General features: G+C 40.1%; 2 protein-coding genes and 1 pseudogene across 10 annotated transcripts; 2 read left to right on the forward strand and 1 right to left on the reverse strand.

Annotated features, from left to right (window-relative positions):
* Nucleotides 1-29,630: 29,630 nt before the first annotated feature.
* On the forward strand, nt 29,631-120,269 carry CD96 (CD96 molecule). Of its 9 annotated transcripts, none has more exons than XM_014862295.3 (15): nt 29,631-31,644; nt 33,544-33,900; nt 53,981-54,105; nt 62,091-62,298; nt 65,118-65,173; nt 74,724-74,765; nt 75,437-75,527; nt 77,340-77,528; nt 85,085-85,177; nt 103,541-103,609; nt 104,127-104,210; nt 111,660-111,725; nt 112,527-112,616; nt 115,605-115,728; nt 117,678-118,080. In XM_014862295.3, the coding sequence occupies exons 1-15, from the start codon at nt 31,584-31,586 to the stop codon at nt 117,784-117,786; spliced, it is 1,764 nt and encodes a 587-aa protein (XP_014717781.1). In that variant the 5' UTR covers nt 29,631-31,583; the 3' UTR covers nt 117,787-118,080. The 9 variants fall into 9 exon arrangements, with proteins under 9 accessions (XP_014717781.1, XP_014717782.1, XP_044627562.1 ...); XM_014862296.3 differs by having other exon boundaries at nt 111,663-111,725; XM_044771627.2 differs by having other exon boundaries at nt 104,127-104,198.
* On the reverse strand, nt 68,031-71,968 carry ZBED2 (zinc finger BED-type containing 2). Its single transcript, XM_014862300.3, has 2 exons — nt 71,811-71,968; nt 68,031-71,577 (listed from the first exon to the last, which is right to left on the reverse strand). The coding sequence occupies exon 2, from the start codon at nt 70,763-70,765 to the stop codon at nt 70,112-70,114; it is 654 nt and encodes a 217-aa protein (XP_014717786.1). The 5' UTR covers nt 70,766-71,577; nt 71,811-71,968; the 3' UTR covers nt 68,031-70,111.
* On the forward strand, nt 108,592-109,585 carry LOC123286089 (cytosolic 5'-nucleotidase 3A pseudogene; annotated as a pseudogene).
* Nucleotides 120,270-130,467: the final 10,198 nt, after the last annotated feature.

The raw sequence follows: 130,467 nt of genomic DNA on the forward strand, positions 1-130,467 counted from the left end.
TAGCCCTAACCCTCAACTCGAGGCAGCAGCAGGAGCTCTGACTGCCCGTGGGTCCTGTCCCCACGCACCAGCTCTGCCTGCCCATGGGCTCTGTCCCCATGCCAGCGGGGGCAGCAGAAGCGGCGGCAGCAGAAACTCTGACTGCCCATGGGTCCTGTCCCCATGCTATTCTACTCTCTAAATAAAAGAGCACTACTGCCAGATCTTGAGAGTCCAAGAAATCTTTCTTTTGACTCCTCGGCTCACCGACCCAGCATCAATAAGACATAGGACGTTTTTGATGTGGATTAAGGCTGCCCCAGCTAGAGAAGCCAAGGTGACCTGGCCTACATGCCAAACTACACGACCCAGTGGACTTTTTTTATGGTATGAATTAGGACTGCCCCAGGGAGAGAAGCCCGGGACATCCTCACCTGCATGCCGATCTATATGGCCAGATTCGTATCTAAAGTTATATGACCGCACAATAACCAGACCCCATCTGCACTGAAATCATTTAATGACTTTTTACATCATATTTTCTTTTTTTTCCAGTAAAAATAAGTCACGTACCCATGCCTTATAAAATTAGCCCTAACCCTCAACTCGGGGCAGCAGCAGGAGCTCTGACTGCCCGTGGGTCTTGTCCCCACACACCAGCTCTGCCTGCCCATGGGTCCTGTCCCCAGGCCAGCGGGGGCAGCAGTAGGAGCTCTGACCGCCCGTGGGTCCTGTCCCCACGCACCAGCTCTGCCTGCCCATGGGTCCTGTCCCCATGCCAGCGGGGGCAGCAACAGCTGCTCTGCTTATCCATGGGCCCTGTCCCCATGCCAGTGGGGGCAGCAGAAGCGGCGGTAGCAGAAGCTCTTACTGCCCATGGGTCCTGTCCCCATGCTATTCCACACTATTCTCTAAATAAAAGAGCACTACTGCCAGATCTTGAGAGTCTAAGAAATCTTTCTTTCGACTCCTTGGCTCACCAACCCCGCATCAGTTTTGTCCTCTAAACTTGGGCAGAGATAAGAAAATGTTAGAGGGGCAAGCTGGAAGCTGTGGTCTTTCATGTAATTCCAGTTCAAAATATAAACTGCATCATACCCTCTTGTTTAGTGAAAGAATATGACAGAGCAAGGGAAGATCCAGAAGACTTGCACTAAATTCCTGCCTTCTAACGATGGTAAATTGAGGAAGGACAAACCTTAAAGTTTCTATTTAAGAGAAACAATTTTCCAGACCCCCAAGAGATGGTGGGGGAGACCAACAGCATAACATCAGTTTTTTCTGATAGCAAATCCCAAAACTTCATTCATGTTTTCCCTGACAGCAAAGCATAAAAAGAAGCAACATTAGGCCCATTAAAAAATGCAGCAATAAAGAGAACATTGTTGTGAAGATTCACAAGGAAAACATTCTTGGTATGATTTTCCATAATAAACCAATGAAAGTTTTAGAAGACTCTGCCTTGAATCTTCAAATTATTGTGAAAGGAGAGTATTTTCAGTTTTAAAATGACAGTAAAAGATAATGGTTTCTCCTTCCCTCTCTTAGATATCACACAAAACTCAAAGAAAATGAGCAACGGGAGTACTATTTCCATTTTCAACAAAACCAGGAGATAGCTATAATTTTCTAAAATTTCTGAGAAAGAACTACAGAATTTAGTAAAGGTCTAACAGCCTTATGGAAGAAATTTCGAACATATGCTCACATCTGTAAATGTCAGACAAAGCTCTCAGAGCACAGATCTCCAAAGTAATTGGCACCCCTAACCAATGAACTCTGGTTTAGAATAATCAAAATGCGAATGTTCCCTGGATGCAATCACTTCTCTGGACTCACTTTGCTACAATAGTTCAAGCAAAAGGGAAACCAAGGGTAAGTAAGAAATCACACAGAGAAGCCATTTTTGCTGGAAGATGTCTGTCAGTAAGGCAGGGATAGGAGACTTTGCATATGGTGAGCCACCTACCACCTTGATCCCATTAGATTGGGGAAAGTCAAGCTGAAAAGAAACCACACACACACACACACACACACACACACACACACACACTTTTCTGTGTCATAAGAAGAATTTCTACAAACTTGAAACAGTCTTGGTCCTCAATCCACAGGAAGCTTCAAAGTCTAAAAAGTCCTAACATGAATTATATGAATAGTAATAAAATCAAAAGAACTAACACAGGATCATTACAAAGATGTAAAATAAAGAAAAGGAATATGGAAAGAACTTATAGATAAAATATACTCATTCTAAAAATTTTTGATGGAGCAAAAGAAACAACTGTGGGCAAATGAACTCCCATAAAAATAAAAATTAAAAATCAGAAGCTTAATTGTCTCTAAATTGCTTTTAAAGAATATGTCTCTAAAATGGGAAAGACATGACAAGGCAATAGAAGGAGATCAAATTTGAGCATTCACAGGGCAAGAAGTAAACAAAAAATATCTAAAACCATAACAGAAGTGAAGGACACATGAGAAGCAGAATATTGGAAACTGCTGAAAACAGTTTTAAGCACGTGAGACATGATAGGCCTGAGGAAAAGGTATGAAATGAAATAAAAACAAGTAAAATAAGAGTACTAGAAAAAAGAAGATTATCTATATGGAAAACAGACATGGGAAGTGTAACATAAGTATAATTTTTATCTCCCTCTGTGCCCCCCAATAAAAAGAGATCTGAAACAATGAGACAATAAATATTTAAAGGTTTTTATAATATTGACAAAAATTTTTTAAAAACTTTTAATCCATAGACTTAAGGGCACCCTAAGCCATGGGAAAAATGTTTGCACAATCATCAACACTAAGAAATATATTCTGGTGAAATAACCAGCTTCAAAGATCAGAAAATAAGACTTTGACCATTGAAAGCTAGTCATCTATTATGAGGGACACAATAAGATTCATTTCAGACTTTTCCACAGTAACTTTTAAATCTAAAAGTGCTGTAAAATCCTTAGAGTAAGAGACTGTGATCCAAGGATTTTCTATCTAGCTAGTATGCCATTAAGATACAAGGGTAACAGATGAATAATTTGAAACATGCCAAGGATAAGATCCCTTAAGCCTATCTTCAAGACACAAAGAAAACGTTAGCCAACAGAGATATAAATGCAGACCTTACAGAAAAAGGTCTGGCAGGGAGCATTTGGTTTGCTTAGCTATAAATCTGAAACTAATGCAAATATGGGGATCAATTACCTAACAGAATATAGAGCTTATAAGTCCAGACAGTACGGAAATTAAGAATCTAATCAATAATTTGGAAAAAGGAATTGCAAAAAATAATAATAATAACCCTGAGTAAATGAGTAGGAATTAATGAGTTAGAAACCAGAAATTGGTAGAACTACTAAATCTAAGAGTGAATTCAATGATAATAATGAAAGCAACAGCAATAAAATATTTAAATTGCTAGAAAACTAAATTAAGAAAAATTGGGATAGCACAAATTCACAAAATAATTACAATAACTACAGGAATTATTTTATCAGCTTAAAGAGAATATATTTTAGGACTTGGATGAAATGGTCAATTTTCTAGGAAATCATAAATATCCAGCATTGACCTAAAAAAAGAGAAAATCGAAACAGATCAATTACTATGGAGAAAACAGAGAAAGATGTCGAAGAGCTAATCTTAGGAAAATACACCAATCCCCAGATGGTATCACAGGGAATTCTCCCCAAGCTCTAAGGAAAGGATAACTTGATGCTGTTTACAATGTTCTCTAAAATAGACTAAAAAGGAAATCTACCTAATTCTTTTTACAAAGTGGGTATAACATTGATACCCAAACCCCAGGCAACAAAATGAAAACAAAAAACAAGTTATTTACAAAGGAAAAGAACCAGACTGACCTTAAACTTCTTTAACACTGAACACCAGACAACCACAAAACAGTGCAAAATGTTGTGACCTGAGAATTTGAGTCAGAAAATGTGGTCATTTAGGTGTGAAGGGAACAGAAAAACAATCTTTCAGATATGCAGTGGCTCAGAAAATATACCGCCTATCTACTGTACCTGAGAAATCTATTTCAAGATGTTTTAACTGGGGTAAGTGAAATAAAGAATTGATGAATGGGGAGAGTAATGGTATAAAAAGATTATCACGAACACTGGAGTCAATTACACATATACAAGGTAAGTTTGATGCCAAATGTGTGTGTGTATGTATATATATGTATACATATATATATATATATATTATACGTTTGATGCCAAATGTTCATCTGAGAATTTATTTAATAAATATCTTATGGCAATAAATACAAATTTAAATAAAGAAAGAAACACTTCCTACCAACTGGAAATGGAAAAAGTAATCTATAAAACCACTGGAATGAAGATGAAACCAAGAATACAATCAAAGACTTTTGAGTTCTGTAGGTCAATTGCAGTTTCTTAATCCAAATCTCTCCATACATTGTCAAAAAACATACAGATCTGGGGCTAGCCCAGTGGCACTGAAGTTAAGTGCACTTGTTCTGCTTTGGCGGCCCGGGGTTTGCCGGTTTGGATCCTGGGGGCAGACCTATGCACTGCTTATCAAGCCATGCTGTGGCAGGTGTTCCACATATAAAGTAGAGGAAGATGGGCACAGATGTTAGCTTAGGGCCAGTCTTCCTCAGCAAAAAGAGAAGGATTGGTGGCAGATGTTAGCTCAGGGCTAATCTTCCTCAAAAAAAAACCATACAGATTGGCATGGAGAGTAAATAAAAATATCAACCACTCATTCTTACAGCAAAACTAGAAGACAGTGTGTAATGCATTCAAATTACACGTGTACTTGGGGAATTAATATTCCAAAATATTCCAAAGTTACCTCTAGAGCCATGCCATAATAGAGAGTTCATGCAAAAACAGAATTTAAATGAGAACCCACCATGGCAGAACACAGCAAAAAGAGGAAGATTGGCAGCAGATGTTAGCTCAGGGCTAATCTTCTTCTTCTTCAAAAAAGAAGATGTGGTATAGATACGAAATGGAATACTACTCAGCCTAAGAAACGATGAAATCCAGCCATTTGGGACAACATGGATGGACCTTGAGGGTATTATGCTAAGTGAAATAAGTCAGCAGGAGAAAGTCAAATACTATATGATCTTATTCGTTAAGTAAAAGATAAAAACAACGACAAACACACACAGAGAAACAGAGACTGGATTGAGGGAGGAGGGCGAAAGGGGTGATCCAGCACCTGTGTGTGGCGATGGATTATAATTAGTCTTTGGGTGGCGAACATAAGGTAATCTACACAGAAATTGAAATATATAAAGATGTACAGCAAAATTTATATAATGTTATAAACCAATGTTACCACAATGAAAAAACAGAAAAGAAGTGAAAAATTTCACGAAAAATGGAAACAAAGTAAAAGATAAAAAGTATCATCGAGTAAATAACATAGAAGATATGCAAGAAGATTAGACATATGTATAATCAGATTTCTGAAAAGGAAAAACAGAATGATGGACAAGAAAACTAATGTTGAAACCATAATTCAAGAAAACTTTCTATAAATGAAAGAAACCGTGGATCTATGAATTGAAAGGCCCCATTGTGTACCTAGGAAAAATGACCCAGAATGGTCAACTCAAAGACGTAGTCTAATAAACGTATCAGATGTTAAATATAGAAGCAATGTCTGGGCATCCATGCACAAAGGCCAAGACACTTAAAAGGAAGTAAGATCATAAAACAAAAAAAAAATGGAAGAACAATTTTAAGAAACACAAAGAAAGAAAATGTGAGCCAAGAAATTTATACATAGACAAGCCATCTTTTAAGCGTCAATCCTATAAAAAAAAAAAATAGTTTGATACAGTCGAAAACTCAGTAAATACTCTACTCATGAACTCTTCCTAAGATTTCTGAGATACAGTTAAAGCAGTGATCGGGGGAAAATGCATAGCTCTATATACTTATGATAATTCGATAAATAAAAATTAAAACCTGAAAATAAATGATTTAAATCCCCAACTCAGAAAGGTAGGGTAAAAAAGCAAAAGGTAAAAAATTTAAAAACATAGAAGTAGAAATCAATGAAATAGAAAGTAGAAAAATGATAAAACTAATAAATAAATAAAAATGCTCATTCTTTGGGAAAAATTAACAAAATAGACAATCCACTAACTAATCTAACACAGGAAAAGAGAAGAAAGCACATATATATAAAATAAGAAATAATATGGGGTAAATAATTTTTGAAACAGAGTTTTTAAAAGTCTAACTTAAACGTTAGATCTGAAACCATAAAACTCCTGGAAGGAAACATAGGGGAAAGCTTCTTGACATTGGTCTTGGTAATGATTTCACAGATACGACACCAAAAGCATAGGCAACAAAAGCAAAAATAAACAAGTGGGACCACAACAAAAAAGTTCCTGTGCAGCAAAGGAACCAATCAGGAGAGTGAAAAAGCAACCTATGGAAAGAGAGAAAATATTTGCAAACCATGTATCGGATAAGGAGTTAATCTCCAAAACATATAAGGAACTCCCACAACTCAATAGCAAAAAACCTAATAACCTGATTAAAAAATGGGCTAAAGATTTGAATAGACACGTTTCCACAGAAGACACAAATAGCCAACGGGCATATGAAAAAATATTCGATGTCACTAATTATAGGGAAACACAAATCAAAACTAAAATGAAATATCACCTCACAGCTGTCAGAATGGCTGTCATCAAAAAGACAAGAGGTAAGTGTTGGCGAGGACGTGGAGAAAAGGGAACCCTTGTGTCTGTTGGTGGGAATGCAAAATGATGCAGCTGCTATGGAAAACAGTGTGGAAGTTCCTCAAAAAAATTAAAAAATAAAAAAAACAACTACCATATGATCCAGCAATCCTGCCTCTGGGCATTTATCCAAAGGAATGGAAATCAGGATCTCAAAGAGATATTAGCACTCCCATATTCATTGCAACACTATTCATAATAGGCGATATGTGGAAGCAACCTAAATATCCATTGACAGATGAACGGATAAAAATATGGTTTATATGTACAATGGCACATTATTCAGCTTTAAGAAATGAAGGAGATTCTGCAATATGTGACAACATGGATGAATCTTGAGGACATTATGCTAAATGAAATAAGCCAGTTACAGAAAGATAAGTACTGCATGATTCCACTTATTTGAGGTATCAAAAATGGGCAAATTCATTGAATCAAAGAGTAGAATGACGGTTGCCAAGGGCTGGGGAGAGAGCAGAAAATGGGAATTACTAATCAAGAGGCATAAAGCTCCAATTAAGAGCAGTGAATAAGTTCTGGAGATCGTCTGTACATCATTGTACCTAGAGTCAACTCTATTGTATTATACAGTTAAAACTTCATTAAGAGGGTAGATCTCACATTGTTTTCTTTTTACAATAATTTAAAATAAAGTTAAAAGTACTATTCAAAATAAAAAGTGGTTTTGGGGCCAGCCCTGCTTGCCTGGTGGTTAAGTTCAGCGCACTCTGCTCTGGCGGCCCAGGTTCAGTTCCCAGGCGCAGACCTACACCACTGGTCTGTCAGTGGCCATGCTCTTGCAGTGGCCCACGTACGAAAAAAAGAGGAAGCTTGACAACTTATGTTAGCTCAGGGTGAATCGTCCTCACCAAGAAGTAGTAATCATAATAAATAAAAAGTGTTTAAAGAGTTAAAAAAAAAAGTATTTTAAAAAATTACCCAATTATTTGAATCTCAATATTAATAATGCCTCCCTCACAGTGACGCTGACAGGGTTAAATTAGATAGATGTAAAAATGATTCCCACTACACAATCTTATGTAAAGGTGGGATAGAGAGAAGATTTGCAAGAGACTTAAAAGAGCTTTTTGCCTTTTAGAACTGGTTTTCCTCTCAGGTTTCAGATTTAGGTCTCACAAACTGTTAGGTTCAGAGAGGAAGGACCAGTGAGCCACTTCTGCTGAAGGTGCTGCTCATGTCTGCCCTTGATATTAGAAGGAAGGCTGAGGCCTGGTACCACAGCATTGTACCTCCAATTTAGATGAGATAGGAGAGAATAGAATGATAAGTACTGAGCTATTATAGACTAAGAATCAGCTATCTTTTTCTCCCTATATTCCTGCCGGTAGTCCCAGCTTATTTTGGTTTTACTTTAAGCTCTTTGTTGAGGACAACACATTCAGTTTAGAGATTTCTCTGTCTGCACCCAGAGGATGATTTCAATCAGAAAAATCAAACCACGAGCTTCTCGAGGGAAGAAATTGTGTCTTACTCATTTTTTTCTCTCCATCACTTAACAGTGCTTAGCATACAGGGACCCCATAAATTCTTAATGTTTGGATAAATCAATAGAAGAAAAAAATATTGTGAAAAATTGTACAGAGAAACCCTTGATTTTTATTTTTCACTAAGGAAAAGTTTATGCCTAAAATCTAAATTAACACAGTCTTACTCTGTTTAAACAAAGCTGAAAGTGAGATAGAATAAATTGAGGCTAGATGAGAAATAAAGAGATGGTAACTCTCACTTGCAGGAAATGACATCACTGTGGAGAAGTTTTGTTTTTTCTGTTTTTTTATTCTTTACAGTCATTGACTATTTCAACAAGTTTTCCTGCAGAGACCCTGATGAAACAGTCAGTTACAGCCTTGAGCTGTGCTAAATAAAGGAACAATTATAAATTTCATAGTGAAGGTCTCTCTGACATACCATTCTCTTGTGGCAAGGTAGATGAGAGGAAAGTGGGGAAATATCAGCCTTACTTTTGCTCTTCCCTCTTGCCCATTGTGTGTTTTACTACCATCCATCAGAGTTATGTCAAGAATAAGCTTTACCTAAAATAGCTGAAAAGTACCATAGTCTATCACTTATCTCCGTCAGCGAGTCAATTTGAAACTCATTGTCTTCTACTAGGTCAAATGGAATTGTTAATATTTTTAGAGAACATGATGGATTGCAGTTAGAATTCTAACAAAAGATGACCAAAATAAAACATCAACATCATTTTTATTTCTGAATCAGATAGAAGAATGAGAAAAGCATAGATGACATTTCTCACTCAACCTTATTTGCTATTTATTTGGAAAGGGAGGGAAGAGGGCAATGGGGATAAATTCCAAGCCATCATTTAAAAATGTGGCCCACAGGCACTTGTTATTGATGTGTCATTGCATCATGCTACTTGATAAAATTTAAAATGCGTTTTTCTTTCCCTGAGTCTGAATTAAGGTTGTCTGCCCAAATCTCCTCCAGGGACGCTCCCCTCTTTGGGTCTTCATTTTCAAAGAGTGTGAAGTTGACACAAACTTACAGAATTTGGCCTTGAAATCTCAGAGGAAAGAAAATTGGTGTTTTATGGGCTCAGTTCCCTTCCCTATAGAGCATATCTCTGAAACTGACGTTCTTCCTAGCTGACTCCTTAACTAAGCGGAACCACTAACAGAAGCTTGTACTGCAGTCAAGATTTGGTTTCTAATTCATCATTTCAAATGCCTAGTTAGTTTCTATGCTTTAGTGCCCACCTCTCTAGTACACACTTTATACATTGGTATCTATGGAACACTCAAGGGGCCAGGAGGGGGAATGAAGAGAGCACCAAAGAACTGAAAATGTGCCTCCCACCCACAATCCATCCACAGAACTTCTGCCTTTATTTGTTGTATATATAATGGTTAATCCATATAGCATATGGATTAAAGACACCACAGACTTAAAAAGTTGGAAAACCATTGCTCTACACAATTTAGAACAACAAAAGAAAAGCGGAATCATAGAAATTTAGAGCTAAAGGTATTTAAGTGATAATTTAATCCAATTCTTTGTTAAACAGATGAGAAAATTGAGTTGGGGAGAAGTGAAGACATGTCTGAGGGCTCATCGTGATTTGCAGACATAGATCTATTGATTTCTAGTTCAGTTTCCTTTTATTTTTGTTCTATAATGTCAGTGACGCTTAAAGAATGAAAAGTGAGGAAACATCTTTCCAATGGCTAACTAAACTCCACAATGTGGTTAGCTACTTTAAAGATCCTATAGAATCTTAAAACAAATTAGTGCCCATTCCTACATCCCTCCATCCTTCCTTGCATCCATCCATCCATCGATTTATCTATCTATCCATCCATCTTTAGCCAAGGAAATTTAGTATAATACTAGAAGCTTATTCCTGATTGAATTTTTTACAGCACAAATGCTAGAGTAAATCCATCTAATTCCCAAGCTCTCAGTCTGAAGACTAGAAACATGTCTTTAAGGCTCCTTGTGGACGGCATATACTCCAGATCCTACATTTAAGAGAACACTTAAACAGATAATGGACATACACAAATTTAGGGCTTCTGATCACAGATTCCTGGGGACTTCCAAAAACAGTTCACATTACAAAGAGGAAATTCCTGCTTGGATTTTGCTATGAAAACCTGGGTATCAGTATGTAAGGTTGAATTATATATGGATGTCACTAATCTGTGTGTCTTCAAGCTATACATCCTCATCCCTGGCCTTGTGTTACTCTCCAGAAGAGCATAAAACAAGGGAATTACAGTGACATTAACAATCTGATTTCACTGACTCTTACTGCTATCTGCTATTATGGTATCACCAGCTCCCACACCAATCCCCAGCTCTTAAGTGATGTCTTACACGTACCTCAAATAATTTCTTTAGTGACCAAAAGGCATGTGTCCTTTTCCTGTTCTTCTGTTCCAAACTCACTCAGGGATATCCGCTGCCAAAGCCTGCAGTGCATATGGGCCCATGTGAAGGTGCCCTGCATCAGCGGGCAGAGCCCACAGTGATTCTCCCATAGGGAGCTGCTGCTTGCATGGGCATCAACATCATTGCCATGGGGCATTGATGCTGCTGTTGGCACGGCCTCTCCCTCTCCCTGGTACTGCTGCTTTCAAAACGTGCCGTCAGGTGCTGCTGCCACAATATGCCCCTATTGTCTCAATGTACCCACCACTTACCCTGACTAGCATTACCCGGACTGGGGCTGCTCTTGCATATGAACCCTCGGGGAACCCTGGCCAAAGCTGTATGGAGTTCTGTGGGAAACTGTAAAGATCCCTTCTCTCCATCTTGTATTCTCCCCTTTAGTGAGATATCAAAAATGGGCTGTTTGGGTCCCAAGCTCTGCAGAGTTTTTATTGAAACAGCTGTGATGAGATAAAATTAACATAAAGATGTTCACGGCTTTTTCCCTTCCTTTCCCCCCCCCCCCCCCCCCCACTTAGCTTCTTTGCCTCCCTCCTCTCTGAGGAGATGAAGGACAAAATCTAGGCTTTTTCTGATGGTTTGAGAAAAGCAATCAAGGAAAAAGGACCACATCCCCCAGTTTGGTGGGGGGATGGGTGGCATATGGTAGAGGAATATGCCGTGTCGGGTGCATGTTGTGAATGCTCTGTGCCGAGGAGAGGGGACGCTGAGGCACCAAGATGGTGAGGACAAGACTATGTAGATAGGAGAATTCTGTTAGGATGAAGGTGAGAGATTTCCAGGAATCTTGAGAAGCTCAAGAATTTGAAGCGGACAGGAGGTTTTCATTAGAGTCTCTGTGGATTAAGTTTCTCTACTCACACGATGCTTGAAAAATAAGAAAAAGCAAAGTCCTAGATTTCATCTTGGACGGGGTGCAGCTTTATACGCACTAGGCAGTTATTTCCAAGTGCACACCATCCCATCCCCACCCTATTCCTCACCCCTCCATAGACTAAGACATGAGTTACAAGAACTAGGTCAGGAGACAAATATGAAGGAAAGGCACCAAGATGTATACAGAATTCCTGCTGTCTCTTGAGGCTGAGGCTTTGCTGCAAAGCCAAGCTTGATTGTCTTTCTCCTTCCCTGAGATGAATTCTCACTAAGACTTCTTTTAGTCCGATAAACTTCTGGTAGATCCACACCTGAGTTGGCCAGGGTTGCCCGAGCCAAGCTAAAAAGGTAGAGTTTAGGCTCAACTGAGACCCCCTTTAGCCCCACTTTCAAAAAAAAAGCAGAGAGCAGAATTGTCTCTTGGATGACGGCAAGTAACTCTTGCTCATGCACTTGAGTTCTTTGGGTGCCAGCATGAGCTGACACTTTCATTGTTTACTCATTCCTCCACTCCGGTTTTATAAATCTCAAAATTAATTCAGAGCAGCTGAAGATGAATGTGCTTCAGAAGACTGCCCGCATCCCAGAGCATCCCAGTTGATTTAAGCTCTGATTTATTGTAGACTTGTGGGCTCACCAGCTTTTAACCTCATTTTGCTTCCCAGATCAGCATCTGTGTTTGTTTAACTGCCACTGGCTGAATCACTGTGAGAATCGTGGAAGCCGTGTGGAAAGCCCAGGGGCCACATGGCTCATCTCCTGAAGTGACACTGTGAGGTTTACGTCACTCATCAGGTTAGGATTTGTCTCATGGAAACTGAGCTCAAGGATTGAGTCTACCAGTTACCCGGAAGAATAAATCTCAGAATTCTCAGTGACACGAGGTTTCCCCCAAGCATGTCAAGGTCCTTTTCGCCTAACGCCACAGCAGAAATGATGCTATTTCCTGATAGCAAGAAGGTTGAATTTAATTCATGTTTTCAATGTTTATTGCATTCCTACCCTGTGCCAGGCCCAGCACTAGGTACAGAGGTCACTGAACCATACATGTAGTCTCTGTTCTCAACTCAAGGGGCTCACTGTCTCCTAAGGGAATGGACTGTCTACTCAGGGAGCAGACAGGTACCCCACGAGATAACGTGAAATACTAAGTAGAGGTGTATTCAAGGTGTATATTTAAATTCTGGTGGATGGGTAATTGAGTTTGACTATGGAGGAAGGAGTAGCTTACGGCAGAGAAAGGTGAGGACACTAAGCCGTCCTATTTCACATCGCCACATCTGTGCCATAAGGGGAAGCGCTTGGCTTAGAAGCCTCACACCTGCCGCTTGTACAAGCCCCTGCTATCTCCCCTCAGCTGCCCCACCCTGCGTTAGTGTGCTGGCTGCATATTGAAGCTTTGAGGTACTTTTGGAAAGATGTCCAAGCCCCACCACAGACTGACTGAAAGAGGCTCTCCAGGGCAGAGGCCTGGGGATCTCTATTTCTTAAAGCTTTCTCTCCGGAGGGTTCCCTAGTGGTGCAGCCAGCCAGCCGGCACAAATCTTCAGACTGGCCTCTGAAAACCGTTGCTCTGAAAGTTCTCCCCAAATGGGCTCCACCAAAATCCCATACAACCCATCAATGGGGCGGGGTGAGGATTCCCCGCAGTGTGCCGCATGACATTATCTGCTTTTGAAGATTCGACTCGGAGTCCAATCTAAAGAAGAGATGCCTGGGGAAAGATGATATATGCTAAACTTGGAAGCCCCCCAAGTCTATTTTGATCTCATCCGTCATGTCTAGACTCTCATTTACCAACACTGGGTAGAGCTATTTAGGACACAGTCAATCAGACCACTGTGGGCCATGGGGATAAGTGTATGAGGCCAGATCTGGGTTAGCTTCAGGGTTAGCTCTCAGCCTCTCCATAAATTCCTGGAAGTATGCATTTGTTGGTCAGGCTGAGTGCTCCTTTTTCTGTTGTGATTTGAGTACACGCCAGGTTCAGCCACTCGTTTAGACCAAAGAGCTCATGGGAAACTTGCAGGCATCCCTGAACCTGCAGACTTCATGGGCATCCTGACCACATGCGCTGCTTCTGCCCAGCCGTGGTAGTATCAACACGGTAACAGGAGACAATTCTGGACTGGTAGCAAGAGACCTGGCTTCAAGTCATGACTCTGCTACCATGTATCTGTGTGACCTTAAACTCTCTGGGTCAATTTCCTGTCTATAAAATGAAGGAATTGAGCCAGAAGATGGCCAAGGTCAGACTCCTTTTCACTGGGGCAGTATATGATTGATAGCGCATTGAAAATTGTTATAAAGTGATTTATATAGATATTGTCTCTGCCAATGCTCTATGTAGTTAGAAATGTGACTTTCAGAAACAATTTTTCAAAAACTACCTTTTATTAATTAAAACGGGAAAGAAGAAAAGAGCCTAATGTTTATTCTATGTCTACCATGCACCCAGCATTTTCTTGGGTACTTATTCTTTGATGAGTTCATCTAATTCTTCTAAAAACCCAGGAAAATTCCTGTCCGAGTTAGAAGACCCTGGAAAATTCTCATTCCAGATAAGCAGCCAGACTTAGAGGGTAAAATCACTTGCCTAAGTTCACAGAGCTAGTAAATGACAGAATTAGGGCTCAAGTTCAGGTTTCGTGATTCTAAATCCAGTGCTGTTGATAGCTCAAATTCTCCTATAATCCTGCAGGTGGAGAAGGCCCTTCCTGTAAATTAACCGGCCGGTCCACTTCAGTGGATAACACCGCATAAGAAACTATTTGCCCTTCATTTCATGCTTTCCTTCAGGGTCCTCCATAAGGCTTACAGAAGCAGCTCAGTGTCTGACTGAGTTACCAAATGAATGTCTCTGTTCCCTTTCTGCTCACACTAACTCTTCTTTCTTAAAGAGAAAAAATTAAGATAAAGCATAGCTAAGTATTCAGGCAAAATTAATGCTGCGTTTTTAAGCATGTCAATGCCAGTAAAAATCTCCAGTTTAAAATCCCAAGGCTAACATAGCTGAGCCCATTGTACTAGCAGAGGAAAGGAATTAATACCATACACGCTCATGGAAAATTTTAAGTATTTACTAGGACATTGGATTCTAGTAGCACAGCAAGTCATGACTTTACATTTTCTGCTTTCTGTGTGCTTAAAATGCCGACTGTGAGACTGCATTAATTTTAGCCATCATTCTCTCTCATTTGATGAAACATTTTCAAAAAATGAAGCATCACTATAAAGATATGAAAAATTAAAAAGAAATATATAAAGGTGTTACTGGCTCAATTAGCTTTCACAAAAGATGAGGAAATAGCTTGAAATGACTCTGAGGTCACACAGTAGGGACTTTAAGTTGTCAAACCCCAGTTCACACTTGGAACCTGGCAAACATTTAAACAGCGCGTCTGTGAACCACCTAGCCATTCTTTTGAGTAATAGAAATGCTTCACGTGTAACCTGCTCTGGCAGAGGAGTCAGCTGGGCAGAGGTGCTGTTCACCGCAACACCAATGCCAAGTGTTTTCAAGTGGTGCGGAGGAGGCACTGATAGTATTTTCCAGGCTCAGCTGTCTTCTTGGCCTCCGACATTCTATCATTAGTGTTCTATTTTCTCTCACCTCCCACCACTACCACCATCATTTCCATTTCTTCTAGCTTAGAAAGTGTTGCTTTAATATTAATATCTAGACAGGTCAATCCAAGAGGCTAACAGTCCTTGCCAGTCCTGATCCCAAATAAACGTATCTATATCTGTCTATCTATCATCTATCTATCTATCTTGATTGTAAACAGTCATTTAAGACTGGGTCTCTGAGATATTTCAGGTATTTTATTTCCTGTTTTGTTCTCTTAATTTCTCTGGTTTGTTTTCAGTACAGATTCAGGTACGGCCAATAGATAAAGTAGTTACAGTATCTCTGGCTTCTGAGAGTAATTGCTTTAATGAGGGGTCTGATGAGGTTCTGCTGGTCCCCAGGAAACACAGCAGAAGAGACTGTGTTTATAATTGACTCTAATCCGCTTTAATCTTCTACCTTAACCTCACCAAGAATTAAGTGATTGATTTTTTGGTCTCTTGAAAGAAAATAAAGACCTCCTGGGATGAAACTTGGCAGCTGCCCAAAGACAAAGAGACAAATAAGGGCTGGCCTCATTTGTATTAGGGCGAAGAACTGTCTTGATCTAATCAGGCACTTGCCCTCCTACGTCTCCACAGAATCCCAGTTTTTGGTTCCTAATTGAGCACTAGCATGATCCTGGGTCAGAGGTTACACAGGATTTCATAACTATTTCTTTACCTCGATGCCAGATACCCATAAGACACAACATGGCAAATAATGGTGTAGGCAAAGGCTATTCTTTGGCATTCTGTTTCCTCTAAGGATCATCCTTACTCCCCGGTCCCCAAGTGCAAGGCCTGTGCTTCCCAATTTGCTGCAGGCATGACCCTTTTTCTCCTCACCCCACTCAGGAAGGCTGCAGCATATAGTCTCCCACTAACGAAGTTCCATTCTCCCCTATATATTGGTGTTAGCTAGTACAACAATGAGCTGTTGGGATAAAGAGGAACTAAATTTTAAATTGGATATTATTTACACAAGGTCTTGTTTTTTTTAATCTACCAGTAAAATTGGGGCCAAGATTATGAGGCAATGGGAATGGAGAACGTTATTTAAGTACTGAGGGAAAGTTGACCTTCCTTTCCTTACCACTCTTCTCCAACCCTCCTGTTCTCCCCATTCTTCAGCCACCTCTACGGTTTCCATTTCTCCCTATCTCTCCCACAGTCAGCAAATTTGGTGGTCTTCTCTCTTCCCTTTGTACTTGGGCCTCTCAACTTCCTGACATCACCACCTTGCCAAGCTGCAACGTCCTGTCACACATTCTCCCCTCCTGCTCCCTGACACCAAGTATTATTGATTCCACTCCAAAGGTAACCCGTCATCTTCAAACAGTCTCACCCCTGCCCACGAATCCTTTTCTTTATTTCTTTTGCCCTCCTGTCACCATCCTCCCTGTCGATAGTGCAAAACTCCCTGCTCCACTTTCCTCAAGGCTCCTTTCTCACCAATTTTCAGCAGATAACCCACCTTCTCTTCTACTGACATACAAAATTGGGGGCTGAGATCTGAATTTCTTTAACTTTCTTGCTCTTCACATTCCAATTTACCACAATTTTTCTTATCCTCCCTGTCAAAACAGAAGCAGTTCCCTTTTTCTTCGGAGTCTAATCACTCCTCGGTGCTCGGGATCTCAGCCCTCTTCATCTTCTACCAGATGCTTTCTTGTGAATTTGTCCCCCTTTCTCGAATTATTAGTCTCTTCCTCTTCACTCTCTGCTTCTCCTCAGCCTAAAATCAAGGCTATGTTACCAAAAGTCCTATCTTAAAAATATGCAGTGCTTCCCCCTCCTGCTACATCTAACTATCCTTTTTTCCTCAAAAGAATCCTCTACTCTCTCTGTCTCCCCACTTGAAGTCCAGCCTCTGTGTGCTCTATTCCTCCACCACTGCCTACTTGAACTTACTAGTGAGAAACAGAGTGGGGACAGTAGACAGAGAAGGAAAGAAGAAAGGAAACAGAACTTCAGGAAGACTAATATTATGAAGTGGAAGGTCAAATGGACTACAAGGAAGACGGAGAAGGGCCGGCCACAGAAGTGTGTATGGGGATGAGGATGGGAGCAGAAGAGCACTTCCCTGGATCTGCCCATAGACGTCAGAACAAGTTTCCCAGGAGCCCCAGCCTCTGAGCAAGGGGAGTCAGGATACGTAAGAGCCAATGTTCTATTCTAGCCAGGTGAACTCTTAACCCAGTCACTTCATGGCGAGTTGCTGGGACAGAGCAGTGGAGTCCCAGTGCCTCAGGTACAGGGCTGACCTTGGTCCTCCTGTGAGATGCTGCTGGGCAGAGGCCTCAGTCAGCTGCTGATGCTCAATCCTGGATAGAGCTAACAGAGGATGAAGGCATTTTCTGGTTAGATAGTGTGGTGTCCCCACACCTCTTCCCATCCACTCATCCACCCTTACCTTCTAGCCCCAAGGACTTCACTTTTAACCAAGCATTACTAATTTCCAGGTTTTGTTTTGATTTAAATTTGTCTACTCTTTTCTCAGTGCCAGATGATGTCTTTTTTATTTGAATTAAAGGGAAATGGTCTTGGTCTTTGACCTATCAGCAAACTTCAGGACCTATCTTCAAACTTACATTTATACGAAGAAAAGCCACACCAAGTCTTGAGTATAATTCAAAGAGAAGAGAATGCTTATTGTTTTGTCACAGTGAGGCCTTGAGTCAGACAAATACAGTTTATGTCAGAAAATATTAAAGGACCAACTCTACAACATGTGGATTTGGGGGCATATGTCACATTTGATATGGGAAAGAGAGAAATATCGCACAATTGGGTATAAAGGAAAGGTCAGAGGCAAGTGTACTCAATAACAACCTCAAAGGAATGAGAGAGGAGACCAGTGCAGAAAGAACCCTTGAGTCTTTCTTAGCCAAAAGAAAAGAAAGCTCCTCACTCAGGTAGACAGTACTGAACCTGAGTAAATGTCATCAGTGAGAATATTCATCTTTGTGTTCCCACTTTCTTTTATAACATCATTATTCTAGGCAAGGATTGCTCCTGCCTGGTTTCCACTGAGCCTGCAAACATCACCAACACATAAACACTAACTTGCTTAGGGAACTCCACTGCCAGCAGAACCCAGGGAAATTGTGTCATCCATTTAAGATGTCTCACATCCCAGACACCCTGTTATCCCAGGCCATTGCTGGCTCCCTTGAAAGCAATAAGCAGACAATACAGGAAGCAGTCACGAAATCCAATAACTAAACCCAATATGAGATTGTGGCCCCAATCTAATAAGAATAGATTCATTTTGCTTTATTCCCACTTTGTCACCTGCTTTGTGGAGAAAGTGAAACACGATAAATCAGAACATTATGGTCACCTCTGAGTACATATTGACCCATCACTCCCTGAACCTTTATGCCAGGCATTTGGAATCATGTAAATTTGTGGACACTGTGTTTCTCAGCAATCTTTTCCTTTCTATCACAGTGTTAGAACCTTCCTCTACTGAGGAAGCTTAAAAGATTTCCTCAGGGTTAGCTTAAAAGACTTGATTGTTGAATGATCTGGGGCTCATTTAAATTCACAAATGATTTTGATGGAAATGTAGACATTCATCTGATCTAGATTAAATAGCCTAGAACCAACACCACTTCAGAAAGCAATGGGGCAGCTGCATTGCCTAACTTCCCTGGGACTTCCATGGAACCTACAGTTTTAACAAAAGTTAAGTGTGTTTTGAGCAAAATTGCTAAGAAGGCAAAAGAATAGAGAATCTGAGATCCCTGTCTCTTCCAGTTTAGTTGTTTTTTTTTAAGTAGATAAATTTATTGATTCAATTTTGAATGTCTTTTATTTTGTCTCTATGCTCTAACCAGCACATCTGTTCATTGGGTGGCTGTTTACCTTAGGTTTTTGTGTAAAACCTAGCAAGATCCTCCCATTAATCCAATCACTACAGCAGGCTATAATTAATTTACTGTATCATTGATTTTTTAAGGATCAGAGAAAAAGCCTCCTTAATAGGGAGGAAAAGCATTAAGGGATTGCAGGCTTCATCTGCCAGAACTAAGATATTCATCCATATAATTTATTGTAATTTTCTATGTTTTGTATAATCTATCATCTTCTGTATATTTCATGGATATCTTATACTTGACAGGCCAAGCAGACCACTATAATGTCAAGATCTCTAAAAGTCATTTAGTGATGACCGTTAAACTAGCCTTGAATCAATGAACTAGAAGGCCATTTTCATTTGTGTGATCCTTAGCAGTTTACTAGTTTACTAAAAGGGAAACGCAAGCCCAGGCAAGCTAATGACCTATTTGTCCAACTTCACTGAACTGGGGAAGAGCTATATCAGAAAACTGTCTTCCTTTTCTTGACTCCTCTCCTTTGCATCTTATTTCTATTAACATTATTGTGGCTTCCTTAACTATACTGTGGGCCAGACTCCATACCAAGTGCTTCACAATGCCGTCTCATTGAATCCTCACAGCAACATGGGGGGATAGGTATTGTCATTATCCTCATTTTATATGTAAGAAAACTGAGGCTCAAAGAAGTTACTTGACCGATGTCCTTTAACTAACAGCTAGGGAATCCCAGATTTTAAACTAAAGTTTGTTTCAATTCACACCCTAAGTTCCTAACCATATCTTATACATAACATTGCCTAGAAAGATGACATTGAATTGTTCTCTTGTGAGTTTCTCATTTCCCCAACGTCTCTCTTAAGGCAAAATGTGATTTTCTAAGTTGATTATGCTCTGAGCTCAAACCCTTGTCTGGAAATCAGTCTCTTAGGCCAGCTTTTGCTCCATACATCATGTCTATGTTAGGGATTCAAAACATAGCCGGGAACTTTAGTGAATGATGGATGGCACTAACCAGAGCACAGATCACTTTCCTTCAGCTCTTCTGAATCTGCAGTTGACACAAGTGGAGAAAAAGAAATTCAACTTGTTTTCATCAAGGAAAGAATTAAGCAATAAATGCAAACTAACGTTTTGGCAAAAAATTATTGTTATCATTATGAAACAACAATGAAAATCATACAATGCACTTCATGTTAATAATAGCTAATTTTTCAGTGGGCTTACTTTGGTGCCAGGTACTTTACATGTCATCAATCTTCCCACCCACACTATTTTACAAATGATAGGACACAGTGGCTCAGAGAGGTTAAGCATCTTGTTTAAGGTCACAGTGCTGGAAAATGGAAGAGCCAAGAACTGAAGTAGATCTGACCAATCATAGGGTCTGTGTTGTACACTTGATTGCCCCAATTTAATACAGGTCTTTTGCTTTATATTTGTATACAAGTTTACACGTGGTTTTCATACATGGTTTCAGATTCTAACATGGAAAATCACTTCCCAGTGGAAAAGTTTCTGATACATTTCTACCAAATACTTCCTCTAGGAGTGTACACAAGAAGTTTCTGGAGGCCAGGCTTGATGCAACTTAGTCTGCCCAGACAGTGGTCAGGATTAGGAAATCACGCTCTTTGAATGGTTGGCTGATGGTGGTGTACACCACTGGAGAGGAAAAATATTGCTTCTATTTTTAAAATTTTTCATCCTTCTCTCTCTGTGTATTAAACTTCTTACCTAATGTTTCAAGTTGCAGAGATGATAATAGAGTAGAGAGCCCACACAATGGAGGGTAAGGACTTCTTTTGCCCCAGCTCTCCTCTGATAATCCAAATGGCTCTTCCAGCCCATTGGGAGGATGGTTCTCCAAAAAGATTCCCTCTGAGCTATGTAGAATGTCTATGGTTTATGTCATGTCAGGGAGTCTTAGGTAAGGGTCCCTGGGAAACAGACACTGTTGAGATTTGCCTAAAGAAGGTTTATTGGGGACTGCTTTTGGAAACAACACTACAAGGGAGTGAGGGAAACAAGATGGGGCAGAAGGAGAAATTGACTTGTAATAAATTTGCCACAGAAGCCTCAGGCCATCCCCCAGGGGAGCTCTGGAGCTGGGATGACCCTTCAAAGTTGTCCAGAATTGAGGCAAGGGGCCAGGCCTTTGCACCTCCTCCTCATTAGCCTCTCCTTACATGTGGGCTGTTTCCAGGCAGGCAACTCTATTCAGATGGAAATTCTTGGAGAGTGACTCAGCTATGAGCCGTTGGAAGGCAACACTCCCAGCAGCAAGGGAAATGAGCACTTCAGTCGTGCATGGGGGAGTTGGTGAGCACACCACAGTATCTACTCCAATTTTCTCCGTGCTGATAGCGAGCTTGATTTCCTGAGGTGATTTGCATCATCATATCTTTAGTGGTTTGAATGGTCACCCCCAAAAAGAGATGTGTGAGTCCTAACCCCTAGTACCTGTAAATGCCACCTAGTTTGAAAAGAGTCTTTCCAAATGTAATTAAATAGAGATCTGGAAATGAGATCATTGGCCCTAAATCCAATGACTAATATCCCTATAAGAAACAGAAGAGGAGATGACACAGGGAGAGGAGGAGAAGGCCATGAGAAGACTAAAGCAGGTTGGAGTGACACTGACAGATCCCAGAAGCTGAATAGCCAACGAGCAGATTGTCTCCCAGAGCCTCCAGAGGGAGAGCGATCTGCTGACCCCTTGATTTTGGGTTTCTTGTCTCCATAATTGTGAGAGAATAAATTTCTGTTGTTTCAAGCCACCAAGTTTGTGGTAATTTGTTACGGCAGCCCTAGGAAACTAATACAATATGTTACACCGTTATAAGAAATTACGTTTTTAAACCCATTGTCTCCAATATTTTTGTCCAATGGATTTGGTGCAATCACGACCACAACATGTCAGGACCCAGGACTGCATGGACACTCACCGCTCACCATCATATGGTGGTGTAGAACATTTTGATAGATATTCATGAAAAAGAGTCTTAGTTCCGAGCGTATAGCTGGGTCTTCTATTCACTTGGAAACTGGTCAATTTCTGTTTTTCTTATTCTCAAGTATTCATTTCCCCCAAGTAAGTCATGGAAATATTTTCCTGGCCTGTGGTAGTTCATGCCCAGTTTTAGGCTTCATTCCCAGATTATAAAGGTAAAGAATCAGTGGGAAAAATCCAAGGGTTTTCCTCAATGAGGGTTTCAAGTTGATGCCTACGCTCACTCTTTTCCTTTCAAGGTAACCTGGGTCTTACTGGGAATGTTGAGACTTAATGAAAAGAGAAAGTCTGTTAAATGTAACCCTTGGTCTCCCCAGGGAGTGCTCTTGACATACAGGAGGTGACAGAGATGATGGAACTGAAGGGTGCTGATCCTTTGCCTGTCTTTAAAAGCAGGAACTAAATGCTATTCCACAGTGGTGAGGGTCTCAAAGAATGTCTTAGTCACTCTATATGCAGAACATGAAGACAGGCTCTCCTGATTTCAACTATTTCCTTCCATGAGATCCGAGATCCTCTTGCAGGCATTGCCAATAGGGGGAGCTCTTTCCCATGATAGGACGTATCTCATAATGCCTATGACTGAAAGAAGGAAATCTTTTTAAGCCCTTCTTGGAGAAGGAAAAAGATCCTCTACTGGCTCTCACCCATCACTCTGCTGCACATTCTCTGTCTGGTGGTTTCTGAGGTGCCCCCTCACTAGTGGGTTGGGCACTCAACAGTGACACCTGCTCTAGTACCGGTGGACCAGCAAAGAAAGCCTGCAGCCTTTCCTGTCAGGACAACTGAGGACCACACAGCTGGTATGCTGGATATTACTTGTTTGTCCCTCTGGATCCATCATGTTGATCATCCTGAGAGGCTGAGCTGTGTGGACTATATAAAAGAGCTCCCTTGACCTCTGGTTCAGCAGGTCCTCTATTTTAGAGGGAGGAAGAAGAGTGAGGTTGAGATACTTATATCCCCAGCTCCCTACTGGAAGAGTTTCCATGACTTGACTGCATTTCTGTCCTGACGGCCACAATTCCTGTCAAGGGGCTCTTTCCCTACAGCTACTCTCTGTGGTGACCCTCTCCCATTTTCCCTCAGAATGGAATGGCTTCCCACTGTTGCTAGCCCCGAGAACTATGCCATCCCTGTTGTTTCCCCTACATCCTATCACACCTTTATAAATAAACCCTATATTAAACTCTATTCACTTATCACTTTTGAGCTTGCCTTCTGTTTTCAGCTGGGATGAGATTGCCTTACCAACTATGGAGTAATGCAGCATTCAGGGAGCAATAACTTCAGTGAATGCTAAGCCACTAGTGGTAGCAAAAGTTGCATGTGACTTCTCTGATGTTTTTTCATATGATGTGCTTCTATGTAAGAAACCTAGATTTTATCATATTCATTTCCCCACAGTTATAGCATAATACCCTATAGCTCTCTGCCCATTAGAGAATAAGTCTTGACATTGGTAGAGGTAGGATTGTCACTCATTTCTATTGTAAGTACTGTTACTGAATTCCATGGCTCACGGCACAAGGATTTCTTTATTTTCTAGTGTTGACTTGAGCATTTGGCAAGTCAGCCATGAAAATCTTTAAATTTATATTCACTTCATCAAGGTACATATGGTCTGCTCTCTTATGAACTGCTAATTTTCTTAGTCTCACGTACTTCCCAGTGGACCTAAAGGTCATAATTGGTGGTGGATTCAAAGGGAGTCCTTGAACCTCTCATACTTACAGTGGTCACCCCTCTCCTTGATCGTGCTGAAATGACATCAGCCAAGAGGAGAGGTCCTTTATCTTTGTCTCTGTAGATCAATCCTAGTATCTGACATATAGTTGGAACTCAATATTTGTTGAGAAGCTCATCAGAATGAAAGATACATCTTATTTTTAGGACTATTTGACTAGTTTATTTCAAGTTTGCAAGACATTGTGAGATGAGCATGCTATATTGTTCCCATTGAGGGAAATGGTATTACTCAGTCAAGAGAGTTTCACCAAAAAATATTCATATAGTATCTATTTTGTGCCCAATACTATTCTGGGGCCTAGGGATAGAGCTGTGAGTAAGGAGACAGCCTTAGCATGCACTCCTTCCAGAAGCACAGCCTGAGATAACAGCTTGCTTACAGTTACTTTGGGATATTATCCTCTGGAACAGGAAAGGAGGACTGAAAAGAGTAAAGCAGAGAAGGAGGGAAAGCCAATCCAAGGCTGCATTCTTAAGCAGCTGACACCATGGATAAAGGTGACTGGGTCCCTCTGGGTGCCCTCTGAGGAGCTGTGTAGAGTGCACCGCAGAATCATCAAGTCAGAAGAGGAGGGATTTATGCACCAGCTCCTGCTCTGCGTTGTGCACATGCTGCCCCGTGGGGTGTTAACTCTCTCGCTCTTTCAGAGTTGTGCATGTGTCAGAATGGACATGGCACTATGTCTCTGCCCCAGGGATGCCCAGGTCAGGGCGAGGCCTTCAGGGCAGCTGAGGAGAAGTGCTTTCAGGTTGTCCATGTGAGCAGCTGGCTGCCTCCACAACACCTGGAGTAAAAATGTGGGTGGAGACATGGTGTTTGGTGAAGCCTAAGGGGTGACTAATACCCAAGTCTCCATCCTCACAGAACTTACATTCTAATGGAAAGTGACAATATACCAAAAGAAAATAAGCAACCTAACTTCTCATAGTGATAAGCACCATGAAGGAAACACAGTTGCTATTGTGACAGAGACCCAGGTGGGGCTCCCTTAGTTACAGGAAAGGCCTCGCAGAGCACAGATCATTGGAACAACCCCAGGATGAGAGAATCCAGTCATGTAACAAGGCTGCAGAAGAGTTTTCTATGCAGAGAAAACAGCAAATGCAGAGACCCCGGGGGTTAACGAACATGGAGAGCCCAAGGGAAAGAAAGGAAAGAGGGAGCAAGACTGTGATGAGTTGAGGGAGTGTCGGGTTGGGGAGGCAGGCCAGAGCTAGGGGCTGGCCAGGTCATGTAGGTCATGTGGTAAAGTGTTGAGTTCCTCTCAAGCATGAGTATGTCCTGAGATGTCTGAAAAGACGACCTTGACATTTACAGAACTGGCATCTGAGGTTTGCACCTCTGTCGGGTGTAACTGACAGGGTCTCTGATACATTGTTCTGTGCAATTTTATGTCATAGAGGCACCCTTTGGGTTACGTGTTCTGTGAGGCTGGTCTGTGGGATGAATCACTCTGCTGGGGTGTGAGCCTAGTTGACAACTCAGCACCCCCATTCCAGCCTGGTTTTCTTGACCTTTAGTCGTAGTCATGGAAATAGCAACACTAGTGACATGATTAATCTCTGTTTCTGTGCAGAAAAAAAAAATGGCCCAAAGTAAACCCAAACCCTTGGGTTCAATATTTATGGTATAAATAACTCTGTGACTTCAGGTTCATCATCTCCCTTCACTGGGCACCAGATTCCTCATTTATAAAATAAGGGGGTTGATTCTTCTGAAGTTCTGTGGTTCTGTAACTATGGTTAGAGGGTGAAACTGATACAAATACTCCTTATTCCAAGTAGATTCTGTTTCAAAAGCAATAAGGCATGATTTTATTTTAGAAAGAAAAAAGAAAGTTTTTCTAACTTTCTCAAAAGTGACAAGGCATGGTACTGTTTTAGGAAAAAACAGCTCTGAGGATCTTCCATGTGCTTCAGAGGACTTTCCATGCAGTGCTTTTCGTTGTTCATTTGTTTGCATCATCATCTAGTTCTTCTAGAAATGTGACCTTCCCAGCGGGGTGCTGGGTAATTACAGCAACTTCTCCTTCAGCTACCTGTTGTGTGTACTGAGGACGGAGGAGACGGATAAACAGAAAGAGAATTGTTTGGAGATGTAGATAGGAGACCCATAAGGCCTTCTCTGAGCAAAACAAAAGAGAAAAATACATCATATATGGCTAAAGAACAGCGAAACTAAAATTGATGCCGAGTCACATAACACCAGGGTGAAGTTAATTCAATACCTTCGATTTAAAAATAGCATGCCTGGTTTCACCCAGAGAATTGGTCAGAATTCCACCAGGAAATTACATTGAAAAACAAGCAAGGGAATAAATAGACGAACAGAAACTTCTCGAACAAATATGTGTGTGAATATATACACATATACATCTGCAAATATACATATAAATCACTCACTATTGTTTCCTCTGTGACATATAGGTGCAAGTATGCCATGGGAATAAAAAAAAGAACGATTTCTAGAATGGTTCTTACTTGTCAAGATATTGGAGGCAATTTGCATTTTCATTTGAAGAATGGTTGGTTTCAACTGTCGAAGATATTAAGCTGAATAGTTTAATAGTGTAAGATAAGACGCCATGAAACAAGTAGCACAAGCTTCTTTATAACAAACTCTTCGACCTTGGGCAAGACACTTTTACCTCTGGGGCCTCAGTGTCTTCATGTGTAAAATGAAGGTTCAGTCTTCACCAGATGAGCAGTACAATTCCTTCCAACTGCAACATTCTACAGATTTGGCAGAAAACAGACAATCTTGTTGTGCCAGCAAGCTCATGCCTCTGTTTTTGACTCTTCCACAAAGGAGGCAAATCTTTCAAAGATTAGACTTCTTTTCTGGAGGAGGGGAGTATGTTTTTTCACAACTATCCTCTGTATTCTTATGGTCCATTCAGGGGTCTGAAGTTCAAAACAATGTCCATGGTCTCTGTAAGATCCTCAATCACTAAACAAAATGAAATAGTGTTCATTACAAAGTTTTCATTGAGCCAGCAATGTGAAACAACACCTTTTAAAAAGATGTCCAGCAACAGGGACTAACTTTCTGGCCCACTCATTTTGCCTCCCCATTACAATCCTTCGTAGCCCAGAAAAGAATTTGGTTTAGCTCTCAGTTACCCAGGAAATGCTATTAATCACAACCTCCTATTTCCTGATAACATTACTGAGCTACACCATTACAAAAGCAACAAATGCTGGAGTGGTCTCTCTCTCTCCCTCTGGCTCTCACTCTTGTGTACTCTCTCAAACTCAGAACTCTATTTAAAAGGAAATAATTGGGAAAAAAGGGGAGGGAGTTACTGGCAAAAGGTGGGATCCAGTCCTTGGTTGACTTCACCCAGCCTATTGTTTTCACCAAGCATACAAACACAACCTCTTTACGTCAATCTGTGCTTGTAAAAATACAATGCGGTTAACAAGACTTTTGTAGCAGCCTACAAAAGGATCACAGTTTCAGAGTATCCATACTATCTTTCTTTAAACTCCAAAATCAATTGCCATGCTTCTCAGATTTTCAGAGGGTTCTTTTTCTCTCCATTGAATGTGAAGAGACATTTTAAATAAATTTTCAATGTTTTGAAACCAGGTAGAATGTAGAATTTAAAACGTTTCTTCTCTTTCTGGCTATGTTAACTTAACCCTAGAAATACTGATGGTTTGAAATGTATTTCTGCAAAAATGAATGTTACTGAGTTACTAGTGAGTGAACATTACCTTCCCAAGACTTTGGCAAAATCAAGGTCTCTCTCACTCTCCCTGCCTCTCTCATTCTCTCTCACTCTCTCTCTCTCTCTTTATTTCAGCTTGCCACTGGAAAGAAGTATTTGAAGATTACTAACTATAATTATTCAATTGAATTTTTAAATTCTATTTCTTGAAGTAAAACATGAAGTAGAAATTTTATATTTATCTACTTAAAATTATTTTTCTGTACATCCATACAATAAAATATGATGAACTTATTTTAAAAGAAAGTTTATCTTTGTTCTATAACATGTGTATATGTCTACAATATGTTATGAAGTGAAAAAAAAGCACAGTTAGAGTGCATACTATGTAGTCATTCAACACCTAACATTTCCGTTAACAACGGACCGCATATGTGACAGTGGTCCCATAAGATTAGTACCATACAGCCTGGGTGTGTAGTAGGCTGAACCATCTAAGTTTGTGTAAGAACCCTTTATGATGTTCGCACAATGACAAAATCACCCAACGACGCATTTCTCAGAACAGCAGAACATATCCCCATCGTTAGTCAATGCATGACAGTGCATATTTATGTAAAAGTCTAGAAAGACATAAGACAAAATATAAGTACTGGTTGTCTCTGAGTGGTTAGGATTCCAGCTGATTTTTATTTTCTTTTTATACTTTCAAAATGTTTTCTGATAATGAGAGAGATTGATTTTGTCACTGGAAAATGTATTAAATTAAAATCTGTCTGTAATGGATGGAATTGAGCATGGTGGAAATGATGGTGATAAAACAGATTGCTATGCTGAATGTCTCATGAAATTCTTTTTCCGTTACATAGTAATTCTTAAAACTCATAAAATTTCAGTGGAAAACCAAAAGGAGGAGCTCTAATCTCATGAAGGCAGGGCTTCTACCTGACCCCAACACGTTATCCCTCACTTCCTCTCCAAAGTCCAGTGATCCTTTGGTGATTGCTCCTTGGGTGGGGTGGCTCTTCCAGCAGGAATCCAGCTCCATTACAGTTTTTCTTTTCTCCTTATTGTGATGCATGAAACTTCAGAGGAGATTTTGCTTCCATGTCCAATTGGACACCAAGCCTTGCCTCCTCTTTCTTTGTAATGTCCATGCCTCCAAAGCACTTTGCTTTAACCACTGACACCATTAGGCTCTCACACTCAGGTGTCTAAAGAAATATGACGCCTAACAGGTCTTCTGTCTCCCTTTCGCCCTTCTTTTATTCAATCCACATATGTTCACCTAATTCATCCTTCTAAAATTTTACCTTGAATATGTTACTCTTTTGTTGAAAAACCTATACCCTCTCTGACATGAACAAAAAAAGTGTAGAGCCCAGAATTCAAAGCCTGCATCATCCAAGCTCACCCCTTGAAAGACTTTGTCTGCCCCCAAGCCAAAGCCTCTGCTCCATGATAACAGCTGATTCACTAAATTGACCTTGAACTTCAACACTTCCAAGCATTGGCTCTTTCTGTTTCCTCTGCCTGGAATGACTTGCCTTGTGGTTTCCACCAGACTCACTTCTACAATATGAAGCCAAGTTTCGATTCCACTTGAGACGTTCCTAGCTCACTTGATCCCTGGGAGATACCCCCTGTTCTAAAGTCATATGCTACCTACTCATTCAGTTCTGTGCCTTACATTTCTTGACTCTTTTGGTGCACATGGATGTTTCTCCTTAAACAGTAAGTGCTTTAAGAGTAAGGGCTGTGTTTTGTCATTTGTATGTTAAAATCAGATAGAACTATGCCTCTTCAGTAATCCCTTAAGAGTTGGCACACAGTAAATATTTTTTGATTAACTGAAACACTAAGCAACATGTTTTCTAATTATTTTGGGAGAGAAACATGTGCAAAGGTATAACACTCCACATTTTTGTTTTATTTTTTTATATAGTAGTTATCAGTATTGTTTGAATTAACCTCTACTAAAACCACAAAAGTAAGTTTACCTTATGCTCAGCTTCCTATTTCTGAAAATGTCCTTTACTCATTGAGGGTGACTGTTTAGATGGAGCATTTAAAAAGTTTGTCCGAAACACACAATTATGGCTTGCCTCTAGCAGAAATAATGTGTGCCCCTGCTTCTCTTTGTAAATAATTGAATTTGCCTCTGAAGTTCAAGAAGTTCAGGATTTCTTTTTGTGTGTGAAACTGGCTGCTTCTGTTTTCTCTTTATATGCAGCAGACTCCAATCTACGGCAGAAGAAATGCTGTGCAATTGGGATTTGGTGAGCAGGGAGGATAATAGAAGAGATTTTCCTGACTTCCATAGAAGAGTTATTTTTAAGTATAGAGAATGCCTATCGCCACGCTGAAAGGGCCTTTAGAAAGTATTATCAGGATTGAAAAGCAGTGGAGGCAATTCCCACCACCTGGGTCAGCTGTGCTGGTGTGCGGCGTGTTGCTGCCACCTGCTGCATGCAAACAGCCATGGAGGGGCTGTCTCCTGGGTTGTGCGGCTGCGGGACACCAGGTGCGTTCAATTAATATTCTGTGGGTGTCTGAAATTTTTCTTCTCTTAGAGCCTGGGTGAGTCCCAAAGGAAAACTAGTCAAATCTGATGACTCCAGGCCACAGAGGTTTCTAGGTTTAAAAACCATGAACCAAGCTCTGAATCACAGCCAGAGAAGGCAGATCTGCCCAGTAACCATTGAACAGGCCCCTGGGGCGGCCCAACCCCAATGAGAGGCAAGGATTCCATTAAAATTGATTCTGTAGCTCTTGTTTCACCATATGCAAATCTCTGTTCTCCCAGCTAAATTCTAACCTCCTGAATGGCAAGGGCCACGCCTTATGTCTCATCATCATCCATACTCCCCCCAGGGCCTTGCATAGGGACAGATAAGTACACACATGACAACATGACACAATGTCATGATACACGATGACATGATACATGATGACAGCCTGGCCAAAATCATCTCCCTCTGACCTTGAAAGAGTAATCACCTCAGAAACACAGCTCAGCCTTCTCATATTCGTCTTGAGGCTTGCTGATGATGCCTCTATTGTAGTAGTGAAATTAGAGTCGCAGAATATTTCACCAATCGTTCATATGGTGGTATGTAGACACATAGTGATTCGCTTTTATTCTTTGTTGTAAACTTAAGCTGTAGTCCTCAGCCTAATGCTTGTCTTTTAAATGTTGGAAGGTGAAGAGGGCCTATTTTATCCAAAGCTGGAAAACCAGTACATTCGTTTCTGGCAGGAAACAGTCATCAGGTGCTAGGAGTCTCTTCTCTGAACCCTAGTCTGAGTCCTCTGTCAATGGAATTAACTGGGCAATATGGCAGGCCTGGTGTCTGCCCGAGGTAGGGGATCTCTGCCTTTGCATTCTGATTCTTTCGGCCTTGCTCTACATGGTTTCTGGCTGAGGTGCAGACAAGCTCTTCTGCTGTCAGCGAAAAAGGCCTCCAGCCATCAGGGTGGGAGATGTCCCTACCTGACCTTTAGCCTGTCCGAGACAAGGGTGGAAAAGGAACCTTCACGTCTCCCTGCCCAGGAAGTGTGGTTTCCTTGCAAGAGGGGAGACAAGAAAACTCAGTATGATAGCTGATGCTACCCTCTGTTACTTTTCAGATTTTATTAAAATTAAATGTGTTAATTCTTTATTCTTTCACCCTGGAGCAATTCTGGAAAGAAAACATTTTAAAATTGAACAGAAAAACTATTATGAAAGACACGAAGCCCACATTTGTTAAATGACTTTGTACTCTTGAAAAGAAATGTATAAAAAGCACATTACGAAGTGCTCTGCATGATTTCCTTTGTTTGGATTTTAGAAGCAGCTTGACTGACACAGGGATCCTGAAAGAGAGAATCTTCGGATTCTGAAAAGCCTTTTAACGAAGGTGATACAGAAGATTTCAGAGAACAATTTCAACATTGTTCTGTTGAAGGTTATACTTAGCTCTGAACCACATTGCTTTCCTGTCTACGTTTCATTTCCTGGGGCCTTGCCAAGTGATAAACAGCCCCAGGCATGTGGTAGATTTGGGGTTTCTCAGCACAAATAGGGTGGCTGGAGTTTGCTTCGTTAAAAGCATCAATTGACTTCTGCGATCACTATGGAAATGCTGAGATAAGGTCTTCGGGCGACGATGGAGAAAAAATGGACATACTGTGCCGTCTATTCCATCATCCAGATACATTTTGTCAGGGGTAAGGCCTCCGGTTGTCCTTTCTTGTCAAATCGGCTGCTTTAGGGGCGATTGGGGCCTCTGTTCATTTAAAATGCCTGTGACTGCTGCCAAAATTGATCACCGAAGGCAGATCATTACTACGGTTTTCAGTCATGTGTTTAAGTGGCAGCTATCGGAGAGATGTTAGAGTCTAGAAATGATTACTAACGAACACTAAAAACAGGAAGGGAACGAGTAGTTTGTGCCACTGCTCTGAGACATTTTCACCCATTTCCTTTCTAAGAGGATCTCTGGAGTAACTGGGAAATTGTGTTTCTTGGAAATGAAATGCTCTCCAAACGGTAGTCAGAACAACTCCAGAATACCAAAAGAATCACAAAGGCATCGATGCTCAGAGATCTTTGCTGAACTTTTTCTCTCTCTCAAAGATCCTTTTTCTTTCAGATATAACAAGCGTTTCTCTTCCAAATATTAATGTCTTTGGGTGTTGAACATACATTGAATTTTAATGAGGCATGTGTAGGTATGGACCTCAGAGACAAAGTGGGTCCCTACGACAGTGGGAACCAGTGCCTAAAGGCCCTAATTAGAAATAGCAAGAGGAAAGATTTGTTCTGCATTCTGTTGCATGCGGGCATTACAGTGAGCCTGAGTGTCTTAAGAATTAACTGTGCTTTTCAGATAGAGCTACGAAGGTTTTAAGGAGAATTTCTAAATGAAAGGAGACTTTGGAATATAATGCTGTAGATAGGATCAGAGGCATGTTATCAGGCAAAGGAGAGCTCACAGGGAGCTACATTAAGCTGTATTAACCTCTGCCTACCCAAGGTTTGGCATCCATAAAAGTGTAATAATTCCCATTTGTCAAGTACCTTTGAGAGCATTGTTTCTTCTCAGTTGCTTGTCATCTTTTTATCTTTTCCCTTTGTGAGCTTCAGTGGTACTTGTCACAATAATATATCATTCCTGTAAGAGTATTCTATGCTAATTCTAAAACTGGGGCTACACTATTGAAAGGATGTCAAAGGCTCAATGTTTAACATGTATTAAATGCCCTGTACCATTTGGCCAGAGAGCAGATGGGAGAGAATCTTCTTCTTTGTGTCTAGTATTTCAAAGTGTTGCTTATAGATGATACCGACCAATGGCTTATCTTTGGTGGAACCTCTGCCTGAGATATTTTCTCCCCTCCTTTCCTCAGGAATTCTAACTATATGGAAAGGAAGGCCCTTTGGTCCTCATGTCTTGAATGTGAAGTTTCTTACTCTTCTCAACCAATCTGGGAGGCAGTTTGGAGGTTATGACAGTTATGATCACAGACTCTAGGCAACTGAATTCATGGTCCTTTCCTGAGATGTGACTTTAAGCAAATCACTTAGTCTCTCTGTGCCTCAGTTTCCCCTTTGATAAAGAATGTTAGCAGCATCACTCTTTGGTGTGTGATGATTGAACAAGCTAGCCTGTGCAAAAGCCTAGGCTATATATCTATTATTTTTTCAGTTTCAGAAAATACTGTTTGTGTGTAATATGGAGCTCTTGATTCATAACCAAAAAAGCCAATTGTACTCATTGTAAGAAGAGTTGCCATAAATTTGCTGATGGGCTTCAACTTTTAAAGAGGCTTAAGTTTTGTTCATAGGTAGTCAGAGACCTTAGAATATTTTTTGGACAGACTAACCGACAGAAAGATGGATATTCAGAAGTCAATAAGTTCCTCTAGTGTCCTTAAGCTAATGTCTCCTCATTTGTACGGAGTCTCATGCTTTTTTATCCAGAACAAGCTCTCTCCTACACCTAAGGCAGCCAGGGAGAAAATTCCTCAGTTGCTCCCTTGCCTCACCAAAGTAGCCAAGGTTTTTAATTAAGAGTCACTTCATATGAATCATACAAACTGATGGCTCGTGTCCTTCCTTTTCAGGGGTGTGGGAAGAAATGTTCAATGCAGAAGAAGACGTTTATGCTTTACCTGGCTCTGACGTCAACCTGACCTGCCAAATACGGAAGAAAGGCTTCTTGGTGCAGATGCAATGGTCCAAGTTCACTGATAAGTTGGACCTGATTGCCCTTTATCATCCCGAATATGGTTCCTACTGTGCCATTGGGAGTCCCTGTAAGTCACTGGTGACTTACAGAGAAATTTCTGGGAATGTGTCGCAGTGGACTCTGCACTTAAGGAACATGTCCTCCTCAGTCACGGGGAAGTATGAATGTAGCTTTACTCTGTATCCAGAGGGCATTTGGACTAAAATCTACAACCTACTTATTCAGACAAATGGTAAGTGTAACTGGTAGAGGGAAGGAAGCACATGCTTTCATTCAGTTCTCATTCGTTCAACAAATGTGCATTATGAGCCCACCATGTGCTAGGCATGGTGCTATGTACACAAAAGTTGAGCAGAAAGAGGCATTGCGTGGGAAAGAAGACAGAAATTGAGCAAATAATTCCATAAGTAAATGTAAAATTGCAACGGTGATAAGTCACAAGGACTACAAAAATCTTGTGAGAGTGCCTATAACAGAGGCCAGGCAAATTGACCCTGAGAAAGCAACACCTGAGCTGAGAGCTGAAGACTGAGTAGAATTAACATCATTTAGGAGGTTGGAGGTTTGTGAGTGACCCACAACTTGTGTGAAGCGCTTTGTAGAGTTTGAGGAAATGGAAAAATACAGGTGGGACTGCCGTGGGGGATGAAGGGATGAAGTGGGAGATATGGTAAGAACCAGACCATGCCAGACCTTCTCAACCATGTCAAGGTTTTAATTTTTATCTAAGAACCACAGGAAGATATTGAAGTATTTTCAACAAAAGGATGGTGTGACATTTATCAACTGATTGTATTTGTGTTATAAAAAGATCATGCTGGCTTCAGCATGAGAATGCAGTGAAGGTGGACAGGAAGGAAAAGGTGGAGACGTGTTAGAAGACAATCCCAGTAGCCCAGAGGAGACAGAGCGGTAGTTTGGGTAGACACAGAAAGAAAATGATAAATTTTATGAGTTGGGCATAAAACAAATATGACTTGGTAATAGAGGGGATATAGGACAATTGCAGCCTGAGTGAAGGAGAGAAAAAAATTGAAGGTGACACCCAGGTGCCTGGCACACATACATGAATGGTGGTGCCATTCACTGAGATGGGAGGCAAAGGAAGCAGAGCGGGTTTGTGCAGCAATTTATGGAAGTGGCTTTGGATATATTTAGCATAGGGCAGGTCAAGGTGCCAAGGAGGCTGCTGGACACGTAGTATTCACACAACCACATTTTAGAGGCCTGCATTTGGAGGCAGGAATCCTTGGTTTCAGATCTAGCTACTGTCTGGCTAGAAATGAATTTCACCTGGGGCCTGTCATGTAACTTCTCTGAGACCATCTGCAAAATGATGATAATAATGTCTACCCTAAATTACTTGGTCCTAAAATAAATGATTTCCATTTCTACTAATGGAAAAGAATGAAGACGAATGCCAACAAACAGAAAATGCACTGGAAATGGGATGTTTTTAACTCAGGGGCAAAGTAGCCTGGTAATATAAGAAAAACAACAAAAATTAACTCCTGAGGGTTCTGCTGAAGGAGGCATGGAGCTGCCCAGGACAGGAGCGGGTGTAGATTTATCATCTCCTCTCTATTTCTAATCAAGAGATCGGACCATAGAATCGAAACAGCCCACCTATAGGGCAGGGCCTCCTCCGCCACGACCTTACAAAGTCCTACTTCCATTGAGGATTTCCAGGAAAAAAAAAAAAACTTGAGCTCAACTGGGGCTGGGATGGGGCTGAGTAAAGAGAAATAAGGAGACCTGTATAGAATAATGTTTAGTTATACAAGTTTGAGGATTGGCTCTGTCTTTTACTGTATATATCATCTTTGCCAAGTTGTTTCAAGTCTCTAACCTTTTTTTTCCTTACATAACGAATATGGATAATTATAGTACCTCCTTCATACGTACCATTATTTTTATGATTAAATGAGATAATCCATGTAAAGCATTTAGCATAGTTACTGCCAAAGTGTAAGGGTTTGGTAAATGACAATTTTCACCAAGAATAGTAATAATAGTAATGAGTGAACTCTATCTCTTAGTTTTTATTATAAAAGAATCCTCCTCCCTCTCTTTATATTTGCCTAATTTGGAATCCAACACGACATTCACCATACATTAGCAGAAGTACACACTGACCTTGGCTTTAGATATAGATTTCGTACCTTCTGCCTAAATCAGTAAACTATATATAGTATTGCATATCTGAGGCCCTAATGTTTACTCCATTGAGAATTGGCAACATGGATTGGTGTAGCCTATAGGAAACAGGATATGGGATGGCTCAACATGAAGACAGCAATGGAGGTGAGGTAGTATATTACCCAGAAAGGAGGGTGGTGTTGCCTTTAAGGAAAGCATATTTCTTAAAATAATGGGCAACCCAAGGGAGCCAAGCTTGTTGCTGCTAAAAACTGCAAATCGCTGGAGAGGCAGAAGCCATGTCGACATCCTGCGTGGTTGGAAAATTCTCAGTCTTCTGATTGTTACTTTGCTGCTGGTCCGCTGGACCAGATGAAAAAAAAATGGCCTCAGTATCAGAGAAATAGTACTGGCATTGTGTATTTGGGTACAAAGGAAGCAAAATAGAAGAGAGCAAAACAGAAAGGGAAAAAAATTCTTCACCGTGGAGTGGCCAAAAGTGTAAGCCCGGTGTAGAGCTAAGGGGTGGACACTGACCTCAGACGAGGCAGCTGCCAGCGGAAAGCCTTGCCAAGTCGCCACCCAGTGACACAGCTTTTTCTTCTTTATGCTTTCGATCTTCTCTCCCTTCTTCTCCTCTCACTTGTGCCATTTTTCTCTTACATCCCTGTGCAAGCTTCAAGTTTACAGGACAGCTGGATAAGCAAAGCACAAATAAAGAGCAAACACTTATGAGGTACAGAATCCAGTGCAAACTGAAGTGATGTACAAGAATCTAAATGTGAGGTGCTGAGGGACCAGAGGTGGTTAGGACCTCTTCCTGTTTCCTTTGTGTGTCATCTGAGTTGCTCTCTTCCCCTGTCTGCCCACAAAACAGTGTGCGTCTACATCCTGTCCCTATGCTCCCCGAGGGCGCAGCTGAGAGGGGACTCCGTTCTCTCCCGCAGTATTTTCTTCCTGTGAGTTAGTGCTGAGGCTGTGCGTGAGGTGGGACTGTAATAGTCAGTTTGGCATTTGCTTCTTTTTCCATTCTCTGATTAAACCTTGGGTTATTGTAACTGAGGTTTCCTTAATTTGAATGCTACTGGATCCCACAATGCTTCAGCTTGTAAGATTTTGATGCATTTTAAAATTTGTTGTTATTAGAATCCGTTATGAGAGTACAGTGTGGCTTTACTTTCCCAGATTAGAACAAAAGCCCTAGGGGGCTGTTGATATTGTTATTGGAAGGAGGAGGAGGAGGGGTATTGGTAACAGAAGGAGGGGCAGGCAATAACAATAACAACATAAGAAGAAGATAATAGAAGTGGTAGTAACAGTAGCCATATAATCTTGATAACATGACCCTGATAAGCTCGGTCTGACTGCATACTATTACCCTGGCTAGAAGCACAGTTTGTTCTTTGACTTTTTTTTTTTCAATTTAATTGAGATATAATTGACATATAACATTCATTAGTTTTAGGTGTGCAACATGAGGATTTGATATATGTATATATTTCAAAATGACTACCATAACAAGTTAACACCCACCACCTCACATAGCTACAATTCGTTTTCTTTTGATGAGAACTTTTTTTTTTTTAAAGATTTTATTTTTTCCTTTTTCTCCCCAAAGCCCCCCAGTACATAGTTGTATATTCTTCGATGTGGGTCCTTCTAGTTGTGGCATGTGGGACGCTGCCTCAGCGTGGTCTGATGAGCAGTGTCATGTCCGCGCCCAGGATTCGAACCAACGAAACACTGGGCCGCCTGCAGCGGAGCGCGTGAACTTAACCGCTCGGCCACGGGGCCAGCCCCTTGATGAGAACTTTTAAGATCTACTCTCCTAGCAGCTTTCAAATATACAATACAGGTTTGTTAACTATAGTCACCATGCTGTGCATTACATCCTCAGAACTTATCATCTAATTAGAAGTTTGTACCTTTTCAACCCCTTCTCCTACTTTACCACCACCTCTGGCCTCTGGTAACCACCCATCTGTTCTTTGTGTCTATGAATTTACTTTAGTTTTGTTTTTTAGATTCCACATATAAGTGACATCACACAGTGTTTGTCTTTGTCTGCCTTATTTCACTTAGCATAATGCTCTCAAGATACATCAATCTTATCACAAATGGCAAGATTTCCTTCCTTCTTGTGGCTGAATGATATTCCATTGTATATTGAAATATTTTCTTTATCCATTCATCCACAGATGGACGCTTAGATTTTTACCATGTCTTGGCTGTTGTAAATAAGGCTGCAAGAACATGGGGGTGCAGATATCTTTCCGAGATAGTGATTTCATTTCTTTCAAATGTATACACAAAAGTGGGATTGCCAGATCATGTGATAGTTCTATTTTTAATTTTTTGAGAAAACTTTATACTGTTTTTCATAGTGGCTGCACCAATTTACACCAACCAAGTATAAAGATTCCTTTTCTCCATGTCCTCATCAACTACTCTTATTTTTTGTCTTTTTGTTAACAGCCGTTCTAACTGATGTGAAGTGATATCTCATTGCAGTTTTGGTTTGCATTTCCCTGATGATTAGTGATGTTGAGCATCTTTTCATGTACCTGTTGGCCATTTGGAGGTCTTCTTTGGAAAAATGTCTATTCAGTTCTTTTGCTCATTTCTTAATCAGATTTTTATTTTTTTGTTATTGAGTTGTGTGAGTTCTTTATATATTTTGGATATTGACTCCTTTTCAGGTATATGATTTGCAAATAATTTTTCCCATTCATTACGTTGCCCTTTCATTTTGTTGATGGTTTCTTTGGCTGTGCAGAAGCTTTTTAGTTTGAGGTAGTACCACTTTATTTTTGCTTTTTGTTGCCTTTGCTTTTGATGTCAAATCCAAAAACTCACTGCCAACACCAACGTCAAGTGGTTTACCCCTAAGGTTTTTATCTAGGAGTTTTGTGGTTTCAGGAATTAGGTTCAAGTTTTTAATCTATTTTGAGTTGATTTTTGTGTATGGTGTAAGATAATGGTCCAGTTTCATTCTTTTGCATGTGGCTGTCCAGTTTTAACAACACCACTTATTGAAGAGGCTATCCTTTCCCCATCGTATATTCTTGGCCCCTTTGTTGTAAATTAATTGATCATATATGTATGGGTTTATTTTTGGGCTCTCTAATCTGCTCCATTGATCTGTGTGCCTATTCTTACAGCATAGTTTGTTCTTAAACTTGAATGCTGGTTTTCCTTAAATTCTTGTATTTAGTCTTTATCCAACAAATATTTTTGAGTGCTAGACACCAAGGATGCAGTGGTGCAAAATACAGACATGACTCCGCCTTCAGGAATCATGAAGTCCAATGGGAGGAGACAGATATTAATCAAATAAGCAAACAAATGTGGCAATGAGGTAGATGGAGAGAAATGTTCAGATTGGAAACATGTTTAGGAGATTCATCCTACTGGATTTGGTGGTGGATTGCATATATGGAGTAAGGAATGAAAATCAGTGTCAAGGATGATGCTCTGGTTTTAAATATGTGGAACAGAAAAAACGGGGGAATTACTCACTGGGTTAGGGAACACTAGAAGATGATCAGCTTATGCAGGGATTACTTTGAGTTTGAGTTTGTGCATGTTGAGTTAGGCTTAAAGTTGGGACACACAGGAGATGTCAGGTAAACAGCTGGATATACAATTTCTGACCTAGGAGAAAGGTTTAAGCTGAAGATATAAATTGGTGAGCCCTCTGAGTGTAGATGCTAACTGAGTGTGGGAGTGGAAGAAATATATCTAGGCAGAGAAAATCAAGTGAGAAATGCAATGTGGCCCTTCAACAGAGTCCATGGCAATGAATGGAGAAAGATGAATCTTCAAGGGATACAAAAGAGTAACTAAAGAGGCAGGAGTAAATCAGGGGAGAGTTGGGTCACAAAAACCTAGAAAGATAATATTTCATAAACAGAGTAGCCCTCAATTCTGATGTTTCTGAGAGGATAAAATGGCTACTGGATTGTACTTAGGAACATGGAAGTTATCAATTACCTTAATGGGAGCTGTTTTTGTGGCATTACAGAGTTGGAACTCAGAGTGGGGGGAAAGGAGACACGAGCAGGAGTGAAGGAAATGGAGATAGCAAATGCTGACACAACTTCTAAGAAGTTTGTCAGTAGTAATGGGAAAGGCGTGAGTGCTCAAATGAAGGTTTTCCTTGGCGTTGTGGTAGTAGTGATGGTGGTTTTATTTAATGCTTCAAAACCAATGGGCAGGATACAGTTGAAAGAGTCATCAAATACATTACTGAGAAGGTAAAAAGAAATAAATTAAAGTTTAGGAGAGGGGGACAACGAGATTCATTACACTAGTAGTAGGACTATCCTGAAATGGAAAAAAGGGCAGGTTTTTTTACTGTAACAGGAGGGAAGGAAACGAGGATGAGTGCATGTGACGAGGGAGGTTCCATCTTCTACTATTTTCTCTAAAATGTCACACAGTCATCTCCAGGTGAGGAGAAGGCTCCAGAAGAAGAGATTGGAGAAGGTTTGAAGTAGCTTCTATGGGGAGAGGGAAAATGAGTCCAGTAGGTAAATGTATTTGGGTTTTTAGTTAGTGTTGAACATCCGTTTGAGTACGGCATGAAATTGTAGTGGAAACAATTTGCATTGTGACTTTCTCCAGCAGTGCTTGGCTGCTTGGGTCTGGGCAGTAAAAAGTAGATAGTTGGAGTCTACCACAGTTGGATTCTCTTTAGATAGATTTAAAAAAAAAAAAAAAAGAGCCAAGGGATTTGGAGTATTAGCAAGAATGTTACTGAAATGATGGACTATGGAACTTTAGTTACATAAAGAGAGAATCAAAGAAAGGAGAAAGCTGATGGATTGAGAGAAGGTAGAGAGATCAACTCATTAAAAGACCCAAGGAGGACAGAGAGCAGTTGAGATGGGACTGATTGCACAAAAAAAATGGAAGAAGAGGTGTTTGTAGATTTGAATTAGTGATTTTGTAGATGGAGCAATTATGTGTGGTGATAAGGTCCAAGATGTGATTGTCAGAGTAGGTGGCTGAAATGGAGTGGAGACAGTGGAGATGACAGTGGGAAGAACTGAGAGGCCAGATATTGGATAGGTCATCTGCATGGTCAGTGAAATCACCCAGGATTATGTCAGGGTTTAGGGATAAGAGAATTGCAATCCAGATATCAACATATTCAAATAATAATGGATGATGGTTGAGAGATGAGAACAGGAGTCAACAAACTTTTTCTCTGATGGGCCAGATAGTAAATATTGTTAGACTTTGTGGTCTCAGTCTTAGTCACAACTACTGAACTCTGCCATCGTAGTGTGAAAGTACCTATAAACAATATATAAATCAGCAGACCTGACTGAGTTCCAATAGAACTTTACTTACCAAATTCAGCCCACAGACCATAGTTTTACAACCCCTGGATTAGAAGATAACAGCAGTGAATCTAGGAAGAGAGGGAATGTTTAGTTGTTCACAAAGTGTGTTACTTACATGTAGCTGGCAGAACTGGAGATGATTTTAGGTGATTTGTGAAAAAACTTAAAAACTTCTAATTGTTGAAAATTTCAAACATATGAAAAATTATACAGAATAGTATCATGAACTCTCATGTACTGAACATACAACTTCAACAATTATCAACCCATAGGCAATCTCGTCTCATTTAAACCCGTATCAACTGCCCCCTCCCAGATTACTTTGAAGAAAATCCAAGACATCCTATTCATTTTAGAAGAAATCTCTACAAGATAAGGACGTTGTAAAAAATATAGCCATAATGCCACTGCCAGAACTAAAAAACTAGTAAGTCCTTAATAGCATCAAATACTCAATCAGCCTCATTATTTTTATTGTTATGCTTTGTTTAAACTAAGATCCAAATAAACTCAATGTATCGTGATCATTTGATAAGTCTCTTTTAAACTGAAGGCTGTTATAGTTCTCGTTTTTCCTTCGCAGTGTATTTGTTGAGTAAATTTTTTTTTGCTTTTTTTTATTGCAGTAACATTGGATTATAACGTTATATAGCTTTCAGATGTACATAGTAATATATCTCAAATTCTGTGTAGATTACATCATGCTCACCACTCAAAAACTAATTATAGTGCATCTCCTCACATGTGAGCCTAATCCCCCTTTTGCCGTCCCCCTCCCTTCCCCTGTAGTAACCACCAATCCAATCTCCATTGCTATGTGTTTGTTTGTCTTTATTTTTATCTTCTACTTATGACTGAGATCATATGGTATTTGACTTTCTCCCTCTGACTTATTTCACTCAGCATAATACCCTCAAGGTCCATCCATGTTGTCACAAATGGCCGGATTTCATCATTTCTTATGGCTGAGTAGTATTCCATTATGTATATATACCACATCTTCTTTATCCATTCATCCCTTGATGGGCACCTAGGTTGCTTCCAAGTCTTGGCTATTGTGAATAATGCTGCAATGAACATAGGACTGCATGTATTTTTATGCATTTCTGTTTTCAAGTTCTTTGGATAAATACCCAGTAGTGGGACAGCTGGATCATATGGTAGATCTATTCTTAATTTTCTGAGGAAACTCCATACTGCTTTCCACAGTGGCTGCACCAGTTTGCACTCCCACCAGCAGTGTACGAGGGTTCTCTTCTCTCCACATCCTCCCCAACATTTAGTGTTTCCTGTCTTGTTAATTACAGCCATTCTGACCGGAGTGAGGTGATACCTCAATGTAGTTTTGATTTGCATTTCCCTGATAGCTAATGATGTTGAGCATCTTTTCATATGCCTGTTGGCTGTCTGTGTATCTTCTTTGGAGAAATCTCTGTTCAGATCTTTTGCCCATTTTTTAATTGGGTTGTTGGTTTTTTTGTTGTTGAGATATATGTGTTCTTTGTATATTTTGGATATTAACCCCTTATCTGATATGTGGTTTGCAAATATCTTCTCCCAATTGTTAGGTTGTCTTTTCGTTTTGTTGATGGTTTCCTTTGCTGTGCAGAAGATTTTTAGTTTGATGTAGTCCCATTTGTTTATTTTTTCCTTTGTTTCCCTTGCCCTGTCACACATGGTACCTGAAAATATGCTGCTCAGACTGATGTCAAAGAGTGTACTGCTTATGTTTTCTTCTAGAACTTTCATGGTTTCAGTTTGTGAGTGTCTTCAGGTCTGAAGTGTGTCTCGTATGCAGCATGTATATGGGCCTTGTTTTTTTATCCAGTTGCCCAGCCTTTGCCTTTTGATTGGAGTGTTTAGTCCATTGACATTTAAAGTAGCTGTTGATAAATATATATCTATTGCCATTTTGTTACTTTTTTTCTGGGTGTTTTAGTAGTTCTTCTCTGTTCCTTTCTTTTTCTCTTGCTCTCTTCCCTTGTGGTTTCATGGCTTTCTTTAGTAATATGTTTGATTTCTTTTGTCTTACTTATTTGCTTACTTATTGTAGGTTTCTGATTTGTGATTACCATGAGGAACCTATATCATATTCTATGTATATAACAGTCTATATCAAGTTGATAGACTCTTTAGCTTAACCTCTTTCTAAAAGCTCTTTTTCACTCCACTCCTCCCACATTTTATGTTTTTGAAATAATATATAATCTCTTGTGTGTGTCTATCCATTACCTTCTTATCATTGAAATAGGTAATTTTAGTACTCCTGTCTTTTAACCTTCATCTTATCTTCACAGGTGGTTGATCTGCTACCTTTACTATATTTTTACCTTTACCAGTGATTTTATTGCCTGGTTTTTTTGAGGGGGTTATTTTTTTTGATAATTTTTTATTGCTATTTGTGGTCATCACTTTCCAACTTAAATAAGTCCTGTCAGCATTTCTTGTAAAACTGGTTTCTTGGTAATAAACTCCTTTAATTTTTGCTTCTCTGGAAAACTCTTTATTTCTCCTTCCAGTCTGAATGACAACCTTGATGGAGAGAGTATTCTTGGCTGTAGGTTTTTTCCTTTTAGTACTTTAAATACATCATGCCATTCTCTTCTTGCCTGTAGGGTCTCAGCTGAGAAGTCCACTGATAACCTTATGGGCTTTCCTTTGTATTTCACTTGTTGCCTTTCTCTTGCTGCTTTTTGGATTCTCTCTTTAACTTTAACTTTGGACATTTTAACTATAATGTGTCTTGGTGTGGGCCTCTTTGGGCTTATCTCGTTTGGAGCTATCTGTGCTTCCTGTACTTGAATGTCTGTTTCGTTCCTTAGATTAGGAAAATTTTCATCTATTATTTCTTGAAATAAATTTACTGACCCTTTGTCTCTCTCTTCTCCTTCTGGGACACCTATAATACGAATGTTAGTGCACTTGATATTGTTGCAGAGTTCCCTTAGACTGTTCTCATTCTGTCTAATTCTTTTCTCTTTTTTTTGTTCTGCTTGGGTGATTTCCACTAGTATTTCATCTAGCTTGCAGATCCATTCTGTATCCTCTACTCTGCTATTGAGTCCCTCTAGTGAATTTTTCATTTCCAGTATTGTATTCTTCATTTATGATTGTTTCTTTTTTATATTTTCCACTTCTTTGTTGATGAGCTCACTTCTCCTAATATCTGTGAGCATCCTTATGAGATTTTGTTTGAACTCTTTGTCAGGTAGGTTGCTTATTTCTGTTTCATTTAGTCCTTTTTCTGGGGTTTTGTCCTGTTCCCTTGTATTCCTTTGGCTCCTCATTATGCCTCTTTCTCTGTGCTATTTTCTTTGTAGTAGGTGAGTCAGCTATGCCTCCTGATCTTGGAGAAGTGGCCATATGTAAGAGATGCCTTTTGAGGCCCAGCAGTGTGCTTCCCTCTCATCATCAGTCCAAAAGATCCAGGAGTGACCCCTTTGTGAATTACTTGTGTCCTTCTGCTGTGGCAGGGTTGCTTCCACTGCAGGTATCCAGGGAGTCTAGTCTTTCCTTCCCTGGCCAGCTGTTTGTAAATCCAATTTGGGGAGTCTCAGCACCATTGGCTACAAGGTCTAACAGCACATTCCTGTTTCAGTTTTCCTGTTAATTGGGTAGGTACCCAGTGTAGCTAGTTGCTAGGCTCAGGGGCTTACAGTTGCTATAGGCCTCAGGCCTACAAGGCTGTTGTCAATTCTCTTAGGAGTACAGCTGTGTGGGGCTGGCCCTTGGCGTGGGCCCTCACCACTCAGTTGGTTCAGGCTTTGGAAGGTGCGGGTGATCTTCTTTACAGCTATTTGTGAAGCACAGGTTTTCTGCCACTGATGAGCCTCAGCCCCCAAGCCCCACAGGACCACACACACCCTCAACACAGTCCTGGTCCGTGCACACTTCCCAACCCCCTGGAGCATACCCCAACACCCCACTGCAGAGGCCCCCACCTCTCCACCAATGCCCCCCACAGTTCATGTGGTCCTCACACAGGCCCTGCCCCACAGAGGCAGACACACTCACCTGCCTGTAGAGGATCAAGGCACCCAGTCAATGCAGGCCGACAAGTAGCCTGAGGGCTTGCTGTTGGGCCCTAGGGCAGGCTGCCTGCCCTGGCTGAACTGGATTAAATCTGCACTCTAGTGGGTGTGGCAGCCTCCTGGGTTAACAGGCCAGGGGAAGAACCTCAATGGCGTCTCCTGGGGTCTGTGTCAACATGCCTGGACCAGGTCAGAACAATGGTCCCCCTCAGTCTCTGGAGAGGTCCCTCCTCTCACTGAGATGCCCCCAGAGCCCACCAGGTGAGTCTCTTTTCACCAAAGAACTGTCAGCCTTCTCTCTGATGATTTTAAGTTGCTGAGATGGGTGAGTTTGTGCATCGGCCCTTTAAGATCCAGGTCTTTTCAGCTTTTGTCCAATAGCTTTTCTGGGAGTATTCCTTGCTGCAGTTAATAGCCAGCAAAGCTAGATAGTAAGACCCTTGTCTCAGTTGTGCTGAGTCTAAAGGATGCTTAGAGCAGTATCGGCCCCCTCTCCAGAACTCACTCCTCCAGGGAGGGCTGCGTACCTTAGTGTGGCTCCCACCTGACTGTCTGAGAAACTCTGCTGCTCCCAAAGGTGACTTTTTTCTCTCCAACAGGAATTTCTGCCCCTTCTGCCTTAGTCAGGACTGTCCCTTCTTGTGGGGGTTCTTTTTATCCAGGTTTCAATTTTCTATCCAGCGTAATTTTTCCAAAAATTGTTGTAACCTGGTTGTGTTCATGGGAGGAGATGAGTTCAGAGTCTGCTTACACTGCCATCTGGATGAGATCTTTTGAGCAAATTTAATATGTGCTGTAGAATTACCCACAGCCTGTATTTTCCTCTCACATCCGCATGGTATGGCCATGTTCCTCTTTCATTTTCTAGTTAGATATAGAGATTTGATTTCATTAAGGTTTTTGTTTTTGCATTTTGTTTTTTTGGCAAGACTACTCCATAGATAATGTTCTATAGTTACATCAGAGCCACATAGTTCTGGTCGTGTGATGTTAACACCTGCTGATGTGTATTGCCTACATCCATTGATTCAAAATGGGTTGCCATATAGTGATGTTCTAATTCTATCATTCCTTCATTTATCATCTGAAGTAGCCCTATAAAAAGAAACATCTCATCAACCAATTGCACATTATTTATTAGATGTGCAGTTTGTATAAGAAAAGCAAAACAGATAGTTAATTCTTTCTCTTTGTTTGCCAGTTGTTTTTTTTTAAAGATTGGCACCTGAGCTAACTGTTGCCAATCTTCTTTTTTTCTTGTTCTTATTCTTCTCCTCAAAGACCCCAAGTACATAGTTATACATTCTAGTTGTAGGTCCCTCCAGTTGTGCCATGTAGGATGCTGCCTCAGCATGACTTGATGAGCGGTGCCATGTCTGTGCACAGGATCCAAACTGGCAAAACCCTGGGCCACTGAAGTGGAGCACATGAACTTAACAGCTCGGCCATGGGGCCAGCCCCTATTCACCAGTTTTAAAAGTGAGTTGATTCACTAGTATTGTTAGAAGGTGACCAATAGGTATTTTGTGTTAAGTATCATGAATTCATACGAATTTAAAAATCTGATGAGTTTCAATACGTTATAGTTGTCATCCTTATTATACTGAAAATGTCCTGCTATAACCTATTCACTCTTTGTGATATAAGTTGCAAATATTTTTTCCATTTTGTCATCTATCCTTACTTTCTTATGGTATTTCCAATGCAGCATAATTCTTACTTTTATGAAATGAAATCTATCACTCTTTTTCTTTTTTGGTCTTAATTTTGAGTCATAATTAAGAAAAAAATTTCCTGTTTTCTGATTATGTAGGAATTCTCTCATGTTATTTCTAACACTTGCATGTTTTTTTATTAGCATTCAAATTTGTGATGTTAGGTTGTTAGTGTGAAAAAGAGTGCCTAAATTTATATTTTTATATATCCCTACTAATTTTATCTATATTTTCTACTTTTTATTCCTTTCTGTGTTTCAGTTTAGAAATTTTCCATTGACCTATTTTCCAACTAATGAATGCTATCTTTTGTGATATCCAGTAAGTTTTCAACCCATCAAATTAGTTCTTAATTTCTGATATTATATTTTTAAGTTATTGTTTTTGATAGGTTTTTTAATTCTTTGATGAAATTATCCATGTTTTCATTTACTTCGTTCATCTTTTTCTCTATGTCCTTGAATATATTAAGAAGAGTTATTTTAATTTCCTTGTTGGATAACTCCAATGTCAAGATCATTTATGTGTCTGTTTCTATGTTTATTTTTTCTCTTTTTTTTTTTTTTTTGCTTCAACACATCTCCTCCTTTGATTATTATTGTCAAATATAGTGCATATATATTATTTATATGTGTAATATGTATAATATACATAATAAACTGCACATATATGTGGTATTATATATCCATAACAAACCCAATAATACAGCACTACAATTAATGCTTTAAAGAGTTTCATGTTCTAAAGAAATTAAAAGAAGAGAAAAATATAGTCTTTCATATTTACCCATATATTTACCATCTCCTGTGCTCTCCATTTCATCACATGGATTGAAGTTACTCTTTGGTGTCATTTCCTTTCAGCCTGAAGGACTTACCTTTTTTTTCCTTTTTTTCTGGTTTATTAAAGAATAATTTATATATAATAAAATCTATCCATTTAAAATTAACAGTTCAATGAGTTTTGACAAGCGTATAATTGTGTAAATACCATCACAATTAAGATATAAAACATTTCCATCACTCCCAAAAGCACTCTATATCCTATTGCAGTCAATTCTCTCCCTCTCCCCACAGCCTCAAGCAGCCATTGATTTTCTGTCACTATAGTTTTGCCTTTTTTTTCAGAATTTCATGGAAACACAATCATACAGGGTGTGATTCTTGAGTGTGGTGTTTTTTCACTTAGCATGATGTTTTTGAAATTTATGCATGTATCAGTAACTCCTTCCTCTTTATTGCTGGTTAGAATCCATTGTATGAATATAACACAATTTATCTGAGGGACTTATTTTAGAATTTCATACAGGACAAATCTACTTGCAATGAATTCCCTCATTTTTTTTTTTCATTTTTATTCTTGAAGGACAATTTAGCTGAATATGGAATTCATAGTCCATATTCTGTTTTTTCTCTCAGTGTTTTGAACTTGTCTTCTGCCCTCCATTGTTTCTGGTGAGAAGTGAACCATTAATCATGTTATTGGCCACCTGCGTGTGATGAGTTTTGTTGCTGTTCCTCCTTGCTGATTCCAGCTGCTCCTTTCATAATTTTCTCTTTGTTTTTGGCTTTCAGCAGTTTGATTATGATGTGCCTAGGTTGATGTCTCTTTGTGTTTATCTTCTGTGAGTTTTAACATTCCTGAATGTATAGACTAATTTGGGGGGAAATTTTTAAAAATCAAATATGTGAAGTTTTTGGCCATTATTTCTTCAAATATTTGTTCTGTCTCCCTCACTTTCGCCTCTCCCTCTATGACTCCCACTACATGTGTGTTAGGACACTTGTTATTGCCCTATATAGCTCTGAAGCTCTGTTCATTTTCTCTCAAACCTCTTTCTCCCTGTTCTTGGGGTTAGATAATTTATATTGATCAATATTCAAATACACTGATTCTTTATTCCACCATAGCAAATTTGTTGTTGAGAATCTCTAGTGAATTTTTCATTTGTGTTATTAACTTTTCAACTCTAGAACAATAATGTGGTTCATTTGATCATTTTCTATTTCTTCACTAAGATTCCCTATTTATTGAGTCATTGTCATCATAGTTTGCCTTAATACTTTGAACATACTTATAATACCTGCTTCAAAGTCTGTTAAATCCAATATATGGGTCTACTCAGAGTCAGGTTCAATTAGCTACTTTTTTCCTAAGTATGGACGACACTTTCTTGTTTCTTTCATGTCTCATAATATTTTGTCAAAAACTGGACATTTAAAAAAATATAATGTGACAACTCTAGATTCTGTGGGAGTTTTTTTTTTTTAATTTTAGTAACCCATGCTTAAGTTTCAAAATCTATCTCCTTTGTAGTGTGTGGCCATTGATATCTCTGCTCAGCTTTTTATTCTAATTCTTATGTTTTTAGTTTGGGTTCCAAGGAGTTGCCCCTGCATTTGCAAAGCCACTTTGTTGGTCCACGATAAGTTTGGCAAAGGTTGTGTTCAAATGCCTCAAGCCATTAGGCTTCCATCCTCTACATATAGGTGTGTGTGTGTGTGTTTTAGGGAGTGCATTCAAAGTTGCCGTCAGTTATACAGTCTATCCTTGGCTTTTACTTTTCACTAGGTTCTCTCAGATCTCCCCAACTCATGTGTGTAATTTCCCAGTCAGCCCAGGATATCTAGAGAAATATTCTCCACTTTTTGTGACTCTCTAATTTCCAAGATCTTTGTGTTAAATGTCTATATGGTCTGCCACCCATCCCGAATGGGACCACAAAGCCAAGCTAACCAGGCTTCAGTTTTGCTCTGTTTCCTTCAAGTTTCTCCCTGTCGGCAGAAAGTGAAGGATTTCTGCCTTCAGACCTAGTCTAAGTCTGCCTCTTCTGGAAGAAAAGCTGCTGGTTTTTGCAGCCAGTTCCTAGATGGTAAGACTCCATTTGTCACCGACCAAGCTGGGGAAAGGGATGGAAGGATCCCTAGGTAAGAAGGCTAAAGACTCCTACTGTTCTTACTGAAATTCTAGTGGTTTTTCAAGAAGAAATGCTTCTCTATTAAATGTTTGCCTTTGGTCAATTTCCAGGGCCCTGAAATGGTTGCTTTTAACAAAATTTCTCAGCTTTATATCTTTGTGTGTATGTGTTCATGTGTGTGAGGAAGATTGGCCCTGAGCTAACATCTGTTGTCAATCTTGCTCTTCTTGCTTGAGGAAGATTGTTGCTAAGCTAACATCCATGCCAATCTTCCTCTATTTTATGTGGGATGCTGCCACAGTGTGGCTTGACAAATGGTGCTAGGTCCATGCCCAGGATCTGAACCTACAAACTCTGGGCCGCTGAAGCAGACCACACAAACTTAAACACTACGTCACTGGCCCAGCCTCTATATGTGTTTTTTCCCACTGACTTCTTAATGCCCCCATAGCAAGAAGTCCCTCAATCACCCTCCCAATTTTTGATACTTATACTCTATCTTTATCTAAAAAATATATATTCATTATACTCTATTCCCTATAACAACTAATTATTCTTAGTGATAAAGGTAAATATATATTCAACACTCACCACCAGCCTTTATGGAATTGCCTCTCCAGTCTGAAGTGTATTCTATTGGAGAACCCTCAGGAATCGCTCATGGGAGCAACATTCCCTGAGTTCTCACACTACTCTAACAGGTTTTATGTAGTCTTTAGATTAAAAGGTTAATTTTACTGAATATAAAATCCTTAGCTCACATTTTCTTTCCTTGAGTATGTTAAATATGTTACGACATTATTTTCTAGCATGAAGAATTGCTGTCAAAAATCTAATAAGCATCCGATTTTCTTTCCCCATCACTGACTTTGTTCATTACTTTTATAAGAATTTGCTTAATGTTGTCCATTCTGAGTCTCTTTTCCTACTACAGTATTATCTTTTAATATGTATTTTCTAGTCACTTTTTATTTTAAGAAATTTTACTTGAATTGTAGTCTCTAGTGTTTTTTCTGTCTATTGCTATATTTCCTTCAGTGTCTTCTATTTATATGTATTTTTTATCTTCTGTGCCTACCACTTTCTTTAACTCTCTTTTTTAATTTAAAATTTATTATTTATTAACTTATTTTAAAACTTCCCTCATTCTATTTTTCTTCTTTTAATGCAGTAGGTTTTGTATTTATATGTTTTTGTTCCAGTTTGCTTTTCATTTCTGAAGTGATTTTCAAAAATTGTTATTTCCAACCCTTTCCTGAATTCTGTCACCTATCTTTTGTAAGTTTTCTTCTCCAATTGACTCATTTACCAGCCTTTCTAAAATTTTTCACAGCTGCTACATTTTCTTTATTTCTTTTAGATCATTTTGAACTATGAGAATATAGTTTTTATTTATTTTGAAGTCATGTCTTTCTAATATGCCATCCTTGTTATAGGGATGTTATTTTGTTATCTGTTCTCTTTTTTTCCTATTGTATCTTTATATGTGATTCTACCCCATTCCTTTTCTTTTGCTCATGTTTAAGTTAAATGCACTTTTATTTTTGTCAGGAAAGAGTGGGTCAGGCTGGCTTTTCTAGAGTCTTCAGTGTCTCTAGAGTGCCTCGTCTGTTACGTTCAAGATAAAGAACACACCATTGTACTTTCTGAGATGTACTTGCTTTCCTCCTATCCCTCAGTTTTATCTAAATTGCTTCTTTGCTTTCTCCTATTGAACCTGTCATGCTTAGTTTGGATTCTACTCCCCATAGTTTCTTCTCAGTATGAGATACGTCTAAAAAGTTCCCTCTGCTCCAGCAATGACAAGCTTTTTCTTGTTTCCCTTGAAGGCACTAATAATCTGGCACCTGCAGACTCCTTCCTCTGCTTCTGCTGCTATTCTCAGATTAGTCTGCTTATCTTTCCAATGATTACCTGTTGTTTTGGAAGAGAAGTTCTCCAGGTCTACCGGTCATCAGAAGCCCAGGCGACTTCTCTGTTTCTTTCTGCACGGTTGCTGATACTACAGTGGTATAAGGGTCCCCCCCCCCACACCAATTAATGAGGATATATTGTTACTCAATGATCCTGTAATAGTGCCTATCTACTGTTAGTAGTAGTTTTGCTACTCTAGTTACTCTGTCAGTTTTTATAGAGAGTTTCAGGGATATTAAAAAAGTTATGCCACTTATATTGCCAACTTCTCAGAATCTGGACAAACTTTATAAAAACTTAACACTTGTGTATTTGGGTACCATACCTTAAAATTTAACTAACATATCAAGTGTATTTGATGGACCTCACAAATATTAGCGCCTAGATCAGTCTCTGTTTAAAATAAATTTATGTAAGTAAAACAATTACAACAATTTCAAGAATAAAATTAAATAATAGTACTGGTGGTATGCAAATACGGCAAAAAATTCTGATGGTGGTCTACAGAGAAGGTCATTTGGAAGCACTGACACAGTGAAATGTCTGTAACCAGAAAGGACTGGGATTTTTTTTAATTATGGGGTTGGAGTAATACTTGGAAGCAGCAACGAGAACAAGGAAGGCACTGATCCCTCCTCCTGATCTTGAGGAATTAAGGGTGCAAGAAAATAAACAAGCACTGTTTGAGAATGCTGCAGGGAAGATGAGCCCTAGTAGAAAGGCCTGGTTTCAATTAAGGAAGGGGGGAGGAAAGAGTTATCAGGAAAAAGGACAGCTGGTGTTGATAGGAGATCGAGAGATAGCAAAGTTCTAAAGGCTAGATATTCTCAAACTGAGAAATAGTCCACTTTAAAATATATATATACTGTTGATAATAATGAGAATGTTTATACCCCATGATCCACTAATCATACTTGTGGGAATTTATCTTGAGTAGCTGAACAGTCAGAAGAAAGCCATTAGTGTAAGGAGGATCCTTGCTATAGAGATTATAATAGTTTATACACAAATAAAGTGAAAACCCAAACTGAAAGAGCACAGTGATTCAATACTTGGAAATGATGATTTCCAAGGACACAAAGGAAGGACACAAAGCCTTTAAAAATTTCAACCACAAATAGTTTAAGAATCACTCAAAATATTAAGTAAAAACATAGCTAGCATTTGTTGGTTAATAGGATTGCAAAGTATGAGAAAACACACACAGATGAACAAAATTTGTATCACTCTAGAAAAAAGAAAATAAGATTTTCAGGATATTAGGATTATAGGGCTGTTTTCATTTATGAATTATTCTTTGATGCCATTATAGTTTAGTCACAAATGGATATGTATACGTATATAACTTCCCCCCCAAAAGACTATAAAACAGATATTTATCTCATATCACCTTGAAAATGAAAATAATTCATTAATGATGCTCCCTCAGAGTTTTCTTATACGTTTTTCTGTATCATTCTTTCTTTGGAGGAATGTTTATAAGCCTATAAAGAAAATTAGATAGGAAGACAGTAAAAAGATCAGCGGTTGTCTGGAGTTCGGTGGGAGGAAGGGATGAATAGGTGAAGCACAGAGGATTTTCAGGGCAATCAAAGTATTCTGTATGACACTATAATGGTGGACACTTGTCATTACACATTTGTCAAAACTCATAGACTATACAACACCAGGAGTGAACCCTAATTCAAACCCTAATGTAAACTGTCATTGGTGATAATGATGTGTCAACGTAGGTTCATCATCAATTGTAACAAATGTACAACTGTGCTTTGGGATCCTGACAGTGGGTGAGGTTGTACACGCATGGGGACAGGAGGTATATGGGAATTCTCTTTGCACTCAATTTTACCGTGAACCTAAACTGCTCTTTAAAAAAAAAACGCTGTCTATTAAATATTTTACAAAAGACAATTAGATGCTAGGTTATAAAGTTGTATATTCCATATGATCAAAGAAACATGATTTGAAGACTAAAGCATCGATTTTGAGTTAAAGAGCAACATGACAAATTGTGATCTGGATTCTGTTAGGGTGGTTTCCCTGTAATTTTTCAGTGATAAGCAACTGTCTGTGCTTCTCCGCGACTCCATTTTGCCATTTATACAATGAGGACTCTAGCGGGGGTTCGTAGGTGTACCTGAGGAGAGATGAATCTCTATACTAAAACTATTCTCGTTTCTTGATGAAAAGCACTTCATATACCAATCACAGATCCATGTCTTTTCTACCTTGCGTTTTATTACAGTTATACAGGATGAATGGAGAAGCAACCATACAATAGAAATAGAGATAAATCGGACTCTGGAAATACCGTGTTTTCAAAATATCTCCTCAGAAATCGCGTCTGAGTTCACCTTTGCATGGTTGGTGGTAAGTGTTGCCCTTTTCAGTGAATAACTTCAATGATCTTTAAATATTAATGAAGGGAAAATGAATAACAAATAATAATAGGGAAGGAAACATACTAGATGAGAGGCAGGCATTATGTGGAAGGTTGGGGAATGGCCGGGGAGGGAGGAGGGGGCGCTAGGATTCCTTCTAACTCAGCAAGGTTCCAGGTCTATGAATGCAGTAATTTAGAAATTAGTTCCTAAAGGTTAGTTTCTATTTTGAGCTATATACCAAACCATGATTACAGAGAGAAAAGAGTGTGAAGGTGCCCTGGAGAGGAGCCACATCCAGCAGAAGTCCCTACTCACAAATATATGTTTTACCAACAACATCTGCAGAGGGATAGATCCTCTTTTCCCCACACCTTTCCTACTGCATCCTGGGAAATAGACAACATTGCTTTAGATCGGGAAACAGCACGTCTAATGCTTCTGAAATACAGGTAGAAAATACACATGAGAGATCGGGATCTGTATAAGAAACAGCCGCTGCTCAGCTCCATTATTGCCACAGGGAGCTGCAGGCCCAGAGATATCATGTTTTATGACCAAAAAAAGAGCCCAAAATCTGGATTTTTATGAGAAATTCCCCAAGGCAAGCCAGACAAATGGCAGCCAGCTATTAACCAACGCAATGTAGTAGAACTTTAATACTATTAAGTCAGATAATGCAAGACTACCACAATTATAAAGATAACCATAAACACAATTTTGAGAATCACATGAGAGGGTGTTCATTTAGATGATCCAGAATGTGATCACATTAATTTTTAGATTACCATCACAATACAAACACAAAATTGAAAAATTCTTATAGGACTCACAGATCTCCATGAATGTAGCAGCTGATACCGTTTGCAAAATACTGCATTCATGTGACCTATCATTCACATTACAAGTTCTCTAGATTTTTGTGGACTCTTTTGGAAACTAGACCCTTCATTTAAAAAAATTTCTCTGGGGATGTGCCAAATCCAAACCAGCCGGCTTGCAGGTAGGCCTTAAAATACAACCACTGCTGATGTTCTCACTGTCCAGATGCCTTCTGGATAGTCAGTAGGATGAAAAGAAAAAAAACTATTTTAAAATAACTTTCCCAAACTATTCTAAAATCTACAATATCTCTTTGTCATCTGTCAGAAAACACTTTTCTCCCCTTATAGGGTTTGGTTTCCAAAAACTTAAGGCTTTCTGGACACTATGCCTATCATTAGTATGTGTCAATTTCCCATAACAAACATGATACAATGTGGTTCTTAGAAAAAGGTTAAAAAGTAGAGATGATCTCAAGAGGCCAGAAACGTCCTAACCCAAACATCACAGTGATGGATGTGCACTCTCTGTGCCTCACTTACATTATTAATATTTCCCACCAGCAGGCAAAAAGTTTCCACCCTAATGATCACAAATTCACTATTGATAGGAATGATAACACTTAAATAATAATAAATAATAATAAAATTTAATAATAAATTTAAAAAGCTTCACTACAGAGATTTTTGCTGGCTAGTAAGTCAATCTGTATATTCTTATCTTATCTCAAGGGGGTGTAATCTGTTTTCCCAAACAAATGTAAAGCCTTCCATCAGCCTGCCTTTTGTGTGACTGAGTTTCTCCAGAGCAAAAAGCTGTATCACTCACTTCAGAAACCCCGGAAGCCAGTATAGTGCCTAGGACAGAGGTGCTCAATAAATAGTTAATAAATAATTGAATGGATATGTCTCTCTTTGTTCCCTTCCCCCACGGTCCCATTCATTGTCCTCATATTAAATTGATGGTCACTACTTCCATGCTGGCGGTCTGATTGGTTAATGAGCAGCAGTTCACTAAGTACTAGATAACCAATAAGTCATCCTTTATCTAGCAGTTTTCTTCAAAGAAACTAAGAAAGCTATATAGACATTATCTTTGGATCCTGGCAGGACATTTAGGATAAATGAGGGACACAGAGAGTGCACCTCAGGTCACAGGGAGAGAGAGTGAGTCCTAAACTTCTTTTAGAACCTCAAGCCATGCTGTCACTGTAAGGAATGCATCATGATATGGACAACTTGTGGAATCTTTTTGAAAGAAAGCTCTCTTCAAAGGGAACATTATATTGGCAAGTGTGCTGATTAAATTCCTGCTGTGCATTCCTTTTTTAAACGTCAAAATCTATTTGCTCCTCTGATTTACATCCATGCTCCACACTGTTGGCGGCTGTGGGAATTGGCAACTCTGAACGAAATCATTTAATGTCCTCAAATGGGGAATAAACTGCAGTTCTTCATGCCATGACTGTTATAGGTCTGCAGAGGACATAAATATCCCCTCCAATCCATTTTTTCGTTCTATAGTCTCTTGTTAAACTAGCACAAGGAATCATAACATTAAGCCAATTGTTGTTACAAATATGACATAATGTGGCTTTTACAAAAAGATTCAAAGGTAGCGGTGGTGAAGATGAGCTCCGGAGAGTGGAAACCTGCTGTAGTGAACGCAGTCATTCTGGGAAGCTTCAAAGTGCCCCCCTTCAAGCATTGCATTAAACCCTGGAAACAATTTTACAGACTAGAGTGATTCTAATCGAGGTCCCTGGAAAACAACCTGGAAAAGTCAGGTCTTCTTGTATGTGGAATTTTACAAAATCTAATTAATTCGGTTATGACCCTCTTAGGAAAGGTTGTTACTGGGATACTCATTTATCATAAAAAAAAAAAAAAGTTATTTGCTGTGTGTACCTGATCCCAGGCTAAGGCTATGTCAAATGCGTTCGTGGAGCAGAGCTTTTGCATCTGGGGAAGTTATATTCCAGGATTGTGCCTACACTGAGGTAGACTGGCATCAGGCACAAAGAGACAGTACATCCAGCGTTGATCTAGCATGAGAGGTCACTAATAAACACAAAGGGGTAAGCCTACAGTGAACACTGAGAGTCCATGTGAATGGTGAGGGGATGTATAAGAAATCATAGAATGTGTATGGCATGTAGAAGATAAAGGACAAGCGATATTTTTCCCAATTTGGTCCCGGGGGACAAACATACAGTCATCAGAGAAATTCTGCAGGCTTGTTATTGGAGCTTCTAAATACACTCTAATATTCTGTTTTCATTCCACGCTATCATCCTTATTTCCCTCCAATAAACATATTCGAATCTGTTTTGAGTGCTATATTCTGCAGGGATACAAAACTATATTGGACATATTTCCTACCATGAAATACAACTGTAACAGAAATGTCAAAAATGGCGGCATAGACGTAAAACAGTTTGATTCTGACTGGAGGGACCTGGAAAAGTTCTTAGGTTATGTTTGAGCTGGATAATCAAAGAACAGTTGGCCAGCAAACGACAGACATGGACTACAACAAGATCCTGGAGCCCATGAGTAGAAGTTGGCAGTGGGGGCAGGAGGAGGTGTCAGGGGAATATTTGTTCCCAAAGTTGGTGGGTAAAGAGAAACCCATGATTTTTCTCTTCAAAGTCATGAAAAGAAGGAGAGGAATATTTCAGATTCAAACAGTTCAATATTAGTGATAAAGGCACATAACTAAAACCTAGATGCTTCTATTTCTTTACATTTTTATTTATAAATGTATCTTTTCAACATACTCTTCTTTAATATTTGTGATGTTATATATTTAAACAAACTGCAAAATGGTACTATAAACAATGTTGGTTTCCCATGCCTATGGGAAGCCTAGCTAGCAGAATGCAAAACTGTCACCTTCTCCCTGATGGCAACTGACCCTAATTGTCTTCACCATAATCAAAAATGAAGTGCTGGCCAAGCTACAAAGTGTTGACAACCAATTGCAATGATTGGAAAAATATCGTCTGGTGTTCTGCAAAGTGAACGTGGGGAGTTTTGCAAGCAGCCTGCTTTGACAGCACTGACTGGATAGGGACTAAGTGGAGGAAATGTGAAGATAGAAAGCAGTTTGGAGATAAAGAAGTAGCAATCAATATAGTTAGCAGAATTTATTGAATGAGCTCTATACACTCAACATCTGCCATGTGCTGTGGTCAACACAGCCAGCCCTGATACGGAGCTAGGGCCAGCCCAGAGATGAGATAATGCCATTAAATCAAATAGTACCAAGGTCCCTTTCCTGGATGGAAAATTCTGATTCCAGTACAAAACTAGGAAAGCCTCTGAAAGTTACTTTAGGATTTGACAGGTGATAAAGGGACATATAGGAGCAGTGTTCCATTATTCAATATGACCCCACCCATCCCTCATCATGCTGATTATTTTATGCAAATCCTGTACATGACTTAATTATGCATTTATTTCTCTTGTATGGGTCCTGATTTTGTATTTGTTTTTCTTGTGAATTTGTTCTCCTCAAATAGACTATAAGCAGAAAAGACAAGGACTGTTCGTTCCACTAGTTTTGTAAGGCTGTAGACAGCAAAGTCATCAACAGTATGACTTTTGGAGGGAAATTGTTGTTTTCAAGTGCTAACTACCACTTACTACGTCTGTGACCTAAGAGGTAGGATTAGGGTGAGGTCAGTAAGGCCCTCACCTTGGGTGCAAAATTTAAGGAAGCGCCAAAAAAAATCAGTAATCAAGATACAAATTTTAATAAAATATTTTTTAAAAATCATCATTTAGAGAAAATCCATGGTGAACAAAATATCAAAATTCTAAATAAAGTCAGGTTGTAGTTTGTTTGAGACCTTGCTATGCTGTTCAAGGAATGGTATTTTCCAATCAGCCTGTGTTTCCTTGGCCTTCACGGCATTGTGACCCCCTGGGCACATGTAGGGGAGTGGACAAAGCAGAACAGATGGAGCCATGTACAGCTTTATGAAGTTCTTTTTAAAAAATTTTTATTTGGAATTTTTATTAACTTTTTCTGCTTGGCCAAAATATAGGAGGATTTTTTGATAAGTGCATATAGGGCCACACATTTTTCCTTTTGTCTCAGAATTCCATGTGACCTTGGATATGTTGCCTAACCTAAGTTTTAGTTCCCTCCTCTGTAAAAGGGGATCATTATAGTATGACCTCATGGTGTTGTTGTGAGGTGTGAATAAGGTAACGCAACCAAATAACTTAGCACGGTACCTGTACCCAGTATGTATTAAAAATTAATTTCTAAGGGTTTAGCTTTCTGACGCTCCATAATTCTTCAGTTTAGTCAGGCAGAGCATGAACACCTACGTTGATCATCCCTGAAGCTGGAGGACAGAGCGTTTGCACTAAGTGAACACCTATTGACTGTCAGTGTAGGTTTATCATGTACGTTAGCTGGCAATCTACATTCCCCATTAGATCATGAGGGCCCATCAAATTGAGAATCCCACGAAATTTTAGAAACTTTTGCTTTGAAGAACAAGAAAAACAGGCAAGAATAAAGACTCTGTATAAGACCCCCTACCAGTCTCTTTCCTGCAGACCAGGTTATCTGAAATCATCATTATCAAGTAGCAGCTGAAGGACGCTGTGGGACCCCTGTCACCAAGGGCCCTTTCAATCAGCATGTTGCCCACACCTCTGTAATCTACAACTTATAGAAAGCCCTCTGGCTTCCTGGAATTTCTTTTCTATTTTTCATTTCAGATGCTCCAGGAAGTTTTTTTATTTGTCTTATGATGGTTTGGTTTTTATCGGTAAGTGTTGTCTCTGAAGCCTGGTGTCCCTCTTGATCCCTGGTCCTGCGCATCCCTGCTATTTGGTGCTGTGACTTACATACCTTCTTACTTTGTGTGACCTTTGAGCAAGCTATTTAACCTCAGTTCATTCCAGATTGTCATAAGGAGTAAAGAAGACTTGAAAGAAATTTGCACAGTGCCTAAGACATAGTAGGTGCTAAATTAATTTAAGCTAGTACGAATGTAAAATTTTAGTAGTTGTCATAGCACAATATTAACATTCTTTCTCCCTCTCCCAGCTCTGGACATTTCATTGTTTGCCTGCACTGGTTTTTTCCACCTCTCCTTCTCCCATTTGTTCCGTAGGCAGCCACTCACATACAGGTTCTTGCCTCAGCCCCTTTATAAATGGGGACTCTAGAAGCTCTCATGATCTCCTGATGTCGTAGATTACAGGACACACTTTGCAACTGAGTCCATCTTTCCCAACGAAGGAATAAATCCCTCTTCTAGAAGAGTCAATTGCTCAGAAAAAAAAAAAAGTTTGCATAAATTGGTTTTTTGTTGGTTTTTATGGTATACCTTTCCTCCATCAATTAAACCACTGTGGCCAGTCACACTCAGCTACACAATCATGGAAAAAGCAGTTTTGGTCAGCAGTCTCCAACCTTAGCCTCTGACTGCCCTTCTTCCCACAACAAAGTGATAGATAGAAATGTTCCAAATGGCGAGTCATTGATTAAATGACCAAGAAGCATTTGAACTCCAAAATTCTCACAAAATCAGTCCCTGTGCATAGCGAGAGCTTTAAAACTTAGCCTGTTTACTGAAGGACCTGCAGGGGGAGCCTGCATCCTTAATTATTGGCTTCTACATCAGCAGATGCTGAGTGAAATGCCTTCTATTTTTTTTTGCTGTCACAACCCAATACTTAGGGCTCCTTTTGGGGTAACTGTCCCCAGAATATAAGCTCTCCCCTCTAATTCTCTGTACCCTTCCTCATTAGGAAGACAGCAGCACAGACTCTTAAGTCCTCCTTTCTGTGAGTATCAAGTTCTGTGTGTTGCTGCTGGAGTGAATCTTAAGCAGGGGATCGGTGTCCTCAGGCAGTGCTACCTGTAAGCTGCATGGAAAGCTGCTATTGTCCTACCCATATTCGTCTACAGAATTGTGTCATACATAAGAGCTTCTACTAAGTAAATTCTGGAGCTATCTATATAAACTATTTGAGAAGTCGGCCTTCGTGTTTCCACTGTTTCTGACCCCAGTCCATGCTTGAATTCTCTCCCTCGTCTGCCTTCCATTTCTTCTACTCTGAATCTGTCTCTCTGTTAAAACCAGAGGTTCCAAATCACAGATCTCGTCTTCATTATTTCATGACTTCTTCCTCATTGAATGCATTTCTGTTCATCTTTTCCTTTTCAGTCCCCTCCATTTCCCCTGACCCCTGCACGTAATGGTTCATCTGTCGTTTAGAGTTAGACCAGTGGGCCTCAGCCCTGGCTCCCCTGAGGACCTGTTAAAAGAATGCCCCTACTTGAGTCTCACCCCAGAACAATTGAGTTAGAAGCTCCAAAGAAGAAGTTTGTGCCTCAGAACGTTTTCAAAGCAACCCAGCTGAGAATACTGAGTTATACTGAAAGACATAACCCTTCCTCCACCCTTGTGCCCTCAAGAGGCTCCTCCTCTCTAGGCCCTTAGTCAGCACATTTACTGACATGGACCAACACTGGGTCACTTGTATGGACTAGAGGAGCCAAGTAAATGCTGATCTTGCAAACTGAGATTGGAAATTGCCTAGGGCGCAAAATTCACTCTCAGCTGCCGACCCTCCACTTACAAGACCCTGAGAGTGAGGGCCTCCTTAAATTTTACATCCTGGGAGCTTCTTTACCTCGCCTACTCCTGACTCTGAGCTAAAACAAGACCTTTTCTAAAGGAATGCTGGGAAGAGAGGACAACCATAATCCTTCAATTCGGGTGAAGGTTTAACGGTACAGCTGATACAGCCTCCTCAACACATATTAGCAGTAAGATTTCAGAACTTGAAATGAGAATGCTGATCTGCCATTAGCCCCCAGTGCTGCGTCCCCCGAAGTCCCGTCCCAGATAGGCAGCTCATGCAAGTTTAGGAAGGGGAAGTTCTAGTCAGAAAAGCAGCAAGTTTCGTTCATGTTAGAAGAGGGTGACATGAGTTTTTAATTGAAAGTCAAGTGCAATGATACTTGCTCTAGTGACATTTTAAGTATCTCTTAATTTCAATTCTTCATTCATCATTTCTATATTTACAAGACGAATGAATTAACGCACGTGGAACACCTAGTCCTGTAACATGTGGGATAGTTGAGTGCTCAGTAGCTAGTAACTATTTCTCTCACCAGGAGCATAACGGAACACAGGAAACACTTATCACCCAAGATCGCCCCATCAGCAATTCCACGTTATTTAAAGACAGAGTCAGGCTAGGTACAGACCATGGACTCCGCCTCTCTCCAGTCCAAATCCACGACGACCACCGGAAGTTCTCCTGCCACGTTATGGTCAGGCCTGGCAAAATCTTCAGGAGCACCATCACGGTCAAGGTTTTCGGTAAGAGTTTTTGTTCCCTGAACTACCTGCCATCCTCCTGGCAATTTCTCCTGCCTTGCTCTCCCCTGGAGAGGAAGTGCCCTGTGAGCTGGAGAGCAGCCAAGCAAGGGTAGCTATTCTGGAGTCCTGTTTGCCCTGATACTTGCCATTCACGTTGAGGGTCGGAAGTTAAAGAATGACGACTCGGTTAATAGAATAAAATCACAAAGAAAGCCATGGATGGGTCAATTTCCCATGACCATCACCTTACGTGCAACTTTAATGTTTCTGAAAGAATATTACAAATCTCTTTAATTATTACTGCCAAAGTATAATTGCTTAGCTGTCTAATTGTCTTAGGTGCTTTCTGGAACCAGACAGAATGAGGCAAGTGTGCGAAAAGTAAGGTGATAAACACAGCTCCAAAGAAACTCTGCAGGAGTCTCCCCACCCTCCCCTCAAGGCCACCTTGGGAGGAGAGACTGTCCAGCTCCTCCAGCAAACGAGCCGGCAGGATGGCCCTCTGACCCTCTGTTCACAGGAGTGCGCAACTGAGCTGAACTAGCCACTGTGGCCTCACTCAAATTGCGGAGACTCTGCAGGGTGCAAATTTGGGGGGAAAATGCGAAAATTCTATTTTTCTCAGTCATGCAAGGAAATATTAATAAGCAGCAACCTCTGGCTTTGGATATTTTTTCATCTTTGTGACCAAGAACTGTGGCTTTTAAAACATCATTTTTAAATCAAGGCAAAAAGGAAAGCAGTGATGTGGATGACCAATTAATTGTTTTTCAAAATGAGGTAAACAAAGAGAAAAATCACTTGACAAAACCTAAGGGCATGGGCTGCTAGGATTTTTCCTCGGTTCCCTGAATGACAGGGCAAGTGAAACATCTTTGTTTATACATAAAGTCTTATTGCATTATTATTAGAGTTCACACAATTCAGTATTTTGGAGGAATCACAAACCTTTCAGTTCACAAAGATGGAAGTAATTATACCAAGATTTATTTAGTTTGAAGTCTCTTGCTTATAGCTTTCCTTATGTCTTTCTCTTTGGCTCTGGCCCTTTTTCTCCTGCCCTCCCTCCCTCCTTCTCTCTTGATCTCTCCTCAGGGATGGGCTAGGAAGTAATCAATTGCCCCTGATGAGCACGTTCCTTATGGAGCGTGAACAATGCCCTGTGAAGAGCTCATCTCTTTGATCGTTTATGACCATCCGCTCACTTATGGGGTGTAACTCTCTTAGCACAAACATGAAACTGACTCATCTGGGCTGACTATTGGCAAATCAATGGAGGCAGCCATCCAGGATGTGAAAAGGAATATCAATTCCAAGTTAGACGAACTGGGTCCCATTGGACTAAGGGCTTTTGCACCATAACTTGATCTAATTGCCTTGTCAACATTTGAAGCATGTCTCATGTCTTCTTTGACTCTACTTCCCTTAGCAGGTATCACCTGCCATCACAAGTTTGCTCTCCTCCACTCCTCAGCACTAAACCTGATTGTCTCAGGTCTCAGAAAGAATCTGTCTCTATCAACCTGCAACTTTTAGCAATTGTTCTTTTCTTCACTTTACTGATATTTGTTGCTAATAGGAGGTCAGAAATACCCCTCCTGTCCTTAGTGTTTTAGGGTTGTATCTAGGTTTGGGTTCTCCTGGAAGAAACCATTGAGACAAGGATTTGAGTTAAATTAATTTGTTTGCGAGGTAATCCTAGGAAACATTAGAAGAGGAAGGAAGGAAAGATCAGAAGGGAAGGAAGATAATAAAATGTACTCTATCAAGTCAGTTCTCAGTGTGGGCTTAGAGCTCACTCCCACTGGGAAACTCTGGGAGAACATACATCAGAGTGATCCCAAAGGAAGGCAAAGAAGTTGGGATATTATCCACCAGCTCCCCATGTTATCATCATTAACTTTCTAGGACTTCCATTTTGGTCTACTTGTGGACAAAGTCTGCTCCCGTAACCCAATAAATCCTTAGGAGAGAGTTATAGGTATGCCCAGCAAGAGGCCTTCAGTAAGTAGAGGCCAAGTGGATGTAGCAGCACTGACAGCACCTGTGAAAAGGGGCTGCAGTATTTTTCCCGCTGGTTCATAGAGGGCTTTGTCTGCTATGCTCAAGATCTTATTGGAAGCCACTTCGGTTCAACATGATGTACTCACTGTCAACTTTGCGCTGGGCACTGTAAGTGTTGGAGGTGGAGAGATGAATAAAGCAGTCTGGCTTCAAGGCACTTACAATCTAGCAGGACAACAAAGTCACCAAAATAGTCCCTGAATGCTTCTAGTGCCAAGGTACCAAACAAATATCCAGTGTTTTCCCTGTCCCCTTCAGGGGCCTATAAATTATACCTTATTTCTAGGCCTTTGGGCACACAGTATACTCTCTTCTCTCTCCCCACCACCCGCCCCTCCCCTCCTCCACATTCCCTATTTCACTTGACTCACTGATAATCACCATTCAAGTATCAGTTAGATGTTACATCTTCCAAAAGCCTCCTCTTTCCCTCCAACGTCAGGATAGAATTTTCTTTTAGAAGTTTAAATCCTACACGTCCTCAATTACTGTACTTATCTCAATGTGTTCTAATTTCTAGTTAACGTGTCTGTATTTTCCATGAAAATGTAAATTTCTTGAGGACAATGAGTATGATCTGTCTACCTTTGTTTCCTATGCATCTAGTGTGCTGCTGGGCACACAGTAGGTGTTTAATAAATATTTGATGAACTTTGAATCTTTCACACACACACACACACACACACACACACACACACACGTAGCCAGGTAAGATGGCATTCAGTGCCACTAACTGTGTTTTATTTGCCTTTAAGCTAAGCCAGAAACCCCCGTGATTGTGGAAAATAACTCCATGGATGTCTTGGGAAAGGTGAGTCACGTTAAAGCCTTTGAAAATCTACGATACAATATGCCAAGGTATGTCGGGTTGCATCATTGTCCAGAATGTTTTCTCCAAGGTCCTGCTTCCTTGGCCCTCAGCCAATTAATTTCTAGTGGAGATGAAGGGAAGCTGAACTGATTCTAGAAACCAAATGGGAATCCTTACTTTTCGACTTCGGGTTTTCAGAACACTGGATTTGTGATACTTAGTTCTTAAATTTCCTGGAAAAATTTGTCTCAATAGTTTAAATTTCTCTCTAATAAAAACTGAAGTAGATAGTGAAGGAAAAGCAGGGCAGAAAGCAGTGTGAATCCTGGTGTAAAAATAAGGTTTTTGCTGAGCTGACATTTAATTTGTTCTAATCCATTTTCTGTACCAGCATTCCCGTTGTTTTTATTTTGAAGTAATGAGAGGAAATGTGGCCTTCTGTACGCCTTCAGAGCCCTGGCTACGTCCTAGGCAGTAAAGAGAAAAGGAAAAGTGAGCAGGGCCCTCTGACTTCAATTTCTTGTAGGTCTTCCCAGCCTCTAGTCATTGCCATTGGGATCAGGGCTCATTTGCCAGCTCCTCCTCTTGCCGGCTGTGACCTTGGGCAAATTACTTCATGTCTTTGTAGTCAGTTTCCCCATCTATATGAAGGGGATAAGAAGAGCATCTGCACGTTTTTGTTGTTTTTAATAATTAAATGAAATAATGTATGAAAAGTTCTTAGTTTTGCATGGCATATAGGAAGTGCTCAATAGACTATTGTTGTTGGGACTATTATGCATATTAAGCAGCTGGCATTATTGTGGCATTACGACTTCATTCAAGCTTTTCAAAACCCAAGTGAAATAAATATTCTTATTAATTCTCAAACATTTCCCTGTTACATGGAATGACAGAAAATTATACCCATAGTCTGGTTTCTTCTAGCCCCAAGAACATTAAATAACTTGTGATTTCTGCTCTCGCTGAATATCAGTCATTTAACTTGACAGCTGCATACAAATCATAGTTCAGACTCTGTGGGATGGTTTTAGATGAGTGTATGCATGCATTATCCAAGCATTTGTGTCTTTTGTTGATTTTATGTATTAGCCTCTTAGATAATTGCTGTTGTAGTCCTGAGTATATAGAAAAAGATTTCAAATTTTTTGTTCTGCCACAATTAATTTCTAATTTTATTGGTGGACTTCATTTCAATAGTTCAAATAAGACAAATAATCTACAGGTACAATGTTTGGTAGACGTTTTTGATTCTTACAAGGATTTCTCGTGGGTTCTCGGTGCCAGAGTTTACAGGTAATATGGACTCAATCCAGATATAGAACCACAAGATCAGATCCAAGAACTCCAGTTTTTAAAAAAGAGGACTTTTTCTTACATGTTTTGAAATTCCCTCTTCTGTACCCATGCTTGCCTAGGTGCTGGCTGGGAAAACCAGAGAACCTTCCTTCCTGGAGAATTAGTGAATATTCTCTCACCAATTCCACATAACCAGCTACAGGACACAACTTGCCTATGGGTCTTTTAACATCTTGCCAAACATTAGTAATTCCTCACTTTCATATTCTCATAATCCCCATTGTACTTTTAATAACTCATTAACTCTTCAAAGCCCTTTCACATGCTTTTGTCATGTGACGCTCCCAACAAACCTCTGAAATAGCTAGGCCATCTGCCAGTTTACAAGTGAAAAACTGGGACCTGAAGAATTTGAACCACTGGCTGAGTCACTAATAAAGGGCAAAGCTGCGACGAGAATTCAGCATCCTCACATCCAAGCAGGATGGTATCATGAAAGGAGATCATGGTTTAGGGAGAGATAAAATTAATGTCAAATCCTAATTTGACCACTCACTAGCTACAGAACTTCATCAAGTAGTTAACCTCTGTGGGTCTCACCTAGCTCATCTCTTAAACCGGGATCATAATAAATATTCCACAGGATTCTTAGGTGAATTAAGTTTACGCACAGTAACACATAGATGGCACGTAGCAGATGTCTCAGGAATATTTCTTTCCTCCTGCTATTTATCATTCACCCACTCTCTTTCACCCATTCCTTCCTCTGCATGTATATTCATAAATCTACTACATGATTGATTCTAGGAGGCAGTGTGGGATAATGAAAAAGCAGATTGTGGAATCTGATACACCTGGGTCTGCATCCTCCTCCATGACTTATGAACTCTGGCCCCTGGGATGTCAGTTCCCCAGCTTCCTCATCAGTGAACAGGGGTAATGATCCCAACCTCACAAAGGTGATATAAGGATCAAATGAGAGAACGTGTGCAAAGTGTCTACCATCTGGCAACCATAAGTGTTGGGTAATGGTAATTTCTTACCCCTCTCTCTTCACTTCTTAGAAATTAACTAAGTCAACATGCACCTATCGGATGCCTACTATGTGCTACATATTTTCTACACCAGCAGCCCTTGGTGTTAGAACAATAGGGATTTGGTCAGTTGTGAGTTATGTTTTCCAGAATTACTAGTTAAAGTTATAAAGCTTATGATTAATTTAGTCTTCCTGTAAAATAGAAAATTACCCAAATTATTCAAACAATGATGCCTCTCAGGCTTAGACAAGCCAGGGATGTCCAAGGAGAGTGCCACACCTGTGGATGCGCTGTTCTTGTGTGTTCCTGAGGGCAAGGCTTCACCAGGGCTCGACCACAGCATGCGGCTGAGAAGGAAAGTCAGTCTTTAGGTTAGCCTTAACCTCAGGGCCCTTCATGTAGCGGATTTTTGCAGTAGAGCAAAAGGTGCTGGGCCAAAGAGCCCCTCAGCCCACAGCCCATGGCCCTCCATGCCTCACTCTGGTGATGCACCAAAAGAAAGCACAAGAGAGATGCGTGGAAATTCCAGAGTTTACTCAACAGCTCAGTCTTTCCTTTATGCCTGTGTTTTGTGCTTTAAGTCCATCATCTCCATGTTTCTGTCCTTGTCACTCTCTACATTTACTATGTTTGACAAAATTTAGGGGCAAAAGTAAAACAAAGCTATCTAACATGAAACATAGGAAATAAAAGCAGTTAAGGTTAAAATGCCTAAAAAGGAAGAGAGGCTAAAATAATAAGAACCATGTAAAACAGGCACCATAATCTAAAAACACACATCAGATTTTAGCAGGACGGAGAGGACCCTAAAAGGGGCACCACCCTCCTGTGGTGAAACCACATGGGAACTGAAATCTTTAACATCAGACAGATTTCTAGAAAAAAAGGGATTACAGGACTGCAGTACAACCTGGGTTTTTCACAAGCCTGTAGTTTGGACTTGTGTTTGTTCCACAAACAGCTCCCAGGAAAGACAGATCTGGCTGTTAGAGATGCTGAGGAGTCTAAGAAGCAGTAAGAGGGAGCCATATAGGCGAGGACTGAATGAGGCAGGAAGCCATGATTACGTCAGGATCTTGTCCACGTTCAGGGAGCTAGTGCTCATAAAGTACTCGGGCTATCTGCAAGGTGGTAAGATGCTGTCTTCACCTCCTCTTGTCTTCCCCAGCTCTCACCATCCCCCTTCCCCACTCCCAACTCAATTGAAAAAAGACTGCAGGTTCTAGAGGAATCATCCAAAACAAGCCAGCTCCAGTGCAAAGGCCAGAGTAGTTTTCACTTTGATTTTATTTTACTCCTGAGTTAACATTTTAGGCATATGCTCAGCTGCCCAGGGAATTTTTCTCTCCCTACGGATTATTAGACTCCCTTTTTTCAAAGCATCTATGAATGTTTAAAGATGAACAGTTTTTAAAAAATCAGAGAACAATGGATTGGCACGCAGTTAGCATTTCAGAGGCTGGAATAAAATCTAAAACCTGCAGGTCAAATGAATGAGCAGTGGTCTGTGGGGACAAAACAAAGCATTTAACTCATTAAAATTGGCCTCAAGATCTGGGTCTCTGCCCTTCAGGCTCCCATATGTCCTGGTCTCCTTCATCTTTCCATGGTGAGTTTTTTTTCTGGGCAGCTGTCTCTCTTCTCCTATCTTCATATTTCGTGTCTATCCCTTTTTCTTTTTTTCACTTTTCTGCCTCTGTTCTTTATTCCTCCTCATTTACCCCATCTCTCCACTTTTTTCTTTTTCTTTCTGAGTTTCTTTCATCTCTTCCTCACTAACTGCTTCTCCTTCAACAAACTTTAATGTGAAATGTTATCATATTTTTAAATATTTATGAATCGATTTTTATATCCTCTATTCTTAATGTTAAATTCAAGTGAGTTGAAAAGTCTTTTATTCTCTCTGTGATAATTATACATTAATTACGTAAGTGTTAGAGTGATGAAAAGACTTACAAGATTCAGGCAGGTTGTACTGATGACACAGCTTTAATGCAAGCGGGTGGTACAACACTGCACCAACAGGAGAAAGAGATATGCATTGGAAGGGTCTGGAGGGCTCAGGCTCAAGCTTCTTTGTCCTTCCACTGCTGGACCCAAAGAACAAGCTTTGAATCCAGTTCTCGAATCACCACCTGTATAAGTGCAAACACCTCGGTCCAAAGATGCCTAGGTTCTGCTCGTGGTAGGACCTCAGAGTGAGCTGGTCACATAGGCACATTCCAGCTGCCTGACCAGCCTCAACCGTCAAAACCTTCAGCTCCACCAAAACTAAGCGCTAGGCATAAATTCGGTTATCTTCACTCATCAGTGCTGACAGACTGGTACATTCCTCCACAAAACAACTCACGGACCCCTGGTGGCAACAACACATTTATCTTTAATTAGTACATTTTGAAGTTGGGGCCAAGGGTCAGTGCAGCTCTTGGAACCCTGTTGAAAAGCATTTAGTCAACTCAGACTGCTGAAATTAACCCATCCTGTGAGCTCTTTCTCTTAAAAACAAAACAAAACAAAACACTAAACTACTTTGCTTTGTACTTAAGCTGTTTGCTATGAGTCTAAAGTGAGTGTTTTCAGAATAGATGCCCCAAAGCCCGATTTAAACAAAATGAAAGGGATGCGCTGCTGTTGGCAGGTCTTTCTCCCTCTGGCAGGCCTCCTTCTCAGCCTTCACCTTCCACTTCATCTCCAGGATGGCCCTTTCCACCTCCTCCAGGGCTCGCTCTCTCCTTTCCACGGCCCTCTCCCGCCATTCCACGGCCCTCTCCCTCCTAAGTACCTCCTTTTCTCTTTGGCTGGCCCATAAAGCCAGGGCCCCCACCTGCTCCAGGAACCTGGCCCAGTCTCCCTCAATGCCCATGGGGAGCTGAGGCCCTTGTGGCTTTGGGTCCTGGCGCTGCCCTGTCTGGCCATGGCCACTCTTCTCCAGCTCCTCTCTGTGCATGCTTTTCAGGTGCTTCCACAGGGCTGTGGTGCCCACGTTGACCCCAGGGCCACGGCTCACCAGCCTGCCGCATAGGCGGCAGGTAGCATATTGGTTGGGGTGGTGGCCAGCACGAGCAGGGGCCAGGTGGAAATACTCCCATGCCTCAGAAAACCGGGTCCCCTTGTTGTGGGGCATTGGGGTGGGCGGGGCACTTGCAAAAGGGCCCACGGGTTCTCCCGAATCGCCGCCATCCTGCTCCTCCTTCATCTCTAAGTCCCCTTTTGCCTTCATCCTGGTCTCCTCCTCTTCCTCCTCTTCCCGCCTCATCCTGTCTCCTCTTCTACAGCTTTCCTGAGCCAAAAGTCTTAGTGTAACCACAACTAAGGTTAAATGAGGGCTTGTGGGAACTCTTGGGGATTTGCAATAATGGTCGAAGGCCGGCCACACCTGGTGGTGTGATGTTTCCTCCTTTCTGCTTCACTGCAGAGTCAGGGTGAGTCAGAGCCAAGCCAAACAACCTCTGAGGCTCTCGTGTACATTCCCTCCAAGCCCAGGATAGGTACTGATCCCTCCTTGGCTGGGCCGGTAAAACAAAACGATTAGTCCAGCAGTTACAAAGCTCTACAGTGAACCCGGTGTTCTCAACATCAACCACCACCACGGGTGCTTTTGAATACTGAAAACTGCAGGTCTTCTCTTGAGTCTCCTCCTGGCGGCTTCCACGGTGTCTGTGCTCCCAGATACCTATACAGTGTGTTTGGAGGCAAGGAGAGCAGCCTCAGGGTTGGGCTGTGCGGGATCCCCAGAAGCTGGGCCTCACCGGCTCTTCCTGGGCGTAGGTAGGAGCAAGCATGGACAGATGCAGATGTAGGAGCGAATCGCACTTCCTAAGAACTGTTGCAACAAGCAATCCAGAAGCTACAAAACCGGCCAGGATTTCAGTGTGAGGTCAGTTTGTCCCTAGAAAGGTCCCTGGGGAGCTGGGATTCTAAGAAATCCGAAGGGCAGGCTTAACAGCTTTCAGCAGGAGGGGCTGGCTTGCGTGGAGGAGAAAAAGGTGGTGCACGTCTACAGATTTGGCGGCAGCGGTCGTGCCCGGCAAGCAGCTCACCACACTCCACCTTCCCTGGCACCATCACCTGCAAAGCCAGCAACTGATAAGACCTTCCTGACAGCAGCTTACTCCAGATGTGTGGCTTATTTGCTCCATTTTAAGGATAAATAAATCAACGGAAAATAATATGACATTTTTAAAACAGCCCAACTTCTCTCTCCTTTCGCGGACCATTTCTCAAGCGATTGAGAGCCTTACTGGTCAAGCTTTGCAACCCCAAAGTTGGGAAACCCTCCGCAGCTGCAAGTGGGTACTCACAGGCAAGCCAGCCTCTGGACTCGTCTCCGACGGCTCGGCTCGGGTGCAGGGTGAGTGCTCCTGCGCGCTTGGACCGCTGTTAGCTGACTCTGGCCCCCAGAGGAGGGCACCTGCAGTTCCTGTCTCCTCCCACTTCCAGGGAAGCCTTGTTTCCAAGTGGGTGTGTCCCTGCCTGTAGGGTTTCTCTGCAACGCAGACCCAGAGGTAAGCTTTGTCTCCGCCCGCCCCCCTCCACCACCAAAAGAAAATGTTCCTGGCAAATACCATGAGTGAAACAGTAAATCAAGCACCTGCAAGTCTTAGTTCTGTTTCCAGATGACTAGATCATCTGGCCTCTCAGGCAAAGAAAGAGATTTATGGGGAGAAAGGGTGAAATATGAGCAGAGAAACCACATGCCTCAAGGACATCTGTGGTTTCACATACTTGGTCCGTGAATCTCGATTTTTGGTTTGGAAAATGTGGATGTTGTAAATACAGTCAGGAGAAAGCCAAAGAACTCGCAGAAAAGAGAAGAGTAAGTGAAAGCAAACCCCCTTATTCAAAGAAATATGGCAAATTGGGAAACAGGTTTGGGGTTGCTTTTTATTATATTATATAGCTAGAGTTGAAAAAAAATGCTATTGGCTTCTACTCTCAGTTGGAGTGAAATAAAGGGATAACCATAACTTGAGCAAAAAATATGTATGTACATACATACTATAAATTCATTATATATATATATTGAAATTTAGGAAGGAAAATCTACCAAGAGGAGACAGGAACATTTTAAAGAAGGTGTTTGTGGAATAGAAAATCTTGAGTTATAGGAGAAAAGATAGAAATGGGAGAGTAGAAAACATGTAGACGCTGAAAGGTACATTTTAAATGAAATAAAAAGAGGGGGAGTGGAGAGAAGACTCCAAATAAAAAGGAAGAGAGTTGGTAAATAAATAGGGAGACTTTTTCTTAAGCTTTCTCTTTCTAGACCAAAAAGCTAAACGTTTTCAAAATGATTCTATGAAAAGCCTTATGGAAAAGGTTGTGTTTGAACTTAGGCAAACTATGGGCTCATTTACAAATGGTCACCATTTCAGAATTTCACCTGAAATGATCAGTCTTGCAGGCAGATTTGGATTCATTTTTCGTGAATCATCAACCTCATCACGCTTCAGCTGAGGGAGCACTGGCTTCCCTCTGCTTCCAGGACAACATCCCCAATTCACACCTAGGCCTGTGGACTCAGTCCTTCTATCCATCTTTGTGAATCCCGACTGCTTTCCACCACAGACTGTAGAATCCAGGCCCACTTCTTCCCTGTTCACAAAATATGACTCTGTTGTCTAAGTTATCCCCAGATTTCACCCTTCTCTGCACTCCTACAGAACCGTCCAATTACTTTGGGGCACTTACTACACGACTCTTTCTGCTATTACTCACTTATTCCATGTGTACTTAGAATAATACATTGGAGAAACCAGTTGTTTAGCTTGTCTTATGGATGAAAAAAGCACACAGTGAGTGAGTCAATGATTTTTATTTCTCAGCAGAGGAACATATGTGTGTGTGTGTGTCTATGTGTGTGTATCTATGTGTGTGCTTATATACATGCACACATACACTCTTGTGCATATTTACTTCGTTTTCTTTTTTTTCAATTCTAACATGTTTTTCTTACTCATTTGGAAGTTTCCAAATAAACACAGCTCTGCTTGCTCAGCAAACCATATATGCTTGATGTTTCATAAGATGTTTGACGTGAATTTGAACTAGTTTCTTCTGCTGCTTTTCAATTTTAGAAAGACTGGGAGGAGGTTCAGGACGAGAACCGTATTCCTAAATGAAATCTTGGAACACAATCTTGGTGGAGAATATTTGAAATTTGTATCATTCGATAAAATCTGAATTCAGAGAATCCACAGGAGTTAAATCTTTTTAACATTTTTATTAAGTTGACAAGAGAATTCTTCAGTGAGCCAGATGCCTTTGTAACATAATGGAACCCCCGCTTGTTCCTGGTATTACCATGTCACCATCTCTGGGTAGGTTAACTGAGCACGGAGGAAATGAATCATGAGAGTGGTTAAAGGTATTGACAGGAAACAAACCTTTACAACTTTCTATTTTTTAACATTTTATTTTCTATAAGTCTTACATCCCTTCACAGACCACCTGGAGATAAACATCAATCTTTGGCATTCTGTTGGATTAAGTAAACTGAATTCTCTTTCCTTTACTTAATAAGAATATATTTTAGGGGATCTGATTTTGCTCTCAATTTTCTAGGACAGAAAGTGACATAATTTCATGGACCTGCATCCCTGCCGGATGCATGTCTCCCCATTGTTGAGTGCTGAATGGGTGGGAAAACTGGGAGCTGCAGTGTTTGCTACCACAATCTGGGAAACGGCAGATAGCTTCTTTGGAAAGTCTCATGATTTCCTTGGGGTTTTTGCAGTGATGAAATGAGGGATGTTAAACTGCACCTCAGTAGCATCTCCCCAGAAAAACGTTACTCAGTATCCTTAAGTTTGATTTCCCAGCCCTGCTCAGGACCAGATTCTTCGGGCATAATTAGTCGGTGGAGAAATTGGCACACCAACTATTACGTACAGTTAATTGTTCTTTACTATTTAACTAATATATTCATTAATTGTGGAAAATATTCGAGAACTAAGAACTGGGTGGGTCATTTGTAAAATATACACATGATGAGAAAACAAGTAACTATATCCAGGATTATAATTTTGCAGTGTCTCAGATAAAATAACAAGGATCCAATAAGTCATACTGGATATTTTCACCACTCTATTGAAGGAACCACCATCTCACAAAGAACAAACATAGTGTAAGAAATAAAGCATAACTAACTCCACATCTAACTTTCTGGTTTTCTAGCATAAGCTACCTGTTCTTCTGTTTCTTTCTTATTTCAGTACAATGTGGTTTACCAGGAAATAGCTTGGACTGGATTTGAGGTAACACAGCTCCCAACTGTGCCATCAGCTACATTCCACTCCCTTTAACCATTCTGTGGTTCTGTTCCTTGGTTTCCCCATCTGTCAAATGGCGAGAATAATGCAAGTCCTACCCTCCCTATAGGATTGGTAAGATGATAAAATGAAAAATGAGTTAGGAAACCTCTTTATGAGTCAAAAGCGAGATATTTATATTAAATGGTTTCTGTGGTTGTCGCTACAAACAGTACTTTACATTATTTGGGGAATGGAAAGAACCAAAGTGCGGATGTCTTTTAGTTTTTAGTCTAACAAAATATTCTTCTCTGGCCTCTTCTTGTTAGAGCCTCTTCTTTCCATCCTCTGGTTTCTGTTTGGTCCTATCTTATTCTACCTTCATCAAGTTGTGATTTCCCTTTTCCAGAACCCAGAATTCAGAATTGCAACATTAGTATAGTCCTAGATGCTTCTTAAGCTAACCTAGGATTCTAGCCATTAATTTATAACATATCTAAAGGAGACAGCCTATGTTTGGTTTACACAACCTCTTAAAGGTAAACATTGCCTTGTTAAAAGTAGAGAAAATGGTTGCCTGCCACTTAGCCTCGTGTGAAGGTTGGTGGAGATGTAAGGGGCACCAATTTCTTCTGAATTTGCAAATAATCCTTTCTGTGCTCTGTCTTTACCCCCAGAGAATATTTAACTGCTCACTGAGGAATGTATTTCCCACAGCAAATCTCACATGGTTTACAGACAGAAGCTTTCCTCAAGGGGAAAGAGAAGGTAAGGAAATCAGCCAATGGAAGTGGGATTGGCAAAGAAAGAAAAAAACCAAAGAACAATAGAAATAGTGGTTGTCCAAGCTGATCTTGGCATTTAAGAACAATTTTCATTCCAAGAAAAACATCTTGCCTACCAAATGCCATCTTCTGACACCTCATCTGGCTCCTCCAAGGGGATGGGGAGTAACATTTTCCAGAATGTAAGGAATACGATTGACTTTGTCAACTCTCATATAAACACTAATGTTTTATTTAATTAACTGTTATTAAAAGCAGATCACTTATATGAGGGCAAAAAAGTCTAATTCAAAATACGTTTATGAATAATTTCATTTAGTTCAGCTAACTTGGCACCACTGCTTTAAATCAACAAGGAAATAATTTTAACTTTTTTTGTAAGGATCTGGGTAGGATAGAGATGGGTAGAGGAGGTGTACATAAAGGACCTGGCTCTGTGATGAGGAACTTGTCCACCAGAAGGATTAAAAGTTCCTGGAGCAGGAACACACACTGAGACAAGCTCGGGTGAGAATGCACAAAGCCATCTTTTTCACATGTGGTAAACATGACAACCTTTGCCAGAAAAATCCCAGCTGTCCCCTACCTGGGACACAGCCCTTCTCTTTTCTGGAGTCATTTTTCCTCAAAGCTCAAGATACTTTTAACAGTAACTGAGTCACACAGCTCTGCATTATTATTTTTAATTGATAAAATTAAAAGTTTATGTTGATGAAAGATTGTATTGATCCACTTGGTTCCTTTTGAGACTATTATTGGTTTTGTTATTAGTTCACTTTAAAAAGAGTTCACCCACAACGACAGGATGAAATCCTGCAAATATCTGTTAAAGTTCATTATAGATATGTTCTCCTGTTAAGTAAGCCCTGACTTGGCGTAACCATTACCCTCCCGCTCATGAGGCCAGACAGTGTGGTCAGAATTCTACCAGCATACAACTACGTTTAGTTATTAGCTCTGGCAAGTTATGACTTCAGAACTAGCACTTAGAACCTTTAATGTAAAGAGGCTCTGAGAGTTCGGAAAGTTCTGGCCTATGACGACAGATGGTTTTACATTAATTCCTGCTGTCAGATATGCTATTTGGAGTTTATACCAAGAGAGGCAGTTAAACAGGGTTTTATTTCTAAAGAAGATTCACAGGACCCAAAATGGTGATAAGTCTCGCTTATTTCAGGAAGAGGATGCCGTATAGCAACACTGTGAAAATGAGGACGTGCATCAGCTGCACGCGTTTAGAGCAAGCGGTCCAGCAAAGTCACTCGGGGGCTCCTTTGTCTTCCTCTGGAAGGGGGATCTGGGTAAGGGGAAGCCATGAATACGGCACAGAACACCTCAGAAGTGGAGAGCCCAAAACAGGCTGGGCTGAGGTTGTTTTATATTTTACTAGTCGCTTAGGCACAGTCCTATGTACCCAGACTAGACAGCAGAGCCCTTCCAGTTCTCACCCAGACCAGGTACAGATCATCAGTCTCACTATTATCAATAAACAATGCTGGTGAGCTGGGACAACCTACCCCAGACCCCTTGCATCCATGGTTACAAACAAAGCAACACTGTTAATCAACACTTTTCACACCTTGACCATGGATCAATGCCAGGCAGGAGCTTGAGCAGAGCAGTCCAGGTTGATTCCAGGCCTGATGGAACAAACCTTCACTGCACAGAAGCTGCAGTCTGTCCACGTGAGACTCTACATTACCATAAGTCGAACCACCTCCAGCCATGCCTGGCATCAGTGTCCGGCTTGTACAGAAAACATCGGTGATTAACCTTGTTCTTATCTGTCTTGTAGGAAGATACATTACTAATGAGGAAAGGAAAGGCAAAGGCGGATTTTTGGAACTGAAGTCTGTTTTGACAATGGTGTATGGTAATAAACCAGCCCAGTCAAACAACCTGACTATCTGGTGTACGGCTCTGTCTCCAGCCCCTGGAAATAAAGTGTGGAATATCTCATCCGAAAAGATCACTTTTTCCTTGGGTGAGTTGTCTACTTAATGAGGTCAACAAGTGATGGCCAAGACTGCCCTTAAATCAGAGCATTTCCAAATCGGAACAAATAGAATACTTATTATTTACATGATATTTTAATCTCAGAAAATTCTCTCTACAGGACTCAAAATTATTAAATTTCAAATTAGCAAACGTTTTTGACAAATGACACTCAACTGAAAAGAATTTCTTCAAATGAAAAGTAGCTGATTCCTGTTCCTAAGAATTATTTCTGGCAAATGCAGCAAATTCTTTGCTCAAATTAAATTAATAACTTTTAATTAACTAGCATTTTTATTAATCTACCATATAGTGAAAATTAACGCCAATACATTAATGATCAGGGGAGATTTTAACAATCCTAAAATTGCTCTGAGTCATCAAAAACTTTCAATTTTATATAGCATATGTAATTTTAATACTTAGGAATGGATAAACCATGTATGAGATTAATACCCCAAGAATAGGGACTGTATCTTAATGATTTTTGTACCTACAGTTTTAAGCACAGAATTTGGCACATAGGTGACTTTTTATGACTTGAAAATTGATGTGTAAGATCATTCTACTTAATTACAACAATTGATTAAGCAGAATATTTACTACTCTGAGCCAGATCAAATAATGGAGATTTTACTGTGTAAAAGATGTGAACAAATGTCTCAAAACATGCAATGACAACAGATTACTTATAAAAAAAATAGAAGTTTGTGATGACAGCTGTCAAATATGCATATATAACAGTAAAGTAATACCTATAAAACTTAAACAGATTGCCAAATCATCATTACGACACTGCAGGACCGTTAACATCTTCTACCACCTTCTTATTTTCAGAGTTACTGTAGTCTATAATATATTCACAAAAAACAAAATATGAGGGAAAGGCCTTTGTTCCAAGGCCACAGTCTGCATCTTGGGTCCTGCCCAACCATGTCACAAATGCGGGCGCTTGGTTACTAGGAGGCTTGGGTGCAGAAGGGTATATGGCTCCGGGCACATCCATTCCCACTTCTCGGAAGCAGTCGCCATTCTGATACGGGGGCAGTGGCATCATCTCTGTAATCCTGCAGGTGTGTACATGCATATGCAGGAATACGTCATCCTGCGAACTTTGACTTCATCATTCAGAAGTGGTCATGGGTTTACAGTGAAACATCCCTACTCTACTTTGTCTAATTCCCTCAGAAATAATTGCGCCTCCTTCCTAGAAGGCTGCACATGGTCAGGGCTGGAGTCTGGGAACAGTGTGAAGGTAACGAGTTCTCACATAGTTTTGCCAGTACCTTTGGCAGAATCTAAAGGCACAAGCTAAAGTCTGAACAACCTCAAATTCCCCAGGAGAATGCTGTCTTCATCACAGACAGAACCATGTTTAAAAAATCAGTATTTTCTGATGTTAAAACTGTGCTTGGTTTTTTTTTAAAGACTTCATTTATTATTACTATTTTTTTCGGTGAGGAAGATTCTCCCCGAGCTAGCATCTGTGCCAGTCTTCGTCTATTTTGTATGTGGGTCACCACCATAGCCTGGCCACTGATGAGTGGTGTAGATCTCTGCCTGGACATTGAACTGGACTCACTGAAGCAGGATGAGCCAAACTCAACCACTAGGCAACAGGGCTGGCCCCAAGAGTTTATTATTTGAAAGCAATTTAAGTTCACAGCAAAATTAAGAAGGTACAGAGATTTCCCATGTACCCTGCCTCCACACATGTATATGCTCCCCCATTATCAACATCCTTACCAGAAAGGTGCATTTGTTACAATTGATGAACCTACATTGAAACATCATAACTACCCAAAGTCCATGTCTTACTTCAGGGTTCACTCTTGGTGTTGTACATTCTGTGGGTTTGAACAAATGCATAATGACATGTACCCATCATTATAGTATCAAACAAAGTGCTTTCACTGCCTTAAAAATCCTCTGTGGTCTGCCTATTCCTCATTCCCTCCCCACCCCAACCCCGGGCAACTATAGATCTTTTTACTATTTCTAGAGTTTTGCCTTTTCAAGAACATCATATAGTTAGAATCATGCAGTATGTAGTCTTTTCAGATTGGCTTCTTTCACTTGGTAGTATGTATTTCAGGTTCTTCCGTGTCATCTCATGACTTGATAGCTCAGATCTTTTAAGCATTAAATAATAATAACGTACTGCAGTTTATTCCAAGTTTTTGTTTCTTTTTTTTGAGGAAGATTAGCCCCGAGCTAACTGCTGCCAATTCTCATCTTTTTGCTGAGGAAGACTCGCCCAGAGCTAACATCCCTGCCCATCTTCCTCTACTTTAAATGTGGGACGCCTACCACAGCATGGCTTTTGCCAAGCGGTGCCATGTCAGCACCCGGGATCCAAACTGGTGAACCCTGGGTCACCAAGAGCAGAACGTGCGAACTTAACCACTGCGCCACCAGGCCAGCCCCAAAGTTTTGACAATTATGAACCAAGTGGCTATAAACATCCAGGTGGAGGTTATGTGTGGATAGGAGTTTTTAGCTCCTTTCAGTAACTACCCAGGAGCATGATTGCTGGATCATATGGTAAGAGTAAGTTTACTTTTGATTGCAACTGCCAAACTACCTTCCAAAATTGGCTGTACCATTTTGCATCCCCACCAACAATGAATGAGAGTTCCTGTTGCTTCATATCCTCACCAGCATTTTCTGTTGTCAGTGCTCTAGATTTTGGCCCTTCTAATAGGGGTGTAGTAGTATCTCATTGTTGTTTTAATTTGTGTTTCTCTGAGAACACATGATATGGAGCATCTTTTCATACGCTTATTTGCCATCTGTGTATCTTCTTTGTGTCTGTTAAAGTCTTTGGCTCAGTTTTTAATCAATTTGTTTGCTTTCTTACTGTTGAGTTTTAAGAGTTCTTTGTATATTTTGGATATTAGTCCGTTATCTGATGTTTCTTTTGCAAGTATTTTCATCCCAGTCCGTGGCTTATCTTTTCATTCTCTTGAACTGTGCTTGGCTTTAAGATCAGAAAATAATGAATATTTTTAGGATAATAAGGGAGAGTACTGATTCTGATACCCAAAGCACACCATAATTCCAATTTACCAGACAGCTTTTGATCTAGCATAATTTTAGGCTCTGAGCAGATGGTTAATTTTAAATTGTCAAATGAGTTTTTATCCTTTATTATCAAATATTAAAGGAAATAAATCTTAAAGAGTTCAGTTTCCCAAAACTTTAGCTTACATTCTGATCACATTCTGATCTCTGTGAATGATTTGGAAGATGCATTTGAGGCTCTGTAAAGCAATGGCATCACTGTGTCATAGTTCCCTATTTGTTAGAAGTTCTTAAACACTCACTTCCAAACATTCTTTCTGCCTGTGGAAGAAACGCTGCGTGCCTTGTGAACTCTGGAGTATAATTCAGATGCTTTGTGCAAGAGTCATTGCCCTACCAAGCTATTATTGTTGACAGATACTGAGATGAAAATACAGAAGAAAAATCTGTGTCTTCTGAGCACTAAAGTTGAGACATTCTCAGAATATTACAGAGCAGGAAGGAGATTTAGTGAGACAAGGAGAGGAGTTTTTGCTCTCTTTTGTTCTCACAGAAGAATAATAATGTTGGAAGGCTGCAAAATAGCCCTCTAAGTTGCCCTTCTCCGCCAAGACTCCCAGGAAATTCAGTGCTTAGCAATTCTCATTCTAGAAAACTCAGAAGGTGAAGGGGTCAAGGTGGAGTGATCAGTGGCTCATCAGGCAGCTATTTGAGTCCCAGGTGAGTCCCAGGGCCTACAGATTCCTGTGAGTCAACAATAATTTTTTTTTTTTTTTTGAGGAAGATTAGCCCTGAGCTAACATCCACTGCCAATCCTCCTCTTTTTGCTGAGGAAGACTGGCCCTGAGTCGATATACATGTCCATCCTCCTCCACTTTATATGTGGGACGCCTGCCACAGCACGGCTTGAGAAGCCATGCGTAGGTCCACGCCCGGAATCCGAACTGGAGAACCCCAGGCCACCAAAGCTGAATGCACAAACTTAGCCGCTATGCCACTGGACTGGCCCCAACACTGAATTTTTTTTAAAGACCATTCCAAAAATATCCTGCCCTGTCAGCCCAACTTATCAGAATGTCTAAAATTGTAGCACAACAGAGTCAAATTCGGGGCATATTCAAAGAGTTGGGGGGTTTGTTTGTTTCTTTTTGAAGTGGAGGAGATGTTTTGTTTTGTTTTCATTCAACATTGAGTGCAACTCCCCCCTGAGGTGGGTAATATCCTGGCTGCCATCAACCTTGATGGAGATCTGGGTATTAAATGAACTTCCAACTGTAACTGTTGAGATCAAGACCTTTGGGATAGAAAGAAAGAGTTAAGGGTTGATGAGTTACGTGAGTGTGGCTTTGAGTGTTCCTGTGTATTTGGGGATATGGAGAGAGGATTAAAAAGGGATTTATCAGTAGTGGGACGAGAGAACCACTGAATATTGAGGTAGGATATGCCAGACAAATATTTCTTATTTCATGATCTCCTTCACATCAATGACTGATCCTGGGGATCCTGGAGTAGCAATAAAGGACTTTAAGATACATACAAATCCCCAAGGATCTTGCTAAAACACAGATTCTGATTCATTAAGTCAGGGAAGCGGGGCAAGGCCTGAGATTCTGCATTTCTAACAAGCTCCTAAGAGAAGCCATGGACATGTTTTGAGAAGCGAGCTCTGGGATTTGGTTTGTTTCTAGCTGGACCAGCTAAGTGTTGATTCAAGCTCTGAGGAAGCCCTAGAGTTGACCCGGCCCTTGTGGGACAGACACATGGCCACTGCTGCCAGGGGTGGTCCTGAGAGCTCCGTGGGGCCTGCTGCAGAGTGAAGACCCTCGGGAATGGAAGAAGTTGCTTTAGGCCAGCAGCTCAACCCCTTACAGCATTATGGTAAATGTAATGGGCTGAAACTGGTTGACATGTTTCTTCTAAAGTCTGATTTTGAGTTTTGGGAAATAATTTTTCCCTGTTAAGTTTTAGCCACTCCTTTTTACACATCCGGAGTTTTATTTTGACCAAGACAGAGTTTCTACTTTATAGGTCAATCTGAAACCAGAAGGACTCTTGGCCTCAGGTTTCATGTTGAAAGCTGCAACTTTTTTTGTCACAGGGCAAAGAGCTCATCTCAAAATGCGAATCTTGCAGTAACAACTTCCTAATGCGCTTGTGTACCAAGAACTCCTCAGTTTACAAAGATGTTTGGTGTTGAAATATGGCAAAATAACATCCTAAAATAGAAATATTCAATAAAAGGAGAATAAATGTTTCCATTATAGAAATCCAGGATTGAGCAAACTTATCAACATCTTCTGTTCCAGGAATTGGCAAACTGTTTTCTGTTTTTATCTGCCAGATAGTGAATATTTTATGCTTCATGGACCATGTGGTCTCTATCACAGTTACTCAGCTCTGCCATTTTGATACAAAAGCAGCCATAGACAATATATAAACCAATGGGCATGACTGTGTTCCAAAAAAATTTTATTTACAAACCTAGGCAGTGGGTAGGATTTGACCTTGGGCCATAATTTGCCAATCTCTGTTCTAATCAGTTACAGAGAAAAACACCTAGGCATTATTTATCTTTCCAGTCCATGCTCCATCTTATTACGGTTACTACTTTGTAAGATGATGTTTATGATGCACCAGCAACGAGGTACGTACTTAAAGTTAGTCTTATTTCTTCCATTGTTAAGAATGAATTTGTATGCATTCATCCACTTACATTCGCGAGGAACCAGACACACAGTGAAGAGTGAAACAATTGCTCCTCCTAAGAGGCATACCCAATGAGTAATAAGGCCTTTGCCAGGGTAAACATTGAGAGCTATGAGCACATTACAATGATCCCCAGGCTTCTCCAAGTTTGAGGAGGTGCAGACCTACCAAGAGTTTGGGGGCAGGAAATAGCATGAACAAAGACCAAGAAGTCATGGGGAGCATATTGGGTTTGGGAAACTGGGTTAAAGTATCACCTTTTGGCTTGAGGGTGTGACTTGACACAGATGTATAAGATGGCAGGGAGTATCAGGAAATGAAGTTGGGTGTGAAGAGAGGCCAAATCATGATTGGATTTGTATGTCATGCTGAGTTCAAACTTGTTTGGGATGGCATGAGGGAAGAAAATGGTCATCCTGCCAACCTATTCATATACTTTACATACAACTACCTGCCATTTCCTCAGACACCAACAGCAAGGAACCATTTATAGGATAGCAAGTCAGAGCCAGCTGTGAGTACCACCTACACCTGAGAGCGATAACAACGCTGCTAACCATGAGAATAAAACATAGATGCATCTACATTGCAGAAAACAAATTCCTTCCAATATGCTATGTGCTGTTGAGTGACATAACTTATAAATAATACGTACTTTTCTCTTAAAGTAAATTTCAGAATAGAACCAATAGCATAATTTGTAACTAAATATCCAAATAATTGACACAGTTCATGAGATGTATAACACTATACCCAGTGCCATTATATCTGGAAAATCACAAAATCCTCTAGCCTTGAAATCGTGTAGCTATATTTAACCCACATGTTCCTAAAGTCGATAGGTCCTTTTGGCATTTGTAAGTTGTTTTACGCTGCTAATAAGACTGATTCACAGTACACTAATGGAGGCTTTAAGGAATCAACAGGAATGTAAAATATTATAAGTAAAACAATGTACTCTAGCCTCTTCTTCATTCCCACCCACACCTGCACACACAAGGAGAAAAGTTATAGCCAAATAAAAATTGTATGACAAAAATAGACGTTTTAGAATAATAGTAATATCATCAATCTTAGGTTCATTGATATTACATCTGATTGGATAGTTGTATTATTATTTCTTCTCTTGCTGATAAAAAACTTTTGTGAGGGGCCGGCCCGGTGGCGCAGCGGTTAAGTTTGCACGTTCTGCTTCAGCAGTCTGGGGTTCGCCAGTTCGTATCCCGGGTGAGGACATGGCACCACTTGGCAAGCCATGCTGTGGTAGGTGTCCCACATATAAAAAGTAGAGGAAGATGGGCACAGATATTAGCTCAGGGCCAGCCTTCCTCAGCAAAAAGAGTAGGATTGGCAGCAGATGTAATCTCAGGGCTAATCTTCCTCAAAGGAAAAAAAAAATTTGTGAGTCTACAGATTTGTAAACTATATGGTTATTTTTCTAAGACTTCAAAATATTAGCTGCTATGATTGTTTTACCAGGTCTTGGTTAAATGTCACTTTCTCCAGGAAGCTTTCCCTGACTTCCCAGTGTTGATTGGTGCCCTCCTTTGCATTTCTGTGGCCCCCTGAACTTCCACTATTACAGCAGTCAACGTGGTACTGGGCTACCCATCTGTTTTCTAGGCTGTTGGCTCCTCAATGATAGCTCCCTATCTTTCTCATTTACCATTATATCCCACTTCCTCACCCATAAAAGGCCCTCAATAATGACTTGTTAGATGAATAAATAAAATTTTGGGGGAGGGGACTAAGTCAGTGCTCTATTTTTCTATTACAATATTTCGTTCATTTCAAATGTCTGTTTCCTCCTTTCAGGCTTGGCGGACCCTCCAATAGATCCTCCAACCAGTCGTACAGAATCTGCCCTTGGCACCCAACCTTCTCCCGCCAGTAGCACATCACCCACAAGTGAGAATGTTTTCACACTATTTTACTTTCTATGAGCTATTAATCCTTTAACCAAGTAAACTGATTTTAATAATTCAGTATTTTGTATGATTCATGCCCTTTTCTAATCTGTGACATTTTAGATAAACACATTAAGAACTATTCTCATGGCTTCCAAGAGTTAATACAGCTTCCAAAGCCCCTCACTTGATGTCCTGGCAATATCAGGGTCAATAAATATTCAGTGAGAAATTTAAATTCTGTATTTATTATTAAATAGGTTAATAAATTGACCGTCCTCATCCACAGCTGTGTTCTCAGTGGGGTGTTTAAGAAATTGATTGTAAATGGGGATCCTGTGGACCAGAGTAGGTAGATAGTTTTAAATTAAAATTTGTTCTGGTTCAAATTAATTTTGACAAAGTTGACTGGCGGAGACTGTGAATTCAGCCTCGCAGTGGCATTATTAGTAATGGAGGTCAGGCTGGGTCAGTGTTACTATGGCAAAAGGATGGCAGCGACTTTCAGAAGTTGGCATTGATGCAAACAAATCATAAATTTCCATGTCCATGGCTTTTGTGTTTAACAAAGAACCATGTGGACTTTCTCTAATACAAAAAAATGTGTATTCTAGAAGTATAGTTTTCATTTCTTATTTAATTAAACTTACCAATTTTAGCTCAAAATAAGAACTGAAAATGGAATAAAACAAAACAAAAGCAGTCAGTAGGAATGAGCAATTCCTTCAGCCCCTAGCCTTTGGCACATAGCCTGCAGTCACTGTCACAGGTTGATACCTCTCAGAAAATGAAGCATGTGGCAGAGTGAGAAATGCCTGCAAATCCCCTGTCAGAAGTTTTACATCCATCTGATTTTTCCCAGTTCCTAAGCTTTTGTAATTTTATCTTTTTTTAAGCTGCTTTTTCCTCCACTTCTAACTTGTCATTCAACAGTAAACTATAGTAGATTATGAGATTCTTTATTCAACATATATTAGCATATTCAAAAATAATACCTAAAATCTCCATAGTACTCTGTGTACTAGTTATCTATTACTGCATAACAAATTGCCCCAAAACTTAGCAACTTATTAAACATATATTGTCTCCCATGGTTCCTAGGGGTCAGAAATCCCAGAGCAGCTTCGCCAGGTGGGGTGGCTCAGGTTCTTCCATGAGGTTGTAGTCAAGGTATTGACTGGGGCTTCAGTCATCTGAAGGCCTGACTAGGGCTGAGGGTTCTGCTTCCAAGTTCGAGCATGTGGGCAGGAGGCCTCAGTTCCTCACCATATGGGCCCCTCCATAAGGCTGCTCACAATATTGCAGCTGCTTCCACCCAGACCAAGTAATTCAAGAAATAAGGTAAGCAAGACAAAAGCCACATTGCCTTTTCATGAATGGTGTGTCTCCAAAATTACACACCACTGATTTTGCTTTATTCTCTCTGTTAGAAGTGAGTCACTAAGCCCAGCTCATACTCAAGAGGAGGAGAAGTAGCCTCCACTTCTTGAAAGGATGAGTATCAAAGAATTTGTGAACACTTCACAACTACTGTATCCTGTCACTTAAAAAATATTTTCACATAAAATTCAATGTGGTTTAATCTTCATTATTATGAGAGGTAGACAGAGCAGGCGTTACCATTCCCATTTTCCAGAGGAGGACACTGAGATGCTGAGAGCTTAAATGATCACACAACTACTAAGTGACAAAGTTAGTGTTCACACCAAAGTCTTCTGACTCTAAATCTAGTCCTCACCACATTCGATACCGTGTTTTCTCCAACTTATCTAAACACTCCATGAGGACAGACAGCATATTTGTTTTGCCTCCTAGCACATGTCTAGCACAGAGTAGGCAAGCAAAAAACATTAGTTGAATAAATGAATGAGTGAAAGAATTAATGAGGGGCCGGCCCGGTGGTGCAGCAGTTAAGTTTGCATGTTCTGCTTCTCTGTGGCCCAGGGTTCACCGGTTCAGATCCTGGGTGCGGACATGGCACCACTCAGCAAGCCATGCTGTGGCAGGCGTCCCACATACAATGTAAAGGAAGAAGGGCACAGATGTTAGCTCAGGGCCAGTCTTCCTCAGCAAAAAGAGGAGGCTTCGCAGCAGATGTTAGCTCAGGGCTAATCTTCCTCAAAAAAGAAAAAAGAGAGACAATTAATGAGAATAATATTCCTTCAGTAGACATAATTTAACAGACTCCATGTTGTTAAAAAAAAAAAAAAAGATAATTTGTCCTGCTTTCCAAAAGGTTGCAGCGTAATTGGAGACAGATGCCATGATGAAAATGATAATTCGAAATCGTAGGGTGAAAGGTGCTGCATCTTATAGAATTAAAACACTCAGGGAGAGGGACAGACCAGTGAGTCGGAAGCTTTGAGTAAGGAAAGGTCTCTATGGGTCATGGAGTCAGATGTTACGTAAGAGAGATGAAACAAGCTGATCCCTGAAGGGTGTGTTGTCTTTATTTGACTCACTTGAGAGCTTGAAAAACATTCTAAAAGAGCACAAAGTGAGCTGTTGCACACTGGCAAAGATGTTCACAGGAATTGGAGAAAATATGAGTAGATAAGGTTGGGTCAGAGCGGTGGGATTGGGTAGCAGAGAAGTGGGGATGAAACTTGGAAAATGCAGAAGAAAGACAGCCTCAAGCTCCAGCCTAAGGATTCTAAATGTTATCCCTTAGGAAATGGGGCAGGGACCCCATAGAGCATTTTTTTAGAAAGGAACTGCCATAATTCATTCACCAAATGTTTATTGGTTATTTATCATGTACCAGGTGCTCTTCCAGGTGCTGAGAACACAATAGTGAAAGAAAGAGAAAAATGATCATGCCTCATGACATATACACTCTGCCCATTGAAAGCAGACGTGAATTTCTTCTAGCTGAGTTCTCTATGGGGTTAGTTGACATACATTAAATGTTTCTATCAGACCAAACACCACTCTTATTTCTGTGAGAAAGTCAAGGAGAGGAAAAGAACAGTTGTTACCCTCAAGGAGCCTAGAATCTAATATAGGTCTAGTATTAGAGAAAGAGAGGACAATCAGATAAACATATTTGCTAAGAAGTAGAAAAATGCTACCTGATCTATTGTCTCACTAAGGTGGTAGAGTTGGGACATTTCTGGAGAATCAAAAGACCACCTTAAAATGAGGTCCCACCGCATTGGACCTCAGGACTGTTTTAGATCAGTGGTTCTCACCAGGATAATCCTGCCCCTTTCCTCCTGGGGACATTCGGCAGTGTCTGGGGATACTTCGGGTTGCTGCAATGGGAAGGGCGGGTGCTACTAGCATCTAGTATCTAGAGGCCAAGGAAGCTGCTAAACATTATGCAGCATAGGACAGGATAGTCTCCAGAACAAAGAATTATCTGGTCCAAAATGTGAAGAGTGCCAAGACTAAGAAACCCTGTTTTAGATCAAGACTCAGGCATAGTTAAGAGTAGCTATTTCTCACTTTACAAAATCTGGACCTCTGTCCAGATAGTAACAATAGATTATGCTTGGATCAATTTTCAGTCTGATTTTCCTATGTCAAAAAAAATGTTAAATCAATGGCTGATTATATCTAAAAAACTTACCTTCTTAGAATAATCACTGAATTACTACTGAAAAATCCATATTTTGTCCTGGCATTCTGGAAAGTAATTGTCAAATCTCATGATGACTGGCTTCCTCAGAAGCTGGTAGGATTCTTTTAAGAAAGGAAGCAAGATGGGACATGTCATGAAAACCAACTTCAAAAGGCTATGGTTTCCTTCCAAATTCTAAGGTGTAATGAGCTATATAATTCAGCCATAATTATTAAGCTACATATCTTGCTGCAAACCTCTAATTCATATTTTTTTCCTCAATGAAAGGATATTTTTTAAACAAATGTAGAAGATAATGCAAACAGTATTCTTTAACTGAAGGAGGAGAACCTTATAACTCATAACAAACTGCAGGAGTTACCCAGGGAAGCCCAGCTCAAGTCAGCCTGAACTAATTGGTGTTTGCCGAGTCCCAGAACCGTCCTTGGAAAGGACACAAGACTGACAAGCTAAGTGGTGAGATGAGACAAGCCCACATGGAAAAATCAGAGACATCTGACAAATCTAGGGTGGGGCTATACTGGCATAACTCAAGGGCTTCCATTGCCCTAAGGAACAGGAGCGCCCTGTGCCTTCTAACTCACTGGCTAGGAATTGGCTGCAGGTTATGTAGCCTAAAAGAGCAGGCCTCAGAAATGCCAGCCCTGATCGTGGCAATCATCCGAGACATCCATCCGTTCAACAAATAAACACTGAGCACCTACAATGCGCCAGGAATGTTTGTGGTGCTGGGATATAGTGATGAACAAGACAAGCAGGCAGGGCCCCAGTATCACAGAGCCTATGATCCAGCAGGACCCACTTGCATAGCTTCCATTTCATTGTCCACCAGGCCACAGACCCTTTGGCTCTGTCTCCAATTTTTATGTCTGTGCATGACCTTTGGACCTGATGACACTGATTTTGATATTTAGCCATCTCTAAAAACTTAGCTAGTCCTCACGGTCCAGATCTTTCTACTCCTGGACACTTTGAGGAAAATACCAGGCCCAGCCTGACTCTAAACATTGACTAGCTCCCCAGGTAAGCACATCTGATCCTTGGCGAGTCGGGGATCAGACACTCAGGGGTATAGACTGAAGGAAGTAGCTGCCCAGGGGATACAAGAAAACTACTAATATGTGAGGGAGCATATCAGAGAGGCCAGCCCTGGTGGTCTAGTGGATAAGATTCCTTGCTATTTCTGTGGGGGCCTGGGTTCATTCTTGGTCTGGGAGCTACACCACCTGTCTGTTGGTTGTCATACTGTGGCGGCTGTGTGTTGCTGTGATGCTGAAAGCTATGCCATGGCTATGTCAAAAGCCAGCATGGTCAACCATGGTAGACAGATTTCAGCAGAGCTTCCAGACAGAGTAGGAAGAAAGACCTGACCACCCACTTCCAAAAAAATTGGCCATGAAAACCCTGAGACTAGCAGTGGAGCCTTGTCTGTTAGAGCACTGGAAGGTGAGAAGATGGCACAAAAAGACCGAGCAGGGGTCCACTCTGCTGTGCACAGGGTCACTGGGAGTCGAATCAACTCAATGGCACTAACAAAAAAATATCAGAAATAATTGGGAGATCAACCTGGAAAGTATGCCATTGGATCAGATTATAAAATACAAATCACATGGGGAAGTGTTTCGGAAAATCAGTTGTAGGTCTGGATATCGGGTTCTAAAGTTAAGAGGGGAATCTCAGAGAGAGTCTGCAAGGCAGTGAGAAGACCATGATTTGTCATGACAGCAACTTCTGACACTTTCACTAGTTAAGCCACGCCCATCTTAAAAGTGTCAGAACAGCTCCATTGCTGTCTGACAGCTTCTGCATTTATCCTATGAATCCAGGCACCAAAGAGTAAAAGGAAGTGAGTGCTGGAGGAAGAGGGGGTGGAATCGGGGAAGAATGTAGGCCATCAACCACATTTAAACACATCTGAGTCAGCCTCACCCTGGCCCGATGTCAGGGTGCTCTCCCTTGAATCTTAGTAACTTCCAGTCGTTGCATCTTCCTCACCGCCTTTCCACCTGGGGCACACATGCAGGGTGTTAAAGAATTTCTCATTTTTTCTATACCTGTCACCCATAAGTCAAGGGGAGCCTTCCCGATGACTGGTTTACCATGGGTATTCATTTATTCAGTGTTCCCCCTTTGGGGTGAAATACATCTGGGGAAAAGCTTTTGGATGACTTCTTTCTCAGTTCATTGCATAATCATTGAGTGTCTACAAATGCTTCACAGGATGTATGATGAGCTCTGTCCTGCTTACTGTCATCTTCCCCCAGGAGAGTCCTGAAAATGCTTTCTAGGCCAGTCATCCGGCAGTTCCTGCTGCCTTTAGCCATTCCGTAAGCACGAGCTCCCCAAACAATCGGCCTCCCACAGGAAAACACAGTCCTGTGGGCAGAGATTAGGATCCCACACCACTTGTCTCGTTTATGCTGGCATGAAGGTCAGTATCCACCTTATCCCGATGTCAGGGTTCATGAGGCTGACTCAAATGTCTTTAGATGTAATTGATGGCCTATATTCTTTTAAGGGCAATTAATGTCACTATGGTTTTAAAGCCTCTTTGTGTTGTAGGTGAGTTGATGGAGTCCAATTACACATTTGTTGAGGAGACTAGGCGTCTCTACCAAGAGATGCTATGTCAACAGACTGGAAGGTCAAGTGCAAATATTGCTATTTGAGAAAATAAGTTAAATTTTCAGGTACAATTTTACATAAGAATAAGGAAACCTCTTGGATAATTGAGCTTGACCATCCAGATCGTTCAGGCAGCAGCAGCCTGGACTTACAAATAACTTTTACTTTTGTATTTCGTTAAACAAATAAGCTGGACTGGGTAGGTAGGCAAAAAAACAATTTTCCTTTTCTCATCATTCTCTGTTCAAATGAGCTCTATTGAATAATTTCTTTCTAACTTCTGAAAGAAATTGCGGCAGATTCCTTGGCTTTTTTGGTTATTTCATATAATAAATGCTGTCTGGCCTCTTTCGGCCACAAGAACAGACTCATGTCAATAATTTAAAAGGCTTGTGAGTTGTAATGTCAAAACTTGCAAAAGTTCAGTCCTGAACTTCTCGCCCTCCTCCCCATCAAGACTGGGCCCACCTCAGCTGTGGAAACCTGGATGTGAGGTTATGTTTTATGCCTGTGGTCGGGTGGAGGAAAGACGTGGAAGACGTCCTTGTGATTTCCTGGCTCCGTCCTCTCCCTCACTCCTGGTTGTCAGCTTGGACCTCTCTTTAGGGGTCACAGGTGGGGAAAAGAGGGTAGGTGAAGAAAGACCTTCCTTGTCGGGCTGGCTGTAATCTGATTTAGGTGCCCTCTGTATGGGGAGAATAAAAATTGCCGTCTTGACTTCGTGGGGCACTTTGGCAGATTTCTCAGAAATACGTGACTGGCCTCTGGCTGCTCTCCCCTTGGTGCAGCCCACGCCTCCCCTCCCTTCTTCTGCTTACTCTCTCGCTGCCTCTGGATGTCCGTTCTACTTGGAGGTTTCTTTGTTCCTCTAGGAATTCTTTCTGGGTGAGATTTCTTTGCATGGCATCATGTTTTGTCTTGGAAAACATGCACGTTGGCCTCCTGTTTGGGGTAAGTGCTCCTCTTCCCCAGGATCTTTCTCTTTGCTATGTCCATTCTGTACTGCTAGCCAAGCACAGGATCCCAATGTAGCCTTTTCAGGCTGAGTCAGGCACTGGTCCCCTTTGTGCTAAACTCCAGGACACACAAGTCAAGAGCTCTGAACGATTCTCTTAAAACTACACTTCACTTGGGCTAAGGTGAGGGTGCAGAATCTTCCTCCTCTCTCCCATGAGAGTGAGCCTGACACCAAGAACCCTGACAACTCTCTCCAAAGAAACCCTCACCCAAGCTGCTTCCGCCTCCTTACATAGCCTTGAGGTTGGGTGATGGACCAGAGCTGACAGAGCCCACTCCTCTCTGATGTCACATGCCCTTCATAGGTGGTCTGGAACTTTTCATTAGAAGTGAAGATGACTTGCCCTGTAATACCATTTTTAGCCTTTGAGACCTCATCTGAATGGAGGAATAAGGAGTTCATTTGAAAATTCTGTTCTGCAGTATCCATTAAAATGCAGCTTTTAAAATAAATTCAGTGACACCAAAAAGGAAATCAAGAAAAGAATTCCATTTACAGTAGCATCAAAAAGAGTAAAACATTTAGGAATAAATTTAACCAGGGAAGTGAAAGATCCATACACTGAAAACTGTAAAACATTAGTGCAAGAAATTGAAGAAGATAGAAATAAATGGAAAGATATCACATGTTCATGGACTGGAATAGCTAATATTGTTAAGATGTCCATACTACCCAAAACGATATACAGATTCAATGCAATCTCTATCAAAATTCTAGTGGCATTTTTCACAAAAATAGAAAATACAATCCTAAATTCATATGGAACCCTAAGAGACACCAAATAGCCAAAGCAGTCTTGAAAAAGAAGAACAGAGTTGGCAACATCACACTTCCTGATTGCAAATTATATTATAAAGCTATAGTAATCAAAACAGCATGATATTGGCATAAAAATAGACACATAGAACAATGGAACAGAATAGAATGCCCATAAATAAACCCAAGGATATACAATCAACTAATTTTCAATAAGGGCACCAAGAATACCCAATAAGGAATGATAGTCTCTTCAGTAAATGGTACTGGGAAAGTGGATATCCACATGCAAAAGAATGAAATTGTGCCCTTATCTTACACCATACACAAAAATCAACTCAAATTAGATTAAAGACTTAAACATAGACCTGAAACCGTAAAACTCCTAGAAGAAAACATAGGGAAAAAAGCTCCTTGACATTGACCTTGGCAATACTTTTTTGGATATGACACCAAAGCTCAGGAAACAAAAGCAAAAATAAGCAAGCATATTACATCAAACTAAAAAACTTCTGCACAACAAAGGAAACAATCAGCAAAATGAAAAGGCAAGCTACAGATTGGGAGAAAATATTTGCAAACTATCTATCTGATGAGAAATTAAAATTCTAAATATATAAGGAACTCATTCAACAGCATAGCAAGACAATGAACAGCCTGATTAAAAAACAGGCAAAGACGTGGTCAGCCCTTCGCTCCCAAGAAAGGGAAGCCAAGCATCATCACCTCTGTCCAAATCTTGCTTGCGGTGACTAACTCCCACAGAAGTCATCAGGACATGAGACACCGTAAACAGCTTTCCAAAGGCGTGAAATCAGGGAATTCTCCGTATGAAAGATGACATGAGTGGAGCCATATTAAAATAGAGCCACAGCAGCCATTTCAGAAGAATTGCCATTCACGTCTTGTTTTCTTTATCTTCCGAACTGAACCAAATTGCCAAGATTCCAAGAAGTCAGCAAGGACAAGAATATCCTGTCTGTAAGGACTGATGAAACTGCACGTTGCTGATGACCGAATCTCAACCAATCAAGGAAGTATAAGTCTAGCCTTTTGCCTGATGACAGAAGCTCAAGCCAATCTATGAAGTACAAACCTAGCCTTACCTCATCCAGCACCAGTGAACTCTTCTTTAATACAACTCACCTCATCCTCCCCTTTCCCATAAAACCCTAAGCTCCTTTCTTGTCCGTAAACCGAAATCGGGTCACTATTTGGGTTTCTACCTGAATCTGTGCTCCCTGAATTGTAATTCTTTGATCTCAAATAAACACTTTGCCTCTTAAAAAAAAAAATAGGCAAAGAAACTGAATAGATATTTTTCCAAAGTTAGCCTGGAAGGCCATATGTTCTATCTAATTTATTATATCCCCACTATACTACTCTCCCCCTCTCTCACTTCACTTCACCAAAATTGGCCTCCTTGCTGTTCCTCCAACATGCCAGGGTTGCTCCCATCTCTGGACCTTTTCAAATTATTCTACCTAGAAAAATTTTTCCCCAATTTCCACATGGCTCACCTCCTCGTCTTCTCCCAATCTTTGTTCAAATGTCACCTTCTCAATGAGGCTTTCTATGACCACCACATTTAAAACTGCAGCCCCCTCTATCTCACTTCCCATCCCCTTTCCCTGCTTTATTTTTCTCCATAGCAGCTTTCAACATCCTGTATAACTTTCTTGTCTGGCTTCACCCCACAAGAAAGTAAATCCTTGAGGGCAGGGATTTTGGTCTGCTTTGTCTACTGATGTGTCTTCATCATCTAGAAAAGTGATAACACATGGCTAAGAGTAAGTATTGATAACTCAATAAATATTTTTTGGGTGAAGGATATTTTTTTAAAAGTACGAAGGAAGAAGAGATTAACAAAGGAAGAGTTAAGAAAAAGATACCTAGTGAGGGCTTACAGGCTGGGTAGCCTTATGACAGGAAGCTGAGAGGTGAGGATTGGCTATAACAGGCCTTCTCTCCTGGGAGGTTGTGTGCAAGGGACCATGATGGAGCTCTTGCAGGCTGAGCCCTGGTTTTGATGGTGCGTATTGCCGCAAGGTTAGCTACACTTTATAGGGCTACCAGAGAACAAATATAGTCTTTGGTGTCAGACAGGCTTGGGTTCAACTCTTATCTCTGTCACCTACTAGTTCTGTTAACCAGGGCCAAGTCATTTGATCTATTTAATACTGTTTCCTTATCTTAAAAAACAGGAGTAATATTATCAAGTTGATATGGTTATTATGAGTATCAAATGTGAAAATGCATAAAAAGCAGCCATAAAGCTAAGACCCACAACGTCCAGTCTGAGAAAGAGTGCCGTGATCAAAGGAAGAGTCCAGCAAACAAAATTAATCTCAAAATAAATCAGTACCTTTACTTATATTTTTTAATTCCTTGAAGGAGGAAGCAATGACCAAATTAATATTTCTTTCTTTCTTTCTTTCTTTCTTTCTTTTTTTCTTTTTTTGTGAGGAAGACTGACCTTGAGCTACCATCTGTTGCCAATCTTCCTCTTTATGCTTGAGGGAGATTGTCCCTGAGCTAAAATCTGTTGCCAGTTTTCCTCTTTTTGCTTGAGGAAGATTGTCACTGGGCTATCATCTGCGTCAATCTTTCTCTATTTTATGTGGGATGCCACCACAGTGTGGTTTGCTGAGTGGTGCTAGGTCCGTGCCTGGGATCCGAACCTGCAAACCCCAGGCTGCTGAAGTGGAGCATGAGAACTTAACCACTACACCACTGGGCCAGCCCCTCGATATTTCTTTTTCTGTTACCATTTTATCCTTTATCCTCTACTTATCTCACATCACAACTTCTCACCTGATCTCTTTTATTTGGCACATAGTAGGGTCATATTAAATGATCCTTAAAACTTTAATTGTTTGGAGAATATTTCAATATTTCCCCAAAATTAACACACCATGGGACATCTAGCACCTCTCTGCCTTTCCCTTCTCCAGCAGTGAGAGAGAAAGTCACTGGGCGGATGGCAGGAGTCCAGGCTAAGAGATTCAGTTCCACTTCATAATGTCATGAGGAGCTGACCAGAATTAGCTCTTACAGAACATTTTTCTGTCTCCTCCATTCAAGTCAGAACTGACTAGAGCTGTCTTCTGACTTAATTGAATAACATAAAGGGGTAATTTCTAATTTCAGTGAAGAAAATTTTTAAAGGTTGAAACAGAAATGGGCCAGGAAGCTTTCAGAACTTCTCATCTAACCTCATGGCGGTTTATGAATTAACATAAGCAAGGCATTTTGTACAAGGTAGTGTTTTCTTCTTCTTTCCTGGAAACAAGGGTCATTATGATGTATCTCTGGACACGTGCATGGTTTAATAACAATAAACATTCAAACTGAAGAAGAAATAAACAACCAGCACACAAAGCCAGCAGCTCTTGATCAGTGGGTTTGGCATGTTACTTGCCTACATGGTCTATTGTGACATAGAACCAACTCTTGAAGGTTGGCGAGGCTTTGCTGTGCTGTGAATGTAAACTTAACCTTGAAGCAGAAAAGACAGAAAGCAAGCTGTCTTATTTACATGCTGAAATATGTGATCAATTTTTTAAGGACTTGGCTAAGAAAAATATAAATGCAATTCTTTTAAAATGCTCTACTCAATGTCAAGGTACAGTCAGGCATGTCCTCTTATAGTTACAGAATCTCCAGGTCAGGCTCTAGGAATGGATTTCTTTTAAAAGGAAAACAAAACAAAAAACCCCTGAGAACAAGCAGTGTTGTTGCCAGCAGCATGCCACAGCTTGATCACTGTCTTGCTGTTGCTAAGGCCATGGATGTGCACTGTGACAGGGAATGCCCTGTGGTCTCAAACTCAGCTCAGTTCAACACACAGAACAAACACTCCCTGAGGGCTTGTAAAGGCCCAGTCCTGGAACAGACAGGTACCACACACTACTGTTACTAAACCATAGCATGTGGGACCACCCACAGGGCCTTTGCACTTGCTGTGTCTTCTGCCTGAAAGCTCACACTGCCCTTTGCCTGCCCCCATTCTCCCACTACATTCCTCAAGAAGCTTTCCTGGGACTCTGACTAGGCTATTCCCTATTCCATGTGTTCTTATATCTGGATTGGTTTATGTGGTTCTCTGGTTGATGTCCATATCCTCCATGAACTTAAACTCCAGGAGAGTTGATCATTGTATCCCCAATGCCGAGAACAATTCCTGGAAGACAGAGGGGCCCAACTGCTGGATGAATAAAGGAAATAATGTAGGCAGGGAGTAGCAAGAGATGACAATGTGGAGATTGTTAGAGGTAAGGGTTATGGAAGGCCAAGGGCCTTAACCTTGAACCATGATGTAAAGCCAAGAGGAGTGAGTGGGGTTTTATCTAGGGAACTAGATAGTTCTCTAAATGGCTTCAGCTCTGACTTCTGCTTGATGAAGTTCCTATAGTAAAGGAATCATTCTTTCAATAACCTATGCAATCTGCTGCAGACCCTCAGGCCAAGGCCCAAACAAAATTCAGCTGGAGACCAATAAGGCTGGTAGGACCTTCTGCTCCCTCAGGATAGTGACGGGGTGTCATTGATCCCGTTGTTCCTAAAAGGTTAGTGGCACATATTCAGCCCTCAACAAACTCCACAGGCCTGCCCATGAGAGGAAGCGTAGAGCAGCACTCATCTGATCCAGGCCAGAGGCACAGGGACGTGAAGACCAAGGCAGCACATGTGCCTGACCTGGTGTTCCTTCTCCCACGTGTGGGGTCTGCAAACAACACACATTGGATGGAATCAAATGAATAAATGAATCCTGCAGTAAGCAATGATTTATGTCACATCATTCTCTGGCCTCCAGAAAACAAGGTTTAATCAGTTATTTTAATACAAATGAAATTCCCATCAAGTTATCATGCTTCACCAGGATTCCGGTGATTCCTGCCAGAATTACATCCCATGGAGCTAATACCAGTGCCAGCGCCCAGTGTGGGTGATCAGACTGGGTAGGGAAAACGTCTGCTGCTTTTAAGTAAGAGGTATTTTAAAAAGTGGCTGGCGGTTGCTCCTTAGACTGAGATTTCTAGGTCATGGTAGTGTAGCTTACAAATAAATACAAAGTTCTCTGCTGATTGCTTCCTAGTTCTTTTGCTTCATCATCATTATCACCATTGTTATCATATCACTGCTGTTAAAACCAGTCCTTTCTGCTTTCACTTACTAAGTCACTCAGTGAATACTGTGGAGGCCAACTCTCAAAATGAGAGGAAGAGGGGGGAGGGAAGAAGTAAGAATGAAGGAAGGAAGGAAGGAAGGAAGGAAGGAAGGAAGGAAGGAAGGAAGGAATCTTGTCCATGGGAGGAGAGTTAAGAGATTGCTGGCTGACAATGAAAGCCTCACTTTCTCCTGCATGAGAAATGAGTCCCAGAGCAAAGGGACTATTCTTTTCATCCTTCTGAGAATCATTTAAAACATAGATAGAATCTTTCTTCTTTTTCCCCTCCTCTTCCTGCTTCCTCCTTCAGCTTTTCTTCCTCTATCCATTAGGAGGAGCACGTCATATCTCTCAGTATCTCAAGTATTCACTGATTACTCATGACTAGTTGTTTATTTTCTTCTACGTATTTTTTACCTTGCTTTGTTTCGCAAAGAATATGAGGTAACTTAAAAATGCACAATAATACAGAATCTTAAAAATAGACAGCTGAAGAAATTGCTGCAGATAGGGACAAAGATAAAACCATTTCAATGAGAAAAATAAAATTCATATTCACTCTGTGATCCATAGGTTCATAAAATTATAACGAACCATTTGCCCAAGAGAAACGTAGCTACTCTTGATGCAGAGACTTCCTGGGCCCTGCTCTAGAGGGCGTGGTGGAGCACAGCCCAGCGACGTTCCCACAGGCTGACTTCTCCCAGCAGCCCTGCTTAGACTGCCCACCAGGCTGGAGCAGTGGGACAATGCCAGTGCTCAGTGCTCTAAGAGCATTCTGCAATGACCAGGAATGTGATCCCCATACTCAGTTTGAGGCAATCTGGGCTTAATCTACAAATGCTGCATATATCCTTCAGGCAGTCCTTTTGTGCATTTTTTTCTATCACTAGAGTCTTTGATGAATGGTGGGAGGCAGTGAGCTAGAAGTTAATTACTGCACAAAAATCTGAACTACTAGTAGCTCAGTGAGGTGAAAGAGGAGGAGGATTGTAGGTGACTCTGCCAGCGGAAATGACTACCGTGTCATAAAACTAATACCTCAGCCAGCTGCCACTCTCTTCACCCCTGACAATTAGCCCTTTTCTGATGCAGCCTTTCGGAATGTAGTTCTTGAGTGTAGTTCTTGGTTACCTCAAGCCAATCTCCTAGAATGACCAAGGCAAATGGCGCAATTGTAGAACTCCTTAGGAGATGCAAATCACCCATTGCTAGAATATGCTTGTATTTCAGCACTTGAACTAAACTGCAGATGACCTATTTTATAGCTTCTAAGATTCCTTTTCTAGCACTTACCTCATGCCAGGCACTCTTCTAAGTACTTTGTATGTATGACTCTCAATCTTCACAATCACCCTACTGGAAAAGTACTGTTATTTTACAAGTGAGGAATTTGAGGAAGAGAGAAAGGTCAATAGACTTTCCCAAGATCATACATCTAATTTCAGACTAAGCCAAGACTCAACCCAGAGAGTCTGGCTCTGGAGTCAATGCCTTTAATAGCTGAGCTCTACTGCTTTTTCAAATCTTCGAGTGGTTTACAAATCTGTCTCCTAGACTGCATGCGGGTTGATGGGTCTAATGCAATGGCTTCCTAGCAGTCAACCGCTATATGGAAATCTGTCTTCTTGGCAGCGTTTGACTCCACTGACCCAGCATCTGGCACACAGTGCTCACCAACAAGTAATTGCTGAATTGGACTGACTTGCTCTGCTTCTGGAAACCCTCAGTCCCCTTGGCTTCTCTAACACCATGTATCCCTGGCTTTCTTCCTGCCTCTCTGGTTCCTCCTTTTCAATCTCCTTTTCTTCTGTCAGGCTGTTATACGTGAGAATTCCTCATTGTTCCTTCTAGATCCACTTCTCTTCTCCCTAGACCCACACTCTTTGGTACTCTCGGTTACTCCAATTATTGTCTACATGTTATGTCTCCCAAATTTGTTTTTTCATCCAGTTTCACTCTTAAGATTCAAACTCACATAGTCAACCCTCTGCTGGAATTGAAGGTCTCCTATGCACTCAAAACCAATCTGTCCAAAATTTGAATCATCCTTGTGCCTCTGACCACTTCCAAACTGCTTCTCCTCTGTTTATTTTCTCAGTTAATGATACTACGATCCAAAAAGTTGCCCAAGCAGAAAACCAGGACTTATTTTGACTTCCCTTTCTTCCTTATTTCCTTCATCTAATCATTCACTAAGCTTTGTTGAGTCCACATTTTAAACTTGTCCACTTTTCGTCATCCCACAGTCTTCATTGTATAGCCTAGGCCACCACTGACCTACCCTTGAGTTGCAGCATCTTGTAAGGACCTGTTGAATGTCATTTCCTCCATGGGGTCTTTGGAATAAGCTCCTTCTTACTTCTCTGTCCCCATCCCTTTACTTTGCACAGAGCACAGCATTCTGAATGATTTCAATTCTCTCCTACCTCTTCTGTTCACACTGCTTGAACGTTCTTCTCCTTGCTTCTCCTCTTCCTTCCTCCCACTCCCAACTTGTCTTACTAATTCCTATCATCCTTCAGGCCTAGTTGCCATGTAACTTCCTCTGGAAAATTTTCCCTGAGCTCCCATGTCTCGGTTATGTTTCCCTCCTCTAGAATCCCACAGTCCACTGTGCTTTCTCTGCAATAGCACTTGGCATCTGCTACTACAATTATGTTTTCACTGTTCGTAAAGGAAGGGAAACTAACTGTATTAACAACAAACTGCAAAATTTCATTTTGGTCATTTACACCTGACATAGTACAAGTTCATTTATCCTTACAGAAAGAGCCAATGGGAGGTCAACCAAGCCAGTGGCTGGGTGCTCTGTTCCACAGGTTGAAGAACCCAGGCTGGTGGTAGTTCTGTCACCTTTAAGTCGTGACTTCTAAGTTGCCATAATATCTGGATAGTATGTGAGGGAAGGATCACACGTGGGAGGTTTTATAAACCAGAGCTTAAAATGACAACCATCACTCCCACTCACATCCCCTTCACTGGGACTCAGTATGTAGCCACATACTTACCTTCACAGGAGGTTAGGAAATATAGTTTGTGCCAGAAGGTAGAGGACTGGGTTTAGTGATCAGCCAGTAGTCTGCCACACTGATCTTTGTTCTCACTAAACTGTATAATCCGTGAAGGCAGGGTTGAAGTTTCTCTTTCTGTTCACTTCATCCACAATTCTAGTACACACTGGACATTGAATTAGTATTTGTTGTATAAATGAAGCTGTGCATAACCTGTCTTTAAAACATTTTTTCTGCCCATCCTGATGCTGGCTTCCCATTTTAGTTCCTCACAGCATCATCTGAGGCAGCCACTAACACATCTCCTTGTATCTGACTGTATTCATGGACCTGGGTGTGGTATGTCTTTGGTATTCACTGGTAGGCTTCATTGCAAAACAATTCCTGTTGATCATCTCTGAATGTGAACTTGTTCTGCACCGGTCTCAGCCTATCAATAACCAATGTTGTGGTTGAACTAGCCTTTGTGATTCTTATTATCATGGCAAGATGCCCTTCAATAGTAACTGTAAGGAAACTTTGAAAAAAATAAAGGTTTATTACTTACAGGACCTGGAAATTACACAGCACACCGGGGGCCGCACAGCAAGGTTACAAGTAGAGAGAAAGAGAGCGTGCACAGGCCTGGGGTTCAGCTTTTATTGGGGCTGAGAGTGGGAGCTTAGAGTTTTGCAGTCTCACTCTTTATTGGTGAATTTAAAGCATGAAAATGGGAATTTAAAGTACTAGAAGAGGAAAAAACAAGTGGTCCAAATGGCCAGTTGTTGAAATCAACCAAGATCTCCATAACAAAGGAGGTTCAGTGCAGGGAGGAGGCCTGGTTCTTTATCTAGTCCTGTGCCTGGCAATGTGTTTAATTGAGATAGCCATCGTTGAAGTAGATGCCTTGACAATCAAAGCTTAAGTCAGGCACTTACATTACCAAAAATTTTTTAAAAACACCAGGGCTTACACTACAGAACTATTTAAAGATGTATAAATCACAGTGCTAATTTATTTATTTATCCTATATATATATTTTTCCGAGATTTGATTACTCATGTTTATTAAGGGATGCTCCTTCCCAAAATTGGGGTGCTTGGGAAACTGGGGCATTGTTCACTGCTAAAGCTTGAGGGTAAATGAACATATTAGCTGTCATACTATAAAGATATTGTTGAGAATATTGTACCTATTATACAGTATTCTTTTTATAAATATTGGGGAGAAATTTCTTTTTAATCACAATAAAAAGAAAAGCTGTGTTTCTCTTGGAAATTGACTGTTTTTATCTTGTGATGGCCATCAATGGCATAACATACTCCTTATTTCTTTGCTTTGTTACTAGAAAGTTCTGACCAAATAAGGGGACCACATCTGCTAAGAGTACACAACATCATAAAAAGCATTTTGTGTACCATCCTTGTTCACATTTCAACAGAACTCAACATACTTTTTCTAATTATATTTTTCTTGCCCTTGTTGTCACTTTCTATCCACTTTTTTTTGTTTTCTTGCATTGCATATTTATGTAAGTCACCTTAAATATATTTTTGGAACAAAGGGGAAATACCCATAAATAAAATATATTGAAATTTTGCTTTCCCAAGAGACATAAACATGTTTTCAGTGGACTGTGATTGGATATTTTTCTTCTTCCATCTACCTTGCTTCATCCCCAGAGATATTTTCAAATGAATATGAACTAGTCTTTCATTTGGGTGAGGGGAAGAGAGAGAAGAAGAGAATGGGAAATGATGGATTATAAAGCTGGAGATTATTTTGAAAGCTAAAAATTGAAATAAATATGAATAAATATATATAATCTGAAAATATTATACACAATTGTGAAAATTCATTACAAGATAAGTTCTTTGAGGGTGTCTTCACTGTTTGCTTCATGTAGAATAGAGTCTGGCATGCAGTAGATACTAAAATAATGGATTTTGAAAATATGACTATAACACACTTGGAGTTAGGAGAACTGGGTTAATATCAAATAAATGATGTTGAATATTGGGTATGTAACCACAAGCTTATAACTTTTGGACTCAGTTTCATAATTTATTAAATGAAACCATTAGACTATGTGTTCGCTAAGATTCTTTCCAACTCTAATACTCCATCCTCTGCATGCCACCCTTGTTAATTGTAGTGGCATAGTTAAACATGTGAATGCAAATACCTAGAACAATGTGAGAATTTTGTTTTCAAAATAGGGTCTCCAGCTGCATCTTCAATAGCCCTTGTAGATGAGAGTACGTCAACTCCAAACGCCACCCCACAAAGTGAGTATAGCAAGGTTGTCCTCATACGACTTAAAAGAGACAACACACTCACAGATTTTACTACAGTTACAATAATTTTAAGGTTTGGGGAAAAGGCTGTATTTTTTCATTTGATGTTGATATTTTGGTTTTGAGTTACTCTGTAGCAATTTGTAATCTGGTGACTATATGTTGATTTTACAATCACTGTAATCTTAAAAATAAGGGCTGATGATGTGTTATTATACTCTTTCAATTGTCATGGGATTTTAAGGTAATATGAAAGTAATCTTGACAATACTCCCAGGGATCTGAGTTAGTGACAGAATAGAAAAAGAAAGCAAATCAGTGGCAAGTTGGCATTAAATATAAACTCTGGAGCTTTTGCTCGGTATGCCAGCTAGTGTTCCTGCATAGGAAAGCATATTTTCAATTTTACATTTCCCCAAAGTCATATAGACTAAAAATTCAGCACATCAAAGTAAAGCTAAATTACAGCCTTATAAAAAGTTTGGATTCTGAAGAATTTGTCTTTCAGCCAGCGACTCCAATGTGACTACCCAAGGCTTCAACTACTCCTGGACCTCCAGCGGGAAGGACGCCAAAAACCGTGAGCACAACTGTGAGTCCCTGAGAGTCCTCAGGGCCTCATTTATTCAACCAATACATATATCGAGCAAGTACTATGTGCTTTGTTCATAATCGTATTAACAAATACTTACAAAGCATTTACCATATTGAAAGCATTGTTATAGTTGCTGGAGATACATCTGTGAACAAAGCAGATTTAAGTTCCAAATTCTGGTGGAAGAGAGACAGACAAATGGTCATAAGTGATAATCATAGAAAAACTAAAGCAGTGAAGGGAGACTGTGAGAATCAAAGGTGAGGGTGGGTTGCCTTTTTAAATAAGTGATCTTGAAAGGTTTTACTAAGGAAGGTGACATCTGAGTAAAAATATAACTAATGGAGATGAAAGAGGGAACTATGAATATAACTGGGGAAAAGAGCAAACTAGCCAGAATATGCATATCACTAATAAAAATGAAAAGAAGGGGCCCAATGTGAGGCACAGAAATGGGTTGTTACTTTTAATCTGGCCCACTAGCAGCAGCATCGCTGCTGTTGCTCTAGCAGGTCCTGACAGGGTCTAAAGAGGAAATATACTGCCTCTCAGAGGTGTAAAACAAAGGTCAGTGTGGTGGGAAGTGGTAGGGGATGCGGCTGAAGCAGAGAAGAGAAGACCCAGGATGCCGCAGGTGCAGAACTCTGAACGTAACCACGAGGCCCTTGCTATGAAGAGTAAATGTGTGCATCTCTTCTGGAAAACATTTAAGTTGTACATTGAAAACCTCTAAATGTCTTTTATACCCACTGGCTCCATCCTCTCATGGCTAGGAACTTGTCCATAGGGAATAAATCAAAGAGAGAAAAGGAACATGTGTAATATTGCTCTTTGTAGCATTATTTATTGATTTTCTCTCTTTTGTGGACCTCAGGTTCACACATTTGGATTAATCGTAATCTTTCATTCATGACACACTTTTATCATTAGTCTGTGTATAGCCCTCTATAATTCAATTTAACATGTTTCTTTTAAGAAATACATTAAAAATATAATAGACACCTGTGAACTCAGTGCCCAAATACAAGAACTGACAAGGCAGTATCAGAAGAGAGAGCACAAAAAGAGACCCACAAATAAGTGGAATCCGGATGTATGTCAAAGATGGCTTGGCAGATTACTGTGAAAAGAAGAGACTGTTCAGCAAGTGGACCTAGAAACGTGGATTATTTATAAGAAAAAAAGCATTAAAAGTTGCCTCTACCACACACGTTACACAAAAATAAACTCCATATAGTTTGAGATCTTTGTGTCAAAAGCAAAACACTAAAACATGTAGTAAAATAAAGGTGAATTTCTTCCTGGCTTTTGGGTAGGAAAGGGCTTAAGAAAGAGACAGAAAGCACTAACCGTAAGAAAGATGGGAAACAATAGAGTACAGTAAAATTAAGGAAATTCTCTCATCGGAAGACACCTTAAAGAAACTGAAAAAGGCAAGCTATAAGGATCAAGAACTTATAATTGACAAAGGATCAAAACTTTACGTCAAGAGTGGATAAAGAATGACTACAAATCAATTTAGAAAAAGACAGAAAGTATCAGAAAATGAACAGATAAGCACATCAGAAAACATGAAACACAAGGGGCTAAAAACCATCCAGAGAGATGCTCTGCCTCTCTAGCAATCAGGAAACGCAAGTGCAGAAAAGTGCAAAAAAGATAAGCATTTTATGCGTAATCAAGTGGCAAAAATTAAGTATGGAATTGCCAAGTGTTATATAAAATGTACATCAATATAATGTTTTATATATTGCTGGTGAAAGTATAAATTGGTACCATCACTTTCCACCACTTTGGCATTATGTTTAAAGCTGAACATTTTCATACCCTGCAAACCAACAATTCTACTCCTAGACACACACACACACACACACAAATTATTACATATATCCAGGAGACGTGCACAAATGTTAGGGGAAAACCACTAGTCATAATAGCAAAAACTGTAAATAATCTAAATATCCATAGCCAGGAGACTCGATAAATAAGTTGTAGTATAGTCATGTAATAAACTATTATAGAGCAATGAAAAGTGAGTGAGTGACAGCTGCATACAACAACATGAGTGAATCTTAATAACAATGTGTTGAGTCAAAAAAGTAAATGCCAGGTGGCAATATATGGCGTGGGTTCTTTTTTATAAAATTTAAAAACGAATATGCCCAAACACCATATGGCTTAGACATAATGTGTGATAAAAATTTTAAAATTATATAAGTAAGTGAATAATAAACATAACATTCAGAACAGCGTTTGCTTTTGAATGGGCATACAAGGAATGGGAGAGGGGAAAGACGTGTATAATGTTATGCGTGTATGAGTGAGGGTGAGGGGGTGTTAAAGAAAAATATGTCCACTAATAAAAGAATGTGGAATAGGAGGAGATAATAACTCAATGAAATATTATGAAGCCAAACAGAAGAATAGCCATAATGTACTAAGCTAGCTGGTACATTTTATTATATAGATGAGGGTACAAGCTGGCAAATTTTTACCAATTAGATATAAATTGAGAATAAAAGCATTAGTAAGACTGGGGATGAAAGTCTAGACTTGACAGATTAACATTTATCGTGTATGGTGTTAACACGCAATTGTAATAAACTATGCTGAAGCTCTGCTTAACCTACACTAGTTTGTCATCCTTTATTCTTAATACCATAATACAAGTTCTATGAAATCTTGTTTCTGTTTACTTGCATTCCCAGTGCCTAAGATAATGTCTGGCATCTAGTTAGTGCTCAACAAATATAGTAGAATGGACAGATGAATTAATACTTGTTCATTACTGGGAGAAATTGAGTAGCAATGGGGATAAAAGTTTATTAGACAATGTCAAAGGAAAAAGTTCAACTCCAATTTAAATTTATGCTATGTGAAAATGTAAATTATCCCATATTTTAATTTTCAGTATAACACTTGGTGTCTGATGTTTTCCTTTGTTTATTTTATTTGATTATCTGTTGAAATTATACTAGAATGTAAGATACGCAAGAACTAGGATCTAGAGTTTTTTTGTGTCTGTTCCCTGTGGAATCCTAATGTCTGCAACAGTGGCAGGCGTGCAGCAGGTGCTCAGAAAATGTTTGTTGAAGGCTTGAAAGTATATGTGTACGTATGAGCCAGGACAAGGAAGAAAACACATATACACACATATAGTGAGAAGGAATGATCTGCTTAATTGGAACTTTTTAAGTTTTTGTTTGTTTGCTTTATTTAAATTTATTACAATATTAGGTGCACCAGGAATATAAAAGACAGCCTTTTCATCCTGTGCAGCAGTATGAAGCATTAAAGACCACCTAGAGGCTTTCTGCCCCAGAAACTGAAAAACTGAGAGTCTTTCTTGAAAGTGCTTTATAATTTACATAAGTATATTCTTGTTTTTTTAGTAGATTTCATAATGAAACTAACTATTGTAATCCTTAGTATTTTCTGTCCTTTCCCACTTGAAAACTTCATTTATCCTCAGACATCTCTTTGTCATTCTTACCAAAAAAATTGCCTTAGAAATTGTGAAATCTAGGAAGGGACCCTGAAACACAAATAATTTTTCCCTGGCAGTGAAAACCCACATTCTTACTTATGCAAGAGTAAGAAGATCTTAACTGGTTGCCATTTTTTATCCATAAGCTTAGAGAAAAAATTCCCTGCAGTGAGTTGCTCTGTTTATAATCATTCACAAAAACACATTAGGATCCAACAAGTTAATGTTGATTGCTCACTCCCAAACTGTTTTTGAAACATGTTTCTACCCGTTGGATGGGACTGTAATGAGACATCCAATATTAGATGATGGATTTGGCAAGATTAGTGTGAGGCATTGGTAATGGGATTTTTTTTCTTCTGGATGTTTATTTCAATAGATTTATGAAATGTTCAAAGACAGAAAAGGAGTGATAATGGATGGATTTCTGGTGAAATAAACCCACATATCTGCATCCCCTCTGTTTCCTATTGGTTGGGATGCTGATTCTCTAAACTCACCATTCTTGTCCTCAAATTCTAAAATCTTCTGTCTCAGATCCCATCTCATTCAATTTTCCTCTTCTCTAAAACACTATTCTCCTCCCGTTCTGTTACATAGTTCCAGATTAGGCGAGCCTCAAATTAAAGATTTATTCCTTCACTTAAAAAATCAATTTCTAGGGGCTTCATGGATTTCTCCACAGCTCACACACAAGGCCCACACTACCAAAGCTCATGAATGTCGTCTTCCTTTCCTGGTCGGGAAGAACATGGGGGTACCCTCTATGGACTAGGTGGTCATGGTAACAGTGGACACGGTAGCTAGTGCCTGTATGTTTTCTGGTGGAAGGGGTGGTGCTGACCCAGTACATATTCACCCTGAAGAGGACGATGGAGCAAAACACCAGGATCATTGAGAGACCTGTACCCAAGCGCTGCATCTCTGGATATTGCTTACCACCTAGGCTGTTGTTCTAGGATAAAATTAAGGACAGAAGAACTCAGAGTGCCCTAAGCAAACCTGGATAACTAGGAAAAAGTCTGTACATGTAAAACTGATGCCAGAATTCCAGATAAATTCATCTTGCATCAAGAATCCTACCATAGTAAAAGAAATTATCTGTGGCTTTATCAAGAGGGACTGCCAAATCTCAGATAATCACAGACTTTGATATGACATTAAGTAGATTTCCCTACAAACAGAAAAGATTCCTAATGTGTCATATTACTGACAACTATAAATTGGTTACAGATGAATATCAAAAAAAGTTTTTGCAACTAAAGGGAAAATACTATGCTATCAAAGTTGATCTTGTTTTACCATAGAAGAGAAATACCCTTTTATGGTAGAATGGTATGCCAAGTCACATAGTTTCTTGTTGAACAAGTTTTACCAAAAGCTAAATTTAAAGAAATTGTAGAAGAAATCCATGTGATGCTCACAGAAGGATATAAGGCTTTCAGAAACTCCAACACAGTATCTTGTGTTCATATTTTCGGCTGATAATGTTGACATACTAAAGGAGGTTATCCACCGAGCTAGTGTTTATCATTGGAAAGTCAAAGTAGTGTTCATTCATGGATTTTGATGAAAATGTGTTCTCAAAGGATTTCAAGGAGAATTAACTCGTATTTAACAAATGAGATGATGCCTTGAACAACACAGGATATTTCAATCAATTAAAAGACAATAGCACATAATTCTGCTAAGAGTCTCCCAGGAGAATAGCAGATGCAGTAGCCAATGTTGAAAGCATTCTGAAAACTGGATATCTTAGTGATAGAGCAGAAGAACTTTTAGAAAAGTGTTGCTTTAGTGAAGGATAAATCATTGGAAGGAGCCAACTCTATTTAACTGAGGATTCTATAAACAAGCATTCTTCAGGAAGATCTCTCTTCTGTGGGAGCAATTGATACAAGAACTGCTCATTTCTTCATCTTACTGAAAGTCTTAATTATAATATATTCTGGCTCTTGAAGTTTTCCCTTTACATTACGTAAGTATTTTCAGACATGTTGAATCCATCAACTGGAAGCTCCTTTTTTCTTCACCTCTCTCAATACACTTCCAACTATATTTTTACAGGTTTTAAGAAATCTTAAATCCATAATTCGAAAAGTAACTCTATTTTTCCAAAGTGGATTTTGTAGTTTAATTTTATCATACATTTTTTGAGGAATCTTTTTACAGTTGAAAAGTTCCTGCAAGTCTAAAAAGAAGTTTTATGAAATGGTCAAATAATTTCCACGACTTTAAGTACTGTCATTTTCATAATTTGGACCAATCATGCTGATAGCATCACCATCTCCTGAAATTGTGTTATGTTTAGTTATTTTGTTTGGGGAAAATCAAAATCTACCAGAAAAGACTGGCCCTCTGTATTTGGTGAAAAAACTGTTGGCCTCCACATGTAACTGATCATTACAAAATATTCTATATTGACTTACTAATAATAAACATGAAATGGAAAATTAAAAAAAAAAATCCACTCTTGCTTGTTCAACCATTTGTATCTTAGCATAAATTAATAGCCGTTCTTGCAAACAGACTTTGAAGAGATAAGGAATAAAGGCATCAAGCCCTAAAATAAGGAAGGAAACACCATATTGGGAAAAAAAACTGTTAGGTTATCTGGAACAAACTGCCTTCTTCATAATTTTACCTAAATCCAGGCCTGGTCCCAAGTTCTTTTAATTAGTTCTTGCTCTTTGTCAATCAAATTCCTGGCTTAATAGCTTAACCATTAAAAATGGGCATTAAAAACATGCTCGGTCTGTCATCATCCATAGACCTTGGTAATCTGTCTTGAACAAAAAAATAGTCAAGATCGCATATGCAGAATGAGAGAATTACACTGACAATAAGAAATCTCCCCGACCTACCCAAACTCAAAACTGCTGTGTACAAAACCACCCTTACCTCTGAGGTGACACCAAGTGGAAGCAGCTACAGCAGACCCTCCTACGAGCAATCCCTCAAAAGCATTGACTTACATCTCGTCTGAAGGGCCTGGGAACATTCCTTTGCTGTAACTACTGTTAGCATCTAGGGAGAAATCAAGGAAGGGGAAGGTTAAGGGTTTTTTAAATGTTTGTTTTGTTTTATTTTGGTTTTGCTTGTTTGTTTTGGTCCTGACACACAAGAAAGCACTTTAATCATGTATGCTAATGTTTTAAGTAAATGAGCATAATGTATTTCTACTGACTGCAACCATGTACTTCCATACTAAGTTTACTTTGCATCACATTATAGGCCTGTTATCAAATACAGATATGTGGAGCCTGCCAAGGAGTGAATCTTTCTTGCCAGAGATGGGAACTAACCAAAATTAGTTGATAGATCTATTTCAAATGCCATATGTGCTGCCTGAGTTTGCTGCCATCTACTCAAGGGGAAAGTTTGCCTCTAAATGCATCAAAAGGAGTCACCCGGCAGCTAACAAGGCCTGTGACCATAGGGGTCTAAAGATTCACTTTTGACACAGTTCAGTTTTCACAGTCAAGCAAGAATGTCAGCTTACCCACGAGTACAATTTTGTTTCCTCATGCGTGTTCTACCGTGGTCTTCAAAGGCCTATTGGCACCTTTTCTTGACTCAAGTCCACCATAACACACGTGGGCTCTCATTCTCTGCCATTCTTTTTAGCTCATCCGTGGGATGGGCTTGAGAACAGTCACAACACATTATCTGTGGCTGAAAGAACCTCTTCGAGCATTTTCCTTCCATTCGTTCTTCCTGCTTCTAAGTGGATATGATCAAAACCTTCCCTATTAGAGGCATCTGGACCACAGCCATTCCCTCAACTCCCACTTTATCTGAGGACATTCTCGTGTGTGCTGCAGAATAGTTCAATGATCTTGCTTTAAGTCTGCATTAATATCCTTTTTTCATAGTTATTATTCAATTAAAGGTCGAGAAGAGACAATGAAACAACTAGTCTTGTACAGATTGACTCTTCCTGTACCTTCTTCCCTTAGCAGCTTCATGGATGCCCAGTGAAATGTACAGTTCATCCCCCTCAGGGGCAGACTCAACACTTCATGGTGAGTAGTTGGGGGAGATTCAGGGTCGGGATGGTAGTGGTCTGCTTTATTTGGGCAGAGGTGGAAAAACAAAAACTGATAAGAAGCCAATCTCAGATAGGTGTTTAAAAGTACATCCTGATGATGAAAATGACAGTGATGATGAAAATGACGATGGAAGGAACCAAAATTCTTCTCAGTCAGTCAAAGAAGATAATCAGAGACCAAGTCTTAGATTTTTCTCTATTTTACTTCAAAATTAAATTTACATAATGGCATTTTTGACCAATTAGATCCATTAAAATGCATTGTAAGTTTTAATTTTCCATTGGAAAATAGAATGATTTGTCAACATGAACTTGTCTACTCGACTGTTGTGAAGGAGTTTTTATTGACCTTATCAAACACATTAGAGTGGGGAGAATCAGCATTTTGATTGACTGGACCTCTGATACCCTGGGAGAATAGGGATAAGCCTCATCTTTCCGTGACCCCAACATAAGGCATTTCCCCAAAACCACTTAAATTTCTCATGGAGATTCTTTAGTAGATACTGTTTTGTTGTGTGTGCTATAACAGTTTCTCTTTTTTTCTTTAAACTAATAGGAATTTCCCACTCCTTTGATAGCTGTTAGATCCTAGGATCCTAGCCTTGCAGTAAATTGGTCCTTAGTAAGCTTTACATGTAATATTTTAGGAGCATTTAGGCCATTCAACTTGAGCTCTTCCTAATAGCAAGTGAAATCCTTTCATGATTTTATTCCACGTATAGGGTTGAGACAGTTATTAGGATCAGCTCAGATATCTTCCTTATATCCCTAGGTGATGTCTTCCCCAGCACAACCAGAACATTTTCAGAAGTTCCCAAAGCTGCCAGTGGATCTACTAAAAATAATGACATCCGTATCACTGGTGAGTCATTTACCATTTTGGAGGGGGAGGGGAATTTTATGTTTTATTCACTTAACAAATATTTATTGAGTACCTAACATTTGCTAGACACTGTGCCAGTTATTGGTTATACAGTAAAAACATAGTCCTCCTGAAGATTATAATCTATTAGAAAGATGATACTTAGTAAATAAGTAATCATACAATTTATTTGTGACAAATGTTATGATATAGTACAAGCTGTTGTCAGAGTCTAACAGAAAGATCTGATTTTAACTGGGGAACAGAAAAGGACTCTCTTAGAATACATGTAAATTAAGATTTGAAAAATGAATAAGAACTAGCCAGTAAAAAAAGTAGTGAGAAACATTTCAGTCCTGTGAAAATATAGTCTGAGGCAAGAAGGAGAATGTTGGAACAAAGAGTACTCTTATAATTCAACTAAAAAAATTTTGTGAATGCTAAATGTAATCCCTTGTTTTATATCATGAGTTCAAGGTATTCAATAAAGTTAGCACCCTCCCAATGCAGGTCTTAATTGTAAATTCAGAGGCATAATCAACCCTTTCACTTCAGGGGGTGTTTACTTCCCTGGTGAACTCTCCACTGATACTCAGCTTATTTCATATTCACGGTCCAACAGTCCTCAGACCACCAGAGCATCATCCTGGACACAACACAGCAATAGAACTGCAAACTGAGGTCCTACCAATATTTTTAAGATATTAGTGCCTTCAAGAACTAAACTTAAAGTTTAGAGATAGGACAAGATTGGAGCTCTGCTTCTCCACTGAGACATTCCTGAAGTCAATGATCTCATTTCCTACATTTGGTTGGGAGAAAACTTGTAAGCAATGACGTAAGACCTCTTTAAAACCATTTGTTCTTTCATTTCTCTGACACTTTGGAAGTAAAATGTTATATCCCATCATATTTTCAGTGTAGAGCCTAGTACGTTTTGACTTGATTACAAAAGAACTTTGTGTAGTCCTGAGTTGATCATCTGGATGACTGCTACTTTTATAATCTTGATACTCCAGTGATTTGAACTGCTGTGAACTCTAGCCACACAAACATACAACGTGCCACATGGTCTTGTATTACAGGACTATGTGAGCTTCCAGGGAACCCTCAGTGTCTATTTTAACAGAGCTGAGGTAGGGTGAGCATCAGGAAAACCTCAGATCCCGGGATGTATGTTATAAAAGGAAAAATCTTCAATACTGGTAACCAGTGTTAACACGACAACGTCACGTGGCTGCAGTCCAAACTATGTAAATCATAGGAAAGATTTGGTAGCTAATATTTTAAATCCAGTTTTTTTGGCCTGTATTTTTTGAGACTTTGCTGTATGAAAAGCAGTATAATAATCTAAGGCAACAAAAGAAATTAAAAATCTAATCTTCATCTACAAGCAGTTTATAATCTAACTGAAACAATGAAAGAAAATCAATCTGGATAATTCCGATACGAAAATGCCCGAATGATCTATGTAAATCTAAAGAGTTGAAGACCTATCTATAAGGTATAAGGAATTTCATTGGAATGTTGTTAGAAATAACAAAAGCCTGGAAACAATTCAACCATCTAACGTTAATCAACCAGTCAAATAAGCTATGGTAGATTCACACACTGGGGACCCATCCAGTCGTTTAATCAAATGAGGTGAATCTCTATGCACGTCTATGGGAAGTGTTCCAAGAATGTTTTTTAAGAGAAAGAAATTGGGGACAGAACAGTATGTATAGTATGCCCTCATTTGTAATAAAAGGGATATATGTTCCTGATACCTATATATGCATATGAAATTTCCAATAAGGTACATAGTTAACTATCCAAAGTTATTGACTCTAGTGGGAGTAACTGGCTCCTGAGGTGTAAGGACACTTCCTTTTCATTGTAGTTTTATATTTCTATACTTTCTGAATTTTTAACATGATTGTAAAATACTTTTTTAAAAGGAAAAAATAAAGTAACTATGTAATTATAAACATTCCCTTTCATCCTCTGCCAGGTAGAAATGGGCAATTTTGTTTCCTAAGAGAGTTAATTTTCTTAATTCTTCCTATATGTCAGAGAAGAAGGAAAACAGTCCAAACAATGATATTTATATTGCCTCTGGTCTAAAACCCACAATATTTGAAAGTCTTTGATTCACACAGTTTGACTTGGTGTTCAAGTGCTAGAAATGTAATGAATGAGTTGAGTATGGGTTTCATCAACATAAGAAAAATCAGTCCATTGATCACCCACCAATATAATTTTAGCCAGCCATTTTCTTTCAACTTTGTCTCTTTTCAGACTATGGAAAAAGCAAAACCAACTAGTTTCAATTTTACCCCTCTTGTTCCCTCCTCCCCTTTTTATTGCTGAAATGGATAGGGGGAAAAGAATGAAAAAGAGGGAAGGCAGTAGAAAAGGTACTCCGAATACAATTCCTTGAGTGACACTGAAATGAGGCGTCTTGGCTGATAGGCTCTTGAGTGCTACAGCTCCATGAGGGTTAGGCAGGCCTGCCTGCCTTTGGACTCTCAGGGCTTTGAAATGTTCTAAAGCTTTTGACTCTTTCTTCCTCCTCCTGACATACTAATATTCCATAAAAGCATTTAATGACTCTTTACAGAATAAGAAAATCCAAAGCTAGACCATTACTTTACATATAAAGTTTACTGGAGTAAATGTGGAAAACAAATTTAAAGCTTATCACTTTTATTTATTCCTTCTTACAAATAACATTACATTGGACACCATGTGCCAAGAATTTTCCAAAGCCTTGGGAAAATGAAAGAAAAAAATCAGTTCTGGAACATTCCAACAAGAAAGACATAAATGCAAAAACAGAGCTGAGAATAAGGCATAGATATCATCCCAGAGCGTGATTGTTGCCAATGAACACCCCACGGCCCTTGGAGAAAAAATGTTTTAAGTAGGAGAAATATTTCAATTAATCCTGTTTTCCAAATGCCAAAGTTTGGCATTAAAGTTTGTCTCTCTTTATGCCATTTTCAGGAATTGTGGTTAATAAGCCCAAAGATGGAATGTCCTGGCCAGTGATTGTAGCAGCTTTGGTCTTTTCCTGCGTGGTAGTGTTTGGTCTTGGAGTGAGAAAATGGTGTCAATACCAGAAAGAAATGTGAGTACAATACTAAGACATGTAGGAAGAGAGAATTTCTCAGAACAAAGTATTTACTCATCACTTTAAATGTTATTCCTGTATATGGAGTTCCTCTCCTATTTAACTGAGGAAATCAGGCTCATAGAAGCTCCAAGATGCTATCTAGCTTCCCCAACATCACACAGTTTGGATTAGACGCACAACTCCTGACTTGATATCCCCCTCTGCCTGTGGTGGCTGTAATGCTCATCAGATGCAACAAGTCAGGGGGCATGAAATGAGAAGTGAGCCTCACCTCACCTCAAAACTGAAACTGATTCTTCCTTTAATCTTCATTATTTTTTCGTTTTCATGCATCTCTGAACTGCCTGGGCCCAGCTGGGCCTAGATGCTCAAGTGTGAAATTGAGGGAGAAAGTTAACTTTAGGAAATTTCCAGCTGCTTTTGAGCAGAATGGGCTTTTACTGCCATTTTCCTTTTTTCCTCAAGGGGAAAAGAAAGTAAGCGTTGGGTTACCTTTTTCTGTCTTATGGAAATATTTTCCAAAATTCTTTTCCCTCCACTCAGCAATCTGAAATGACAGGTAAGGTTAAGCCTCACTTTTCTGGCTGGGCTGTTTGGGATCAGTGTGGACTAGGTTATGCTTAGAGGAGACCCGCATAATACATAAAGCTGATCTTCCACACATCTTCCTACTAGCCTCTGAGGCAGCATTGACCATTGTGCAATACCTTCTTCTTCTTTCCTTAGAGAATTCTTGAAGACTCTATAACCATGTGCAGGGAGCGTCTAACTGTGAATAAAACACTAAACCATAAATTCTAAATTCTTGTGCAAGGACTACACTTTGGCCACCACATTAACCTTGAGAAATTCACAATTTCACTGAAAAAAGGGAAGTACAAATTTCTTAGAATTTTATCCACCTTTTAATATATATTAAGTCTCCATTAAAACATCAGAAAACCAGGTAATAGGCACTAGAGGTTTTTATATTAAAATGAGAAAATGGGAATCTGAAAATCTGAATTGATTTTTTTATTGTTCTATATTTAAATGTCTGTGTTATATAGAAATGAGAAACTCTCCCTCTCTCTCTTTCTCTATCTCTCTGGAGAAATTAAGGTGCTATGGATTGGTGGACAAGGGGTAGAGATATTTGACTCAGGGCATAAATCTGCTCACAGACTTATCTGTTTCCTGATATCCAGAGAGCTGGAGCATTTGTACAGCTAAATCCTCCCCTATGCTCGATGCATTTCAGACAAAGAGATGAGTTGTGCTCACATAGAACAGTACTTTATACAAAGATGACTTTAAGAATGTTCACTGATTCAAACAACAGGGATTCTGGCATTATCCATCCAGTACCAATCAACTCAGGGATTCAGAAAAGCTGTACTTCCCACCTCTACTGTTGCCCACAGTACGCAATGAGTGTGTGGGTGAAGGCTGGGGGTAAGGTTGGCAAAGGGACTATTTGGAAAACTTCAGTCTTTAGTCTCAGAATCTTAAAATTTTGTCTCTGAAGGAATGTTTTAACTCACATAAGAGAAACCCTTCTATTAGGAGGCAGTTGCCATGAATAGTGTAGGTTCCAGTTAAAAGATTTGAATTGTTGGTCTAGTTCTCTTGAGGAAGTTGCTTAAAACCTCTGAGCCTCAGTTTTATCTGTAGAACAGTGACAAGAATATCTAATTCCTAGGAACAAATTAAATAACGTTATGATAAAAATGCTTTGCAAACTATAAAATACCTTATCAATGTTAATTAATGATATTATTGTGATGTTCAAATGGCTGATAGGACTAACAAGCAGAAGGCTCTGCCAGAAAAACTTCTAAGAGAACTAGTAGGGCATGTCTCTTTCTCTTTCTCTGTTTCCTACTTCAAAAAAATATTTTGTATATATCCTTCAATCACCCTCTCACATTCTTAGCATTGACAGAGCAATGTTTTGTTCCTAGCATGGAAAGACCCCCACCTTTCAAGCCACCGCCACCTCCCATCAAGTACACTTGCATTCAAGAGTCCATTGGGTGCGATCTGCCTTGTCAAGAGATGGAGACACTCTAGTCATTTGAGACGTTGCCATACAGCAAGACTCTGCTAGAATCCTATTGAGAAGGTAGCTCTGGTGCTGTCTTAATATAATCGCCCTCTAGCCAAGCCTCTACCGCAGCAGAAATGACTGTGAGAATTAAATGACCTGTATTCCCAGCAACTCTCCCTCTTTCATCTGTGTATGCTTTAAATTTAAGCAAGAGTGGGAGGATATGTCATGCTCACACCCAGTGCAATCTGTAGGGATTTTCTTGCTTATGTAAGAAGTGCAAATTAGGCTGCCGTCATTAAAAAATATGTGCAGTGTTTTTAGTTTTCATTTTAATTATCTGATTGAGGGGATGACAATGGTTTCGAGCATATGTTCAGGCCAGATCCTCTTCTCTTTGGGCATCTGCCAACATTCTAAACTATTTGCCAAATTTACGATAATCCCTGAGGTTTGTTGCATTCCCTAGGAAAATTACAAGAAGAAGAAAATGGGAAAGTCCTAGCGAGAGTTCCAAATAATGGGAAAGTGCAATGAATCTTCCTATTGAAATTCTGTTGTTTGTTTTCACTGGAGGAAAACAGAATACCTTGCACAAGAACCTCAGTTCCAATCCTCCTTCTCTCTTCCTCCCACCATGTTCACCCAGCCTCCTGCCCCATGAGATGAGGAGGGATCGAGGGATGACTAGCCAACAACCAAGTAGCCTAGTAGATATAACGCTGCACTTGCCTCTCAAGTTATGTGAGCTAAGAGTGGCCACATTCTCGGCTTTACCTCTGTGTGTGCTGTGTGTGTGTGTGCGTACACACGTACGCATGCATGCATCAAACTATTACCAAGCTGTTATATAAGTAAACAGGCAGCCTAACCCTAATCTGACTTATTTAATTCCCATTACGCTCTTGTTCATCTGAGGACTTTCCTGTTCATCCAGTCTGCCTGCTTTGATCTGTTTTGCGACAGATAAAGAGCCTCAAATCAGACTAGTGTTGATGAATTAATCCTGCTCCTACCAATATTTTACAAAATAGTTCAAACAGAACATATAGGTGATGGAGAGGAAATCTAGTCAGCCAGGCCTACTCTGTATTCAGCGCAGTTCGTGAGTAAATAAATTACTGATACCCCTTGTCCTCTCAGCTTCCCCATACACTCCCTCCCTAGGAGGGAAGAACAGATGTTGCTGATAGATATGACAAGCAAATTTTGTGTAGACTTCAGTCTCGAAAGGAACCTTTAGTTCATTTGCAGTGTACTTGTTCCTGACTGCACATGAGAATAACTTGGAGAGTTTTTTTAAACACCACGGCTGTTCCACTCCAGATCAATTAAATCAGAATCTCTGTGGAATGAGGCCCAGGCATCAACTCTCCCAGATGATTCAAGCATTCTGCCAAAGTCGACTGCTGAATCAGTGGAAGTCCCTTCTCGTTGATTAGAATCTTGGCACCAAAGTGCTTAGCTCTTACTGTGGCCAGCTTCCAAGATGGCCCCATCATTCTTGCCTCCTGCTATTGGCACCCTTCTATAGTCCTCACCAACACTGAACACAGCTGACTTGTGTAGCTAGTTAGGACCAGGGTAAGGCAAGTGAGGCACCAAGGATGTAAAATTTAAGCAGATATTCACACTCAGGGTCATGCACATGCATAATCTTGAGAGAGAGTACCAGTCCCAGGCCTGGCCTAACCAATAAGATAGTGCAGAAATGACCAGAGTGTGACTTCAAAGGCTATGTCGTAAAATACATTGTAGCTTCCGCCTTGATCTCTCTTTGGTCATTCGCTCTGCGGGAAGCCAGTTGCCGTGCTGTGAGGGCACTCAAACAGCACTGTTGAGAGGTCCATCTGTTGAGGAACTGAGGCATCAACTAGCATCAGCTAGCCAGCTGTGTGAATGAGCCTCGTGAAGCACATCCTCCAGCCTCCAGTCAAATCATCAGATAACTGCAACCTCAGTCAGTGTTTGGACTGGGACCTCATGAGAACCAGAACCTTCCAGCTAAGCCTCTTCTGAATTCTCGACCCACAGACACTGTGTGAGATAATAAGTACTTATTGTTTAACACCAATCACTTTGGGTATAATTTGTTACATGGCGTAGATAACTAATACAGCTCAATAAATGGGAAAATAAACTAATATTGGCCTGTCTTAATTACCCTTAATTCCTCATTAGTTCTGGTTTTTTTGTCATGCTGGAGGCAAAGGTCTCCCACATTTGCATTCACTCTAGGCAAAGAGCTCCAGAGGGATTAGTGCCTCTGAAAAGCTTCAAGAAAAAATGACTAACTTCATATATATTTGTGACTGTTGCTTCATGTGTAGTTTTTATTTATTACAACTTAATCATCAATATTTGTATAAAAATCACTATGGCTTTATTTTACTGTTTCTTTAAGAGATGTGAATACGAGTAGAGGTATTGGGATATACAGTGGCAGAGTTGGAGGATGTTTAGATTCTTTCAGTAAAAACATGGACAATTTTGCAGTACAACATAAGCTATGTAATTTTTCAATCTATCCTATGACAGGTGTCTCACAGTGTTTTTGTATTAACTCCTCTTTGAATCACCCTTTTTTGGTCTTATAAATGAGTCTGGTCAGCATTTGCAAATTCTTCTCCAACTGGAACACAGTGAGTGGTTGCTTGTCTGTGGTGGAACCGCACTCAGTGGTTCAGAGGAATTTTTCACAAGCCTGCAAGAGAGAGGGTGTCTAGATACTTTTCAGGCCATGCTATGATCTTGACCTCCCTCATTTAATTAAAATGACAGTTTCACCTGCACTTTAAAATTGCATGAAGGTAAGTTCATAGAGCCTGTCTCAAACCAGCAACTCTTCTCTGTGGAGTGGATTTAGTTCTGTCCCACAAGAGGAGAGGTAGCAACACCAGACTCTAATCCCTAAGTTTCCTGTGTGTCTTCATCCCTGCCTTCATTTTCACTGAGAAGAAGCCACACATAAGCATTTTCATCACTCATTTCTGAAGCACGGTGTGTTAGATGAGACTTTTGTTCAGAAATGTTCACTTCCTTACCCACCTGAATCATAAGGACCCCTTGACTTTGGGCTTGGCTGTGTGATTTGCTTTGGACAATGGAGTATCATGGGCATCACTAACCCAAGGCTAGAAAGGTGCTTGTATGATTAGACTCACTCGCTTGTTCTCTGCCATTACCATGAGAAGAACATTTCAGGATGACCTTCTAGCTCCAAGAAGAAGATGAGACTCATGGAGCAGAGCAGAACCATCCAAGCCAGGCCCAATCAAGATCAGCCAACCTCTAGCCTACTTCAAAGATGCATAAATTAAATACTGTCATATGCCACTGAAACTGTGTGATTGCTACACAGCATTGTTGTAGCAGTAGTTAATCTATACACACAAGTCCAGAGGTAGGCATATTTTAGCTTGTATGCCTAGGGTAATAGATAAAATGTATGCCTCAGTCAAAAATAGTCTTTCCTTTGATTCAGCATAAGTTTTATTTTAACTGAAGAACAAATGTTGGCTTTACCAATTAACTTTGCATTATAGGTCTTTAAAATCATAAAATATTTGACCAGGATGAGCGTTAGAGGTCACATTACAAATAAGGAGTTAGAGGCTCTGTGAAATTGACTTCCTCAAGGTCATGTAATTAGACGTGATAGAACCAAAATGATAACCTAGATCTCTGATTTCCAGTCCAATGTGTGATCAATTTCCATTATAGCATGATATTTAATTGCTTGGTACCTTCATTTCTTATACATAAGAGCTGTTTTGTGTTCATTTAAGTAAATATTGATTTTTTTGTAGTGCCCAGGTATTATATTCCAAAAATTGTTGGCAGAAAACAAAGAAAAGTAGAAATAATTGACCCCTGGGGGTGAGAGGCCCAAGAAAGTGTGAAAAAAAAATGACTAGACAATAAAAAGAGAGAGGAGCATAACCAAGATGAGAAGCTAGAAAGAAAGTTTAGAGAAACTAACCTAGGCAAGAGAGAATGAAAAGGACATTGTCTCAGAGGCTCTAAGCAGGGAGGAGTTTCTTGAAGGCAGCCCTTTTGACACTCTGATTTAGGAGAGTGGCTTTGGCTTAAACTTGGAGTTTGAATCTGCAGAAATACAGAAACAGTGTCCCCTGAGGGCTGACATACATAGCGTGAGTTTTTGACAACAGCAATCATGGCTGTGTCAACCAGCTGAAGCTTGAGTGTCCAGCAGAGACAGCTGAAACGGCGAGTCAACTTCACGACCCTAGAAGAAGACATTAACTGGCAGAAATGGGCTGATGTTCCAGCCAGAAACATATGATGAGATGGTGGGAACAAGGCATTTTGTTTTCCAGCTCCCGCAAAGGGGCTTTTGTCTGGAATCTGTGATTACTAACAGAGCTCCATGCTGCAGCAAGAAAGGCATGACCACAGAGGAGGAGAATATGACCTTAGGCAAGATCAGGGACAGGAAACACTTTTGAAATTACTCTTAAACCTTGTCTAGTGCTTCTGTGATGGGTCTGGACATTAGTTGGGCACAACTTAACATATAAATGAGAAGAATAGAATCAGAATGTTTCTCCCCAACATGCACCGTTCTACCCTTCCAACCTCTGTCATATTCTTTGCCTGGTCTGCTCACACAGATTCCTCATGTTTGCTCAAAGTCTGAGTGAGATTGTGATTATAGGGAGGGGTGCTGAGCAGAATAAAGGGGAAGAGTAACAAATCCAAGATCACGATGTAAAGAAGAGAAAGTGAATGGGGCCACATCCAGCTGCCCTTGTTAATGCCAGGAACACATGCACACGTGCCCTGAGTTCTGTCAGACAACTCCCCGTTTACCGTCCAAAGAAGTCATACCACCAAACAAAACCGATTACAGTATTATGTCATTCAGTATCACTCAAAAGTGCTAGGAAGGCAGGGTAGAGGGGATGGAACAACAGTTACATGAATTGTGAAGAGAAATTTGATGGTGGACCTGACAACCTGAGAACCATGTACAATAGTTAACCTCTCTATTCTGCACTTTCTCTCTTCAAGACATAAATATCTGTTATGCTAAATGGGAAGAGGAATGGGGATTTGAGAATTCCATGTATGGTGGAACAATTTTTGTACTGGTTTGGGACCCGCATAATTTCATTCTTATAGGTAATTGGGTTGCATTGGATTTTTCTCATACATAAAGCTGTGGCACTGATTCAAAGAGATGTATTTTGGTGCCTAATAGATCTTACTGTGATGTAATTGTAAATGGGAATTGATTTTAATTTCAGTGGCTAGTTAAGGGATGTATGACAAGTTCTGCTCCTGAGTACCTCTTTCAGATGGTTACTTTAGGATTTGTAGATTCGACGCTCAAGACACTGATAAAAAAAAATCTGAGAACCACTCCATACCTTCAGTGAGTATAGAGTTTAATGGGAGAGGCAGACATTTAAACAAGCAAATACAGTACAACATGATAAAAAAAAAGTATGTACAAAAAAGAGAAAAGACTAAAGAAGAGGGTATCATTTCAGGGATGGTGTAACAAAAATTTTTTAAAGGTTTCAAAGGGAGGGCTGTCAATAGAGGCAAAGCCACTGGCAGTAGAAACCCTGATATCTGAGACATAGTAATGGGACTTGAAAACCTTACTGAAGGACTATACCAGGAATGCAAGGAAAGTTCAACAACAGAAAATCTCTTAATATAATTCACCACATAAATAGGGCTTAGGAGGAAAAGCATAGGGTTAATTTCTACAGATGCTTAAAAATTCAACACCAATTCCTAATACAAACTCTTGAGAAAAGAGAATATTTCTGTAACTATGTATATACTTAATATGTGTGTATATCTATCTATATTCATGTATAATTATATCTAAATATATGTACACACAATATAATAGTGTATAGATATTATAACTATATAGTTATATATATACATATAGACATACACTATGGTATACATACACTATAACATGTAATATAGTGTAGTTACAGTATATACATACTATAATTACTACTACATACAACTATAACTATACAAATATATATTCAGAGGCAATGAAAGGAAAGCTGGATAAATTTGACTACTTAAAAATAAGAAAAATTTGCATGGAAGAACAAAGCAAAATCAAAAGTCAAATGATAAACTAGGTGAAAATATTTATGACATATATCCTAGATAAAGGACTAATATACCTAACTGGTAAATAACTTACAAATATTGAGGATAAAAAAACTGAAAAATCCTCTGGAAAAATGAGCTACAGATATGAACCAGTGATCCACAAAAAAGATATAAAAGCAACTCTTAAACACTTCAAAAAATTTCAAATTCATCCATATTAAAATAAACGCAAATAAAACGTCACTAGGACATCATTTCTTCCCCATTCACTTGTCAAGAATTTCAAAAGTTTGAGAATATGCTCTGTTGTTGAGGCTATGGGGTAACGGTCATTCTCACCTGTTGCTGACAGGAATGAAAAAGGGTGCAACCACTGTGGAAAGCAATTTGACAATATCAAACAAAACTACGTATTAATTTGCCCTTTGACTTAGCAATTCATCTTCAGGAATTTACTCTGAAATTCTGCCTCCAACAATATCAAACTGTATATGCACAAAGTTCTTCATGGAAGCAGTATTTGTAATTTCTAAGACTCTAAAACTATCTAAATGTCCAAACATAGGAGATTAGTTGAATATACTATGGTAAATACACAAAATGGAGTACTATACAGCTCTAAAAATAAGAATAAATAAAATCTTTATTAACTAATATGGAGTGATTTCCAGGAGACATCATTAAGTGAGAAAAGTAAAGTGCAAAGAGTATACAATACGCTACAGCTGTGTAAGAAAGAAGAAAAAATTTATATATAGATGGCTATCTTTACAGAAAAGAAACACAGGAAAGATAACCCAAGAAAGAGAGAAGTTGATTAGCCACAAGGAATGAGGACCAAAATGAGTGGAAGGGGTATGGGAAGGAATGACACTTCTCTGAGGAAACTTTTTTGTATAATTTGATTGATGAAAGTATGTTAATGTTCTACATATTTTAAAAAGTAATCATAATTAAATAAGAACAGGAAGAAAAAATCCAAAAACCGAAACAGATGAACATAGTTGTATTTCAAATCAATACCATAATCACACTGAAAGAGAAAAAAGAAAGAAAAACTATTAATCTGAGTAGCTATGAACACAATAAATGGCTATTTACCCCCAGTCTTATGTAGGAGGGGGAGATGGAAGGTGGGAGAATTGAAAACAAATCTGGAAGGCTTTGTAGTAGGGTTTTAAAAAAATTATTGTAATGATTTGAGAAAAACAATACTGGAACTATTCTGTGTATATTATAGGATTGAGTAAATGTGTAAATGTGGAGTTTTGGGGAGCCCAGATTCTCACTGTGGGAGAAGGAACATATAGATATGGAATAGAGGAAGACAGGAAAGAACCTATGTGGATGCAGGGATGGATTCATATTGGAGATATCAATGTGAATGCGTGATTTCCTAAATATATGTATTCATGACTAGGTATTTGCATAGCTGATAATGTACTTCCCAGGGTATCACATCTGGAGGCCCATGATGTCTACCTGTTCCTCATTAAGGATGTTCCTTTTGATCGTGTGTGTTGTATTGTAAGAATATATACATGCCTATCTTTCCCAGATCTGTCTTTTGAAAGGACCCAGAAGCAAAGATATTCCAGTACCTATGAACACACTTGGCTCTCAGATCTTGGTCACTAATATCATTTCCTGCTGAAGGAAATCAGAACTTTTCAGAGAAATGTCTGATTAAGGGCAAAGCAGATATGATATGAGATTGGAATATCTTGTTATGTCAGAAGATAAGAACTGATTCCAAAAAATGCTGGAGGTATGTCAGAAGGGTTCAGGAGCCAACTTAAAAGGACTCGTACTGGCTAAATCTAGGACAGTTTGAGCACGAGTATAATTAAGTATACTAACAAATTAGAAACCATTGGGAAAAAGTAGGAATTCATGAGTCCTTACCCATAATAGATGGTAGATATATAAGTAGGCAAGGGTGGGGAAGAAAGGAAGGAAAATAGGAAAGAAGGGAGGGAGGAGGGAAGAAGGAAGCAAGGAAGGGAGAGAGGGAAGAAGTGAGGGTTCTTGCCTACAGTAGGACCCTGAGCGCTGCCTGCTTAATATGGAAAAAGTGCTGGAGGTGGAAAGTCATCATTTTGTAAGCATCATAGTAAATACTGGATCAGGTTAGATTAATCACAGATACTAAATTGAGGAAATTTTGACGACAGTCAGGATATCTGCATGGCCTTTAGGGTCTCCCTGAAGTATGCTTATTAGTGACAAGGGAGGGGAAAAAGAAGAAAGAGAAACAATGTTTTGGAGAAATTAGACAACAACTTGATCAAGTGATCAAAACTAACGTCACCAGTGAGGAACACTTGGACTTCATGCTCCTTGGATGTGATACCCCGTGAAGGACACAATATCATCTATGCAGTGTTAAGGCAAAGAATGAATAAACTGAATGCAATCACAAAGTAATGTCAAATAAATACAAAATGAGGAATGTCTGAAAGACAAAGAAAGGCTCTCAAAATATTCCAGAGTAAAGGAAGCTAAAAAGGCATAACAATTAATTGGATTATCTAACTCTGTTATCATACAAAATTGGGGTTCTCCTACCTGATGTGCATAAAATAAGCCAATTATTACAGCATCAGCTTTTGGGGAAAGAAAATAGCTTTATTGCAAGGTTGATCTGCAAGGAGACAGGAGGCATATGTCTCACTGATTCTTAGGGAATACACACTGCAGCATTTAGGAGTAAACGACCATAATGTGCATAACTTACTCTGAAATGGGTATGTGTGCGTGTGTACATAATACACACATATTCATACATGCATTGTGCATGCATAATTAAGTACAAACACATACACAGGGAGAGAAAAACAGATGGTAAAGATGTTAATCATAGATGAATGTTGGTAAAGGGAATGTGTGAGGGATTTTTTTACTGTTTTTATTTTCACAAACTTTTAAAAAAATTCACATTATTTCCAAATGGAAAGCTTTTTTTTTAAGTGCTTAAGTAAGACTCTAATAAATAGTCCTTAATTTGACTCAAAATCAACCTATTTTTCCAAGCACTGCAGCCCTTAGATAGTAAGACAAGATGCAAAGATCTGTTTATTTGGGAGAGTTTTCTTTCTCTGTTCTCTTGGGTGTTATTTAATCTGAAAGTTCAGAAGGAAATAAATGAGGATTCATCCTGCAAGTTCACAGTTTTTGTTTCATTTCTGAGCTTTATTCTCCCTTAGGTCATGGCTGGGATCCACCAAAACTTCAATCCATTTTTCTTTCTTAAGGAAATGAATAGAGCCCTTTGATTTTCCCAGAACTCCAGGGCAAACTTTTCCTCTCACCATCAAACCATTTCGCATCAAAGGAGACTAAGCTGTGTCTGCCCAGACTTCACCCAAGAGACAGCTTTCAGCTCCTCTCCAAACCCTCAGGCCATGTTTTTTGTTGACACCTTAGTAGAAACGGTGAAAACAGTTGCCAGTTTACAGCAGTTCCCCACACTCCGGGTGGTGGTGGAGGCAGGCTCCTGTTCAGCCTTCCTACTGGATTCTCCCCAAGCAGGAGCTGGGGGCAGAAGCCTCAGCGATCACTTCCCCTTCTCCTCCTAGAGAACTTTATCCATCACCCCAAATTTTTGGTACACAGCTTGGCCAATACACATTCGTCTGATAAATACTTAATTTGGAGACACTTTCTATTGTACTGAGACCAAAATTTTGGTTTGCCGTTGTTGGTTAGGTGTAATCAGAACTTGGGTTCCGATCAAAACTTGCAGTTAAGGAAATGCAGGCCACGAACTCTTCTGCTGGACTCAAATGTCCTTGAGACTGAGGGCTTTCCACATCTCAGCACTCCCAGAGTGAGGGCAAGGCCTGGGACAAGTTAGTGCTCAACTGCGTTTGTGTGAGGGAGTGACAGGTGGTAGCGACGGAGGAATTAGGAGAAACATGCCTTGTCAAACAGAGACTTTAGCTAAAAACGGGTGATGGTCCCTCACTCAATATGGTGAGCTGACTTTTCTGACTCGCTCCATGTCACAGACCAATATATCCACATGAAATCTATGTTCTTCAAAATGTTCTTACTGTGGCAGCTCAGTCAGGCAAGGAGAGGTCAGGGCTCAGTCTGGGTGGGTTGACAGATGCCTTGGGTTAAACAGTCCTCTGGGTCAGTTTCAAAGTTTCACTCAGATTGATGGAATCGGGCTGATATTTAGAGGTGCAGAGAAAAGGCCAGATCCAGGGAATCAGGAAAGACGTAAACAGGAACACCATGGGGGATGCGGGAGCTGAGGAGATGTTGGTCAAAGGGTACAAACTTCCAGCTATAAGACAAGTAAGTTCTGGGGATCTGAAATACAGCATGTTGTCTCTAGTTAACAATACTATATTGTATACTTGAAAGTTGCTAAAAGAATTGATCTTAAATGTTCTCACCTTAACAACAACAACAAAATGGTAATTATGTGAAGTGAAGGATGTGTTAACTAACCTTATTGTAGTGAACATTTCCCAACATATACAATATATACACATGTCAAATCATCACATTGTATACCGTAAACTTCCACAGTGTTATATGTCGATTATATCTCAATACAACTGGGAGGAAAAGAAGAACCCCAGTTAGCCAGGTGAGGAACTGTGGTCTAAAACTCTGAGAGCAAGAACAGATCTCAACAGGGCAAACAACAGCCGTGGGAGTTCAGACCCGGGTCAGAGCCTCATGTCTTCTGCCTCCTTTGTACGAACTGATCAGGCTTTGCTATTGTACACTCGGTGCCACAAGGACAGGCTGGGCCCCACAGGTGAAGCATTTTCCTGATCGAGCCAAGAGCAGAGAGCTAAGCTGTAGGTAGGAGATCTTTGGTCCTCTATTCTCTTTAAGGAGACAGTCATGTCTCTGATGGCAAGAGAAATTTGGCCCATATCTCTGATTCTCAAACTGCTGTTGCCCATGTTGCCTAAGGTTTGGGCATATGGACACTATTTCAAGGTTGGCCTCAAATTCGCCTGTAGTCTTCCACCCTGCTGAACTGGGTCAGAACTTAGTGAAGCAAGAGAACTTTACTGTATCTGCCCAGATTCTCGGTGCCTTTCTCTCAGACCTGAGACTTTCATATTAGGGAACACAAATGTCCAGGGATGTGGAGGTGTGCCAGGAGAGACTCAAAGTCATGGAATAAACACAGCACATCTAGACATCAATTTTATTCACTCGTAGTGGGTGTATATACATATATATATGTATATATACAAAATTGAATGAATTTGTAAAAAATAAACCATGCAACTTGAAAGAAATGCCATGAACAGTGTTTGCCGCATGGGGCTCTGCGCAGGGTGCATTTACTCTTCTCCATGGTGAGGGCATCTCAGGTGGAAAAGCGGAGAAGTTCTGCCCTAGGGCAGCACACACACCAGTCCCATCACTGTGAGGGTATTGGAAGAACACAAAGGTGACTGCTATCTAGGCCATTCATACTCCTGGTTCTGAGAACTTTACTAATTGTTTTCTGAGGCTGGCCTCCTGAGGTCAGAGCATCTCATCCTGGCTGCTGACTGTGGGGAGAGGGTACAGAATTTTTTGAGCTGTCCCAGAGGCTGCAGCGTGCGACCAATATAAAGGCTTTATTAGAAAGCTACTCCCACACCGCAGTCTCAAGGCTTTGCAGGTAGCAGCATGATTTTAGATGATCAGGTTCGTGTTTATACTCCTGGTCTCACTCCAGGAGTCCCAGTTCCAGCAGAAGAAACTGAAGATTGGAGGGAGGAAAGGTAATAAAGAGAATAGGAAGGGAATGCTTAATTGTGTAAAGGTAAAAGGTATCTATAGCCAGAGAAGGGAAAAAACAGACTATATTGGAGAGACCAAAAGCTCATCTAGTCCAATCTCCCAGTAAACACTTCGATCCCCTCTGCCACATCACTGTCCCATTGTTGCCAAACTTGTCTTGGATACTTCCAGTCACAGGGACTCATTTCTTCCCCTACTTCATTACATTGCTAACTCTGACTTCTAGAACATTTTTCTTTATACTTGGCTGAAACAGAAGGATGCGTGGGATAAACTTTACTTTCTCTTTTACTTCTGCTACTGAAAGGAAGTGGCAACCCTAGGTACCGATAGATGTTAGACATACTAGGACTTCCTCCGTGACCAATCTCAGCAGTTGAGGAAGGGTGGAGGAGACATGTGGCTGAGTGGGAGGTTAGCTGCAGACTCAAGCAGATCAGAATCCTTTGAAACCAAATCATCAAAAGGCCAAAAAACACTCTAAGGGCTTTAACTATAACCTAACATTCAGAGAGAGTTGATAAGAGAAAAATACTAAGTAGTCATTTTTATTTACCTTGAAATTTATTTGCTTTGTTGTAAAAAAGGAATTATTTTGGTTGGTTAAAGTTGTTTGCACAAACTGGCAATTTTAATAATAAGGTTGGAAGAGAAAAAGATCTGCTCTGAATTAGCCTGATATTCAGTCCATGGATGATGTGGCATCGTACTGTTTCCAACTGATGTCACAGCAACCCAAAATGCAGAGTCAGGTCATTAAAAAGAATGCATTTCTTTTTAAGATCAAATTCGCTAAATGATAACAAATATATAGAAGTCGTTCT

Source organism: Equus asinus, chromosome 5 (assembly GCF_041296235.1).
Source record: "Equus asinus isolate D_3611 breed Donkey chromosome 5, EquAss-T2T_v2, whole genome shotgun sequence".
In the NCBI taxonomy this organism is placed as follows: domain Eukaryota; kingdom Metazoa; phylum Chordata; class Mammalia; order Perissodactyla; family Equidae; genus Equus; species Equus asinus.

Excerpts from the sequence above, each read along its gene's own strand:
- CD96 (XM_014862295.3), top strand. The coding sequence starts at position 31,584 with ATGGAGAAAAAATGGACATACTGTGCCGTCTATTCCATCATCCAGATA. Across the intron at positions 75,528-77,339 it reads TCCTCAAGGGGAAAGAGAAG|GAAGATACATTACTAATGAG; the intron begins GTAAGGAAATCA and ends TCTGTCTTGTAG. Across the intron at positions 104,211-111,659 it reads CAAAAACCGTGAGCACAACT|CAGCTTCATGGATGCCCAGT; the intron begins GTGAGTCCCTGA and ends TTCTTCCCTTAG.
- ZBED2 (XM_014862300.3), bottom strand. The coding sequence starts at position 70,765 with ATGAGGCGGGAAGAGGAGGAAGAGGAGGAGACCAGGATGAAGGCAAAA.